General features: G+C 39.5%; 6 protein-coding genes and 1 non-coding gene across 8 annotated transcripts; 1 reads left to right on the top strand and 6 right to left on the bottom strand.

The window, feature by feature from the left end:
- Positions 1–13430: 13430 nt before the first annotated feature.
- Positions 13431–63737, bottom strand: LOC140234292 (dual specificity protein phosphatase 23-like). 2 transcript variants are annotated; one of them, XM_072314355.1, is made up of 3 exons: positions 63625–63737; positions 17670–17954; positions 13431–13844 (listed from the first exon to the last, which is right to left on the bottom strand). In XM_072314355.1, exons 2-3 carry the CDS (start codon positions 17937–17939, stop codon positions 13647–13649), a joined length of 468 nt encoding a protein of 155 aa, XP_072170456.1. In that variant the 5' UTR covers positions 17940–17954; positions 63625–63737; the 3' UTR covers positions 13431–13646. The 2 variants fall into 2 exon arrangements, with proteins under 2 accessions (XP_072170456.1, XP_072170457.1); XM_072314356.1 differs by lacking the exon at positions 63625–63737 and adding an exon at positions 20775–20886.
- Positions 20167–20273, top strand: LOC140234548 (U6 spliceosomal RNA). Its single transcript, XR_011901638.1, has one exon. It is a non-coding gene; the product is annotated as a U6 spliceosomal RNA (small nuclear RNA).
- Positions 23823–25564, bottom strand: LOC140233760 (uncharacterized). Its single transcript, XM_072313858.1, has 2 exons — positions 25559–25564; positions 23823–24983 (listed from the first exon to the last, which is right to left on the bottom strand). Exons 1-2 carry the CDS (start codon positions 25562–25564, stop codon positions 23823–23825), a joined length of 1167 nt encoding a protein of 388 aa, XP_072169959.1.
- LOC140233759 (uncharacterized) lies at positions 26659–27783 on the bottom strand. Its single transcript, XM_072313857.1, has one exon. It carries the CDS (start codon positions 27781–27783, stop codon positions 26659–26661), a length of 1125 nt encoding a protein of 374 aa, XP_072169958.1.
- On the bottom strand, positions 63689–74049 carry LOC140233757 (uncharacterized). Its single transcript, XM_072313856.1, has 7 exons — positions 74029–74049; positions 69843–69986; positions 69224–69457; positions 68092–68347; positions 66018–66518; positions 64726–64912; positions 63689–63872 (listed from the first exon to the last, which is right to left on the bottom strand). Exons 1-7 carry the CDS (start codon positions 74047–74049, stop codon positions 63689–63691), a joined length of 1527 nt encoding a protein of 508 aa, XP_072169957.1.
- A 314-nt stretch (positions 74050–74363) lies between these two features.
- LOC140234095 (non-structural maintenance of chromosomes element 1 homolog) lies at positions 74364–85914 on the bottom strand. The gene is made up of 7 exons (XM_072314176.1): positions 85811–85914; positions 82373–82564; positions 81569–81687; positions 81247–81324; positions 78818–78961; positions 76748–76861; positions 74364–74993 (listed from the first exon to the last, which is right to left on the bottom strand). The coding sequence occupies exons 2-7, from the start codon at positions 82479–82481 to the stop codon at positions 74886–74888; spliced, it is 672 nt and encodes a 223-aa protein (XP_072170277.1). The 5' UTR covers positions 82482–82564; positions 85811–85914; the 3' UTR covers positions 74364–74885.
- A 7078-nt stretch (positions 85915–92992) lies between these two features.
- On the bottom strand, positions 92993–123935 carry LOC140233646 (coiled-coil domain-containing protein 178-like). Its single transcript, XM_072313750.1, has 20 exons — positions 123808–123935; positions 121787–122234; positions 121172–121285; positions 119351–119641; positions 117762–117935; positions 116714–116932; positions 115740–115890; positions 114464–114533; positions 113771–113913; positions 113005–113108; positions 111950–112095; positions 111221–111357; positions 110269–110452; positions 107864–108088; positions 107153–107266; positions 103548–103693; positions 102904–103063; positions 97027–97176; positions 96120–96305; positions 92993–94334 (listed from the first exon to the last, which is right to left on the bottom strand). The coding sequence occupies exons 2-20, from the start codon at positions 122013–122015 to the stop codon at positions 94149–94151; spliced, it is 3129 nt and encodes a 1042-aa protein (XP_072169851.1). The 5' UTR covers positions 122016–122234; positions 123808–123935; the 3' UTR covers positions 92993–94148.
- Positions 123936–133201: the final 9266 nt, after the last annotated feature.

The following is a 133201-nucleotide window of genomic DNA, read 5'->3' as shown; positions in this document are numbered from 1 at the left end:
TTTTATCTCCCTTGGGTGGCCTCTATAGACAGGCTTGATCATATAACAAAGAACTGGGAACCTGCCGTTTTCTTTCATTATATCAAAACTTCGCCATAACCAAAGGGAAGACTTTAATAATGATAATTTTGGGACCTGAATTTTTACTTTGTTGAAATGAAATTTTGTTACAGCAGTGTTTGTTGTAATGGGACGCCCTCTTTACTCATCATTCTTATACTACATAGTAACGATTACTTTACCTTACCGACCTGCATTTCAACATTGTTTCTCTCTTGTGTTTATTTATTGCGAGACACTAACTTATTTTTGCTGAAATCATGCTCTGCTTCATTTACCCTTTCATCTGCCTTGAGTGTCAGTTGGCATGGAAAACCCTGAAATCATCATGAACACTGTCTTAAAGGTAGGGGATACCTTTTACAGACCTCCCAAAATGCAGCAAAACATTAAATATGAACCTCAGGGGACTTGTTTAGGCCACTGCTGAGAAATTTGGAAGTCAACAGTTATCTACAATTTGAATAATGCACAAAACTCAACTACTCAGTAGTTTTGTGTGTCAGCCACACTTCAGCCTTTTCGTTGCAGTCTTCTGCATCTTTTATCTATAAACACAAATCTAAAAGTATAAGAGCTGATGTAATAACATATAAAGTGTGTGGCAAGAATGTATATAGAAATGTTTGTAAGTTTTGATGAACTTTCTTCACAAAATATACATGATGGACACACATGCAGTGCATGGGTCTGCAAAGGTAGCCTAGTAATGTACTGGAATTTACGATGAGCCCCGAAAAAAATTCAATTCAAATGTTACCTTCCACTTCCAATACTTTATGGGAGTTTCTAAAATGATACTCTCTTCAACATACCACTGTATTTATACAACTCTTCATTTAAGGCATGCTAATGGGATTCCCTACCTTTAAGTCTCTTACACAGAAAGGGTCAAGACATGGATGAACATTCCACATTGAAGACATTCAATATTACATCCACTATCGGTTTGATGCATCGGAAGTATTCACTTCTGATTATGAAAAAGTGTACACCTAGCATTAAAACTTCTTGGCCACCCAACTAAAGCCTAATGGTGCCATGACAGAGACAGAATCTTATGCAGAATTATGCATAATATGCATGGATGGAAATGTAACGACCCAGGGGTCCGTTTCATGAAGTCATCAAACAGTCTTTACATAAATCTGATTGTGGCCAAAGTTGCTCATATGTAGCTGTGAGAGACTTTCAAAGAGAAATGAAATCCATTTTATTAAGTCTCTCATAATAGTGTGTCTTATGAGCGAAAAAGTCTCCCGTAAGACTTTCATGAAACAGACCCCAGGTCATGCAAGCGCCTGGTGCAATATTTTGCATGGGTGAAGGAGTATGAATTATTTCAATGAAAAGCTTCAGGTCAGATGGAACATGCTTGTAAGATATCTTTTCCCCCACTGCTTCATGCGGCATATATTTCACAAGTGCTCTAATGTTTCACTAATGTGGACGAGTAAGACAAAGTCAGACCTCCAAACCATTATGAATTTGAAGGAAAGAATCTGAATTTTGACCATTTCCAGCTCTTGTTTCAACTGGAGTTTCCTATTTTTTTCTGGATAATTTTACTCCACACTCCTATGTGAAATGCTCTTTCTTTCCAGCTTTTGCATCAAAACATCACTATTTTTCAGTCAGAAAGAGTGGGAGGTCTGCAAATTTGACAGTGGGTGAAATTTGCCTTTATAATGAGAACTCCCACCATCCTGTGCATGCAGTTTTTCCTGTGCAACTATAAAAAAGACGAGCAAGAAAAGAGGGGAAAATGAAATGATGGAAAGAAATAAACACTTCAAAACATACCAGGGAAATGGTTTCTTTTCTGAGTTTCTGGCCACTCCTAAGATTTATGGGTAATTCACTGCAAGAGGTACATACCTTATTCAGGCACTTGCATGGAGACCACTGGCGCAACTCTCGCTTTTATTTATTTATTGTTTATATAATTATAGTCTGATCACGAAATGTAATTATTGTGTGTAGGGATTTGTGTCAGCACTCGTCTGCTTACTATTACAGTATTACGATACTTTCACTGGGCTTACGTGTTACGTAGAAGGTCCAATGTGGATGAGAATCCACCCTGTTGGTTTATTGTGCCTTTGTCAGTCTGGTGTTGCAGTCTTGAGCATCGTTGTGATCATTATTTTTTGTTTTAATGTTCTCTCACCTGTTTCGCCCCACAACTTGCGTATTTATCGTCGTCTCTGCACCACTGCCATAGTAGTTGTGTTCTCATCACTTGTAGCTCTTGACTATCTGTGCTCGCAGTCGAATGTGTCATGGGTATTTATTTGCCCCACTCTGCAACCCTCCCAGACTAAGTGCTAGGAAGTACCATTGATAGCATGTTGAGCATGGATACCTATGGTGCTGACAGAATGTTGGGAGACTGGTTTATTTATTTATTTTTCCATTTTTTTTTTTTTTCACTTTAAGGCAATTGCAAAGATGTTATGTACTATGAATTACTAATGGCTGATATATTTATGGCAAGACACATCCGTAACAGCACTAAACATCTGTCATCGCCACAGTGAGACTATCACCATGTTTTTATCTGTACAGCATTGCATCGTCTTGTGCCCTTTATAGCTTCATTCATAATGTGTGCTACATTGTAGGTTTGTTTGTAGAAGAACAAACAGAAATGGTGCAGACATGCAAAGATTAGAGCAAATTCATAATTTTAGTGTTGATAAGGCCTTTTCATTTGTCCAGTGTGTGAAGTTGAGACCTTAACCAGGAGACGAGAGCATTGCCAAAAAAGTAACTGATGAGGAACATGCACTGCCAGCACAGTAGCCTGTGCATCATCTTTGAACAAAGCAAACATCAGATTGACTGTGTGGGACTGAGTAAAAGCATTTGTCAAAGTTGGTCTTAGTTACGAAGTTTAGATACTGAAAATAGAGTGGAAGGGTGAACGATGTTTGATAAGGAAAAAGCACATGTGAAGCAGTGGATCGCATTGACATTCAAGAGTTTGAAATGATTGGAAAACAAGTAGACATAATTATGTTGATTGGGGGGTGGGGAGGGGGGACAGTGGACATACTGGCTATTCAACATCAGCACCTGCCAAGAGCCATGCTGCCTACAGAAGATACATTCATATAGCATGCATCTATGGGAAACTTGGTGGGCATTCTTTTGTCTCTGCTGCCAACTGTACAAAAAGTAATTGGTGCAATTAGAAACAGATGTGGAATTTGTGGAAAATAGTGTAAAAGTTTTTGAAGGAGAACATTAGAGTGGCTAGAAAAATTACCTCAAGGGAGATTGTAATTTTGTGAACGGGTCGTGACACCAAAGTGACCGATCAGACACTACCTTTGTATGACCACATAAAAAAATTGCTGTCTTGGTTTGCTGACTGTGAAACTGTGTGCATAGTACTATACAGTATGTTTTCTCGGTAAACAATGACATTAGAATGTGATTTCTCTCCATCTGTCACAGAGAGCTCGATGTCCCATATTTCGATTGATGTGTAAGAATATGATTATCTTCCACAGGCTGTGGGTAGGATTTCATAGTGCAGAAGAAGCTTACTTTGTATCAAGAAAGTGTGGACGTGGTCACAATAAATGAACATGACATAAGAGGCTCCTTTCAACCCTTTGTGTGCCCAGACACTTACATTTGTAGCTCAACTTGCCAAGCTTTTTGATCAGTTTTCTCAGTAATCCATCCTAGGGCCTGTTTCATAAAAGAGTTCCATTGATCTTGCACTCAGTTTATTGAGCGTAACTCTTTGATCCGAGCATAAGTCTGTTTCATGAAAACACTTATGCTTGATTTCAAGAAAAATCAAGCATAATTCTCAGTAGATTGAGTGTTACTTGTGATCAATCGCAAAGTTGTTACATATGAAACGTAGTTTGTGCTTGATTGCAACTTACACTCAGTCTTTATGAAATAGGCCTTGGCTAAACGGACCTATTTGCAGATTAGTGAGCCCACTAAGGTGTAGCAGTGTGCTTCAGTCCAGCAGAATGGCCGCATTGAGACAATAGGGATTATGGGAATTAGGTAATACATGTACCTACTGTATAGTATGCCATATATTATCAATAATGAGTCTAATTTTTCATGAATCGGGACTTCCCGACAATTTCACGAGTGGTCAAATTTGGCGGACGGGGAATACTGTAATGAACAGGAAAATGTTTGCATGCACATCGCATTACGGTTGGAATCGGAGTTGATATTTTCCCGCGTTGTTAAATTTGCGAATGACACCAGACTCCCTAATATATGGTGTATACAGTATTCATTGACAATTTGTTTATGGGCATTGGTGCCAATTGGTGAAGAAAGTTCTCCAGCATGCTTGCCAATTGGCAAACAAGACAGAGTAGGGGTTAAAGAAGCAATAATACAGTCGTTTTAGTGGGCATCTTTGCTGTGATCGTCAGGGGACATGGGTTTTAATATTTCACCATGGTGACTTCTTTTCCAATATTTCCTTTACCGGTAATTCTGTGCTCAATAAGCCAGTTCACAGTTAGCACTAGTCTGCAATGACCTCTCCAACCACAGACTTTGCAATACATGGAATAGTCTTCAAGAGAAGAGCAGTTGAAAACAGCCATGCAGGGAGTGGTCATTTACATGTCAATGCTGCATGAATGGCTTTCGTTAATGTTGCTGAAAAAAATGCACATTCACCTGTAAATACCAATCTGCACGTGGTTCATTTATAACACAGTTGTCATGAAGCCCTATGTAGGTTTTGAATACCTCAGTTGCAAATCCATTTTGAGAGAAGGTCTGCAATGACCTTTAACTGCACATGCTCAGATTAGAACTGTGAACTGGCTATTTCATTTCCTTTCATTGTATTTGCGTAATGCGTTCTTCTTAGCCTTGGGAACATTTCCCTGTATTCTTCAGTAACCTGCCAACTGCCAGTTAAAAGGATGTGTGCACATGTTTATTGAGAATATTGTTGCACCAGGTGAAAACAGAGGCTTAGTATAATATTCATTCATTCATTATGTATTCAGTTTATTATGTCATTTCCTTCATCCTATACGAGTTATTCTCTATATGCAGCAATGTGCCAGAGTCAACCTGTGTAGGCAGAAATATATATACATTTGTTTGTTTTTTTTTTCGTCATTTCAAATATGACTGTGCAGCTATGAAATGAAGAAAATCCAAAAATTTGAATTAGAGTATGTAGTTAATGTGATATTTTCCCATTTTTAACAGAAGTATATTTTGGTGTTTTATTTTTTTTATTTTTTTATTATTTTTTTTTATTTTTTTTTTTAGTGTCCAGAGGTTGGTAGGTGATACAGTTTAGTTTATTCACCGTGTGAGATATGGTACAGGACTTGTATCATAATTATGCAGAATAAAATTAACTGACACAGTATAAGCTAAAAAAACTTCTGCTAAGCCAAAAGTCATTCATCTGTAAGATAGCATGACAATCAGCTTCTATAGAAGTAAATCAAATCAAATTAGATTTTATTTCCAATATCACAAATTCTTCCAAATACAACAGTTATAACTAATCGAAAGAAAAATATTATTCAGAGGGGTGAAGATTTAGGTGCGAGTTTCTTCACTTTGTCTCCCTCTACATTAGTTATAACTAATCATACACACATAGAATTTGAAAGTTAAAAAAAGTGGAAAAATAATCACTGTACCAACTTATCAAATGTATGTGTATATAGTTTGTATTACATCGATTGTAGTAATTTTTGTATTTGAAAGGATTTGTAATATTGGGGGGAAAATTGATTTCAAATGTGACATCACCAAAGAGTTAAAGAGCAACATTTATTAGAAGCTTGATCCTTCTTCATTTTCGCTGCCCATCTGTCACGACTCATTAAGATGTCTGCTGGAGCACTGCCCCAAGAGCTATATACATGTATTTCATTTTCAATAGCAGATGGATGCTGACCAGAACATTGCATTGATTTCCAGAAATCAGGCTGACTTGTATGAACAATAGTTTTGATTTTGGGTTTTGTGGTACACAAGAGTTTCTTTGGATGATATTACGGTACTGCAAATCAAATAAAGGCACTACCATAGTATGCACTTTTGTCACTGGTGCAACATTGAATTACAACTATGCAGTGGTGTATGTCATATTAAGTGCATATAAATACTCCTCTATTTGAGAATAATCTTCATAAAACTCTTTTTGAATGAGAGCGGAATACCATCTGTGATGTAGCATCTTGTAGAAGTACATGTATGATCAATCTCAATTCAAGGTGCATGTCTTGACGGCGAGAAAGGGAGAGTACTGTAAACGCCTTTATTTTCGCGAATGATGAAGTCATAGACATTTTCGCGAGATGTTTTCGCGAATCGACACCGACGCTTACGTTAATGCTCTGTTAACAAAGCGCATGGAGACAATTTCGCGTGTTGTTAAATTCGCGATCCAACTGCAATTCGCGAAATTCGCGAAAATTAAACCCTCGCGAAATTAACAGCTTATACAGTATTCACTTCTGTGATGTCGGTACACTTTTTTAGAATTCAAGGACATCATGTTGGGATTGTTTTGCATAAATCAGTCCAAATTCTGTTAATGCTGTAGATTAGGTATGAAGGGATGGCAAAGCAACAGAATACCTGAAGTAATAAACTCTGTTCGTCAGTGTCCCAGATCAACTTTTTTTTCTCCTTTTTTTTTTTTGTGGGGGGGGGGGGGGAGGGGTAGTTTTCGTTTTCTTTTGGGTGTGAATACTGGCAAATCCTATCATAGCGTGAAAGAACCGCAAGAATTTTCCTTTGAAAAGAAAAATCTTGCTGGAACAGACAGAGTAAATTAGGGAAATTTGTGTATTACCCGTTTTTGTTATGATGGGATTTGTGGGATATTACTACCGTAAACACTCATCCATAAGACACACATTTGGGGGGGGGGGGAGGAATGGAAATATTATTGTGCAAGAAATTCAGTTTACTGGTAATTGGTGTTGACGAAGAAGAGGCAATGTGGGGTAAGGAGACATGTTCTAAACCCAAAAATGTATCCCCCTCGGTATATATCGTTTGTTGTGTGTCTTCTGTGAGGGACCTACTCCTCCTATCACCCATGATAGCTCAGTACCAAGTATCGTGTTCTATTGGGATTCTTGCAAGCTTCCTCGTCGACTGGAAGCACTTATACGTCTCATTCCTGTGGCAGGTGTATTTTTAAAACCTATCGAGAGTAATATATTCAGGTCTATGTACTACATGTTTTGATGGTATACTTAATATGTATATAGAGTTCAATTAATATTAAGAAGAGTGCCCCCAACCTTTTGGGCATGTTCATAATTGATATGATATGTATAATTGTGTGAATGATTGTGAAGACACAAATTCAGATACACTGTACTTGTTTTATATCAGATGATGGAATCTTGAATTCAGAATTAAAAAGAAAGAAAAAAGTTGACACTCAATTTGTAAGTTTGTGGTTGAATAATTTGTGGGGTTGTACACTGTAATTTTCTTCACTATACACAGGTGAAAAGTGTATGTGTGTGTTGAAAAGATAAGCGGGGAAATCTTGACAGAAACATAGTCATCCTAATTCTGTCTGTGAGTGTATGTGGTATGTGTGTAATACAAAATAATGTGTAAGCAGAGACTGAAGGAGGGAACTTTTTTTTCAAAATTTTTTCATGCCTGAGCAGTAGAGCATACGGATGATAATTTGAGGATCTGAATTTTTACTTCATTGTAACGAGAATTTCATTGAAAGTGTTTGTTATAATGCGAATAGAACTGTATCAGCTTAGAGAAGGAATCTAATTTTCAGTGTAGCAAAAGGAACACACAAACAGGTAATTTCCTCATATACAGTCAGCACCATCAGCTCATTTCCACACAATACATTCTGACTTGAGACATCATTTTGTTAGGATAATATACAATTTTATTGGAATATATAAATTCTTTAGAGAAGTACCATTTTCTTACATGCAAAGAAGTTTTGTGCGCTGTGAGGGCAAGAAGACATCAGATGAAAGCAGAGTTGGTTACAAGGCAAGGTTATAGAACAACTGATTTCCTATGTAGAAACCCATGATATCGTCACTCAACACCAAAAGACTTGATCAAAATGAGGACCAAGTTCTAGTGAGTTCGAACGGTCTGCAAAATTTCTTGCCCTGGTCCCTGAAATGATGTACAACTGTACTGAAAAGTACAAATTGCTAAAGTTGTCTATACAATGTATGTCTAGGAAGATGTACCTTTCTTGAAAGACAATGGGAATGTAACGTAAACCATGTTCCATTCAATTTTTCAACATCATCACACACTATACATTATGACTGGTATAAAATCATATGAGTATTGAAAATTAATAACATATTATCTTTACGTGTACTACCTCCTCATAGGGCAGTGTGACTACAAGTTACATGTACGTACTTTGTGCGATTAGTATTGCTGTACACTCTCTAACTCATACCTGGGTAAAAGAGGTGACAAAACAAATAGAGTCAACCTGTATGCTTTTCATATATGGTACCAGCTTACCATCAAACAATAAGATGTTAAAAATCAACAAAAAGTTATACAGAAGGGCCATTCTCATTACAAAACAAAAGTGACATAAAAAAAAAAAAAAAAACTTGCCATATTTTACACTGTGTGTCCTCATTACTCCACCGAAAACTCAGCATAGCTCTGATGAAAAATGTGCCTAGTTTCTGGAAGATCTGCACATGCCCAGTTTACTCACTTTAACACACACGCATTGAAGGGAGAGCGGATGCAAAAGTCACATTTTTAGCAAATTAATGATTTCTCCGTTTGCTCTGTGTGCATTGCCATTACAAAATAACTTGCAAAGTTTTGTGTAATGTTAGAAATTCTACACTCTGAGGGAATTTGGAACAGTTCCTGGGCAATTTTCATCCAAACTTTGCCAGTTTTCAAATCCAACGACAATGACCCTAGAGTTTCAAGCTTCGATTTAATAAGAGAAAGCATTCATCCCTTCAGAACTTAACAAGTTGTTTATATCTTTGTGTACAGGTATTTTCACAAATGAGATTACGGACATTTTCAGGATTTTGACAATGCAAGCTATCACAAATAAGTGCACTAATTCAAGAAAATTAAACCCTTGTGAAAAAAAGCAGTTTATACAGTATTGTTGGCTATTTTTCAGAAATTTCAGAATTTATGCACTCACACAGACTTTGACCAGTTCAACCAAAACATTCTCTGATAGTATAATACAGCAAAATTTAGAGTTGCCAAATTAATGATGAGATGATTAATTTCTGCAGCAAAAACAAAAACATAAACAAAAACAAAAACAAAAAAGAACGCCTAAAACTTGATGGTTTCTTTTGGCAAAGCACATGCTGTAAATAACATTACTCAGTCAGTCAATGCTGAGTCATGACAAGGTAAAAAGATTATACCCATACAACTCTCAAGACACAATATCATACAAATATGACATCATGGATTGGTGATGTGAACGGTCTTGATTCTTGAATCTTCTGCCAAGTACTAGCAAGAAGTGAAACTAAAGGAAATACAAATGCAACCTTCTTGATCTCTCCCTTGAAAGTGTATTTCTCATTGCACTTTAAACAGGAGTTGTGGATGTAAATATGGTGAAAGGAAGTGAGATATCCCTTTTATGAGTCATTCAGGGAGAATGTGAATTTGTAAAGGGAACATAGCATAGTTTTGAATATATCATTTCAGTCAAATCACAAGAAAAATCTAAAAACTTTCTGGACTATGAAATCATGAGAGTTACAGATACAAAAAAAAAACAAACAAACAAACAAACAGGATCACTATCTTAATAAGCATAATATAAGCACTATTGCAGTGACATGGCTAAAGTGGCAACTTTGAGGTATGGTAATTGATGAATGGCATCGGCTGTAATAGCCTTTTTAATAACTGCCTATCATTTGTGAGCTTTGCCCAGGTTTTAACATATTTGTTCATTCCACTTCTCCATGTTCATTCAAAATATATGAGTACTTTTACAGTAGGCCTACTGGTGAGCGAAGTGTGCCATAGTTCTGAAATACAAAGTTCTCCTAGAGATGATACATTTATGCAATAAAACATCCCTTTGTACAGAATGGGTTAATATTGCATGTATGCAAACCTCAAAAATGCGCAGCTTGAACTCCAAAGTTCATTGACCCTACCTCCCAAAATATCGAAAATCCTTCACAAAATTCATAAAAATTCCCTGATCACTTCAAAAATTTAATCATCTGTTCTTTGTGTAATTCTCAACCTTTCATGTAAGTTTCATCCAAATCTATTCTTGACTTTTTGTGTGCCGTTTTGCACACAGACAAACAAACGCTAATGAAAACATAACCTCCTTCCTTGGCAAAGGCAATAAGTCAATTCAGCTGAAAAGTGCATTATTTTGGTCACCAAACACATGCACAGCATTTCAATTTTACCTGCTGTTTGGGTTACATTTTGGTGTGTTGTTATTCTGCATTCAGCTCAAGATTCAAACCAGAAGTTTCAATCCTCATATCTCATCTGTAAGGTTCAAAATGCAGAACGTTTTGGATGCCAAGAGTAATGCGCATCACACTCATGGGAAACTACACTAGCCACATGCAGATGAGGTACTCATACGAACATTTTCTGTGGGATTTTTTGATATTCACTCCAAGATTGCAAGTTGCACTCATTTTGCAGGAAATCAAATCTGAAATTATTCATTATGTACACTTGCATTCGAAGAAGGTTCACAAGTTTCCTTCTTGCTTTATACATAAAATGCATGTCACACTTTTGGTGTCCAAAAATAGGCTGTTTTTACTGTATAATGTCCTATAGCACAGTTAAAGAATTAACATTTTGACCCAATTTCATGAGAAAATACACATTTGAAACCATGAATATGTGACTTTTTTATCTTCTGTTCTCAAATTTCTCCAATATCATACACAACTCCTTTTGGTACACTATCATCCCAACAACAAGCCAGGTGTCAACTACATGTATTCAACTCATGTAGTAATAAAGTTTTCAAAATCAACCCAAGACATTTTGAAAGGAGACTTTCAGCCATCCAAAAAATACCAGTACACTATTTACATACAACTCAAAATGATAAAGTGATATTATAGCACACACATTTTATGAGAATAGAGAGGTATTTATAAACACTGAGTTGTGCTCACAACAGAAGAAATGTTTCATACTAGACAAATGATGGAATGAGTTCATTGCATCTTTCTTTTTTTGTGCTTCATTACGACAGCTTTGTAGAGTACGTTCACCCATGAAATCACAAGGATTCCACTCTGTGTACACATATTTATTGTCATGTCTTTCTGCAATCACAGCGATAGTGCAGTTTGTATGTACCTGTTTACATTCCATTTGTCAAAACACACAGTATATACTGTATATTCCAAGGTTCCTGGTTGACTTGCACTTCAAACCAAACTGCTGCCTTGTTAGTATCACAACTGTGTATACATCCAAGTTTTGACTGCAGAATGTAGAAAGTGGCTTCAGGGAAGATTATTCAGTCCGTAATGCAAGGTACAGCAGAGTACCATTATAGTGACGTCACATACAATCCAAATCCACTTTTACTGAGGTAAATCATTGGTTCCCAAATTTTAGAACATTTACATTTTGACCTTTGGAAATTCAAAGTTTCTTTTTCTTGTGAAATAAAATTCGGGCAAAACAAAACAAACAAACAAGCAAAAACAAAGGCAACTTTGTGTGAATACAGTAACAAGGAACACTGGTCTTCATTATTGTTGCATGCTAACGGTGACTACCCCTGTGACCAGCACCACTTACAATATTGTAAATGTATATCCGTATCAACTGAGCTCTGACTGGCTTAGTGGACAAGAATGTGATGAAAGGCAGGTCCTGTCTGCGCCATAGTTGTCAAATCTAAGACATCTAACAAAAATACGACTTTTCGTGAGAATACTCTTTGCATTCGCCCATCGCACCTATTGTGTCATGAATGTACTTCTACAAATCATAGCAGGACATGTCCATACAGTGTACATTTGTGGGTATGTTCCACATGTTTGGATACGAGAATCCGGTAATACAGTATTAACCCTATTCTAACTGGGGGGGGGGGGGGTCAAATTGACCCCCCCCCCCTCGACGTTTCGCGCCATGATTCCGCAACGCGCAAAGATTTTGCCGCGTCGTTTCGTGACTTTTTTCATTCGAGTCTCCCGCATATTTTGAGATCAAATTTGCGACGTCCGGGTACACCGTTCTGAAGTTATGCAATGTTTTGCATATGCATGTCAACCCGAAAAACGCTCGAATTCATGATTTCGTATGCAAATCCAATGCAAACTGTGTTTTTTTGTTTAATTGATATAAATTAGATTATTTCAACTTTTAACCATTGAAATAAATCAATTCTAATGTAGATAAGCTTGAAAAAGTGCCTCCAACAAATTTTGGCAAAAAAAACAATAGAAAACAAAAGATTGAAAAAACAATAAAATACATAAGAAATTAACAAAACAATAAAAAACAAAAGAAAATGATTTTGATTGCGCTATTTTTTACTAGAAAATTGTTTGATGTGTCTTAAGGAACTCTGACACAAAAATTTAATAATCCTTCAGTCTTTTTGATGAAGTTATAGGTGAAAATATGATTTCATGCGTTAATTTGCATAATTAATTTATTAAAAAATATGAAATCAAAATTTTTCTATTGTATGACCATGTAATCTTGTAGTTGACATCTGGCTCTATGTTCAGGCAAAATTTTGCGGCGATCGCGCGATCGGCGGCCGAGATCTGAAGGGGGGGTCAAATTGACCCCCCCCCCCAGTAAAAACTTGGTCTCAAATAGCCCAGTTAGAATAGGGTTAAATAAAGTGAATTAGCCAGACCTGATGATCTCCTTTTAACAGGATATTCTTTTACAGGGTTGTTAACAGATAACGGCACATGCTGAAAGCATAGTGATAATGATAGATGTGATGTGTCAAGCAATAAGATATACTTCATCTTTCTCAGGTAATAAATCACACACTATTTTCCAATGTAAACATAGGAAAGTTGCTACACTTTTTCGTCAGAAATCAGGCTATCAACACATATGATACTATCACCCAATAATATGAGTGACATTGATCTTAACCATATAACCACTGACAGAAGAGTTTTATTTCTGTTAACAAGAGGAAAGAAAATGACAGCTGCTAGTTCTACAAACATACATTTAAAGAAAATGATAAAGTTATAGCAAGTTTCTCAGATAGCTTTCTGTACAAAATAAAAAAGGAGAGAATTAAGATTTCTATTCTAAAAACACTGAAGTCATCTCACAGCCAATGTTACAATAAAGAGACAAATTTCGAATGGCAGTCAAACTACCAAAGCCAAATCTGTACACATGAAAGGTACTCAAATCTGCAACATTGCCTGAAACAATCTGAAATTCAACAACTGTAGAACACCAATTACCAGAGATTAAAGAGTAGCATAAGGAAGATTTCAAGATGACTTTATGAAGGATGGCTACTTACATCATACCTCCAAAAGTTTGAAAAAAAAAAGAGAGAAAAATCTATGGTAAGAATCAAATCTCACAACTCATGTGGACTGCATCTGGAGGAGGGCGAAGTAGTCGTGCACCAGACTTTCCTGCTCCGCTGTCTCGACAGAGCCCGGCCGTTTGTGCCGCACCTCCGCAATGGCCTCGGCTGCCGACATCTTGAGGTGCTTGACGAGATAGCATGCCACCATGGTTCCCGTTCTCCCTCGTCCTCGCATACAGTGCACCGAGACAGCCTTTTGAACCATGAGACAAGAGCTCATACGTTATTTTCATTATCAATGACTACAACCTGAAACTAAAATTACAAGATTAAAAAGAGAGTCTATTTTTCTCACAAGCAAAAAAAAAAAAAAACCTAGAAATGTCGCTATGGCGACTGATGCCTCCGCCATAATGCATGATTCTCCCAATAGGTGTATAGTACAATGTCTTCACAATGTGTGATGACAGTTTCACATAACTGGCAAAATATCGAAATGACAGGTTTGTCAGAAATATCTTGAATGTTCACTTTCCTTGAACTGGGTTTGTTATAACTGTCTAAGAGTGCAGGTACACATATTTGGGGAATTGAGAATTTCTACTTGACTTCTGACCGACCCTTTTATGAGTGTATGCATTGAGTAATTTCCAAGGTATGAAGAGTATTCAATTACAGTACAAAATATATATATATATATATTTTTTTTTTTTTGGGGGGGGGGGGGCATTGAAACCTGGCCTTTGACCCTTAACCTCTGACCTTTGACCTTCTGGCTGGAAATTTCCCAGAGACTCTCCATTAGGTAATGCATGTATATATCAAGTTTTAAAACTAATAATGCAAGCATTGCCTATACTAGTATATGAGGGAAATAGTAAAATTCTGAGTAGTTGACGTTGACGTTGACCTCTGACCCGACTATTGACCCATAACCCCTAAATTCCCTAGATTCATTTCAATTCAATTCAATTCAAAGTTTATTTCATTTTTCGACAAAACATATATATATTACACTTCTTTTGACAACAGAGAATAAGGTAAACAGAACATTATGTATCGAAGAGAATGTAAAACAATTGAGGAGGACCTTATAGTAATTATAAATTGTAGTTTAAAAAAACAAAAAACAGAAGTGACCGAAATAAAGTACATGTATAACTTTGCTTTAAGTGCGAAAAATGGAGAGACCCACTAAAAAGACAGAGCTTGTAGAATGTGGGCCCCTCTGGAATAATAACATCAATGGAAAGATTAATTGAAGCATCATAAATACAAAAGGAGAAAAAAAAAGAGAGGAAGAAGTCTGGAAGCCCACTGAGAATTAGATTCACAGATAAATACACTTACTATCATAGACGTGAACAACATGGAACAAGACTAGACAACAAAACAACTGCTGGAGAAAAGGTTGTACGGGACAAAACGGGATGGACAAGACTAACAGACGCGAACAAACATGAAACAAGACTAGACAACAGAACAACTACTGAAGAAAAGGCTGTACGGGACAAAACGGAATGGAAACGATTAACAAATAGAAGACAAAATAGCAAACGAAAATGCACAACAGAGACAGCGATCTTCAACAGAAGCGTGTCAAGAGAAACAGATGATAGTTGTGGAGGAAAAAAAGTGATATTGTAGCGTCTGAAAGGAGAAAAGCAAGGAAATGAAGGGACATGAGAACAGGAATAAGACAGACATTCATGTCTTTGACTCCTTTGGCGAAAGCGTAGATGGCAGCAGACATCCAAAAGATTACAATTTATTCTTCAAAGAGGAAAAAGTGAGTAAGTCTGTATGTAAGAAAGAAGGCCAAATGGCTAGTTGTGTCCTGCATAGTCATACGACTGCAATAGAAAGGACTTTAGTCTCCTCTTGAAAGAATGTATAGATGGGGCGTTTTTATGCCTCCGCCACGAAGTGGTGCCGGAGGCATTATGACTTCAGGTTGTCCGTCCGTCCTTCCGTCCGTCCGTAATGAATTTTGTGGACAAGGTAACTATTGAAACCTGTTGAGGTATCCTAATGAAACTTGGCATGTATGTGTATTAGGGGGTGAAGTTGTGCCTATCAACTTTTGGGTGCACATGCTCAAGGTCAAAGGTCAAAAGGTCAAGGTCAAATACATAAAATTTCACTATTTCCACCATATCTATTGAATGCCTGAAGATATTTTCTTGAAACTTAGTGTATACATGTATTACCCAATTAAGATTCTCTGGTGAAAGTTTGGGTCATGAGGTCAAAGGTCAAAAGGTCAGGGTCAAATACATAACATTTCACTATTTCCACCATATCTATTGAATGCCTGAAGAGATTTTGTTGAACCTTCGTGTATACATGTATTACCCAATTAAGATTCTCTGGTGAAAGTTTGGGTCATGAGGTCAAAGGTCAAAAGTCAAAAGGTCAGGGTCAAATACATAAAATTTCACTATTTCCACCATATCTATTGAATGCCTGAAGATATTTTCTTGAAACTTAGTGTATACATGTATTACCCGATTAAGATTCTCTGGTGAAAGTTTGGGTCATGAGGTCAAAGGTCAAAGGTCAAATAAAAATATTAAAACTTCTTTTTTTTCTCTGTACCTTGGAAAATTGTTCAAGGTATGTTCATGGAACATGCATATAATGTACTGACTGGAAGTGATTATCTAGAGAATGTAGGGTTCATGGGGTCAAAGGTCAGGGGTCAAAGGTCAAGTGCAAGACTTCAAAATTTTACTATTACCCTCATATTTATGCAATGCCAGCAGGGTTATTTTTTTACACTTGGTGTATGTGTGTGTAACCTAATAAAAATTCTCTGGAAAGTTTTTTTTTTCTCTTTTTGCCTCAAAGGTCAAAAGGTCGAAGATCAAGTGAAAGTGCTGAACTAACTTTTTCCTCCATATCTCGGAAGTGGCTCGAGTTACCTTGAAACTTAGTACATATTATGCATGTTCTACCTGAAAGTAATTATCTTATGAATTTTAGGGTCAGATGAAAATGGTAACAATTTACTATTCAATTCAGAAATTGCACTTTTTCTCCACACCTGTACCTTGAAAATTACTCAATGCCTAAATGTATGAATGGGTCAAAGTCAAGTTAAAGTCCTTAAATCCCTAGATACATGCTCTCCTATTCATCCAATTAAACCTACGTCAAGGAAGGTGAACATTCAACACATTTGTGACAAACTTGTCAAATATTTTGCCAATTTTGTGAAAATGTAATCACACAGTGTCCACATGTACTATCTAGACCTATTGGGAAAATCATGCATTATGGCGGAGGCATACCAGTCGCCAAAGCAACATTTCTAGTTTATATCATGATTCAGAGAGTTCCAATAATTTGGGCCGATATAAATAAGTGTATTTTTAGCAAGGATCATGCGTAAGAGGGGTAAATGAAATTCATTGGAACGCCTAGTGGGATATTCATGAAATGATTGGTTTTTTAGGAACATGGAATCAAAAATAATAGATAATCCCTGCCAGTCACTACATGCATATGTACCAAGTTCCATGAAGATACATTGAACCATTTGCGAGAAAAGTGATATTGCAACATTTTCACCTAACCTTTGACCTTTTGATCTTTGACCTTATGACATGAAACTCTCTCTGGAGAATCTTTACGCAGTAGTACATGTCTACACTTAGTTTCAAGATGTACCTTTGGGCATTGCATAGATATGGGGGAAATAGCAACATTTTTAGCATTTGACCATGACCTTTTGACCTTTGACCTCTTGCCAATGTCACTAAAATCTACTCAACTAATTGCGGACGTACGTACGTACGGACACACGGACAACCCGAAAACATAATGCCTCCGGCACCACTTCGTGGCGGAGGCATAAAAATCTACTTTCCACTTCTTAAACCTGGGAACATCAAAGTCCGAGATATTTGATATTTTTCTGGTCACTCCTTCATCTGTCTTCATTGTCTCGGAGATCTTTTTCAAACTACAAGTAAATTTTCACTGCACCACTTCAAATATTCTCTGACTTACAATTCAAATGCACTTGTACACATCTTCCTTGACAGCATTCATCTTAAATCCATTATTACCCTACCTCTTTCTTGCTCTCCGCCTCTTCGACGACCCGAACGAACTCTGCCACCTGCTCCAGAGTGGGCGGATGGAAGTCGTCGATGCCGATGGGCACCCAGGTGATGTCTTGCATGGCTTCAACGGGCGGGCGACTCTCCGTCGTCAGGGAGACCAGATACCGGATGTTGTTCTCCCGCAGAAACTGCAGGTGGCCCACTTCGGAGGGCATGCCATGGGCAGCGAGAAAGTCAGACACCCAGGTGAAGAAAGGTGGAGGCGTGGTCGAACTCATTACAACACGCACAGGCTGTAAGAGAAAGTATGATAGCATTAAATGGTATACACTGAACTCATAGCATGCAATAAATCCCACACATAAGAACAGCTTTTACAATACACTGCCATATGTATCTTCATCTTTGCCATGGAACAGAAAATCAGGGAATAATTTTCCTGGTATCAAACAGCAATTCATCATGTATTTTTGATATGACTGCTATACAAAATGTCATTTGTGTAGCAATTTCATTGTACACCATTTTGTTCAAATGTTTGTCCACCGACTAAAATTGCAATTCAATTTGGAGAAGGGAAATTATTCCTGAAAATGTATTGAGTGAAGATTTTTATGCCGTAGTGCATGACAATAAACGATCTGAATCTGAATCTGAATCTGAGTGCCTTTCAGAGGAAGTTGAAAATTTGCCCCTAAATTTGACACGCAGTCTACTTGCTATTAATTTTGTTGGGGCTGTGAATACAAATCCAAAGTAGGTTGGTGGGAATAAACATCTGATTCTAGTCTGGGTTCATTGTCACTCACAGAGAGTAAGTTGAACCTGAATAGCATCATGTGGTACATTTAAAACGCAAAGTCGAGAAGAGAATACAACTATGAATATGTGTTACATACAATAAGAGTAAGAAGCTGAAATACATCAAACTGCAGTTTGCATTTAGACAAAGTAGGTGATACACTTCAACTTCAAATGATATACTCTCTTTTTCAAGAAGGGAAATATCGAAGCTCCGACTGCTTACAGCTCCTTACAATACGAAATAACAATTCCCTCTGACAAAAGCAAATGGTCCCCATCTGGAGACTCTGTCACTGTGTACCAACATACAACCCTTTTCATTAAATACATATATAGGCCTATATATAATTACTATGGCGAGGAGCAACACAAAGTAAAATGAATGAGATTGACAAGATAGCTTGTATTCAGCATGACTTCAAACTACCAATCACATACATTGTGGGTTCACATCAGTTCAGTACATACTGGACAAATTACAAAACATATAATACAGAAAACACCATCAAATTTGTTGGAATTTTCCTTTGGAAGATACCACCCGAGCACCTTACATTAAACTGCTTGCCCATATCAGTGATATCAGTGTTCTATAATGCACTGCCACTTAACTGACTGATGAATGTAGTCATTTAACACACAGTTACATGATAATGATAGTAATACACGAGAACTTAACTCACCAACAGCTAGGCACTTCAAACTGATATCAGCTTACCATAACAGACACAAAGCACCACTGGTTGCTTTTGAGCTACAAAACATAATAAGATAGCACCATTAAAAAAACAACCTATTACATTGAATACTACTGCATAGCTCACACGCCCCTGTCCACGAAGGTTTCACCTGTTGAACATCTATCCCTTTACTCTATTCAACGCCTCGCAAACCTTCTAGGGTAAACAAATGTGCACCTCACTGGTATAGGGCTTCTGACTGGCATGCAATAATAAGCATGGTACAATTCATTGACTTACTTTAACACTCTCCTCGCAACTCATATAGGTTATTCCAAATAGTGTACAATGTATTCCATTTCCTGTTCAACTAAGATGAGTTCTCTGGTACATGTAAAAGCTACACTTGGGGACAAAAATTATAGCATAAAAGTGATCCCTCTACCAGACTACAAAGTGCATGTAACCTTACATGTAGGTGGTCTAGACCTCATGAAATTTCTTGCAGCACATAGATAATGAAAGCTGCACTCACACTTTGTTTTCAGCGTTGCATCTTGTCTAAATACTGATTGCAAAGGTTTTCGTAACACAGACGATGTTAGTTACAGCACTCTTTGCTCTTGCCATGTGAATGAAAGCAGTGGACAGGCTGAATATGCAGACTACAGAATTACTTCCCATTTTGACCGTCTCACACATACAAAGCCTCCGGCAACGTGAACACATGCTGGTTTTCCTGCTGCAGTACAACAGCATAGCTCTCAACGCACACGGACAAAGGAAGTTCTCATTTGAATACCACACACACACAGGGACACACACACACAGCACCAGGCACGGGACAGGGGCATAATTTACACGAGTTCTTTTTATCCGATCCACTCGTGCGCACTTCAACAATGATTTACGGACTATTCATGGCAAACGAGACTTCCCTGGTCTTCTGTGCGCAGCAACCTGACCTAGAGTGTTAACGTCTGCTCTAGGGTATATAATGGTACGATTTCATTGCTCAGTCGTGCTCGCTTCGGCAGCACATCTATTAAAATTGGAACGATACAGAGAAGATTAGCATGGCCCCTGCGCAAGGATGACACGCAAAATCGTGAAGCGTTCCATATTTTTACGTTTTTTACACATAAACTCAAAATTTGATTGTTGTGCACATCTTGCAATCACATTAACTGACTAACAGTTACACAAAAAATAGCTTAAAATTGCATTTTCCAAACTCGTTTTAGTCAAAAAGCTTTGGAAGAAATGATTATTACAATAAAAATTCACACAAGTAATTAAGTCCAAGGACCACAGCTAGCTTATAGCCAAACCTTTTGAGGCCCAACAAATGGCCACACATGGCTGGGTACTCACAGTCGAGTCACACACTGCTCACAGCTCAGTGATGTATCACAACAGTTATATTTTCTGGCTACTCTTCAGCAGTAGTAGTGCAGAACAAAACAACATGGTTCAGACAAAAGAGGGGTGCACTACTACTACTGATCAGCTGATAGAGCTAAATAACTACAAAAATATTTTGTAACTACCTATCATAACAAGTAGATCTACTCTAATTTTGACCAATCTATACCACAGGGGCACAGCACAGCAAGCCATATACGGTACCTGAATCGGGGAAACCCCCAACAATAGCAGCTGGCCTGGGCCTGCCTGTAAGCTGTAGTATCAGCACTGTGGTACTGTCACGTACACGTACGTGTCAATGATCATCCGTGCGTTGAACTGGCACTTGCTGGATATGGAGAGCAGGGCTCGATCAAAAACTTCGCATCTCTGACGAAGTTCAATAACTTTGACATCGTGACGTAGTCCCTTTATGTAACGATAGGAGATCGATGACGACGAACTTGGCTGCTCGTTTTCCCATCTATAGAATGATGCAAGTTGAAAAAGTCGCCTTTCTCTTCACCAAGTTCTCACTTTCACATCTGGCCTTGACGTACGTCTCTGAGCTCTTGTCTCGTTATGGATACTTGTATGCTCTAGATCCCAAATTGCGTCATAAATGATGCACTGCACAAGAGGGATGCAGATGCACGTCGACGTCTCGCGCGCTTAGATTGGTAGTGGCTTGGTGGGTGGGCCACTGAACTCATGTGTAAAGTCCAGTGGGTCATGGGGGCATCACATAGCACACGACTGTGACAGTTTATCCGTGGTTATAACCTCGACCCACTTTGCGCAATGATCACCTTTGACCAAGCAGGGTTCAAGCAGGGTCACAGCTCTAGGAAGGGGGGGGGGGGGGGGTCACGTACAGGCTGTTGGTTTGTTTCTTTTTTTTTTTGGGGGGGGGGGGCTGCTTGTTTCTTATAAGTTACAAGATACTAGTATCGCACTGAGACGAGAAGTCGATTGGCACTCTTTCATTTTTAATACTTTAAAGTAAAATCGTATTCCTTAATTTTCGGGATCCTGAACGATGGTGAGATTATGTAAAGGACAGGGCCTGTCCATCGAGATCGGTCTCCTGCCAATAAAGTAATATCTCTTATTGTCCTAAAATAACTAACTTTCACATTCCTTGTCATTTTTAATTAGTACGACACTTGTCTTCCTCTCTGTATTTTGTTTCTGTGATGACTATAGGCCTAAGATACAGAACATTAACTCTTTGTGTACGTGCCACCTTCATTTCCTCTCCATGTGTTTGTGAAATTTGTGCGCATTAGACTCATTGGCACAGAAATGATTAAAAGGCTTATAGATAACAAATTAAATTGGAAAGCAAATACAGAAACAAACCAGGAAAGTTTTACTCCTTCAACGTCTTTAAATGATCACTCGCTTTCATGGTCATGTATACAGGCATATACGTGACAGTGTTCCTCAGGCTGTTTTTAATTGCTTGTGAACAAAGGCAAAGTTCAATTCATCAAATAAAGCGGGAAGGGATAATACGCAATGCTATAGCTGGAGCGTATACAGCATGTCACAAAACAAAACTTTTGATTTTCCTCCCTCGTCTTTGTCTCGGAGAATTGTGACGCGTGTCTTTTTTTTTCGTCGTTCTCTTATATCCTTTCCTGAATAATATTAATTATGTGCACATTATGATGTCTACTGGGCCTATTGTGTGTGATAGTGAAGTGTTATCAGCAAATTTCATGCACAGTATCAAAGATATCACTTGAAGAACACTGTCTACGTCTTTTCAAACTTTATTTTCACTTTTTAACAAGGCCTTATAAGAAATATGTGAAATTTGACATGCGTGTCGTTAGAAATATACATAACCCGCATGGCATGAGATAATAACGTATGTTCATGTCTACTTGATCATTAAATTTAGTAACAACAAAAAAGAGACTATACACTCGTACTCATACACTCTGCGAAATAAAAAAGAAATGTGGAGGTACCCGCTGAAAAGACTAAGCTTGTATAATGACGTGTGCGTACCTCTTACCGTGGATCAACGTAGTTCCAAGCTTTTCCAGTAAAATTTCCCCCATCACCCCCGCGAGTCCACCGGCGAATGGATGCTGTCTCTTTCACTCCAGAACATACAAGTTGACGTGAATTATACTAATGAAAAAAAAAAATTGAAAAGAAACAAATACAAGTTTCTACAATACTAGTATACTCCCCTCTGATAACGTTGCTTATTGATAATTATACACTGTACTATTATTTCATACAGAAATCATTGTCTGTGTGTGGTAAAAATTTAATGACATTTAAACTTTCTTAGCACTGGAAAACATGCATTTCGCCGCAGAAAATCAGAAATATCCATCACAATGGGCGATAATTCCTAAATTATGCGAATAAATGAAGTATAATTGGAATTCTATCAGTAATAATGAAGTACAAGATGAGGAGGGTTGCATATTCCTCGTGCTTTAGGCAGGAGCTTCACACAGGTGGAAGATTCAAAGTCTATTGTCATGATAATGAGTTTGAGTCTTCGAGTGTATATAAAGGAGGTGGATATTCCACGCCTCTCATCTTTCGAAGTGTGAACAAAGTACCTTTCCAATATCACGACTACGTGAAAACAAAGACACCACAGTCATTCAATTCAACAGGCACATGCACTGTGTATTATGTTCGCCCTAAAGGGGCCTTGCGTTTATATGCCATTATCACTCATCAATCACAATCTCATCAGAATGATAAAACAGTTTCCGTGCGGAACAAGGGGAGGGAATAAGACCTGTTGTTATCAATGCTGTATGTATGCAGCGTGTGGGCGGGACCCTCCTCATCTTGTACTTCATTATTACTGATAGAATTCCAATTATACTTCATTTATTCGCATAATTTAGGAATTCTATCACGTAATACTTCGTACAAGCTTCAGAGGGTTGCATAACAATTCAAAGAGCATCACGGGAACTGTTTTGTATGTCATACAGTACAAATGGCAACTATGAAAGAAAACACAGATGGCAAAATAGCATTCATGTGTATTTCTGAGCAGTTTTAATACTCATACTTCGTTCAGTGAGAACCACGACCAAAAATAATAACATCAGTTGACAAGTTGGATAGCAAAGCGGCAATACAAGGCTGTTACAATAATCTTGGTAATAACATTAAGTCGCTGTATATGTCAGAGGTTATACATGAAGGCACTGTTGTATACAATGTTAAACAAAACACATATCGCCACATTCAAGTTTATACACAAACATCATTTACGATCGTCTAGGTCCCAAGATTTAGGATAGTGGACGCAAAATTTTGTTCTGTAGAAGGCTTAAAGTAGAACTCCCTAAAGGTTCTGGAGTTTGACCAGTTTGCTCTAGCCATTATTTCATGGATCGAAACACCGTGGCAAAAGGCAGCTGAACTGGCCGCACTACGATAGCTGTGGGCCGAGAAAATTGATGCATCTATCTTTGCTTTGACTAGAACATTCTTTAACCATCTTGCTATTGTGGCGTTCGACGCCTTGTTGTGTGGCTTCCTCGTCGAAAGAAAAAGCTTTGTCTCCTTATTAGCCTGACGAGCCACTTCCGTTCGTTTGAGATATTCCTTTAGAGTAGACAAAACGCAAATTTTTTCATTTGGAGTGTAAGCTGGTAATTCAACCGACTGGGAAGCGATATTCGCCTTGGGTGACGTTGTCTTTAACAAACCCATAATTTGAAAACTTGCACATTCATCATTTACAGTCATGTACGATGTATCAAGAAGACCTAACGTCTGAACTCTTTGAGCTGAAACAAGTGCAGTAAGAGAAATAAGCTTTTCACTCAACTGGAGTAAATCGAGATTTTCATTAACATCTAAGGAACTTAAATAGTCCAAAACCTTGGAAACTTCCCAAGTGCTCGTGTACCTCGGTTTCGGGGGTTTCTCATTGAATATTCCCTTCATCAATCGTATGATAAGCGGATGCTTTCCAACAGAATAACCATTAATAGGTGGTAGCGCAGATGATAGCGCTGATCGATAACAGTTCACTGTAGAATAGCTCTTCCCCAAACTTTGGGAAGACAAAAAATTAACAACATGAACTATAGTTGGGTTAAACGGATCAAACGATCGTCTATTACACCAGTGTAGCCACTGGGACCAAGCAGACTCGTACTGTTTGTTGGTATTTTCCCTCCATGAACGGGAGAGAAGACGTCTAGCGTCCTCCGAAAAGCCTTCTGCTTCCCACTGTTCGCCGAGATGGTCCAGGCGACTAGCCTGATGTCTGGCAACGTTGTGGGGAGGGGCTCTAGACAACCCCGTGGGAGGAGAATGGGCGGGGCTATTAATGACTCGAGGAGGATGGGGTACCAGGGCTGGGCTCTCCACAATGGAGCGATGAGCAGCGCCATCTGGCAGCTGTCCTGATGTAACTTGTGCAGGACTCTAGAAAGAATGCAAATAGGTGGAAATAGATATGGGGTTAGCGAACTCCATGATAAAGAAAATGCGTTAACAGCGCATGAAAGTGGATCGCGTTTCCATGACACGAACATCTGCAATTTGGCATTGTGTCTACTAGCGAACAAATCAACATCAGGTGTAAATGACCTAGACAGAACCATCGCAAAAATATGTGGTCGAAGGCTAAGTTCTTTGTTCATGTCCTTTCGAGACAGAGTGTCGGCCTCAATGTTATGAATGCCTGGTATGTAAGAGGCCGAGAGCCAAACATTCCTACTAAGGCACCACGACCAAATTTCCCTTGCGATGCAGTCTAGATTTGGGGTATTTCCTCCCATCTTGTTCACGTAAACCACTGTTGTGTTACTATCTGATTTCACGTGAATGTGTGTATTGGTAATTACATCACAGAGCGCTTGGATTCCTCGATATACTGCGAGGAGTTCAAGCTCATTAATATGCAAAAGTGATTCGTCTTGCCACCACCTAGCTTGAACAAAGGAGCCGTCATTCTCACAAAAGGCTCCCCAGCCTGAATTACTTGCATCAGTGCTCACTGTCATGGATATGTCGGGCAAAACTAAGCATGTCTGAAAACTTTCAATAGGCTGAGAAACCCACCAGGCTATCTCCCGGAGCTCCTTTTTCCCCAGCTGGACATGAGTGTTGAAATTTCCGTTTGATTTCTTAAGCTCCTTTGTCTTGAACCATTCTAATGTGCGAAAATGCAGCCGCCCCGTAGGGATCGCATCAAAAGTGGAAATAATCAAACCAATAAACTTTGCCAGGTCCCTGATAGTAACTCGGTTTGACGATAACAGAATTCGACCGCAACTCTTTAATTTCACCACTTTTTCGAGAGGTAGACTAACTGTCATTTCAACCGAATTTAGCTGAAGACCCAAATAAATCAAAGCCGTCTTAGGTGTAGTACTTGATTTCTCAAAGTTGACTAGGAACCCTAAGTTTGTCAACAATTCGACGGCACATGTAGTATTTTGTGCGCTCTCTTCTTGAGAACGTGCAAAAATGAGAATGTCATCCAAATAAATAACTGCACGAATTCCCTTACATCGAAGGGACGAAATGACAGGTTTCATGACTTTAGTGAATACTCGTGGGGCCGAGCATAGGCCGAAAGGTAAACAATTGAAACAGTAGAATTTTCCATTCCACGAAAAACATAGAAACTTTCGATGCTCATCGGCCATTGGAATTGTGAAATAAGCGTCTTTCAAATCAATTGTCGTTAAATAATCGTATGGCGATAACAGTTCCTTAACATCTCTGAACGTTTCCATTTTAAAATGTTCATGTTTTACAAAGGCGTTCAGGTTCTTCAGATTGATAATTGGTCGGAGATCTCCCGATTTTTTAGGAACTGTGAATATAGTGGATAAGAAGGCAACATCTCCCTTAGCAATTTCGCTAATTGCACCTTTCTGGCAAAGCAAATTGACTTCTTTTTCGATGGCAGCTTTCTCCTCGTGGGAGAAAGGAAAAGAAAGGGAGTTTCGTGATTGTTTGGGAGTAGAATCAAAATTGATTTTGTAGCCAGTGATAGCATCAATTACCCACTGATTGGATGTTATAGCCGACCAAGCGTGTCTGAAGAACCTGAGTCTTCCTGCCTGGAATTGTTGATGTTTTGAACTTACTAGTTTTTTGAGGAGTCGTCACGGGCATTTCGCTGCTGGCCAGCAGTCTCCCGAAATCTCGGAGGGGGAGGACGAGAGATCGTGGCAGGCCGGAACGATCTCTGTGGAGGTCCGTGACGGTTGCCTGACCGCGTATCGCGGTAGTTGTCATACGGGCGAAACGCCGGACGTCTGCCACTCGTGAGGTTGCCAAAACGGCGGCGGTATCTTCCTACTGACGGGGCGATCTTCTGCCCCACCAAATAGGTATCTCCCACTGATTTCAAGGTCGCCGAAAGGTCACCACCGAAAAGTGTCTGACCCACTGGCACGGTTCGGCTGCAAATTCCCCGATACTTTGGGTTGAAAGATGGCTTTAAATCTTCTCGACGCTTCATCGAGATTTCATACGTGGCGTGTCCCGCCAGCGTTATCCCATCCAGCGCCAATCGTTTGACGCGGCTCGCATCAACTGCCCTCTTGTCGTCGGCAGCATCATGAAGTTCTGCCAGGATATGGGCGTAAGGGATCATTCCTCGCACTACGGCTTTTTGAAGTTTTTGGGCTCGAGAGTCGGCCGCTCTAGCTCTGGTAGGAATGGACGCCCATAGCTGTTCATCGACACGGGGGGCACACAGCGCCGGGACGTTTGCAGGCGTCAGATATTGCTTATCCAGTTTTTCAAGACACTCAGTCTTTGGTGGCATGGTCACGGCTTTTGTTAGCCGGGTAGAAAGTGCGTCGAAAACGGGCTTTCCAAGCACCTCGGGGCCATGACCATATAATTCGTCGTCAGAGTCAAAGCCAGTGTTTTTGTTCACTTGTGCAGCGGAGAAAATCTCAAGGTCCGTTTCTGGGTCATAGCTGACCTGACGGCTGGGGGACGACACGCCTGATACAACAGACGACTCCGCAAAGATGCTTAACAAGTCATCTTCATCATCCCGGCTACGCCGAGGATGCCCGCCGGCAGTTTGGGGCACATGCTTCGCATGCTGCCCGGCGGGATGTTGAGCGTCAGATGGTTGGTTCTCCATTAAAGCTGCCAATTGCGTTTTTAACAGTTCGAAATCCGCCATCGACGGCACAGCAGCTGTGGACGGGACTGGGCCTGTCGACTGTCCCCCGACTTCCGACATATCCATAGTTGAGAAACTGCGTATGATAAGAACGAAGACGTAACCTCCTGCCGTTCACACAAGAAAAAGATGAGAGGCGTGGAATATCCACCTCCTTTATATACACTCGAAGACTCAAACTCATTATCATGACAATAGACTTTGAATCTTCCACCTGTGTGAAGCTCCTGCCTAAAGCACGAGGAATATGCAACCCTCTGAAGCTTGTACGAAGTATTACGTGATAGAATTACTTCATTATTATCATCCCTCACGTTCGAACCAAAATTTACGATATACAAGTCTACTAAAGTATTTTACCAAAGAGTACTTTCAACATGCTCAACACAATTTTTTTCGTTAATGCTCATATGTCATGTACGCAGTACACAGTATTTTGGCATGTACACAGTACACAGAATTTTTTAACATGATTATTCATGCTATTATCATAACGTGTAGGCCCTAAAAATGCGGTGGTGGTGTTCGTTATTGCTCATAATCCGAAATGAACTAAGGTCCGCCAATTCTGAAATATACAAATTCCCTGTAATAGGAAAATTTGGTTAGTCAATTTCGAAGGTTCGTTAATCCGAAAATTACAAGAAGGTGCGTATACAAACCCTTCAAATTAAGAACCCCAAGTTTATATTTGTATAACTGGAGTAATCTTCGGAATAATGTACCCTTTTTCAATATCGGATTGACGAAACTTTGGAAAAAAATTAACCTTCTGAACAAAAATTTTTCAATTTAAATTTCATAGTTTATTTCATTTTTCGACAAATGTATGTCTCACTTCCTTTGATAACAGAGAATAAGGTAAACAGAACATTGTGAAATGAAAAGACTGTACAACAATTGAGGACCAGTAATTATACTTTGTATTTTAAAAAAGAAACTGAAGTGATCGAAGTGAAGTGCATGTATGTCATTGTTTAAAGTGCAAAAAATGGAGGGACCCACTAAAAAGACAGAGCTTGTAGAATGTGGGCCCCTCTGGAAAAGAACATCGATGGAAAGATAAATTGAAGCATCGTAAATACAAAAAAAAAAATGAAAAGGAAGAAGTCTGGAAGCCCACTGAAAATTAGATTAACAGAAATAATACACTTTCATAGACGCGAAAAAAAAAAACATGAAACAGGACTATAATAGACAACAAAACAACTACTAAAGAAAATGCTGTACGGGACAAAATGGGATGGACAAGACTGACAAACAGAAGACAAAGTAGCAGACAAAAACGCACAACGAAGACAGCGATCTTCGGCAGTAGCATGCCAAGAGAAACAGATGATAGTTGTGGGGGGGGGGGAGTAATATTTTATTTTAACGTCTGAAAAAAAAGACAACGAAATAGAGGGACGTGTAGAACAGGAGTAACATACATAAATAATAACTCCTATATAGACGCTTTTGGCAAAATGGAATAGATGACAACAAACATCCAAGAAAAAAAAAATACCATTAATATTATTCTTCGAAGAGGGGACAAAGTGAGCAGGTCAGTATGTAAGAAAGAAGGCCAAATGGCTATAGTTCAGTGCTGTAGAGTCATTCGATTGCAATAAAAACGACTTCATTCTCCTCTTGAAAGAATATATGGATGAAGCGTTTTATATGTCATGATTTAAAGAATTCCAATGATTTGGGCCTACATAAATAAGTGTGTTTTAGCAAAAATCGTTATTTTTTTTTTTCACTTCATTCATTTTTTCCATCTCCAACAGAACTTGTAAATACATTTTTCCTTCCACATAAAATATAGATACATTTATGTAGTTATGTGAATATTACAAAATATGATAAATGAAAGTTATAACTAGAAATTTCGTGCTCGGCGGGTCGCGCAGCCGAGCACATTGTATCCCCCGAACCCACAGCATCAAGAAGCATACCCTTTTGGATTTATATACCTTTTCATGTATAAAGACGGAACAAGCGAGGGCGCCATCACCAAAAACCATAGGCATCTTTGTCCTTTCATAATACACCTTCATGCCAAGTATGAAGATGATCGAAGAAGAACTGCAGCCAGTAGAGCGCTCACAACCAGACGCTATTGGATTTACCTTTTTATGTATAAAGACGGAACAAGCGAGGGCGCCATCACCAAAAACAATAAGCGTCTTCGTCTATTCATAATACACCTTCATGCCAAGTTTGAAGATGATCGAAGAAGAACTGCAGCCAGTAGAGCGCTCACAAGCAGACCCTATTGGATTTACCTTTTCATGTATATATAAAGACGGAACAAGCGAGGGCGCCATCACCAAAAACCATAGGCATCTTTGTCCTATCATAATACACCTTCATGCCAAGTATGAAGATGATCGAAGAACTGCAGCCAGTAGAGCGCTCACAACCAGACGCTATTGGATTTACTTTTTTATGTATAAAGACGGAACAAGCGAGGGCGCCATCACCAAAAACAATAAGCATCTTCGTCTATTCATAATACACCTTCATGCCAAGTTTGAAGATGATCGAAGAAGAACTGCAGCCAGTAGAGCGCTCACAAGCAGACCCTATTGGATTTACCTTTTCATGTATATATAAAGACGGAACAAGCGAGGGCGCCATCACCAAAAACCATAGGCATCTTTGTCCTATCATAATACACCTTCATGCCAAGCATGAAGATGATCGAAGAAGAACTGCAGCCAGTAGAGCGCTCACAAGCAGACCCTATTGGATTTACCTTTTCATGTATAAAGACGGAACCAGCGAGGGCGCCATCACCAAAAACAATATGCGTCTTCGTCTAACTATAATACACCTTCATGCCAAGTATGAAGATGATCGAAGAAGAACTGCAGCCAGTAGAGCGCTCACAACCAGACGCTATTGGATTTACCTTTTTATGTATAAAGACGGAACAAGCGAGGGCGCCATCACCAAAAACAATAAGCGTCTTCGTCTATTCATAATACACCTCCATGCCAAGTTTGAAGATGATCGAAGAAGAACTGCAGCCAGTAGAGCGCTCACAAGCAGACCCTATTGGATTTACCTTTTCATGTATAAAGACGGAACAAGCGAGGGCGCCATCACCAAAAAACCATAGGCATCTTCGTCTAGCCATAATACACCTTCATGCCAAGTTTGAATATGACCGAAGAAGAACTGCAGCCGGTAGAGCGCTCACAAGGAGATCTCTGCGGCGGCGGCGGCGGCGGCGGCGGACGCGGCGCGACGAGGCCAAATCCATAGTATCCTCCGAACTCTGTTCGGGGGATACAAATATACAAATGATGAGGTGAAAAAGAAAAAACGCACACAAAAAGAAAAAAAACATTCTGAAGTTACGAAAATGCATGAGATGGGGAGGAATGCTGGAGAAGCAAAGCTTGTAGGGTGCATTCCCCCCAAACATATTTATATTACCATCTTTCGATCTTCTACTTAGCACATGAGACTAAATTTACAAAAAGAATTACACAAACTACAGATAAAAACCTAACTAGCCCTAGACAAACACTCAGACAAATCCAATCCACAAACTAAGTCGCTGTCATGCAGAAAATAGAACATAAAACGTCAGACAGAAAGATGAAGAAGAACTGATAACATGGTTGGAAAATAGAAAGAAAAAAACAATGTCGATTTGTGGAACTGTGACCGGATAAAGATACAAATTGTTTGCGATCTGTAAGGTAGCTCCTCAACCACTCCAAGGCCTTCCCACGGATACCATAGTGACACAATAATATTTATAAAGAAGTATTTTATGATCGATGGTATCGAAGGCCTTGGAGAAGTCCAGGAAAACTCCCGATATATGGTAATGTTGGTCTACGGCTTTGGCCACTTTTTCAACAAAGGAGAGAATAGTCTTTGCGGGCGACGTATTTTTAGCCTGAATCAGTCCTTGATCGCCAGTCCATAGAGGGCGCGACGGTGTGGAAGTCAAGTCGACTAAAAATACGTCTAGTAAGAAACCTCTGAATAGAGGCGTGGAACCGGGCGTGGCAAGACAGTTGCCAGTCTTTAATATCGAAGTTTCATTGGCTGAGCACCAATGTCAATCAAAACACATTGCAGATCCCACAGACATTCTAGTCTACTCTCCTAGGTATAATACAGATTGTCTTTCAGTGAAAATAGAATTTCCCTGTCTCTTTCACATTATCATAGTATTTTGTCATTCTTTCCCATTCATTTTCAGGTGTATAACATCTTACCTTACTTCAAATAAGAGAATGATAGCAGTCAATGCAACTACAAGCATTTGAAAATTCATGAGGGTTCTTCACGTGGAAACTACTCCAAAATTACTGCCGAATGCAAACCTTTCACTGTTATTGTCTAATTCTCTGTGATTGTCGGTTTTGAAAATGTAATTTATGAATTTTCCCATTGGCAATTTTTTTCACTTTGAAATACTCTATATTTTCATATTAAATCTTTTAAGATATTTGCTAAACATCAATAAAATCTGCCGTCAATATAACAATCTCTACTGCCAAGCACCATTGACATTAAACAGGCATTTCCTGACGTTTTCTTTGGTGTTCACACTGTCATAGGAAAACTCGTCCGTAATACATTTCCTGTGAAAGGGAAACTTGGGAAAAGAGAGGATCTGCGACACAAAAAGGATTCCTGCGAAGCCAAAGGCCCAGGGGAAATAATATGGTGCACTCTTTGCAATCACGAAATTACGAGACGTCATTCAGTCTTTCAGAAGGTTTAATGATGGCGGTACAGGTATACTAGTAAAGGGAAGTCGATGCTGATTAATATTTTCTACACAAATAATTATGTAGATAAGGACATCTCTTCTGTCTATTCGGAATGTATGCCTATGTCGAAAAGTGTGTGTGAAGCTGAATTGAAAACACCAGCTGTATGTGGATGATGCACAAAAAACGACCTGTTAGGAAAGTGGGGCGCAACACGCAAAATCTGTGACGAGTCCAAAGCGCCAGTCAATATCCGTGTGGCTCAGTTATTATTGAAGCGTCTGGCACCGTTTTCACCAGAAATATCTCGGTTAGAGGAAAGTTATTGTTGATTACGTAGATACTTATTTGTTTAGATCTGTCAGAAATATACTTTCCCATCTTTCTTGACAGGATTTTATTAAAACGGTGTTCTTTCATTTTCTTTGTCGAAGGTATTCGAAGGATCGTTAATCCGAAAACGAAATAAAGTTCAAATTCCGAAAATGAAATGAACTCCGAAAATGAAATGAACTTCTAAACTGTAATATTTTGTTATTGCTACTCCAGGGTTCCACAATTATATTTTTCTCAATTTACTTTATTTTGATTATGCAACCTTATTCTCTGTTACCAAAGAAAGTGAAATGTAATATGCTCTTTCCGAGAAATGAAATAAAATTTGAATTGAATTGAATATAAGAAAAGGTATGATATTACGCAGTGAAAATTGAACGAAAACAGACATTTACACCACAGAGAGAGGGGGGGGGGGGGGAGAGATGTGAAAAATACACAAACAACCCGATACGCTCACTGGCGACTTGAATACAATCGTACAATTTGCAAATTGCATTGTTAATGAAAACATGAACAATTCCTCCCTCTCCGCTGTATATGCTCCCATATACATGTAGTCATCTATGATCCCGTTTACAGTGCGAGGCTCGGCCGCGGCTCGGCCGCGGCCGAGCCAGCCTTCATTTCAGTGTAAACGCGCAAAAGGCAAAATGTTGTTGTTTGTTGTTTTTGTATTTGAGGCGCGTCATTCAAATATGAATATTTACGCCTTTATCTTTATAATATGATTATTTTACATATAATAAATAAAAAAATAAAAAATAACTTTTTGCAATCATTTTTATGCGAGCTATGTGTCTGCTGTTATACGGTTGGGGCAAATAAGTTCTGGTGCATGCTGATGGCAAACTCTGATCAGCCCGGCTCGTTGCATTGAGCAGGCTTCTCGGTCGCGCACACAGACCTAGATCCCTCATTTGCCGCACTCAGGACCCTCTGCCCAACGCATATATTGTGCACAAGCAGACTCCCGAATGCGATATATAAACATCAAAATTATGATATTATTTCATATATACTTTCCATTAAATAAACATATAATTTACAAATAATTCATTTTTTTTCCTTATGTAATAAGCAAACATCCGGTTGTGCAGTGTGCAAATCTAGATTAAATAAAACTCGAAAGATAATTATCTGTATAACTTTATTAGACTTATATAATTCTTTTGGAAAACCTTCTTGTTCTCTTCACATATGTGATTAGTGCCCTCAAATGATCAACATTTTTTGTGGATAATACTTTTCTGATATCCCGTTGATCTATGCCTCCAATGTCTGCGATCAACATGGCTCTCTCTATCAAATATTTCGGACAATCATATAAAAAATGACTTAAATTTTCCTTTTCCGGGCAATGTGGGCAGTTGCCAGTTTCATGCAAATTTACTTTCCACTTATCATAATTCAGTCCAATATTACCCATACGGACTTGATGAATAAGGATTTGTTCTTTCCTGTTGTTTAAACTGCACTCATATTTTCCACTTACATACTTCTGTACTTCTTTTAAAGGGGACTGTGTTTCTTCCCATCTTTTTTGCCACTTCTTATTAAAATGACTACTCAAAACACATTTAACTTCCATCTTATTGAGTCCATTATTGATTCCGATATGTTTCTCTTGTAGGGCTGTTTTTGCCGCTTTATCTACTGTCTCATTGCCCGTGATGCCACAGTGGCCGGGTACCCATTCAAAGTTTTTTCGATGCGGGGCCAAAATGCGGGGCCAAAATTAGCCTTTAAACAAGGCGACTCGCTCTGCGTGCCCCCGTATAGCGCGTTTACCCCACAAACCTGTTGGCCGGCGAGCGGAGCGAGCCGCCTTTATCCACTCGTTCAGGGATGTGTACTTTTGTCGTTGTTGTTGCTTTATATTCTTTGACAAATTTGCGTACAAATTTGACGCAGAAAATACACACGGCACCAAGGCAAGCCTCGTTAATATTAAGTAGAATAAGAATAGTTAGCCAATCATAATTAATTCGTAACAATTTGTATTGTTACGAATTTAAAGGGAAGCAGTCCTGAGATTTTCACTGTAATGATAATTAAGAAGAGTAAAAAATATAACCTTTCACCAATTTATACGCGTAGACATCAAAAATTGTCTCCGCACGCGATTTTTAAAAAATAATTCCTGCAAGCGATCGTGTAAGAGCCTGCCAAAAGGTGCAACGTCATTGATGCCCTACTCTCAAGTTGACAGCCGTGCCTCAGAAAACCAATTTAAGTGTTCAAAATGATCATATCTGATTTTTTCATAAAATGTGACAATATGTTTTTATAATTTCAAACAAAATATTTCAAGCTTATTTATATATACAATTGATATAAAAATAAATAGTAAACATGTATTTATAAATAACTAGGGATGACGAGCAGAACACCGCTGGAAAGAGTTGTGCATCGATGACGTATGACTCTCCGCCAAGACTTGCTCATTAATTGCAGAGTCACACTTTTTTAACCGAAATGTACGAGCTTATTTGGTGATTTGAAAGTTTGTTTTTGATGAAAGTAGTTCATTGGAGGTACCAACAACAACATATTTTTTCAAATTTCGTGAGGACTGCGTCCCTTTAATACGTCCCTACCTTTTCCTCGGGCCGGTCATCTTTTCAAGCAATGCCTCTGGCCTCTTAGTGCAATAATAATATTGTTCCTACGTCATATGGCTCATCCTGATGATGTTGCAGAAGAGTATGGGGGTATACAGAGGAGAGGGTAAACAAATACTTTCTTTTTAAATTTATAATACAATGTATTTACAAACTACGATCGTATTCCGGTTCGCCAGTGAGTGTGTGTATCGGTAGAGGGGGGTACTTGTGAGTGTTCTCGTTCAATTTTCACTGCGTAATATTACTTCTTTGTTACATCATCATATTTTCTCGCTAAAGACAGTTTAGTTTTTTTTTCATCTTCGTAATTATGAAACCTTCGTCTTCGGAATTAACAGTCCTTTGAACAACTTCGGAAAGGGCATGTATGAAAGAACACAATTCCTATGAAATTTTGTCATAAAAGGCAGAGAGTGTCTATCTCTGACAGATCTAAACAAATTTGTATATTCGTAATCAACAATTCATGGCTCTCCTCTAAACGAGATGTTTCTCGTGAAAGTGGTACCAGACGCTTCATTTGAGCCACATGGATCTTTTCTGGCGCTTTTGACGTGGTCATAGATTTTGTGCGTTGTGCTCTAGTTTCGTAACATGTATTTTTTTTTTTTTTTTTTGGGGGGGGGGGGGAGTCATTGTGTGTGTGTGTGTGTGTGTGTGTGTGTGCGCGCCATCCACATAGATTAGCTCGTTAATGTTATTTAATTCAGAGTTCACTTTCTACATAGGCATGCATTTTGAATATCTAGAAGAGATGTCCTTATCTACATTTGAGATTAAAATGTTAATCAAAACCTATATAATTGAGCCTTCTGTGAGACTGGCGTCTCGTAATTTCATGATTGTAAAGAATGCACCATATTCCCCTTGCACTTTGGCTTTGTAGGAATCCTTTTGTGTTGCAGGTCCTCTCTTTCCCCTGTCACAGGAAATTAATGTACCATGGACGGGTTTTCCTATGATAGTGTGATCATATACCACGAAATACCTCTCTAATGTAGATGGTGCTTGGCAATAGAGATTGTTATCTTGACGGCAGATTTTATTGATGTTGAGCAAATATCTTAATAGATTTACTATGAAAATAAGAGTATTTCAAAGTGAAAAAATTACCAATGGGAAAAATTAATAGATTACACTTTCAGAACAGACAATCACAGTGAATATCTCGTAGACTTTACAACAGTGAGAGGTTTGCATTCGGCAGTAATTTTGGAGTAGTTTCCACGTGCAGAACCCTCATGAATTTTCAAATGCATGTAGTCGCATTAAGTGCTATCATTCTTTATTTGAAGTGAGATAAGATGTTATATACCTCAAATGAATGGGAAAGAATGACAAAATACTATGTGAAAGAGACAGGGAAATTCTATTTTCACTGAAAAACAATCTGTATAATACCTAGGATAGTAGACCAAAATTTCTGTGGGCTCTGCAATGTGTTTTGATTGACATTAGTGCTTAACCAATGAAACTTCGATATTGAAGACTGATGGCAACTGTCTTGCCACGCCCGGTTCCACGCCTCTATTCGGAGGTTTCTTACTAGACGTATTTTTAGTCGACTTGACTTCCACACCGTCGCGCCCTCTATATGGACTGGCGATCAAGGACTGATTCAGGCTACGTCTCCCGCTAGACTAAGGAGAGAATAGCATGAGATGTGTTGTGCTCTTGAGGCTGCGTTCACATAGAAGTATACGGTATTCGCTATTCGTTATTCGCTATTCGTTATTCGCTATTCGCTATGCGCCGTCAAGTCGACCCAGTACACCATCACCCGCACCATCAACTCCCTATCCCATGCAGTGAGGATTTCTTCCTCCTACACAATCATCCCAGCAATCTTATTAACAATTTCTAAACTGCATCAGAATGTCAGTCTACATGCTTATATCTGCTAAAGGGCAAATCCAGACCAAAATTTTCATCATTCATAAACGAAAGATGGTACAATACGCTGCTCGAAAATCGAACAAGCGCGATTCCCACTATGCTATACTATTCTATGCTATTCGGCATTTTCGAAGTGCCCTCTTATGTGACCCGGTGTTAGGAAATCCTATCGTTCGATTCAAGCTATTCGCGTGCCCTCGAAAACGAGCACTGTATACCCGAATAGTAAGTGAACGCAGCCTTACGAAATCCAAATTGAGAGTTAGATATGATATTATGCAAATCAAAAAAAAAAATAAGGAGTGTACAATATATAATTTTGTCGAACAATTTAGAAATCGAGGACAACAGAGAAATTGGTCTATAGTAATTACAAATATCTTTTTATTACCTTTCTTATAAATTGAAATTACTTTAGCGATTTTCATTTCCAATAGAACAACACCATTACTTAAGGATGAATTAAAAATATGAGTTAATGGTTCTCACTAATATTCTTTCAGATGATATTATCGATATCATCAGGTCCAGAGCTTTTCTTTTATTTTCCAAATTCATGATATCTTTTATTTCTAAATTTGTGACAGGATAAAAAAAGTGAGTTAAAATTGGGTAATGCAAGAAATTCATGGAAATTCGTTTGAGATGTGGGGATATTTTTAGCGAGGTCATATCCAACCTGGGAAAAATAATGACTAAATGTATCCGCTATCAACGCATGGTCTCTTGTTTCAACATCATCCGATTTAATTCTTGTTACTCGGGGTTTATCTTTTTTTTTTTTTATAAATGGCGCTGTTTATGAATTTTCAGGTCTTATTCACATCATGTTTGAAAAGGAATATCTGGGCCCCGTTGCAAGAAAGTTGCAATCAATTGCAAATAATTGCTAATTTTGAAACAACCATTCTGATTGGCTCAGGGTCTGCCCTATTAAGAAGACATGCATGCAACAATGATTTTGATTGGCCAGTGACAATCAGTTGCAAGTTGCGTTTAAACGCAAAGTTTCTAGCAACAGGGCCCTGATCCATATAATACTTCCTTTTTTCCATTACGTAATAATCTTGTGAGAATATTTCTATACATAGTGTATTTACGATGAGATTTTTGTTTAGATTTCAGTGCGTTTAATTCTGTCCGCGTAATATAAGTTTTTTTTTTTTTTTCGATTTATGGATCGTAAAAGAGATTTTGTTATCCATGGAAGTCTGGGATGCTTTTTATAACCAGACTGTTTAACTTTCACAAATGGAACATGCTTATTTAAATGAGATTTCAAACTTGCCATAAATGCATCAAACGATAAATCAGTATCTTGAAAATCATATACTTCAGTCCAATTTTCTTCTTGTAAACTATTCTTCAAACTTTGTAAATTTTCAGGTGTTGTTTTCCTAAATGTTTATTTAATGGAACTAATAATGGGTTTGGGGATAACCGGCACAACAGTGAAAATTGGGAAATTATTTGATGTATCAGACAAAATAATACTTGATTTAGGAGTAGGCATAATATTACAAAACATACTATCAAGAAGCTGTGTTATCTATACTCCGGGTTGGTTTATAGTTATAAGTGGCAAAAAAGAGGCAGAGAGCATGATATCAAGAAATTTCTGTGGGGCATTTAACGCTTGACATATAGAGATGTATATGTTAAAGTCCCAAATTATAAAACAATCTCTATTAATGAAAATTGGATTATGAGTTAAATCCTGCAAATACTCTAAAAACAAATTACTGTTGGAATTAGGAGGTCTGTACATAATCGCAATCAAAATATTCCTGGAATTTGGGAGCATTATTTCAATGATAAGAGATTCAATATCATTCATAGAGTTCAGTTCGGTATGAACAAAATAATCCCGGCCATGCTTTATATAAAAAGCGACCGCTCCTCCTATACCTTATTGATTCTATCATTTGTGATAAAATCATAACCAGGAAGCGCAAAAGAATTTGAGGAACTTTGAGTAAGCCACGTCTCAGTAAGCCCGATAACAGAAAATGAAGACTATTATCTAATAAAAGTTGTAAATCATCAAAATTACTATTCAAACTTCTGATATTCAAATGCATCAATGCAAAAGTATTGTCCAAACTCTCTAATGACTGAAATTAATTAATTGTGATCAGAACTTTGATAAGATATATTGTCTTCATTGATATTCAAACGATTAAAAAAAGAGTTTATGGTATTGGCCGCACGGTTATCATAACTCACTGAAAGATTACTGGTTCTCTGATCTTGAGGGATAATTCTAAAAAGATTACTGAAATCATCATCATTAAGAGATTGAAAAGAGAAATTATTAATCTGTGTCATAATAACAAACAGAACAGAGGATGAAATATCCTACATAGAATTTGACATGCATTTGCATATGCAGAGCGGGACCTGTTAAAGGAGAAGAGATAGGATAAAGACTGAATTGAAACTTAATTAAATGCATGACTAGCGACAACATAAACATGAAAGCATAAGCTGTAATACACATAAACAAGACAGGGGCGCACGCAAAACCCAGGTCGTGACTTAACGTCATGCACGTGGCATGGCGGAGCTCCCGGCGTGCTATAGGTTGTAAAGATACTAATGAAGTAATGCATGGTTGTCATACTAGAGAAACAAAGGTGGGGGAAATTGGAGAACATTAAAGGGACATTCCAGACGATTTTCATGATTTCACATCATGTATTACATAAATCAACAACTCCATGTATAAATTTGTGGAATTTATTGTGGTTCTTAAGCAGAGAAACAATACTTTGAAAAACCTTAAACAAATTACACTGAACAAGAATGATGACATAGGAGGTTCACATATTTCAGAAATGTAGCAGTGTAATTCCATAATAATACCGCTTGCTTGCGAGTTCGACTGTGTATAATCTATGAATGCCTTCTTCTTTTGTTCTGCTTTCTTGAGCTCCAACTCATGCATTCTTATGGTGACTCTGCCATGTCATCATCCTTGTTCATTACAATTTGCTCTAAATGTTGAAAATATTCTTATTCTTCATCCCATATCACAAATTCTGAAACTCTGTCCTCAGTATAACTAATTTATAGTTGTTCAAATGTAAAAATCTGAAAATCATCCGGAGGTCTCCTTTAAGGTAACAAGTACACGTGAAGTCCAGCAAGAGCACAGAAAATCAAAAGTATAATTCAAAAGCGAAACTGAGAATCCTAGCAAAGACATTTTAAAACATGCCTTTCTCGGGAATAGAATCAAATAGCCGTTTTTGTTTTCATACTTGAACATCATTTTTCAAAGTTAGTGCAGATAGACAAATTATTATACGATTTTGAGTGTAATTATGAAATTAGGAAACAGAGAAAAATACACATGAAGGGGTATATAAGTGCTTACGTCAATAACAACATGCACAATGCAGAACTAACAGCATATTAATTCGACCCAATGCAAATAATAGAGATAAATAGCTGAGAACTGCTCTCAATATGCGTCCATTAGACATCACGTTCCATTACAACACACAAAATGCAATTTTTTTTTTTATGCGAAGTTAGGATGCTATTACATAATTCAGTACGATGACCCGTTGTCAGGGAACCTGACGGCCGATGAATTAAAAAGAAGAAAGAAAAAAGGGTGCGGCTGTCATCAATAGAAGAAAAAAAAACAACAACTAGAAATATCGCTATGGCGACTGGTATGCCTCCGCCATAATACATGGTTCTCCCAATACAATTATTGTAGGTGTATAGCACAATGTCTTCACAACGTGTGATGACAGTTTCACATAACTGGCAAAATATTGAAATAACATGTTTGTCAGAAATGTCTTGAATGTACACTTCCCTTGAACTAGGTTTGCTATTATTATCTAAGAGTGCAGGTATCAATTTGGAGAATTGAGGATTTTTTACTTGACTGTTGACTGACCCTTTTATAAGTTTATCTAATGAGTAATTTTCAATGTATGAAGAAAAAGCGTAATTACAGTATAAAATAGATTTTTTTTTTTCATTTTGCATTGAAGCCTGGCCTTTGACCCTTAACCTTTGACTTTTGACCTGCTGGCAGGAAATTCCCAACAGAATCTCCAATAGGTAATACATGTAAGTTTTAAAAATAATCCAGCAAGCATTGCATATATGACAGAAATAGTGAGATTTTGAGGATATGACCTTCAAAACTAATCAAATAATTATTACATCATCCGTGGACAAGGTTTGGTGAACTAATTGTATGCTTGATCCAGTCTTGAGTTATCGCGTAAACGGATACAATTTTATGATTTGACCTTGACCTTTGACCTTTGGCCTTTACCCGATTTCACCCAAAATCTAATCAAGTAATTTCCCCCATCATACTTTATACTTGGACCAAATTTGGTAAAATTTCAGTCAATATTACTTAAGTTATCTCGTGAACGAATACGGACGGACGTACGGACGGACGGACAACCCGAAAATATAATGCCTCCGGCACCACTTCGTGGCGGAGGCATAAAAAGGATGTTGTGACCAATTAGACAGAACTTCAGCATGAAGTTACCATCAGATCATAATGAACAAAAAGAAAAAAAAACTGGTCGAGAAATACACGAAATGTCTCTGTGACGCCACTACCTACACTATGAATCACCCAAGGCAGTCGAGCTATTTCCATTTAAATGTATTTTAATGCAATGTGAACACAGGTGTGATTGTTTACTTGTGATATATTGTACTGTAGTAGACATTACCGAAATAACATGCTGGGGGGGGGGGGGGAGGAGGAAAAAAGCAGTGAAACGGCAAAGAAACAAGACTTAAGAATTACTGAATCAGCTTAAATCTCTTGTTCAGTATACCGAACACATGTGTCATGTGTGACACACTTTTGATACGAACTTGTTGTCTTCACACATACACACACGCAAAAAAAGAAGAAGAAGCAAGAACTTGTGCACCCCTTAGACGTACATAATGTAGGCCCATTCTCATAAGTCTGACGGGGTAAGGAAAAGAAAGAACAGACTTTAAAAAAAAAAGCATTATACACAGATTTTTCCTCACAGATTTTTTTGATTGAGTTAACATTTTGGTGCATACCTTGTCAAAATTAAGAATGAATCAAAATTCAACTCGTGCGACTATACAGAAGAAAGAAAAGAAGGATTGCCACACAAAGGAAGAAAAATGTAACATAAAAACTTCGCAATGTCTCAAGTTGATCTCCAGAAATGCAGCAGCGTTGTGCATCGTACAAACCATCGAACTGTACATCTTTAATTGGATTAAATTTCATAAAAAAAGAAGTGTATAAAGTTCGAATATTACATGAACGTGCAGACACAATAATTCTATTTCAGATCACCATTCAGTGATAAAGACGGTGACAAACGTTGGAGATAGAGGTATATCATGACTATAGATCCGAATCGTATTAAGACGACCATCATAAATATGAAGTCCGATGACCCGTCTCCCCAGAAAACAAACGAAAAAAAAAGGAAAAGGAAGAAGAAGAAAAAAAGGAAAAAAGCATGCATATATCCTGAGGTCCGGTCTTCAATTGCTGGCAGATATCTATAACGAAAGAATGTAGCACTCTGTACATAAATAAGGCTACCAGCGTTGAACAGTCAGGAAATAAACAGGCTCGAAAATAGGCTGAATATTATCGTAAGATGTCATTAAACCACACCAGGGAGGTGCTACAGAAGGAGAGAAAACTGTTGCTCTCCTTTGTTTGTTTGTTTGTTTGTTTGTTTGTTTGTTTGTTTGTTTGTTCGTTCGTTCGTTTGTTCATTTTCCATCCTATTATAGAAGATGGCTGGATAGCCCATATTCAGCTACGTTAAGCTGGTCTTCCACGGGGTCCAGTTGGATGTGAGGTGGGACCACTTCACCGGGTTAAATACCCTGCTCTTTGCAATGAATGAATGAAGCGGGATCTTTTACGTGCATGAGTTGTCACTCTCTCATACACGGGACCTCCATTTTATGTCCTATCTGAGGGACAGAGTGTTTTGCCTCTTTCTAGAGGGGACGTATGCTTACACCAGGGAGGTGTTAAGGCCGTGTCACACCTTTCCGGGCACTAGCTACGCGGGCTTGTGGCGAGGACAGCACGTAGAAGATTTTTTCGCGGGCGAACAAGAATGTTTGCAATTTTCGCACTCATTTCCTACCTACTAGACGCGTGCTACTAATTCGCTTCTACTTGAGTGCATTCCGTGTGACCTGCGTGAGAGCTTTGAAACCGATCCGTTTTCTGTTACGAGCGACTTATACGGGTACTGAGAAGTACCTGCGTTGGAGTTGCCTGCGAGTCGTGGGGGTTCGCTCGCAGAGGTACACGCAGAACACCATTAGGAGACCCTTACCGGCAGCACCTCGCAGGCAACTCCCACGCAGGTACTTCGCAGTCCCCGTATGCAGCCAAGATAATGACATTCCGTGGGACTTCTGCCATTCCTTCAGAGAAATTCCTTCACTGAGTTGTCAGCCCCCACGCGACTGGTACAAAGGTCACACAGTATACACGCAAGTAGAATTTAAGTAGAACGCGTCCAGCAAGTAAGACCCCGTTTGCAGTGCGAGCCCTGCCTCAATTGCGCGGCCGAGCCTCGCAATTTTGTCCGTTTACACAGCTGGGCTCGGCCGCGCTTTTAACTCAAACCTTTTTACTCGAGCCTCGCACTGTAAACGGGGTCTCTGTCGCCATGGAATTCAGTTGGCAAAGGGTCTGAGAACCAGACAATACCAAATTGCGTTTGTTTACAAGCAGAGCGCCACTACGACAAAATATTGAAAATATAATTTTCATGTCATTTCAGTTTGCACCTTACGAAAAAACTAGAAATACATGTTTATAATAATGAATTCTTTCCTAAACTGTTCTAAATCAATTCGAGCATTAAAATCTTACTGTAAAATAAAGCTCGTAATTCAATGAAAGGTGAAATGCGTTCTTCGTCTCCAAACTTCGTCTTGCAACTAGAGCGGTGCCGAGCATGACTTACAAGCGTAGTGGAATGCTAGACATCCCATTGTAACGCCTTGAAGTCAAACATGTGTTTGCATGAATTACGAAGAAAAAAAAAAGAAGATTTTTCGGGCAAAGGCCTTTGCCGAAGGAAAAATCCTTTGCAGGACAAAACCACCTTAAACTATACTAGTTTTCGATGTTGAGGGGGTTAATATCCTGAATAGCGAAATAGTACGGTCAGAGGGTTTGGAAGCCAGACTAAAATTGGCCGCGCATTTGGCCCAGTTTGCGCTTACACTGAGAAAAGGCCGGGCAGAGCGCCGAGACCACCTCCAGAGCGTGGCCAAATGCGCGGCCAATTTTGGCCCCGCATTTGACCTTTTGCGCGTTTACACTAAAATGAAGGCGGTCTCGGCAGCGGCCGAGCCGCGGCCGAGCCTAGCACTGCAAACGGGGTCTCTGTCCTCAGTATAACTAATTTATAGTTGATCAAATGTAAAAATCTGAAAATCATCCGGAGGTCTCCTTTAAGTGTGGGCAGGGAGGTATCACACCCCGTTTACAGTGAGAGGCTCGGCCGCCTTCATTTCAGTGTAAACGCGCAAAAGGCCAAATGCGGGGCCAAAATTGGCCGCGCATTTGGCCACGCTCTGGAGGTGGTCTCGGCCTTTTCTCAGTGTAAACGCAAACTGGGCCAAATGCGCGGCCAATTTTAGTCTGGCTTTCATCAAATCCTGCAAAGGATTTTTCGGGCAAAGGCCTTTGCCGAATGAAAAATCCTTTGCAGGACAAAACGACCTTAAACAAAACTAGTTTTCGACGTTGAGGGGATTAATATCCTGAATAGCGAAATAGTACGGTCAGAGGGTTTGGAAGCCAGACTAAAATTGGCCGCGCATTTGGCCCAGTCTGCGCTTACACTGAGAAAAGGCCGGGCGGAGCGCCGAGACCACCTCCAGAGCGTGGCCAAATGCGCGGCCAATTTTGGCCCCGCATTTGACCTCTTGCGCGTTTACACTAAAATGAAGGCGGTCTCGGCAGCGGCCGAGCCGCGGCCGAGCCTAGCACTGCAAACGGGGTCTCTGTCCTCAGTATAACTAATTTATAGTTGATCAAATGTAAAAATCTGAAAATCATCCGGAGGTCTCCTTTAAGTGTGGGCAGGGAGGTATCACACCCCGTTTACAGTGAGAGGCTCGGCCGCCTTCATTTCAGTGTAAACGCGCAAAAGGCCAAATGCGGGGCCAAAATTGGCCGCGCATTTGGCCACGCTCTGGAGGTGGTCTCGGCCTTTTCTCAGTGTAAACGCAAACTGGGCCAAATGCGCGGCCAATTTTAGTCTGGCTTTCATCAAATCCTGCAAAGGATTTTTCGGGCAAAGGCCTTTGCCGAATGAAAAATCCTTTGCAGGACAAAACGACCTTAAACAAAACTAGTTTTCGACGTTGAGGGGATTAATATCCTGAATAGCGAAATAGTACGGTCAGAGGGTTTGGAAGCCAGACTAAAATTGGCCGCGCATTTGGCCCAGTCTGCGCTTACACTGAGAAAAGGCCGGGCGGAGCGCCGAGACCACCTCCAGAGCGTGGCCAAATGCGCGGCCAATTTTGGCCCCGCATTTGACCTCTTGCGCGTTTACACTAAAATGAAGGCGGTCTCGGCAGCGGCCGAGCCGCGGCCGAGCCTAGCACTGCAAACGGGGTCTCTGTCCTCAGTATAACTAATTTATAGTTGATCAAATGTAAAAATCTGAAAATCATCCGGAGGTCTCCTTTAAGTGTGGGCAGGGAGGTATCACACCCCGTTTACAGTGAGAGGCTCGGCCGCCTTCATTTCAGTGTAAACGCGCAAAAGGCCAAATGCGGGGCCAAAATTGGCCGCGCATTTGGCCACGCTCTGGAGGTGGTCTCGGCCTTTTCTCAGTGTAAACGCAAACTGGGCCAAATGCGCGGCCAATTTTAGTCTGGCTTTCATCAAATCCTGCAAAGGATTTTTCGGGCAAAGGCCTTTGCCGAATGAAAAATCCTTTGCAGGACAAAACGACCTTAAACAAAACTAGTTTTCGACGTTGAGGGGATTAATATCCTGAATAGCGAAATAGTACGGTCAGAGGGTTTGGAAGCCAGACTAAAATTGGCCGCGCATTTGGCCCAGTCTGCGCTTACACTGAGAAAAGGCCGGGCGGAGCGCCGAGACCACCTCCAGAGCGTGGCCAAATGCGCGGCCAATTTTGGCCCCGCATTTGACCTCTTGCGCGTTTACACTAAAATGAAGGCGGTCTCGGCAGCGGCCGAGCCGCGGCCGAGCCTAGCACTGCAAACGGGGTCTCTGTCCTCAGTATAACTAATTTATAGTTGATCAAATGTAAAAATCTGAAAATCATCCGGAGGTCTCCTTTAGGTGTGGGCAGGGAGGTATCACACCCCGTTTACAGTGAGAGGCTCGGCCGCCTTCATTTCAGTGTAAACGCGCAAAAGGCCAAATGCGGGGCCAAAATTGGCCGCGCATTTGGCCACGCTCTGGAGGTGGTCTAGGCCTTTTCTCAGTGTAAACGCAAACTGGGCCAAATGCGCGGCCAATTTTAGTCTGGCTTTCAAACCCTCTGCCCGTACTTTTTCTTTATTCAGGATATTAACCCCCTCAACGTCGAAAACTAGTATAGTTTAAGGTGGTTTTGTCCTGCAAAGGATTTTTCGGGCAAAGGCCTTTGCCGAATGAAAAATCCTTTGCTGGACAAAACGACCTTAAAGTAAACTAGTTTTCGACGTTGAGGGGATTAATATCCTGAATAGCGAAATAGTACGGTCAGAGGGTTTGGAAGCCAGACTAAAATTGGCCGCGCATTTGGCCCAGTTTGCGCTTACACTGAGAAAAGGCCGGGCAGAGCGCCGAGACCACCTCCAGAGCGTGGCCAAATGCGCGGCCAATTTTGGCCCCGCATTTGACCTCTTGCGCGTTTACACTAAAATGAAGGCGGTCTCGGCAGCGGCCGAGCCGCGGCCGAGCCTAGCACTGCAAATGGGGTCTCTGTCCTCAGTATAACTAATTTATAGTTGATCAAATGTAAAAATCTGAAAATCATCCGGAGGTCTCCTTTAAGTGTGGGCAGGGAGGTATCACACCCCGTTTACAGTGCGAGGCTCGGCCGCCTTCATTTCAGTGTAAACGCGCAAAAGGCCAAATGCGGGGCCAAAATTGGCCGCGCATTTGGCCACGCTCTGGAGGTGGTCTCGGCCTTTTCTCAGTGTAAACGCAAACTGGGCCAAATGCGCGGCCAATTTTAGTCTGGCTTTCAATCCCTCTGCCCGTACTTTTTCTTTATTCAGGATATTAACCCCCTCAACGTCGAAAACTAGTATAGTGTAAGGTGGTTTTGTCCTGCAAAGGATTTTTCCTTCGGCAAAGGCCTTTGCCCGAACGGCGACTTCGTCGCCACGGAATCCAGTTGGCAAAGGGTTTGAAAACCAGACTATACCAAATTGCGTTCAAAGAGATTTTCCCCAGTGACTGCAGTGGTGACTGATTGCAGTGGTGGGGAGGAGAAAATCTCTTTGATTGCGTTTGTTTACAAGCAGAGCGGCACTACGACAAAATATTGAAAGGTTTGAATTAAAAGCGCGCCCGAGAGCCGAGCACGCTAGTGTAAACGGACAAAATTGCGGGGCTCGGCCCTGCAATTGAGGCTGGGCTCGGCCGCGGCTCGGCCCAGCCCCTCACTGTAAACGGGGTCAGAGTTTCAGAATTTTTGATAGGTCCTTATTGGGATGAAGAATAAGAATATTTTCAAAATTTAGAATAAATTGCAATGAACAAGGATGATAACATGGCAGAGTCACCGTAAGAATGCATATGAGTTGGGGCTCAAGGAAGCAAAACAAAAGAAGGGTTACAGTTCGTTATTACGAAGATTCGTTATTCCGAAGGTTCGTTATTCCGAAGGTACAAGTTCTTTCGTCCGAAGGTTCGTTATTCTGAAGGTTCGTTATTCCGAAGATTCGTTATTCCGAAGGTTCGTTAATCCGAAAATGTGATAAGGTTTGTTATTCCTAAGATTCATTAATCCGAAAATGAAATAAGGTTTGTTATTCCGAAGGTTCGTTAATCCGAAAGTGACACAAAGCTCGTTATTCCGAAGGTTTGGTACGGACCGTATTTCATTTCGGATCAACGAACCTTCGAAATAGCGAACCCTATTTCGTTTTCGGATTAACGAAACTTCGGAATAACGAACCTTCGGAATAACGCCACAACTGTTCGGATTAACGAACCCTTTTTCATTTTCGCATTAACGAACCTCTAGGTATAGGGAATTTGTGTGTTTCGGATTAACGAACCTTCGGAATAGCGAACCTTCGAAATAACTAACAGCACCCCAAAAGAAGAAGGCATGCATAGATTATACACAGGTGAAGTCGCATGATCGTAATGGAATAACTTACACTGCTACATTTCTGAAATAATATGTGAACCTCCTATGTCATCATCCTTGCTCAGTGTAATTTTTTAAAGATTTTTCAAAGTATTGCTTCTCTACTCAAGAACCACAATAAATTCCACAAATCTGTACACGGAGTTGTCGATTTATGTACTACATGATGTGAAATTATGAAAATCGTCTGGAATGTCCCTTTCATGGATCATCCTTGGCCGTCCAGATCTATTAAACACACATTTCAGGTTACATAATACAGTGTGAACACAGGTGTCATTATTATTTATCAAAATGGGTTTAACGACAGCAGGCGCAGAGTAACACGTCGTGTGGAAAACAGAATAGGGAGTTTTCGCAAGCACGACGCGGCCGGGATTTTAGCGTGTCGTGCGCAAAATTTGCTTCTGCGCATGATCAAATCCGAGAAAGGTCCCGTCCTGGGGAAATCGAGTACGGTGTTCAGCCAAAATAGCGTTCGGTCCCGATACTGGGCAGCGAGTGAGCCAGCCAACCAGCCAGCCAATCAGCGATCTGTCCCCACGTCTCCGTCCTGTACAGGAAAGCGAAACTGCTTAGATGTGGGGACGGGAGTCTGAGTACGGGGACTGTCACAGCCGATTGCTTCCGCGTATTCTCGGTCTTCCCGTCGTGTAGCGAAAACTCCCTAATGCCCAACAACGACGGCAATTTAAGGGGCTGCAGGATTGCAAGCTGTTCGCTTGGATTACGAATACTTTTCTCAACTCTTGTTTGATATAACTACCTAACCCCTATACAACCTATAACTACCTGATATCTACCTATTCCGGCGTATACACTCAATACGCCTACGTAATTTTATATTAAAAAAAGAAATTAAATCTTTGCATTCTATACAAATCCATATACAAATCAAAATGAGTATTGAATAAAGGAAAATGATATTCATTCGGTTTGATACCCCTTTTGATACGTCCAGTGTTAATATCGGATGTTTGTTAAGGCTCAATATTCGTGTATACAAATTCATACGAATCAAAAGAATCATTGAAAAACAACAGTAATACAGCCTACACCTTGCTGTATGATACACCTTCGGCAAGTATCAGAAGTGCATGAAGATTCAACATGAAGGAAACTCGTTTACACTGTACGAGAACAAAAAAAAAAAGTGAAAAATGAATACAGATAGTTGTTTCTAAACCAGGGAGGTGTTACAGAGATGGAGTGGCAACTCTTCGTAATTCGTGCAAACACATGTTTGGGTTCAAGGCGTTACAATGTTTATGTTCCAATATATGTAATCATGTCAAAGTGTATTACCTGTGTTTGATTGGAAATGAAAATAAAAAAACATGCATGTGAACATGCATGTGTAAAATGAAAATGAAAATGAAAATGAAAATGAAATGGGATGTCTAGGCATTCCACTACGCATCCTTGAGGGTTTTGAGATATTCAAGATGGCCGCCAAAATGGCCGCCAAAACCGGAAATTCCCACGTATTTCCTTCTAAATGGTGAGATATTGAAAGGAATTGATGGATTTAACCTATTTCGAGGGTGCTGAATACGAATCTGGATGATGCAACTCTTGCATCCTTGAGGATGCTCGCCACCGCTCTGGTTGCAATAGTCTGGGTGCCAAAGCCACTTTTTGGGCCTAACCTTGTTTTACCGTCCACCCAATGTTTTTTGATGGTTTTGCCCTATTTCGGGGGTGCTGAATCCGAATCTGGATGATGCAACTCTTGCATACTTGAGGGTTTTGAGATATTCAAGATGGCCGCCAAAATGGCCGCCAAAACCGGGAATTCCCACGTATTTCCTTCTAAATGGTGAGATATTGAAAGGAATTGATGGATTTAACTTATTTCGAGGGTGCTGAATCCGAATCTGGATGATGCAACTCTTGCATCCTTGAGGATTTTGAGATATTCAAGATGGCCGCCAAAATGGCCGCCAAAACCGGAAATTCCCACGTATTTCCTTCTAAAAGGTGGGATATTGAAAACAATTGATGGTTTTAACCTATTTCGAGGGTGCTGAATCCGAATCTGGATGACGCAACTCATGCATCCTTGAGGATTTTGAGATATTCAAGATGGCCGCCAAAATGGCCGCCAAAACCGAAAATTCCCACGTATTTCCTTCTAAATGGTGTGAAATTGGAAATAATTGATGATTCTCCCTATTTGGAAGGTGCTGAATCCGAATCTGGATGATGCAAGTCATGCATCCAAGAAGTTTTTGAGATATTCAAGACGGCCGCCAAAATGGCTGTCAAAATGGCCGCCAATTAAAACCGGAAATTCCCATGTATTTCCGTCTGAATGGTGAGAAATTGAAAACAATTGATGGATCTACCCTATTTCTATGGTGTTAAATCCGAGTCTGGATGATGCAAACCTTGCATCCTTGAGGGTGTTGAGATATTCAAGATGGCCGCCAAAATGGCCGCCAAAATGGCCGCCAATCAAAACCGGAAATATCTATGTATTAGCTTTTAAATGGTGAGAAATAGAAAAACAGTTGATGGTTTTACTCTATTTCGAGGGTGCTGAATCCGAATCTGGATGATGCACCTCGAGATAGTCAAAATGGCCGCCAAAATGGCCGCCGAAACGGAAACTCCAATGTATTTCCTTCTTATAAATGGTGAGAAATTGATAACAATTGGTTTTCGTCAATGGCACAGTTTGAACTTGCTGTATATACAGTGAAACCAGCTCTACTGGATATCTTTGAGTTGGTACGATACAATTAAGTGTGCCAGCAATAATTAACCCTTCAAGACTACAGATGCGGTTGAATGATTGCAAGATTATGTTTCCTCTAGATATAATGGATAAGTTTTGAACACTAACAATTAATGGACAAGACATGTTCATCTAAATCATATTGTGATAGTGATGTAGAGAAGTGTACTGAAATTACCCAACATTACCTGCCTTAATCCATGAGCAGTTTTAATCTCTTTATCCATGAACACTCAAATTGGTTATTTGATTTATATTGGTGGTCTTGATGACATTGTTGAAGACATGAGTGGGACATTTTTATTGTTATGCTTCAATTTTTTCTTCAATATGATGTAACATTATGTATGTATATATGTTTATATAATCTATTACAAACACACACGAGGGGACGGACAAATCACAGGTAACGCGCCTTGGAAAAAAAAACTAAATAAAAATCAAACGACAACATGGAAGGTAATAGTTGATAATCCAGTACTTACGAATATCTAATCGCGCAGAGTGCTTTTGAAATTACCCTTTTTGATATCTACTATAGTGGTCATGGATGCAACCATTTCCAATGACCTAATCAGAATATGCGACAAGTTTCACAAGAATACGAGGCGAGACTCGTCAGAATACAAGACAAGTTTCAACACCAAATACCAACATGCCATAATTTAATTTTACTCTATTGATAGCCGAAAAGGATTAACTTTACATCTATGGAGCCATATTATTGGACACCACAAGCAATATTTCATAACAATTATGCATAAAGACATTTTCAATCGTATCTTTCTTTGCGTTTGTACGTTTCAGTATGATGTCAATATCACTTCTTCTTTTTTCCAGTACGTGTTAAAGTTCCGTTTGAGACATATCGGAATATCTCAGTATATTACAATACCATTGTGACTGTCATTTTGACTTTCAATAAATTTTGGCTGATTTGACTCAACGCTCAACTGAGTTGAATTCAAGAATACGAATTATTGCTTTTCACCCTGCATGGGTTTAATCTCCCGCTTCGCGTTGGAGCACAATACATGTACTTCACCATTTCAGTATAAGAACATTTTAAGGAGTTTTTGTTCATACAGGACATTTATAGATGTCCAAAAACCTTCAAAGACCTTCAGCACCCTCGAAATAGGGTAAGACCATCAATTTATTTAAAAAAATTTACCATTAAGAAAAAATATATTGACATTGGAATTTCTGCCACTTATTTTGGCTGTCATCTTGGACGTCTAAAAACCCTAAAGAATGGACGAATTTCAACAACTAAGTTTCGAGGGTGCTGAATAGGGCCTAAAATGTACCAATTTTTGAGTTATTTTGGCGGTCATCTTGGACATCTCAAAAAAAGAACACGAAAGTTGCATCAACCAGGTTCGGATTCAGCTCCCTCGAAATAGAGTGAAACCGCTACTTGTTTTAAATTTCACACCATTTAGAAGGTAATATAGGGCTCACATGGAAATTTTCGTTTTTGACGGCCATTTAGGGGCCATTCTGGCGGCCATCTTTATTATCTCAAAACCCTCAAGGAAGTAAGAGCTGTATACTGGAACTTCAAATTCAGCAAACTCAAAATAGTGTAAAACCACCAACTGTTTTATATTTTACACAATTTAGAAGGAAATAGGGGGTCTACATATGAATTTCCTTTTTTCGCGGTCATTTTTGGCGACCATCTTTATCAGCACACTCAAAATAAGATAAAAACCACCAATTGCTTTCAAATTGTCACCATTTAGAAGGAAATACATGGGAACTTCCGTTTTGGGCGGCCATTAACGGCCATATCGACTATCTCAAAATCTTCAACAATGCAGGAGTTGCACCATCTAGATTCTGATTCAGCACCCTCGAAATAGGGTAAAAAAATCAATTGTTTTCAATTTCTCACCATTTAGAAGGAAATACGTGGGAATTTTCGGTTTTGGTGGCCATTTTGGCGGCCATCTTGAATATCTCTAAAACTTCATGGATGCAAGAGTTGCATCATCCAGATTCGGATTCAGCACCCTCGAAATAGGGTAAAACCATCAATTGTTTTCAAAATCTCACCTTTTAGAAGGAAATACGTGGGAATTTCCGGTTTTAATTGGCGGCCATTTTTGCGGCCATCTTGAATATCTCTAAAACTTCATGGATGCAAGAGTTGCATCATCCAGATTCGGATTCAGCACCCTCGAAATAGGGTAAAACCATCAATTATTTTTAATTTCTCAACATTTAAAAGGAAATACGAAGGAATTTCTGGTTTTAATTGGCGGCCATTTTGGCGGCCATCTTGAATATCTCTAAAACTTCATGGATGCAAGAGTTGCATCATCCAGATTCGGATTCAGCACCCTCGAAATAGGGTAAAACCATCAATTGTTTTTAATTTCTCAACATTTAGAAGGAAATACATGGGAATTTCCGGTTTTAATTGGCGGCCATTTTGGCGGCCATCTTGAATATCTCAAAAACTTCATGGATGCAAGAGTTGCATCATCCAGATTCGGATTCAACACCTTCCAAATAGGGATAATCATCAATTCTTTTCAATTTCACACCATTTAGAAAGAAATACGTGGGAATTTCCGGTTTTGGCGGCCATCTTGGCGGCCATCTTGAATATCTCAAAACCCTCAAGGATGCAAGAGTTGCATCATCCGGATTCGGATTCGGCACCCCCGAAATAGGGTAAAACCATCAAAAAACATTGGGTGGACGGTAAAACAAGGTTCAGCCTCTGGCACCCAGACTACAAGACGAAGTTCGGAGACGAAGAACGCATTTCACCTTTCGTTGAATTACAAGCTTTATTTCACCGTAAAATTTTAAATGAGATACTCCAATTGACTTAGAATAGTTTAGGAAAGAATTCAATATTATAAACATGTATTTCTAGTTTCTCCATAATGCGCAAATCGAAATGAAATGAAAAGGAGGACTGATATTTTTCTATAATGCGCACACTTCCGCATGTTAGTTTTCTATCTTTTAATCTGGGATATTTTGATCTTTCAAATGAAGTACTCCACTAAAGCGTGTTCCAGCGTGCTTTTAAAAGACAAGTCCACCTTCATATACATAAGGATTGAGAGAATGCAGCAATATTAGTAGAACACATCAGTGAAAGTTTGAGGGAAATTGGACAATCTGTTCAAATGTTACAAATATTTTAAGTATCTGCGCAGTCACTGCTGGAAGAGAAGACTACTACAATGTATGATGTCACTTGCGTACAACTACATAAGGAAAATAAAAAGAGAATTTCACAAAACTTTACTTTTTGAATAAAGTGCACATTCGACTTGCTACTGACGTATGTTAAGGGTAATATTATTCCCCCTGCCTTCTGAAAGAGAGAAGTCGAGTATTCTTTTGTTATGCGAGAAATATGAAAATATGTTGAATTTTCTTTATTCTTTCTTTATATCGTTGTACTCATGTGACATCACAAGCTATAGTAGTCTTTTTATCTAGCCGTGACTGAGCAGAAACATCAAAAATTCATAACTTTTGAACGGATTGTCCGATTTTGCTCAAACTCTCACTGATGTGTTCTACTAATATTGCTGCATTCACTCAACCCACATGTCTATGAAGGTGAACTTGTCCTTTAAACTATTTGCTGTTAAAATTGTCAGTTTTACACAGCATTTTGATTCGCTGCTCCAATTCAAGGTACACAAATTCATTGTTGCCATATCACATTGAAAGAGAGAGCAAATTGCAGTAAGGGCAAGTATTTCTAGATGTGAGAGCGCTAGTCCCGATTATTGATGCTTTCTTTTGTCAAAGCACATGGGTAACACCTGTAGTTGAACGCATAACTTCTCGGCGGTGCCGCGCATGACTTCAAAGGAGAGCAGTAGTTATCTCTCCTTCTCTATACAGGGGGGCCCAAAAAGAATGATCTTTAATTTCAGCAATATTGTTGCAATTAATATGTCATCAATTTGCATACTGTTGGAAAGGCTGTTCTTTTTCCAACAGGATGACACCAAGTTCTTTAATTTCGGTTATTATATGTGTTAAATGATTTTAGGATCATTTTTGTCAACCCTTGCAATTTTCAAAATAGAAATATTATGATCATTTTGCACTCTCAGAGATACCGAAACCAGCGAGAATTCAGCTCGCCATAGAACCAGTAACATTCACAATGATATTCACAATGACATTCACATTATTAATAATGATAACGGACAATGACAATCACACCATCCGCCCCACATTCCACACATTGTGAACGCTACTGGTTCTATGGCAAGCCGAATTCTCGCTGGTTTCGGTATCTCTGAGAGTACATTATTTAATGATCATATTTTGAAAATTGCAAGGGTTGACAAAAATGATCCTAAAATCATAACACATTAACCAAAATTAAAGAACTTGGTGTCATTCTGTTGAAAAAAGAACGGCCTCCTTTACAGTACGCAAAATGATGACATATTTGCAACAATATTGCTGAAATTAAAGATCATAGGTGTTCCGTTCTTTTTGGCAACCCTGTATACCACCTCCCTGTCTAAACTATCCGCATTACTCAATAGTGCTGTTGTCAACAGTAGCACAAAAAGCACACACTCATTGATACATTATAAGGATGAATATGGTTGACACACATACGCACACACATACCGTACACACACACTTATAATTGCATGTGTCGCGGTTATGTGATTTCATACTACATAGTACATTGAAAGTGGCGATGCAGTATATCAAATCTGATACACCTAGGTCTAGTTATAAAATTACACCTACATATTGTAGTAACTGCATACTGATGAAAATCAATTTTTAACTACATGTATTTTACTACAATTCGGTATATGTTGTCATTAAACAAAACAGGAGGAAAGGAAAGAAAGAACGAAAAAAAGACAAAAAAAAAAAACAAGGACACGAATCAGCTCAATTCAAGATCGACGTATTCGAAAGTAAGATGTAACTGTACCAATTCGACTTCTTACTTGTAGGGCCTAAATCAATTTACTGCGGTGTTTCCTGCCACGCGTTCCATGCCGACGGCGGGCCGTTGGAGCTCCTGATGTTTCTGGTCTGCAAAATAACTCGCGTGCCACTAACTATGCCAAGTTGCCGCGCTCTTTTCTGAGGTTGTAGGCAATGTAGCAAGCCTGCCACGTTCCCGCTTCGTGGCTGGTGGGAGGTACTAGGTCAGTACGGATAGCAGTGGCGTACCGTGGGTCCAGACATTGGGGGGGGGGGGGGGGGCACCTCGTGGAAAAGTAATTTTGAGGGTGTGTGTGCTTGTGCGTGCGTACGTGTGTATGTGAGTGTGCCCGCGCTGTCAGTCTGCAAACTTAATGAGGACTACATTACATAACGGAATGTGATACATTCCAAAGCGCAGTCATTGAGCAACATTGTAAGTTTTCCTTATAAATATGGATTATGAAATGACGGTGTGTAACGACAAATTACTGGCAGCAACATCAGAAGAATATTGCATAACAATTGAATGCGAGCGAGCTTGTTTGACATTTTACAGTCCCAAAACTGCCGTTTGAAGCTGTATTTTTCGCTTTGGAAATTAAAGGGACTGTACAGTACTGGTTGAGGTGGGGATTCATGTTTTGAACATTCCTAAGTGAGATAATGAAAAGCCTCTTATGAAATATGAAAGAGCATGTAATTTTAAGAAGGATTCAACGTTTATTTGATGAAAATTAGTTTTCAAATGGCTGAGATATCCAAAAAAGTGCTAATAATAAAAGGCGACATGCCACAACTTTATTAGGATCTCTTTGTTTTACCTTGTTTTTGGATATCTCAGCCATTTCAAAACCGATTTTCATCGAATAAACTTTTGATACCCCTTAGAACTGCATGCTCTTTGACATCTCATAGAGTGATTTCTGAATATCTCGCAAAACGTTAAAAGCTAAATCCTCACCTCGACCAGAACTGGTTACACACCCTTTAAGGGGGGGGGGGGGGGACGCACCGGGCGCAACTGCTGTCAGTTACTAGCAGCCGCGACATTTAGAGAATGGCATAACGATTAAATGCGAGCGAGCGAAGCGAGCGAGCTTGAAACTCTTGGCATTTTACAGTCAAAAAATTGTCGTTCGTAGCTATATTTTTTCGCTTTGGAAATTAAGGGGGGCGCACCGGGCGCAACTGCTGGCAATTACTGGCAGTAACATCAGGAGAATGGCATAAAGATTAAATGCGAGCGAGCGAAGCGAGCGAGCTTGAAAATTTTGACATTTACAGTCCCAAAACTGCAGTTTGTAGCTATATTTTTTCGCTTTGGAAATTAAGGGGGCGCACCGGGCGCAACTGCTGGCAAAATTACTGGCAGCAACATCAGGAGAATGGCATAACGATTTATTGCGAGCGAGCTTGAAAATTTTGACATTTTAAAGTCCCAAAACTGCCGTTTGTAGCTATACTTTTTCGCTTTGGAAATCAAAAGGGGCGCATCGGGCTCAATTGCTGGCAATATTGCTGGTAGCAACATCAGGGGAATGGCTAAGCGATTTAATGCGAGCGAGCTTGAAAATTTCGGCATTTTACAGTCCAAAAACTGCCCCCCGGATCCGCCACTACTAGTCAAGGGTGTCGGTTTATGTTCATGATTGGGGGGAGGTATGACCAGCGAGGGGGGCGTCGAAGTGATCAAGCGGGGGAAGGATGTCCAAAATCTGCACTCAGAGCATCCCCTATACATTGTTTGTGTTTGTATGTGATTTTTTTTAATGTACATGGAAGAGTTAGGAAATAGCCCAGGTCAAGTCTTAAATATTATTGGCAATGCAAGGCATTTTAATATAGACTATATATAGTATGTCCTATGTAAAGCAACACTGCAAAATCAGTGATCCAGCTTTGATATACGTGTTGTATTTGTATAACGAAGCGTGAGGTACAAAGGTGTACATTCTACATCACATTGCGCAACATTGCAGCGACTCTTTTTGCCGTTCGGATGTTCTGAGTACACTGCTTAAATCCTGCTTGTATTCAGAATGCCAACCAGGAATCACGATGAATTACAATATTTTGTCGGCTCCGGGCTTTTTAAACAATGTTTAACACTATATACCTCTTTAATTATGGTTAAAAGAAATCTTAGAAAAATATCTTATTTCTTGATCACACTTTCATGTCGATTTCAAAAGCAGTTTACTAATCTTTGAATTACCATTTTGGTAGTTTTTTTTTTTTTTTTAAACCAGCGGATGGGGGGGGGGGGGCACTTGCCCCTCATGCCCCCCCCCCCCCTCCCCCCGTAGTTACGCCACTCACTGACGGATAGTGATGCTGGAGTCCGCAGCATGCGATTATTGTGGAAGCTGCTTGGCGTGGAGTCACGTTGTTGGAAAGCGCGTAGAATCCTATCGCGTCCTGCATATACGGCCAAAACGAACAATAATGGGGTCGAACTTGGTTGTCAGCTCCGGTGTTCCCAGCGGGGACCCTCCTGGGAAGCCTGTGGGCGTTGATGAGGGGTATGGTGCGCGTAGCTTCTTCCACCGGAATTTTTAGTAGCGTAGCAAATAGAGAAGCACTCACCGTAGACGTCCTCCCCTGCGGATTTGGGTTTCCCGTAGATTAGAAGATTCAGTTAGCGTTCGTGAATTTCAAAAAGCGTGAGCTTCTCATCCAGTTCACATTTGATTTTCTCCAGTTTTTTTATCACGTCAGGGATTCTGTTGTTTTCAATATCTCCAATCCGACTTGAGGCGTCCGTCGCGAGGTTTTTTAACAACTCATTTACAGTTTTTTTGATACCTGACATTTCAGTTTTCAGAGCGTAAACGTCAGATAGAAGGGTGTCCTGCTTCGAGTTGAGTTGCGCGTTGTTTGCCTCAGTAGCCGTCTTCATAGAAGTTCATACTGGTTATCAGAACAGCTATAGGTCGCTATTAGATGGCGCCGCGGGCGTGACCGAGACTGGAAAAGCATGGTCAAGTTCCAGGTTCGGAGCAGCTTCGCTGTCACTGGCTGTGTCAATTGAAGTGTCACCCGCGCAAAAACTGGAAATAAAACGGGGAAATCTGTAGAAAGAAATGCCCCATTTCTTCCTACAGATTTCCCCGTTTTATTTCCAGTTTTTGCGCGGGTATTCATGTTGATATATCCGGTCCTTTTCTGAAGGATGACATTAGCAGATTTCACTGTGCAGTTCGTTGATGCAGCACCACGTGTATAGAAAAGAAAGTAGTTAGAGAAAAAAAAAAAAATTCCGGGAGCTCACTTAGCTGCGTCCGTCTAGTCCGCCATGCTTATCGCTATCTTAAAAGAGGTAAATGAACCCGGAAGTGCCTATAGTAATACACGTAAAGTACAGCTTCGAAGATGGGGTTGGGTTGGAAAAATCATTCTAATTTTATGGAAAATCAATATGTGTCCGTATGCCTCCGGATTTTATAAGAGAGATACATTCTCAACACAGTATACGTGTTTTGATGAAAAAAGGACTTGCTCTAATGTGTCAAATATGTGCCTTAACATGAAGCCAAAATTGCCAAACAGGCATTCATGCATTCGTACTACATTATAAAGATTGCAGAAAGGTACAGTGTATACTCTTTGGTTTGGGAGTACTGATTTCACATAAAATATGTCACTTCTGGTAGTCGACCTCTTTGAAAATGGCTGCGGGTCGTTCATTGGCCCCGCTTCTACATGCGAGCACGCGCTCTATTACATATAGAACCTCTTTGGTTTACACTGAGAAAAAGCGGGGCTCGGCCGCGGCTCGGCCGCGGCCGAGACCACCTCCAGAGCGAGGCCAAATGCGAGGCCAAGTTTGGCCCCGCATTTGGCCTTTTGCGCGTTTGAAGCGGGGCTGGGCCGAGCCGCGGCCGAGCCGCGGCCGAGCCTCGCACTGTAAACGGGGTCATATTTCACATTCCTCGAGTAAAGCAATATTTCCATTCCATTACAAAACCATCAAAAATCTACCAAAAGTATGCATGAAATCGCACGATGACCAACATAAATGTAAAAAAAATCTCCCTACCGTGGAAGGGGGACACCCCCTCCCACCCCCCTCACACACCCTAGCACCCTAGCTCGCTACGCTCCCTCGCTTTGCGCCCCCCCCCCCCTTTACGGAATTCCTGGATCCTCCCCTGTGGATCCTCCCCTGTCCTATTCGTGGCAATATTGTTGCTCAATGACTGCGCATTGGAATGTCACATTCCGTTATGTATTGCAGTCCCCATTAAGTTCGCGGACTGACAGCACACACACACAAACACGCACGCACGCACAAGCATACACACCCTCAAAATTTCTTTTCCACAAGGTGCCCCCCCCCCCCCAATGTCTTGACCCACGGTACGCCACTGACAAAGTGATCAACCTGGAAGAGGTGGTTGATTATCTTCAGCGACACAAATCCTAGAAGGATGATGCTGAACTTGGTATATATAGATAATAAGTATAAGAACAGAAAACAAAAGAAAAGAAAAAAGGAAAAGGAAGAAGAAGAAGAAGAACGAAAAAAAACAAAAAAAAAAACATATCCTGAGGTCCGGTCTTCAATATTGCTGGCAGTTAATAGCTATAACGAAAGAATGTAGCTCTCTGAACATGAATAAAGCTACCAGCGGTGAACAGTCAGGAAATAAACGGGCTCGAAAATAGGCTGAATATCATCGTAAGATATCATTACCCACACTCAATGGATCATCTTTGGCCGTCCAGATCTATTAAACAAACATTTCAGGTTACAAAATACATGTACAGTGTGAACACAGGTGTCATTATAGGATTTCTTATTCATTTTCAAACTTTTTTCATTCAATTTCACAAATTTTTACTTCAATTTCGTCGCGGGATGTCGGGAATAGGCCAATCTTACTTTCAAATTCGTCTTTCGTCGTTCATTTTCAAATAAAGTCCATTCAGTTTAGTAATTTGGCATACATTTTCGTCATTTACAGTTCAGATTCGTCAGTCTCATTCGCAGCACTCAAAACAGCAGGATCGATTTCGTCTTTTGTCAATCATTTTCGTTAAATGTTCATTCATATTCATCTTATATCTCTATCCGGTGTGATTTCCCAGTCATTCATGTATTTTTTTCTGTAACAGTTCACATTTTACATTCAGGAGTTAACATACACACAAGTGTCCCCCCCCCCCACACACACACACAGAACCGCAGATACAGACACACATACTTGCAATCCGAGTAACACACTGATACAAACACGACGTACCGTCTAGCATACGACAACATCACCTGGCTAATTTGAATGAAAAATAATTATTCATGAAATTATGTGAACAAAAACGAATTTGATCTTCACATTCTGCGATCCGTCAGCGGGAGGGATGAATTTGAATGACAATCGACGATTTTGAATGCTATAAGGTCTTCGAAAATGTTTGACGAAAATGAATTACAATGACAATTGACGAAATTGAAGTTAGGATTTTCGTTACACATGCTTCTCGGGACGAAATTAAATGATAAATCTTTGAAATTAAATGACAAAAGTGCGAAAATGGACGGGGAAACCTATATTATTTATGAAAATGGGTTTAACGACAGCAGGCGCAGAATAACACGCCGTGTGGAAAAAAGATTACCCAACAACGACGGCAATTTAAGGGGCTGCAGGATTGCAAGTTGTTCGCTTGGATTACAAATACTTTTCTCATCTCTTGTTTGACAAGTAATACTTTGCCTATTCTCGCGTATACATTCAATACGCCTACGTAATTTTGTATAAAAAAGAAATTAAATCTATATATTTTATATAAATCCATTTACTCATTACGCGTTTTCACATCAGCCCGATGTTTCGAAATAGCGCGCTATTTTCTGACTTGGGAAATTTTCCCGATAGCGAGATAGCGCGCTATTTGATAATGTGAACACAAATTAGCGCGCTAATTGTATCGCTCTGATCGAGAAAATTTCTCGACTCCAACTCGGGAAATTTCTGAAATAGCGGGATAGTAGCGCGCTATTTGACCCCGTTTACAGTGCGAGGCTCGGCCGCGGCCGAGCCGCGGCCGAGCCCAGCCCCGCTTCAGTGAAAACGCGCAAAAGGCCAAATGCGAGGCCAAAATTGGCCTCGCATTTGGCCTCGCTCTGGAGGTGGTCTCGGCCGCGGCCGAGCCCAGCCTTTTCTCAGTGTAAACGCAAACTGGGCCAAATGCGCGGCCAGTTTTAGTCTGGCGTCCAAACCCTCTGCCTGTACTATTTCGCTATTCAGGATATTAACCCCTAAACGTCGAAAACTATAGTGTAGTTTAAGGTGGTTTTGTCCTGCAAACGATTTTTTCCTTCGGCAAAGGCCTTTGCCCGAACGGCGACTTCGTCGCCATGGAATTCAGTTGGCAAAGGGTCTGAAAACCAGGCTATACCAAATTGCGTTTGTTTACAAGCAGAGCGCCACTACGACAAAATACTGAAAGGTTTGAATTAAAAGCGCGGCCGAGCCCAGCAGTGTAAACGGACAAAATTGCGAGGCTCGGCCGCGCAATTATGGCCGGGCTCGGCCGCGGCCGAGCTGCGGCCGAGCCCGGCCCCGCACTGTAACCGGGGTCTTTGATAATGTAAAAACGACTCGAGAAATTAGCGCGATGAATCCCATCATGCCTAGTTAGCATGTGTGATCCGATCGATCGAGGCAAACTGCACACAAATCATGAGGAATTTTTGAGAGGGCACACACATTACTGAAGCTGTTTGCACATACTCAGCTGTCGAATTAGCTATTTAAAAGTTTTTAACTATTCGGGCTACCCCCTCTTCGGGCTGATGTGAATAAGAAATGAAATAGCGCTCTAATTCGCAATCGCGGAAAATATTTCGAGCTTGGATTTTTATCGGGCTGATGTGAAAACGCCTAATGATATATTATAAGGATGAATAATTATGGTTGACACACACACACTTACAATTGCATGTGTCGCGGTTATGTGATTTTGTACTACATTGAAAGTGGCGATGCAGTATATTAAATCTGATACACCTAGTCATAAAATTACACCTACAAATTAATAACTGCACATACTGATGAAAATCAATTCTTAACTACAATGTATTTTACTACAATTCGGTATGTTGTCAGTAAACAAAACAGGAGGAAAAGAAATAAATAAATAAAAAAGCACATTTTCATCTGGATTAATAAGAGAACACGAATCAGCTCAATTCAAGATGTATTCGAAAGTATTAAAGATGTAACTGCACCAATTCGATTTCTTACTTGTGGATCAATTTACTGTGGTGTTTCCTGACAGGCGTTCCACGCCGACGGCGGGAGGTTGGGACTACTGATCCATGGTTCTGGTCTGCAAAATAACTCGCGTGCCACTAATTATCCTGGTTGCCAAGATGCCGCGCTGTTTTCTGAGGTTGTAGGCAATGGTAGCAAGCCGTTCCCGCTTCATGGCTGGTGGGAGGTCAATACGGATAGTGATGCTGGGAGTCCGCAGCATGCGATTATTGCGGAAGCTGCTTGGCGTGGACGTTGTTGGAAAGCGCGTAGAATCTTATCGCGATCCTGCATACGGCCGAACAATAAGGCTGCGTTCACATAGAAGTATAGGGTATTCGCTATTCGCTATTCGCTATTCGCTATTCGGGCACCCAGTACACCCAGCACCCGCGCCGTCAACTCACCATCCCATGCAGTGAGGATTTCTTCCTCCTACATCCCAGCAAATCTTATTAACAATTTCTAAACTGCATCAGAATGTCAGTCTACATGCTTATTTTTGCTAAAGGGCAAATTCAGACCAAACTTGTCATTATTTCATAAACGAGAGACGGTATACGCTGCAAGAAAATCGAACAAGCTCGATTCCCACTATGCTATACTATTCTATGCTATTCGGTGCTTTCGAATAGTGCTCTCCTATGTGAACCGGTGTGAGGAAATCCTATCGTTCGATTCAAGCTATTCGCGTGCCCTCAAAAAACGAGCCCGAATACCCGAATAGTATACTTCTATGTGAACGCAGCCTAATGGGGTCGGACTGGTTGTCACGTCCGGTGTTCCCAGCGGGGACGTGGGCGTTGATAAGGGGTATGATGGGCGTAGCTTCTTCCATATGAATTTTTAGTAGCGTAGCAAAACTATCACCGTAGACGTCCTCCCCTGCGGATTTGGGTTTCCCGTAGATTAGAAGATTCAGTTAGCGTTCGTGAATTTCAAAATATGTGAGCTTCTCATCCAGTTCACATTTGATTTTCTCCAGTTTTTTTTATCACGTCAGGGATTCTGTTGTTTTCAATATCTCCAATCCGACTTGAGGTGTCCGTAGCGAGGTTTTCCAACTCATTTGCAGTTATTTTAACATCTGACATTTCAGTTTTCAGAGCGTAAACGTCAGGTAGAAGGGTGTCCAGCTTCGAGTTGAGTTGCGCGTTGTTTGCCTCAGTAGCCGTCTTCATACTGGTTATCAGAACAGCTAGGTCGCAATTAGATGGCGCCGCGGGCGTGGCCGAGACTGGGGACGCATGGTCAAGAGTTCGGAGCAGCTTCGCTGTCACTGGCTGTGTCAATTGAAGTGTCACTCATGGGGGCATTTCTTCCTACAGATTTCTCCGTTTTATTTCCAGTTTTTGCGCGGGTATTCATGTTGATAACTGGTCCTTTTCTGAAGGATGTCATAAGCAGGTTTCACTATGCAGTTCGTTGATATACTTACAGCACCACGTGAAATGGTAGAAAAGAAGGTAGTTACAGAAAAAAAAAAAAATCAGGGAGCTCATAAGCTGCGTCCGTCTATAGTCCGCCATGCTTATCGCCATCTTAACAGATGTAAATGAAATTCATTGGAACACCTGGTGGGATATTCATGAAATGATCGATTTTTTAGGAACATAGAATCAAAAATAGACGGAAGCAAATTATTGCTATACTTGTACATAAATTGCCCTAAACTAAACAAAAACAAATCGGTAATCTTTAAGAACTTGTTAGAGGCAAACAACATTGTATGAGAACGTACGGGGGAATAACAGGTAACGCGGAGAGCTTTCTTTTGCAAAAGGGACACTCTTTCTTATAAATTCCGATGCGTGTTGCCCCAAGCTAAAACTCCATAATTAAGATGAGGCAATATTAACGACGAATATAACATAAGTAATGATTTTTGTGGAATATGAAATTTCAATCTATTTGTAACGCCTATATTACGCGAATTATGTTGCAAACATTATCAGCATGTGATTTCCAGGAAAGTTTGTCACCTACAATGACACCCATGAATTTGATATGACTGTGATACTCTTTGTAGATGAGAATCATCTAATACTATATTAATTTTGTACTTAAACTATCAACAGTATTACTAAAAAGCATCTATTTCGTTTTTTGATCATTGAGTGATAGCTTATAGGCTCTGACCCAGTTTGTCACTTTATTCAATTCAGTACTGATTTTGTGAACGAGAAAATCAATATCAAGAAAATCAATATCAACGAGAAAATCAATAACAAACTGAAACTATAATTACGCATAATGAGTATTCAAAGAAATGTTAACACCACTTGACTGCCTACATCATACTTTCATTCCTTGAACAGCTAGCAATTTCGTTTCGAACAAATGAATGACATATTGCTCAAATTTTGGCACGAACTAAGTAGCACATTTTTTATGAATAGCATTCGGTCCATATTCCTCGTAGTCTCTCTTCGAGACCCACATATATTTATTGTTGAAGAACGAGAGAGAGGCCAGGATAGAACCTCCGGCCCAGGCAAGGAATCCTCTCTCTGGACGTGACACGACACGGACTCTTCTCCTGGGGTCGAAGACTAGATGCTCGAGTCGGTGCGACAACCCCTCCGTCAAGGAGGTGCCTCCGGAGAGGACAATGTTGGAGTAGAGATCCCCGCGGAGGCTGACGTCGCACTTGTTGATGCTGCGCTTTACGAGTTCGTGGATGCCCGGGTGGTCGAACCCGGCAAGTCGCGGTTGGAAGAGCGGCTCGGTGGCGAGGAATCGCTCCTTGCCAAGAGCGATGATGTCGCCGTTTGGGAGAACATGTCTTCTCTCAATCGAAGTCGAATCGGAACGCTGCTCGTCTCCAAAGTACAGAGGGACGGCACAAAACTTTTCTTTGATTTCCCTGACAATCTCCCACTCTCCTGTTGGTATTTAGATAGGATATTCACTCCAAAAATAAATGAACTTCAAAACAAAACGAAAATATTCCCTACATAACGATACAAAATGACAAAAATGACAAAAAAAAATATGACATTTTGAATTTTCACATTTTATACGGTATTATCAGAGCTAACGTATGTTTGTTCTCTTTTATTTTGGGTGGATTTAAGACAAGTTTTACATATACAGCTGAAATATGAGATTTTTGTCGGTTCTAGAATCGAACAAGAATTTGTAAGAGCATGACATCATCAACTTGCTCATATGAAAATTCATAAGGACTGGACAAGAAATGTTTTCCGAAAAAAGAAATGTGAAATTTCAAAATGTCATATTATCTTCCTTATTTCTTATCCGACTTATGTCATTTTTGTATAGTTCTGTAGGATTTTTTTCTCTCTTTCTTTTGAAGTTTATTTATATTTCGGGTGGAAAAAGACATGTTCCGAATACACGCAGTATTTTGCGGTGTCTCTATTTTCGCGAAAATTGCGAGTCGATCGACCGACATTTGCAAAATCAACAGCCCGAGGAAATATGTCTTTTCTCACATAAATGCGATGTTTATTGTATTCAAGGTGGGAAATCACTAATATTTCTCTTTAAAATTGAAAAGAATACTTTCTCATTCCGTCAGTGTGCTTTATGATCGCCGATTCTATACCATTTGCGAAATGATCTCTCAAGTGCCAAAACATAATATGTGGTATACAGTTCTCTCTGCTATCTGCCAACATGGCCAAGAAGGTAACTGCGTTCGATCGTTTGTTTGTAAGCAACCTTAAGATCCCAATAACCGTCTGCGATTTAAAAAAAAAATGTAACTGAAAAGGACGAATCAAATCTTATTACTGCTCTAAGGATTCTGAAATTCATCGATAGATAGATGGACATTATTTTTGTATTGATAATCATAGACAATGATAAATTCCCGACGATCCTAAACAATACTTTTTCTGGGGTTTTTTATAGAGCCTTAGATAGCGGCAGTATTTGATTTGATTTGATTTGATTTGATTTGATTTGATTTATTTCTGCATTCAGTCAAATATGAATTGAATACAAATTTCAAAAACACAAAGACAAAGAATAACAAGTGCAGTGATCTGGTGATATATACGATAATATAACAGCATACACAAACAGATACACACAAGCAATTGCATTGAGCAATGTACGTATATTATGAGGCATACACAGAAACATAAAATGAAATAATATAGGATTTTTCAGTAAATGACAGAGATAATTGAATGCAGAAGACCGCCATCGTGAGCGATTAAAGCTTGAAATGGATGGGGCCTCATAAAAAGACTATCCGGCGACACAACTCTCTTGGAGGAAATTAAGTGATCAGGTGGGTGCAATGCAGTTGCAGGTGTGGGTGCAAAATGCAGTTGAAGGAAGAATATAGAGATTGAATAAATATAACAGTCATTCACCAAAAATATATATTATCGTAACGTAATGAGTGGGGAGCATTAATACCGCTTAAGTGAAGTTTTCAAAGAACAATGTAATGGTATGAAGTACATAACAGTGATTACATACCCGTTGTCGAGAACGAATATTCTCCCTGGTTGAGAAGATTCATCAGGTGGTTCGTCAAATCTCGTCCACCGAAGTGAACACGCTGAACGGCTTGGTGGATGATGAAGCCTTCGTAGACGGGTACGATGTCCGTGACGCTGTCGCCTATATCAACCACGAGTGAACAACTCCCCCAGCGATCCCAGGTCGCGTAGTGGGACAAGACGGCCTGGTTAACCATGTGTACTCCACACGCTTCAAACTTCTCAAACAGGATCTGTCATTACGTCAGCAAGTCAACAGAAGAAGCCAAAGCCCAAATATAAAACAAGTAGATTTTGTTTTAGTAAAAACAACAATATTAGTAGAACACATTAACTTATGAACGTTTCAGGAAAATCGGACGATTCGTTCAAAAGTTGTGAATCTTTGAAGCTTCTGCACGTGTTGTCATACATTGCTGGATATAGGAGACTACTACAGTTTATGACGTCAATTTGGACCCAAATATTATTGACACTTCTAGCATAATGAAAAAGCTTTTGAGCTGCCTCATTCAGAAAAGAAGGGGGATAATATTATCATTAACATAATGCCAGAAGTCGATTGAAATCAATGATGTGCACTTTTCATGAAAATGCATTATTTTATATTTTCCTTATATTTCTCTTTTTTTTTCGGATCAACGGACCTTGATTTATTTTCGGATTACTAAACCTCGGGAATAACTAACTTTTATATTTCATTATCGCATGTAAGAACGTTCGGAACCTAATTATTTCATCGTTGGATTATAACGAACCTTTCGAATGACGTCACAATTAATGTTCGGATTAATCAATATTTTATCTTTGGATTACCGAACATCCAGGCATACGAAATGTGTATGTTTTGGGATAACGAACTTTTGGAATCTACGAACTTTTTCATATCAGGATTAACGAACCTTTGGCCTGACGAACATCATCCTGTCATTATATCTATACCCAACAGTCAGAAGGTGACTGGGATACACCCTCATACTGCGTGAGGAAGATCACAAAATGACTTGGAATTGTAAAGAATATCCTCATCCCAATGTGACATAAAAATTATGATATAGAGGAGTCTACCCATAAACAGCATAAACAAACTGACGTAAGCCGGTATATACCTGGGCCATTTTGGCTCTGCTATCCCACGGGTTGAGCGGAGCGTCGCTGAGTAGAATAGGAAGCTCTTCGAGGTTCACGTGGAGTTCGTGGTCCAACGTGTGCCGCCAAATCGTCTCCATGGCGTCCCAATCAGTGATGATGCCGTGGTTGATGGGATAGGACAGATTCAAGAGATCTCTCCTTCTCTGGGCGTCATGTCCGACATAATATTCCCGAACTGGTAGCTTACTCGACTATTGATATTCGACCACGAAAAAAACTGTCAGAACCCTCGCGATCGTGAAGCATTTGCGTTATTGAATAGAAAACGGATAATTATAATTAAAAGCTTCCCGGAAAATATTGGTATACACAGGCCTCAAAAGAGTGAATAATATTATAACAATTTATAAACTCATTTTTCAAAGTTAAAAGATAAAATCGGAAATTGATACAATACAAAATTTAGTTTTTGATAAACATATTGAGATATCCATTTTAAGGACAAGTGATGTAGAGAATTATGAAAGCGTATAGGCGTAATATACCATTAAATAACTTTAATTCCAGGACTAGATATTTCGTGACAGGCATATTATATGCAAGCAACGTTATACAGAAATGCCAATTTGTATATACCCGCAACTTCAGCTTGCCGACAACGGACGAAAATACGGCACTCGGGTGGTCGCTCCCAGCTAGCCCGGCCTTCAACACGCCTGACCCGTTGTCGATGACCACGGCACATTTCTCCACATCGTCGTCCATCTCAAGTATTTTCAGCTGAGACAATGGTCAAGAGAAATTATGCAGGTACGGTAAAGATCTTGGCCTTATACCTACTGCGCAAGTTTGAAAATAAAGTCCATATGCCATATCCATATCCCATTATACCTTTGTGCATGGGGGAATATAATATTATGATAAGAATAGATATGAAAATACATGTAAAATGAGGAAAAGTTGTCAAACACTGCTCCTGCTCGTCATGAAACAAAACAAACATGACAACAGAGCTACAGATGTTGGAAGTGTTCAATGTTTTCAAGAAAAAAAGTGACACTGCACCTATCGACACACTGCACTATGCAAATTTGTACAGGTGATGATATTAGTAACGCTGTTTAACAACTATCTCATCGACTTGCACAACAACTTGTTAATATAATCAATATTTATGCATTTTTAGATACCGTCGTTTATAGGAACATTAAACCGCTCAACCTTTAAAGTGATAAGTTCTAAGTTTTGTCACCCTTCAACAAATGTTCAATATTGTGATGGGACATGTTAAAATTGTTTTTTTTTTATATAATTTCTTGTATTCCATGACAGCGTGAAATGTGAAAATTCTCGCGAAGATGAATTAAATGTGTTTGTACTACAATGGTAATAAAGTATGCAATATTCTGTAACAACAGCATTGTAGTATAGGTCCCATCACGCGCATTATCATACAGGTACATGCATTATCGCAGTGATATAGAGGGTACTCATAGTACCAGCAGGGACGGATCCAAGAATTCCATAAGGGGGGGGGGGGGTGCATAAAATGTTTCTGTTGCCACTTCTGGGTTTCATTTCATTTTTTTCTTTTTATTTCTTTTGTTTTAACACTGCACAGGCTTATTGGAGAGGTTTATCAACCAGCAAATTTAAGGCAGATGTATGTCGATAGAGGCAACATTTTTTATCACGTATTATGTGAAAGTGTTGTTGTTGTTTTTGTTTTTGTTTTTCATCGCCTCGAATTCAAATATCACAGATTGAAAGTGGAGACAGTGGTGTGACGGACGCACTTGCGAATTAGGGAATTCACGTTTCCGTATTATTGAGATACAGGATGTAGAGGGAATGCAAGGATGGCACAAATCTCCGGCTTCTCGGTCCGAGGTAGATTATTCATTTGAAGAAACGGAATATTGTGTACGTATGGGAGTTTTTAACAGTAATGATAGATGGACATGGCTGCGCACCCGACTTAGTGAGTTTGTAAATTTTGTAGGTGTGTATAGTGTACAACAAACTATCCTTGCATTGTCAATGAAATACACCGCAGTCAATATTGAAAAAATACAATTATTATATAAAAATTATTCTTGCCTGCATGTTCTTTATGACGAGCTAAAACTTACCTATTGGTGGAGAAAAGAAAAATGACTCTTACACCCTCCTTCAGCCTTTATTGTATCAACTTGCTGTACACTCGAATATCATTCTGCATGCAGCAGCTTGGAGAAATAAACGCACGGAAGACATTTTGGTGAAAGTGCAGAGTTTATATGCATTCTATATACATGTAATATCACGCATATGATTTATAAGGTCAACACTAGTGCGCTGGAATATAGAAAAACATCCCCTTTAGGGAATACTGTACAAATGTACTAGTAAATGCCCAAACACATATTCTTATCACTCACTTAATGACCTGCACTCGGCTTCTTGTAACCGTACTCACATGATCACGCTGCTGTATTTTAGTGTACAATGTATAAACGTGCGGATCCGCACGATTATGTTCCTGTTCCGGAGAAGGTTCGGGGGGGGGGGGGATACCCGTTCGATTAGCCTCTCCCGACATGCGGTTTCTGTATTGTGTAATAGCCCTTATTAATTAATTCTGTTCATTTCATTTTTACTTTCGCTTCAATATTTATGTCATGATTTGCTTTGTATGTGTGTGTGGGGGGGGGGGTGCGTGTGGTGGGAGCTGGACCATAGGCACTCAAAATCATACTCTGTCATCACGTCATCAAGCAAAACAAACATCTGTCTACTCTTTTCCACGAATGGGATCTCCCCTTTTGATTTTTTTTTTTTTTTGATGAAAAAAAAATGCCATGGTAACGCTATGTTTCTCTTATTAATTTTGTCCAAGGAAATACAATGTACATGAATAGCTTTGTCCACCTGGAATACTTATATCAGAATCACATTACATGGTCGATACCATAGTCGTGTTTGAAAACTTGAAAAGAAAAGAGAATATAATCCTACTGTATATACTGTATATTCATTTCTTTCCAATCAAATCTGATTTGCTGCATTTCTGACTCTGAGAAATTCAAGCATTCTTTGAATTCCTATTTTTCTATTTTGCTTGTCTGGTGTTCTACATAATAGAGTGTATTCCTGTTGAAAAGAAGCCCTCGGGAGCGGCAGTTCTCTTTTATTATATCAAAATTTGTTATAACTGAATAGTATAGTGTATGAAGATATATACACGGTGTCAATGATAAGTTTGGGACCTGAATTTTGATATCTTTGTAACCAAGAACCTGTATAAGAGTCCATTAAAACGGGAGTGCACTACCATACTAATTTGGTTACCTTGCAGTGATTATGTTTAAATGGGACAGAATGCAACTTACAATGGAGTATGTAATACCCTTGCGATACATTTCATGATTATTACAGTATGCACATATCCATATACATACATTCATACACATACATTCAAATACTTACATTCATTATGATGGTACTATTATTTAATACTCATGGTACAGCATGAAATTAGAACAAACTGACATAGAAATAAAATACAGTACGAAACTTTTTAATCATTTTTCAATTGCTATGCCACCATCTACTGGTATGTACATATCCATCCATCCAATCATAACATGTATATAAATATATATACATACATACATACATACATTATACATATTTACAAAAAACATACATACAAACATAATACATTCATGTCTTCAATCTTACACAAAATAAGAAGTTAATGCATGTAAATGTATGTACACTGTCATATCACCACTCATTTTATGTTCTTTGTACTCAGCGGGAATAACGACTAAACTTTGGCTACACAACATAGACTTGTAGCTATACAGTCTATCTATTTTCCTATACAAATATGAATAGAAATAAAGATAATACGAAATGAATAAACTGCTATGACTCGGTCTTTAGGCACAACATTTTGTAACAGTGAGCAAATGGGGAAAGTTACAACACAATCAAACGCCCTAAGGTGTTTACCGTCAGATTGTCGAGTAATGAATTGGCATAGTATGCTGACCACAAGTTTTACCCTTGACATTAGCAACATCTGCATGCAGCAAGGGTCCAGAATCATACTGAATATGGTGGAACCTCATTTTAATGAGGTCAAATGTAATGAAACCTTATAACAAGGTGATTTCATAGGTCCCACCTCTTTACAAAATAATATTCGCTTTCATAGCCCCTGATACAGTGCAAAACTTGCTACAACAAAGTAATTGCCATGGTTTGTAGGTTCTCGTTATAATGAGGTTCCCACATACTGTAAGACACAGGGAAGTCAATGGCAAAGTTGTTCTAGGCAATCCTTCATAATGTTTTCACTATATTTCGCACTTAATGGTATGGTTTCTGCATGCATCAGCAGGGGTATTTAAATATCCTCTCTACTTCTATCACACCAGTCTCAAGATCACTGAAGGGATGGGGGTTCCCCACCATCACTGAGGCCTTGAATTCCCCTCAGAGTAATCTGATTAACCCATTAGTAACTGATCCGCCTGAAACGCTTGTCTTATTACTCCCTAACACACCCTAAACCCCCTGTCTGTTTTTTCCCTTTTTTTTTATAGTTTTATGCTCTACCATTCAAATTGTTTTCATATAGAATATATATTTATGTAATTTGAAAGAGGCCAAAAGTCAACAAAAGTATGTCAGAATTACTTCTGTGACACACCATTCTCTTGAAGTATCAATGGGCTTTTTAAATACTTCTAATATCAGACAAAAATAAACATGAAGTGAGCTATTTTGCATAATTCAGAAAGTTGTCAAGATGAGAGTATTATTTCTGTACCTTCAGGGAACAACAGGCCATCATGTACTAGAGAATCTACAGTTCCTAAAGAGTCAAATGGTTCAACGTCTACACCATGAATCAGTTCCTACTGGCAAGCTAACTTCTGGCTGATTCTTGAAAAGAGTGGCTAAAATCCATATTTTTATTGACACATAGTGTCTCAAATGGCACAGCCTCTCATTTGCATCCACCCTCAAAAGTCTCAGTAACTTCTATCAACAAACACATTCACTCATCAAGGCACTTTAATGAATACATTGTACATCTAAAGCTTGCCTCTAGCTGTTCTTATTGTTTGAGAAGCAATGATGTGCAAATGAGCTAATGTACTATCCATCGGGACCATATCCTCAAGGTTGAGGGGGGGGGGGGGGGAGGGTCTTTCTCAAATAAATTCACCCATCCAGTTCAAGAGACCACATACATCATGTTTGTAGTTTGATGTTGTATTATCTTATTATTACATTCACTGTTCATTTCATTTCAACCTTTTGGTGTTCATACATTGTGCCAGTTGCGAATTTTTCACACACCTCTTCACAGCTTATATTACACTGGATTCTTAAATCTGCAATACATTTTGAAAGATGAAAGTTATTGCATCTCTCTCAAATAGGCAAAAAGAAATAGCAAAACTGTCTTTATATGTAAAAAAATGTAGTTTAAATTAATGCGTTCAGTTCCATTGATTCCTTTTCCAACATAGGCTAGGCAGACGAAATTCAGAGTTGCCAATTTAGCAAGCACAGGTTGATGATTTCTGAAGCAAAAGTCTCCTCCCCAGGATTTGACAGTTTGAACAAGGCAAGAGGATCCCTCCTCCTCTCCCTCCACCTCTCTCAGGGCTCGCTGTATCACTCCCAAGGAAGATTGCATCTTCGACACACCCTCTCCTGCGGCCTGGTGAAGCGCTCTGCGCAGTAACTGTGGCGCTTGATCCCACACTGGCTGCATATCTGGCACTGTGCAAAGACACAAACAAGCAAACAAACAACAAATGCAATTTCCATGATTGAAAGCAATTCAGTCACTACACTGTGGTCAGAAACTTGGACATTTAGACAAGCTTCAAGCTTCAAGGCTGGAAGATGAAGCACATTTAAAACATTGAACAAGTTTTGTTGAATTAAGTGATCTTCCTCAGTGATATCGGTTTCAAATTTATCAATCTGTTCAATCATATATGTACTGTATAAGCTGTTACTTTCACAAATTTCATGGATCACAGTTGGAGCAAGAATTTAACAACATGCAAAAATGTCTTGATGTGCTTGGATGATAGTGCATTTACATTAGCGTTGGTGTCAATTCGCGAAAGCATCTTGCGAAAATGTCTATGACATCCTTATTCGCGAAAATATCTTTACGCGAAAATTTCTATGACCTCCTTATTTGCGAAAATATTTGTACGCGAAAATAAAAAGCAGCATATACAGTATGTGTGTGTGTATCTCTTCTTTATGATTTTGACAATGAAGGCAATAGATGTCGCACAATGCCACCTTTGGCAGTAGGAGCTTTCGACCAACCCTAAAGGGGCCGGGCTTTTTTGGCTATGCTCAGACCGGGGGGGGGGGGCGGATTCCGCCCCCCCGAGATCTCGGCCATCGGTGGTGCGATCGCGATGAAATTTTGCATGCGTGAGACCCGCGTCATAATCTACAAGATTGTGTTATAAGATTTTTTGAAACGATCAATTTCTAATTTTAATTAATTAATTATGCAAATTAAGCTCAAGGTGATCTTTTAGCTTAATTAAAAGCATTGAGAGTCTAATTTTTGATCTGTAAATCTCTTTTAGCATATTCAACAATTGTACATTACAAAAACTTCCAAAACCCATTTCAATTCTTATGTATTTTATTGTTTTCAGAATTTCTTATGTATTTCTTTGTTTTTCAACTTTTGTTTTTTCTTTGTTTTTTCATTGGAAATTGTCACTGACCACTTTTCTACCATAATTAGCACAAAATTAATCAATGAAAGTGATTAATTGTAAAAATAATCAGGTTTTTATGCCTTTCATGACAGAGCACTGTTTTCCATAGGAAATGTACACAAAATCACAAAATTGTGCCCGTTTTGGAGCGACATTCCGTTACAAAAATGGGCATGGCTTCACGAAAGTATGCGCGGACGTTGCAAATTTGGTCTCAAAAGTTGCGCGAGACTTGAACGAAGAAAGTCAAGAAGCCTCGCGATGAGGCCTTCTCGCGTTACAGAATTATAGCGCGAAACGTCGAGGGGGGGCGGATTCCGCCCCCCCCCCCCCCCGGCCCTTTTAGGGTTAAGTCTTCCTCAGCTTTATTGTTTGTTTTATAGAAACATGGGATAGAAGTCTAGAGCATAACAAACCATATGGAGTAATGAACATAATGAATTGAGCATGATTTCAGCACAAACTAACAACTTCAGGATATATTTGGCAACACATCTGAGAAAAATTGTTGACAAATATGTGGTCCTGTATTACACAACAAGTATTACATAATAAGTAGCACCAAGGAGGTATGTTCTCTCATACCTCCTTGGTAGCACTAACATTTCAAACATGCTGGCCTAAAACTGTACAACTGCAGCTTCAAATGTTCATATTCATTGCATCTATCTACCTATCTACATTATCGATGATTAAATCTATACATTTTTTCTACAATTGTTCTATCTATCTACGTATACAGTAATATAAACAATCTATTCTTATTATCTGATATACCTTGATAGCAATTTGTTTGCAGAATTCACATTCGTCCACACAATCATACGTCTCTCTCAGGTACGTTTCCTGCTCCATGATGGTACGGCTGGAAAGCCAGATTTCACCGTCTCTCTGAAACAACAAATAAAGAAGAACAAAAATAAAACATTGCCACTGCACCTAAATTTGCAAGGAATTCAAACAATAAACAATAATATGTGACCCTGCACCTCAAACCAAACAAAAAGTCACCAGACATGGATTTTTAGTTAAGGTCAGATTCTAAAAGAGCAGACTCTAAGCTTTAAAATGATGTATAACTCGATTCAAATGGACTCTCCTAACCCATCTAAATGTTGGAAAGAAAGCACACACTCTGGAAAAGTGTGAACTGAGAAAAGAGGCTCTGAGGTAAAGAGTCTATTCAAGCGCTTAATCTTTTCCAAGCCAAGCTAGCTGTGCCATGAAGGGGACAAAAAACATGGTGTTAACCATGGTGTTAACAAAGAAGGTATTATAAGATTAAGCTTAAATTAGGCATGCTTTATTAACACATTTTGTCCATGATTAATAACAACTTTCAAAGTAGTAGCATTATCCTTTCAAAAGTTATTAGAGTTGAAAGTGAAGAGTGTGTACAGGATTTTTAAGAAATGAAAAGTGGACTCTATTAGAAACATCTAATCACACTGATCTACAATTAAGTGTTTGAGAAAAAAAAAAACTGCTAACAACACAGTTTCCTGTTTGTTTTATGATCCCAAACTTTAAAATAATGTAGAAGAAGACTTGCTCTTTCAGAAAATATGAAAAACTCAAGACTGGCTAGGTTGACCCATTTCACCTTTTTCAGTCCTCACATAAATTCACTGCGTGTGACTTTTTTTTCGTTTTGTGATGCAAGGTCACATATAATAATTTATATCAGTGTGTATTATTGTATATTACATCCTACTTTCTACTTCAAATTTAAATGCTGAGTAAATTAATTTATTTGATGATTTGGTTCAAATTCACTACAAAAATGTATACAAATGGAAATATATTACCATTTATATACATGTTCATCCAAATTTCCTTCGCATTTTCATGGAACTAAGAAAGTTATCAATGAGACACCAAACTAGTTTGACATGCTCCAGAGTTTTTTGAAAAGCTTTCATAACATTCAAGATTTTGTGAAAACATACACCGGGAAAAAGATTTGACAAGAACATTCCTTTGAGATCGAAATTCTGACTGGTTTACGATGTGCCATAATGATATTCAGGAAAAAATGACTTACACTGATATTCTACAAATTGATAACCAAGTACAACACTGTTGTTAGGGTATCAAAGCTAGTACGCAAGTCAACATATCACCAATTACTTGCAGTTGGAAATAGATAGCAATTTTTGAAGAAGGTCATACTCAAGTTCAAGAAACATTCAGCATCATGTCAATTTTGTAAGTCTTATCAAAATGATTGTGTAGTTGATTTAAACTAGTATGTGGCCACAGAAAGAACTTACCTGCTGGGGAGGACACACATAAATGTTACACCTTTAATAATACCAAGAACAGGGCCCTGTTTTATGACGAGTTAAAATTGATTAAAAAGTTGATTTCTATGATAAGCCTATGGCAGCCTGTGTGTTAAGGAAATTTAAGATCGATTTTATCTTTTGATAAAACATGGCCCAGGTCAGAAGAAAATTTTTCTCAAGAGAAGAATTATTATTTTTTTCTTTTTTCTTGATGAACAGAATAGAGAGCTGTTCAACACCCACACGTACATACGTCACACAGAGTTGCCAATTTGCCTTACTCTCTCAACTTTTCCAGTTAGTAACTTTTTTAGTTTGTCTGATTTTTAATTAAAAAAAAAAATGTTCATTGATCTACTTCTCTTACTTTTCTGTTTTTATACACAGCAAATTATTTATTTATTTATCTTTTTTTTTTGCTAGCGCTTAGAGAGACATCTACAAATGTGATAATGCACTATAGAAGTATTGTGAATCATTATTATTAAAATCAGGACGGAATTTCCCTTTTATCATGATCACTTCAGCCGTGGGTCTGTCGACCAGCAGCCAATGTTACCTCATTCAACCACTTGTCCTCCATCAAGCGCTGCAGTGTGTCTTGTGTGTCCGTTTTACTCATGGGTCTCTCACACTCATCTACGAGGTTGAGGAGGTCAGTGGATGACACGACACCTCTCTCTGATGTCACAATGGCGTTCACCTGCAGAAAGAGGGGGAGAGAGAGAGAGAATTATTCTATTTGTTATTCTAGATTCAGCAACATTATGCTGACACAGTTTGATAAGTGTCAGTTTTCATCCCACTCTTTCTGCATTTTTCTCAATCCTTTGTAATCAGTTTGGAGGCTCAAGTTCAGCAAAGGATATTATGCAAACAGTGAACGGTCTTGAGAGCGATGGTACGAGATTTTGCACAAGGTGAAAGATAAGAGGCGCTATATTCACTGAGATGAAGCCGAGTTGAATGGTGCACCTCTCCTTTCACCAAGTGCAACATCTTGTTCCACTGCACAAGTGAAGACCATACGATATTTGTTTTATACAACATCTCGGACATCAACAGATGTAGTCCACGCAGATTCTTGAATTTAGCACAGAAATGGCAACAGTTTTTCCATGAAAGGCAAATGAGTTACACAGTCACAGTCAGTTGTATGTGAAACCAATTGGTTGAAGTTTACAGTAAAATGAGTGAAAGATTGCGAGCTTGTAACTGTTGAGTGTGCGCACACGGCAAAGGTTCGTTTATTGAGACATCAGAGCCATGCAACGGAACAAAAACTTTGAATTAATCAAGAGTTTAAAGGCATAATTTACCATTTGCAGATGAAACAGAAACCCAGCAGTAGTGCTTTAGAATAGTTCTAAAATGTGAGTTAGGAATAGAAACAATCACTGTAAAAATTTGAATCCCTAAAATTGATGTTAAGTATTGTTAAATACATAAAATGTGAACAATAGTTATAATAAGAATTCTTCCAGATCAAACCGTCTACAGTTATGGTTTATTGAGAAAAATACTGATATCTCCATATATTTTAGGTCTTCTTGCGAAAACTTCATATGGTAGGATGTTTTGTGATACAATCCCTAGACCTACACATATGCATCAAATGCGATATCTTGAACATTTTTAAAATTACTTCTCCCAAAGGTAAACTGGACCTTTAACATGGGAGTCAACAGAAATTATTGACATCAGTCATGTGACATCAATTTTTGCTCAAACAAAACTGCACGGCTAACAGCGACAGTGCACAATGGAACTTTTAACTGCATGTCACATGATGAGCAATAAGCCAATTCGGAGTTAGCTCATGGGCACATTGTTCAAATTACCTTTCTTTGTCTTAGTCGGTTTGGGGCACTTCACTCGTTTTCAGAGCAACATAACGCAAAAGCTTTACAAAACAATTTATGGGATTCATCAATCCTGTTCAAACAACGAATGAAATTACGTAGACCAGATGACCAGAATGATTTACTTGAAGGGATCGTACAGTTTTGGTCGACACCTAATTTCATGTTTCTAACATTTTTTGGCAAGATAACGAGAAACCTCTTATGAAATATGAAAGAGTATGTAATTCTATGAGGAATTCAACATTTGTTTGATGAAAATTGGTTTTGGAATGGCTGCGATATAAAAAAAAAAAAAAGCGATTCCAATAAAGTGTGGGTCCCACACTTTATTGGAATCGCTTTGTTTTACTTTGTTTTTGGATGTTTCACTAATTCCAAACTCGATTTTCATCAAATAAACGTTGAATTCCTCTTCAAATGGTATAATCTGTACTATATCATAAGCGTTTTCTTGGTATCTTGCAAAAAGTTAAAAGGCCAATTCTCATCTCCACCAATACTGTACCATCCCTTTAACACTTGGGAAAGCGTCCATTTCATCATTTTGCATTGAATGTATTAACAATCTCTTTCTACTGACATTGCCAAATACCACTTTTGCTGTCTGGTGGATGTACTGGCAGGCACCATTAATACGGGTTACATGAATAATCAATACATCACAGATGCTTATCCCAGTGAATTTAAAAACTAACATGCCTGCTGGTACGAATGACCTTATTTTCTGCTCATGCGCAACGTAGTGGAACTGCAAACTGGCTTATATACCAATCGGATACATTCTTCTCATATGTTGTATAATACAGTATAGCCAGAGCATTTATCTAAATAGCTGCATGGGTAAGCATTATAATAGAAACTTAGCCTTTGTCAGAGGCCTTCTTGCTGTGGTGATTGTTAGAGGAGCAAGATGAGTGACATTATGAGAGACTAGTTAAGGCACCAGCGTGAGCCAAGACCTTTTGTGCTCATTTTAATTTCCTGCATCTTGGCTCTCGTGAAATTAAAATGCACGCAAACATTTCTTGTTTTACAGTATTTGCCTAGAGAGAGAAATCACCACATACTAGTAATCACTTGTTCATTCTTTGTTGGTCCAAAGATTTCAAGAACCTGAACTCACCACTTTTTTGAAGTACTCAATCTGTTGGGGCTGGTAGTGATGACTGTAATCAGTGGCCAGATCAGTCCATAACATAACCTGAAATTACAGATTTGAGATGCAATGAGAAAAATATTTATTGGGAAACAAGGAACAATTGATTTACAATGTCATTTTGCTACTATCTACTGGTATTTCAACTAAAACTTTCCTCAAAGTGCCGAAACATTAATGTTGCTCAAATTTGCATACAATTCTTACAGGTCAAACCAAAGTGAAAGCATGCTGTTTTAGCAAAAAGAGTCCATGTTCTCCTAGTATGTTTATGAAATGCCAGACTTACCAGAGCATACATTGGAGTCCCAGTGTCATCGTCTCGTGTGTGCTTAATCTCCATGGAAACTTTATTCAGCTGGGTGTTGATGGTATCCTTGAACTGAGCTAAGGGCACCGCATTGGTTACTATAGTTACCATAATGACATAAGGTAAAAAAAAAAAGAGACAGTGAGAGGATGAGACAGACAGATAAGGAGGGAGAGAAAAAGGGAGCACAAATAACACAAACTGTAATATCTGTTTTTTACTGTAAAACGCTAAGTTTCTTTTATCACCTTAAAAAGCAATTTCTATGCATGTAGTAAATTCACAAGTTCCATCAGTCTCGAGTAATATGCTAGACACCACACAATTGGACATTGAAACATCAGATATATTGTAAGCAGTAAAAAAAAAACCTGATAACAGAATCCATCATTATTAATAAAAGAGAAAGTTTTTCCAAACATATGTCTGTGGATTCAGGGAATTTAGAAAGATGGCCAAACACTCTGTGAAAGTTTGAAGAAAATTAGACAATTGGTGCAAAGCAACATTGCTGTGAACTTCACTTGATCTAGTTCATCCATAATATGTACTGTTTGCATTTACAGTACATGATGTATAAGATCACTAGAGGAAAAAGGAATGAGTGTTTGTCATAAATAGTGAAGATTTCTGAAATTCTCGTTAATTTTCTTTGTACTGGTCTAATACTATGACATTACAGACTGCTATGAAGTTCCCATCTGAGAAGGGCAGCACATGATGTAATTAATTTTTGAACAGATTGCCTGAGCAAAAAATTTGATTGGTGTGATCGATAGATACCATTGCATCTCTCCTTGATTTCTGTATAGATGCCTTCCATCTCTTCCTCCGTAAGCAGTCCCTGTGCCAGGAGAGTCTGTACCAGCAGTTTGTGCTCTTGCTGCAACATGTTGGCTTTGGTTCGCTTGTTCCACTTTGCAGCGCTCTTTGTCACTGTGACTGTAAGCTGCGACCCAGTGCTCAGTGGATTCTCTTGAAAGAAATAAAACACAGCATCTAACGTTTAATACATGTAGTACGGTACAGCAGTGCAGTCACTAACTGCGCCGCACCAGCAACCCCAACCCGTACCCGGGTGGGCCGTACCCGTACAGCACCCCGCGCTGGGGTTACATACTTACAGTGGCCAGTGGTAGAGTTGGGGTGTGTTTATGCTCAATTTGCGAAGGCAGAATCAGCGTTTTGAAATGCTGATTCAAAACGCTGATTCAAAAACGCGGTTCACTGGAGCACTGTTTATGCTCACTTTCTTCGAGCCTTGAAAAGAGCGTTTGCGATTGCTTCGCTGACCTCAGCAGAGACAGGTCAAATTGGGGCGCGCATTTTTTTTGAAAGTTCTGGCCTGAGTGGGTGTATTGTTCATGTTCCGTAACATGTCTAATATAATTTCGATTGATTTACTAACATAAACTGTAGACAGTGATGGGAAATATGAGTTCCTTTTTCATTTACAAATTGTTGACAAAGTCGGAATGTATGATAATAGTGAGCTCTTCATGCATTAATTCATTGTTATGCACTTGTCAATGTAATGACTCACCCCACTACCCCCGGACATAGGTGCGTCATTTCCTCGTTTGGTCCGTCAAATTTGTGACCCAGGTGTTCGTCATTTTACCAGCTTTGTCCGTCAAATTTTTGACCGAGGGGTGCATCAAAATCCCATCATTGTCGGTCAAAATTTTGACCAAGGGGTGCGTCATGTTACGTCACTTGGCTATGGAAAATAACACGCATTTTTTTGCACGCTACCAGTACCGGATACACGTACCGCGAGTGAAATTACAGTGAGCGCTTTCCCGCGGCAAGTGAAATCAAAGTCGGGAAGCGTTTTGGAATAAGCGGGAAAAATGCTTGCCAGAATCTGGTAAGCAAATAATCTAAAAGCCACCCTTTCTCCTTACATTTTCCCTCCAACAAACCCATGAAATCATGCATACTCAATCTCAAACCAGGGACTGTTCAGCGATGTAACAACTTAGTTCAACCTTTACTGTCGAACACTTAGTGCCTATTGCATATTGCGATGCAACACCAACACACATTGCTATCGAAGAAAGTTCGTTTACATTCCAATACAATGTGCGTCTAAATGATGTTCTGTGGTGACAAAGGCGAATTTTTGACAGTGAAAGAAGCGGCAGCAGAAGAAACTGCCTGCCGCATGCCATTTTCTGCTCGCGGGATAGCCCGACCAGTAGCCTGACCAGACACTGTGCTGCGCACAGGGTCTGACATGTGTTAGTGTTTCAACGTTGTAAACGACCGTCACTATTGACGGCAAAATCACATAAAATACCTTTTATTTTGTATGATTTTAAGAGTAATATAATTGCAACACTTACCTACAGCATGTTTTCCTGATTGTTGAGTTGAATTCGGCATTTTGTTGGTATCCAGACCTTATTGTTGAATTTTTCGGAGTATAGATCGTGCGGTGGCATCCTTCAAGAGCTTCAAAAAATCAACAAACTACCACGCATGCGCATTCAGAAGTGGTTGCTTTTTACCTACGCCCGTGCGCCCGTGCGTTTCATGTGTTACGTAAAACTTGTAGTAGATCCGCGCGTGCTGCACTGGCAATGATTTGACCTTTTTTAGTCGGGGTCATCCGACTACCTCATCACTTTCGCCCCGACTACCTACGTTGTAGTATACGAGAGTGAATGCCATTCATATAACACGCAGATGAGGAGTGAAGCAGTAAGGACGTTTACAGACCTGATTTCAGCCATAGATTTTGGTAAGTTTTAGACGTAATTAAACAAAAAATCGCATACTGGTTATTGAATGAGGGTCATAGATTACGATAATTCCTTATATTTTAGTTTTCCACAATTAATAAAGATATTCATGAAGGAAACAGTGAACGATAACAACGTCCGCGAAGGAATAGAGGTGCAGCGCTGTCGCGATTATAGCGACAGCGGCTGCGTGTAGTTAGCCCGACCAGCAGACGCGCGACGCTGTTAGCTGTGCGAATCTCTACGTACAGCGACTGGGCTGTATGTAGTTGGATACTCGCGGGAATGCCGTGGCGTGGTACCTGCGCTGCAGCAGTATGCATCCACTGGACTAGCAATGGCCGCGCACACACAGCGCATCTGCACACATTGTCATGTATGGATTGCAGGCACAGAATACATACTACTGTACGGAATATCGTAGCAGCAGCATATGTACGGTGAATGACGGTACGGTGCTTACAGGGCCATGGTAAGGGAAACTTGCCGAAACTTTTACAAATTAATTTACGAACCAAAAGAAAATGAAATTGCTTGAATAAAACGTACGCAAAAATCGTTTCAGTATTTACGGGGGTGCGTCAAATGTACCGAGGATGTCCGTCAAAAAAGTGACCGAGGTGTGCGTCACTTTCAACGTGTTGTCCGTCAAAAAAGTGACTGTGGTGTTCGTCACTTGCAGCGTTTTGTCCGTCAAAAAAGTGACTGTGGTGTCCGTCAAAAACCCCGTGTGGTCAGTCAAAAAATGACCATGACGCACCCATGTCCGGGGGTAGGGTAGTGGGGTGCGTCATTACATTGACAAGTGCATTATGTCTGTCACCATGTACAGTAATGTACCAACAGGGAGCTCGAAGGATCAGCACCTGCAAATTGTGTTGCACAGCAGTAGAGAAGAGTTATCGAAAGGTCGGCTGGCCTGGCGCGCTCATTTTCGAGTGAACCGGAAAGGCGATGGAGATGACGTCATTTAAACGCGTTTGTGATGTGAGTTGCGTTTATGCTTCACCGTCAAATGTGATTAGTCAGAAACGCCGATCGTAAACGCACCTTTTTGTGCATTTTGGATCGGCGTTTTGAATCAGCGTGTCTATCGAAATGAGCATGAACGCAACAGCGTTTTGCACTAAGCACGTTTCAAAAGCCTGATTTTGGCCCCCAAAATGGTAGCATAAACGCACTCTAAGAGAAGGCATGAAAATTGCTACTAGAACACACACTCAATCACTCAGCGTATAGAAACCGATTGATCGAAAACGGATTGGACATAGGTATAGAATCTAGGTGCAGATGCAGATGTCCACTCACACAGTCAAAATAAACGTCTTACACAGCATAAAATTGAACGTTTGGGACTACGCAAAGGCCATGGTCAATGCCTGCACACATCATCGCCTTTTGAGAATCTGATGCGTTGATTGCACACAACAGACAAATCTATCTGGACAGTATCTTTTTTTTTAAACATTCTCACCTTATAAACTTGATTCTTGAATGCTATATTGAAGATAGCTCTCTCTGTAGACTGTGTAACTCGGTTTTTTTGACGTCCAACTGGCCACAAATGTGCAGAATAATCAATGCAAGTCGTAAACCGCGCGGCGAAGTGTGAAGTTCATAGTCTTGTCAAGAGGCCGAGACAGATGTTTACTTTTTTAGGTCTACTGTCATGCTGGTCGTCTTTCCCAGCAGAAACATTGTGCTCAAATAAAAAAAATAAATAAATGCACAATCGCTACATGCTATTGATAAGCGTTTTTTTTTTTTTTTTTTTTTTTTTGGGGGGGGGGGGGGGGGCAGCACATACCTGACTCCTTTCATGGGCCTGGAAGTCAGACTAGATGCTTGCTCACGGGTTTTCCCCGCTCCCCACTATACTGCGAACAATCATCTGTATCTTGGGGAAATGAAATGGTCTTTATCAAAACAAAAAACATTGTTCTTTATCAGAACAAAAAACAAAACAAAACGAAATACTGCTGAAGAAAAACGTACACGGTATCTTTCCACAAGGGTATGGCTTAGAAACGAAATGAATGTCTTGCTGTTTGCCCATCGGATTAGAAGATGACCATCATTTCATTTGAAGAATTTGTCTGTAATGAAATCATTAAGATGACCGAACAGTTGATAAAGTTGTGCATGTAGTTTATTACTCGGCACCTTTTGTTCTTGTTTTTTTTTTAATTTTCACAGGGGGAGGGCAGAAAACGAAAGTGGGATGGCACAATTTAGATGGAATGTGAAAGGCACTGGAGGAGTTTGATGTGAACAATTTCAAGACAAGTTTAATTGAAAAGATGAATACCATTTCAGAAGAATGTGATTTCAATGGAAATTATATACACTGTACATGTAATAAGATCTGAAAATGAAAAGCGGATTCATTTCATGTAGGTACCTTTTACTTGCATGTGTGCAGGAGTCCCTAACATGACAAAAATTACCATGCATTATAGCTTGTAAGAATTGCCTAGCTAATGCAGGGGCTGCAGAACATGTTATTACAGTATTATCATTTTATTATTATTATTATTATTATTATCATTATTATTATTATTATTGTCATTATTATCATTATCATTATCATTATCATTATCATTATTATTATTATCATTATCATCATCATCATTATTATCATTATCATTATTATATTTTAAGTGGATGGGCCGAGGGCCTAGGGGCAGTTCCACATGGCCCCTGTAATGCAAAAGAGTGAGTTTTAAAGGCAAGCCTGGGACTTCCTCTCATTCCCTTGTATGAATTTAAATATTCCCACATTACAGACATCACATACAGTGGACTCCAGGAATAACAAAGTCCTCGGGACAGGCAGCTTTCCTTTTTCTATCAAAATTTCATTATAACCAAACAAATAAACAAAACAAAAAAATAACAGAGCGGACAATGTCATGGCCTGAAATTTTACTTCAAATTGTAGCCAGAATTTCTTTATGAAGTGTGTTTGTTATATAACAGTGCATTGTACTTTATATGAACCCAGGAAGAGGTTAAAGGACAAGTTCACCTTCATTAACATAAGGATTGAGAGAATGTAGCAATATTAGTAGAACACATCATTGAAAGTTTGAGGAAAATCGGACAATCCGTTCAAAAGTTATGAATTTTAGAAGTTTTTGTGCAGTCACCGCTGGATGAGAAGACTACTGCAGTGTATGATGTCACATGCGTACAACAATATAAGGAAAATATAAAGAGAATTTCACAAATTTCCTCTTTTGAAAAAAGTACACATTCCCTTGGCTCGTTACTGACATATGTTATGGGTAATATATTATTCCCATTGCCTTTGGAAAGAGGCAAGTCAAGTGCTCTTTTATTATGTGAAAAAAGTGAAAAAACGTTGAATTTTCTTTACATTTTCTTTATATTGTTGTGCTCATATGACATAACGAGCCTTAGTAGTCTCCTCATCCAGTGCATGGTTCCAACACAAAAATTTTAAAAATTCGTAACTTTTGCATCGATTGTCCAATTTTCCTCAAACTTTCACTGATGTGTTCTAATGATATTGCTGCATTCTCTCAATCCTTATGTTTATGAAGGTGAACTTGTCCTTTAACCACCCTGTTACATGCATCATTCACACGCACGACAAAATGCACGCAAAATGCGACAGATTTAGCAGTGAAGCAGAAAATATTTATTGCTCACTCCACAAGGACTCACATCACAACAGGAGAGGAGTACATTTCATACAGCTTCCAATTACATAGCATCAGGTAAATAATGGATTGCACATGTACTGATCGAAAAGGAAGAGAATTTGATCATTTTGGGATGGGGTCTTGACACATTACATTTGTCCACACATCATCTTCAAATGGCTTTAGACTTTAGCCCTTCATGTGCCCAGGTAGTGCAGCTGATAACTCACCAGGCTCTTTTAGAATTATCAGCATGCAGTAGTTGCTTGCATCTAGAATTGGCCCTATAGTTGTAGATTAGCAAGCCCACTCTACTTGTAGCAATGCAGGGGCCACAGAATGTGTTTTTAGTGTGTGGGTGTGTGTGTGTGTGTGTGTGTTTGGGGAGGGAGGGGGCTGCAGGCCAATGGGGGGTCGAGAGTCAGTGGTTACCCCCCCCCCCCCCCCCCTCATGTATGTCACTTCAACAGGAAGAATTTCTGGGCGAAACCATTGCAAAGCAATTGATTTTGTTGGATGTCACTTAAATTTTTTCCTCATTCCCCAAAGAGTGTGTGTGGGTGGGTGTGTGTGTGTTGGGGGTGGGGGGGGGGGGGGGGGGGTAGGTGCTGCATGCAGCAACAGTAACTCTCATGACTCCAGCCCCAGTGAAGAATCTATGGTAACTCAACAACGTTCCCAAACAACAGCTTGGGAGTCACTGAAATTACTGAAGTGAACAGACAGCTTGACTGGCTAGTGCATATGGAAAATCACTTTTCATGCCTGTGATTACTCAATGGCAAGATCACGCTGCCTGTGGCCCGGGGAACTTGTCAACAGAAGAAAAAAACACAGAAAGACACAATGGGTGATTTCAAGTTCGGTGCTAGTGCTAGTGCTAGTGCTAGCCCCCAAATAACAGCGTTAAATCAAGCTCCAACACCGACGGTCAGATTAACGAGGCGATACCGATCAAAATTATCGATCACCAGCACTAGGTGTTGGAATCACAGCACCGCGAGCTCCGCGGGAATTGCGCGATGAAAAAAGTGATGGCGCGTGATTACAGTCAAATATCAAAAGATGTAGCCAAAATTGCTTAGTTTGAGACATATAGTAAGGAAGACGGATTAAAATGCCACAAATTTCATCCATTCCCCAAAATACAACTATCTTAATTTTGCTCCCAGGCTCAGATTTATATATAGCCATGTCTGGAGTGTTCATGTACGTTACGTGGGCAACCACTGCATTAGCATAGACTTTGCACGTAAAACGTGCATCTGTTATGGAAGTGAATACGGGTCTCGCATGACAACGCTATACACCAGCATCGAACTTAAAATGAAGAAAATGATAATCCCTAGGGGTTAGTGTTAGTCAATGGCGAAAAAACGCGTAAATCGCTAACACAATCGGCGGAGCTCAGTTCAGCAGACGACATTCAACACCGAGCCCAGCACCAGCAACCGGAAATATGTCATATTTTTGAGGTCAACTCCCAACACCGACGTGATTTCAAGTTCAGTTTTATCTCCGGTGCTAGTGCTGAGATAGCACTAGCACTAGCACTAGCACTAGCACTAGCACTAGCACCGAACTTGAAATCACCCAATGAGTAGACATCTACAAGGATAGATGCGCTCAAGACTTTGCTGATCTTTTCTACATTACAGTCATATTCAGAACCACTTGAATATTAGTAAATCAAGATTTATCTTTAAAGCACACTTGGATAATATTTGATCTCTAAAAGCAAAGACAGATGTCAATAATATATATATGTACTCAGATATGATATTTCACAGCTATTCTTTCAACACCCAAACAAGGTCAACAATAATGCTTTCCAGTGTCAATGTCTTTGGAACTAGTGATGGAATGGTCATTGTATATAATTTACGTCTTCACTACGTTTGGCACTATACCTGTACAGCTACTCCAAACAGCCAAACTGGTTGCAAAAACCTAAACCTGATCGTGTTTCAATTCCATGATGAGATGGGGCACTCTTCTTGACCTTTCACCTTGACCTTTCAGCCCCACCACTTCACACCAACAGTTGTTTATATAGCTTTATCCTTTTATAATAGGGAGCTTTAAATTTTTACGACGGGGTCTTCAAGAGAAAAGACTGTTCTAAGCATGCGCAGAATCACATATCAAAGTCGATCTATATATAGCTCGCTTTTATTGTCTGAGTTCTCACTACGCGTTCTGGGCTAATTGTACGTCTGCTTAAATTTACGATGTAGAGAGCTACTTCATGCACAGATCATATGGGTGCGCTATTTTATTTTTTATAGGTTGCGTCTCAGCGTAACCTACAGCTACTTTTCAACACAACGCAAGGAAGAGGAGTACGTCCAGCTCAAGCGTCGTCTCAAACGTCCGCGCTGCAAATCTAAAGCTCCCTACTATGTCACCACCTATGGAGCTGGTTACATTCATACCCGGAAATTACATTTCAGCCCAAAACAGACACCTGAACTTGACCTTCACGCAAATACATAATTGTATCCCTGCCATTTCACATCAATAGCTGTTATACATTTCTATCCTTTTTACCATATAATATCACCTCTGGGACTGGTTGAAATCATATCTGGAAATTTCCTTTTTTAGCCAAAAAACATTACAGTGACTTGAACTTGACCTTCATGCAAATGATTGCATCCCAGCCATTTCATGTTCATACATTTCTATCCTTTTTATCAAATAATATCACAACTGGAATTTGTAGAAATTCTATATATAGAAATAACACTTTTAGCTTGAAAAGAGTGATGTGAATGTTACCTTCATGCGAATGATTGTATCCATGCTATTTCACATCAACAGCTGTTTATAAATATCTGTCGTCTTTTCTTTCACCACATATCACCACTGGAACTGGTTGAAATCATATCTGGAAATCACACTATTAGCTAAAAAACAGTGAAGTGAACTTGATCGTCATGCTAATGATTACGTATATATATATATTTTTAGCTTTCCTATCAAATTATACCATCACTTGACATATTTTGTAAGGCTGGAAAATTAAATTTTCAGCCTGACTTCTGTGACTCAGATCTTTGACCCAAGGAAAATTTGGTCCAAAATCTACTCAGCACATTGTCACCTCATGTGTTATACTCTGGTAATGTATCATAAATATCCATGAAAATATTTTTCTTCTTCTTCTTCTTTTTCTTCTTCTTTTTTCATTAAAATTGTGTCGTCGAGATCTGGGTCATACGGACAGACAGACAGAAATGACCCCCAAATACTATGCCTCAGACACCCTGAAGGGGCAGAGACACAAAAGTGGATAATACACTTCCTAGATCAAATCACATTCTTAGCTATTGAGCTTTACGTAGATTTGCATAGATTCACATTACTAAGTATAATGATTAGATTTCAAAAACAACAACACTGAAGATTTCATTCAGATAAAGGTCCTCACTCCAAAAAGAAAAAATAGACACTCCTTTTGAATACATGGACTATAGTTCAATGATATACCAATCTTTGTACTACACAGTATTTGTATCGAGTATTTACACCACTATATTTCAACATTTACATTAAAACTGCTTCCCTATATACACAGAAATCTACCTGACTGTCCACTCTGGCAAGAATATCACAATCACATACTTCGAAACAAATCTATACAAGCATTTACAGAGCTCATGGCACTCTTTAAGCACAAAAATTGTTCACATGCTACATAAGGCTGCCTCCACGTCACAGAAACAATGTTACATCGTTTTACATGGGCGCATTAAGTAATATGTGACCGGCGACAACGGTTTCAGGCAAAAGACGGGAATTTTGAAAATTCATTTTTTCATTGAATCTTATTGCCCATTTCCTAAGCTTTACATTGATATAAAACACTTGTATTCTCCGGCACCGTAAGTGGTCATATAAAGCGAAATATAATGCACTTTTTGATTTGTTAGCCTGACAAAATTGCTAGAAAACAGGCTTTGAAGATATACCTCTCGTTCGAAGACAATGCCGAGCGGCGATGCGATTTGAGAATCACTCATCCATGCGACGGTACCAATCGAGATTAAGCTCCGCCTCTAGCAACCACAGCGGCTTCTGATTGGCTCACTGAGAGAGTCAAATTTCCTGGGCACCTTTCTCAAAACTCAGTGTATGGAGCCGAATACACAATGCGTTTCGCTCGGGTTTGTTTACCAGTACGTCTTTCAAGATGGCGGATACGATAATTGCAAGCTTGTTGGTTATGTGCGTACGGTGCACGTACTACCCTATTAATGGCATCCACACGCTATTATGCCTGTGTGTACATGTCACAGGAGCAGGTGGCGCATTCGTATCTTTACAAATCACGTTTTCATTGCATTGTCTTGTAAATTTCATCATTTGGAACCCTTTCGAAGGCAGAAAGATGGCAAGGGTCGGGCTTCCTGTTGTTTTGTTTTGTTTTCAAGCCATGCATGTGTTGCATTGTGCGGTACACAAACAGACAAATACGACTTAGTTTGGTGCAATTTTGTCGTTTAGTACAGTGTATCATTTGAATATTAGTCATTTATGACCGCTCTTTTCTCTCTTCTGCTGTCTTTTGAGTAAAGCTGCTGTTATATTTACCTACTACAAGCACAATTGACAAGTGAGTTTCCGATCGCATGTTGCATGATTTGTGTGGCGATTTGCGACTCTGCTACGTTCAAACCATGTTCCCTATCGTATCTATTTTCACGTTGGAAGTTAGTGCCACCTGGTGTTGCTGTTCACTCTTTGTTTCACTTTCGTTGTCGAACAATGGCGGTAGAAAAGCTTGCATAGAAAGCCAAACGAAGAGCGTACACTACAGAGCGAGCGTACTGGTATCTATTGTAGCAACAACAATGGAGCATGCACGCATGGACAAAACATTTCCGAGACGCTGCGAGACGTATCTCCGAAAGCCGAACTATGTAAATGTGTACGGTGCATTAGCCAATCGCATGCGAGATGCCGCACCGTAGCATCACTGGGCATATTGGCGCGACGTTGGAAAGAATATCGAAACTGACGAGTGCGATCCAACATAGGGTGTTTAAAATTCCATTTTCGATAGGAAAAACCTAGTCTTATGCTGTGAAATTTAGTGTAGATGTAGAAAACATATCAAAGATTCAATTTCTGCAAAAACCCAATATCGACAAAAAATAATGGTCAAAATCTTTGTACCCCGCCTAGGAGGGAATTTGCTCTTGCGACTTTTGCCTGAAACCGTTTTCGCGGATCACATATTGTCTTTGCTACTTTGTCCACTAGTCTGGCTGATACAACATCAATAATAATTGCATAGACAAGTTTTGCGTTCCTTGAGACACAATTAAAGCTGACATCACATAATATGTGTGGGACTGATTATAATGTAAAGACAGTTAGCAATGGCAAAATTATCAGATATTAGCAATATTCGCTGTATGTATTTACACATATCTGCAGTCCACCAAGATTCCACATGAGTCATAACAGAACATCTAGCTTGTTCTAGAGTGTAAAACAATCATTTTAACAATTCATGTCATAATCTTCATGTCATAATCTTCACTTCTAAACCACTAGACTTTCATATTACATTTGTCCCCATAAATCAGGCTAAAACTTGACTGATATTGAGTGAAGATTATGAAACAGAGTGACAGTGAGTGACAGAGAGCCATTGATCACCACTGGTCATTCATGCCTGGGACAAAATACACATTTATTTTATTAGACATCTGCACAGGAACTTGCAAACTATATGGCATTGGTTGAGTGTTTCTGGCTCCAAATTATAGCAAAGCTTTAAAAAGAACTTCTCTCTCAAAAAAAAAGCCTGAGGTCCATGCTATCCACAAAAGACAATTGAATGCAGCAAAAACTTATCCAAACCCCTTTCTCGTAATATCAAAACTTTGTAACCCCTAATTTGAAGTCATGCTTTATGATGCTTTGAGGTGCATCGGCTGTTGCATATGGTCCGTTTTCACGCTGCAGAGAGTTGTTCAATATTTAGCGTGGTCAAACAACAATCATTGTCTAGAATTTAGCTGGTGGCTAATGGGGGAGGGGTGGGGCAGTGTGTGACTACTTGACCATCAAGACATGCTGGCCATTAGGGCAGACATGAAAGCATCGTCCAGTCTCTGTGCGTTCAAAGGGTCAGTTGGTCTTGATGGCCTCAGGGGCCCTGATGATTGGAGGAATCACCGGAGTAGCCTTGGCCTGGGCGCTCCCGATGACCAACGGCCGACCGGTGCTCTCTGCTGCCGTGCCACTCTTCTCAATGTCCTCCATAAGGACTGTGCTGGCTGCAGCTGTCACCATCCGAGTGGCTGTCCCATCGACCTAGATGAGGATTGAACAAAAATCACTAGTTAGTCCATAGTTTATCACAGCAGCAGGGCTTCCCAATAAGTAAAAGACCGAATATTATTACCTACAGTGGCCATTATTACGTTCACTGTACGCAGACTGTTTTTATGCTCACTGTACACAGGTCTACTTACTCTCAACAGGTAACAAGCATCATTGCAAACGAGGTGACTTGAACAAAACATACTTGTACTGCAATCATCAAAGTGTGGTCCATCATTCCAATGCTAGATACCTATTAAGACTTAACATTCCACTTCATATACAGACACAATCTAGAACATTAAGAAGTTAAATCTGTTCATGAAACAGATCCTATCTTTTTCAAGCAAAACACTGGCTGGATCAAATGAAATGCATACATAATTGATAAAGATATGAGACATCTATGATTTCAACAATGACTACAAACTTCTAATATCATGTAAAAACTAGATATATCGCTACGGCTACTGATATGCCTCCGCCATAATGCATGGTTCTCCTAATAGGTCTATAGTACAATGTCTTGACAATGTGTGATGACAGTTTCACACAATTGGCAAAATATTAAAATGACAGGTTTGGCACAAATGTGCTGAATGTCCACTTTCCTAGAACTAGGTTCAATTGGATGAATGATTAAAATGTCAGAGTGCAGGTATTTGGGGAACTGATGATTTCTACTTGACTTTTGACCCTTTTATAAGTTTATGCATTGAGTAATTTTCAAGGTATTGAGAAAAAGTATAATTTCAGTATCAAATGGGAAAATAGCATTATCTAAACCTGGTCTTTGACCTTTGACCTCACAGTTCCACAGAGAATCACTGTCAGGTAGAACATGCATAAATATGTAAGTTTCATGATGATACCTTGAGTTACTTTCGAGATATGGAGGAAAAAGTGCAATTTAGCACTTTCACTTGACCTTTGACCTTTTGACCTTTTGGCAAGAAACTTCCCCAAAAATATATATTGGGTAATACAAGCCATACATCAAGTTTAAAAAAAACAAACCTTCAGGCATATTGCATTTTAAGGAAAGTAGTGATATTTTGAGGAGTTGACCTTGACCTTTGACCCCTGACTTTTGACCCATGACCCCAACTTCCCTAGATAATCACTGCCCATCGGTACAAGCATATATACTAAGTTCCATGAAGATACCTTGAACCATTTGCGAGATATGGAGAAAAACATGAAATTTCAATTTTTTTTTTCACAAAATAACCTGTGACCTTTGACCTTTGACCTTGTGACCCTAAAATCCACACAAAGTATTATCCCCCAAGGATATACCCTCATACCAAGTTTGATGTAAAACCATTACATGGTTCTTGAGATATCGACAAAAACAAAACGGGACGGACGGACGGACGGACGGACGACCCGAAAACATAATGCCTCCGGCCACTTCGTTGCGGAGGCATAAAAACAGAGAAGCATTTAGACCTTAATGATGAACTGAACTTGATCATTACATCGCAGTTGCCCCCCCCCCCTTTCAAAATAAAGTGTACACTTTCAGTAAGGATCAAAGTGTACAGGAGCACAACCAGTGATGCACCAAACCAATTTACATTTTTAATCAATGCCACAGAACACTAGAAGCATTACAGGAATTGATCTCAAGAAGTACAATCTCTCCACACTGGCACTTTAATAAGACTAGGCATATTCATTGTGAAATCATGGTCAGTGCCTAGTTCTCCTTTTCACACAGATGTTCTTCCACCGAAGACAATGTAGTCCACACATATATCACAGTGGGCTTACCTGCTCATTGAGGAAGAGACTTATGGTCTGGATGGCTGCATCCATTTCCTGCTGCAGCTCCCCGATTCGATTCTCGTTCTCGGCCGACATGTCTTCGAAGCGCGCCAGCTCGTTCTGGTTGAACAGACCTCGAATGAAGAAGTAGTGGGCGAGGGCGTGGTGGAGACGGATTTGCAGACTGTTCAGCTGCGGGAGCAAAAGAAGGAAACACGATCATCTACATACTCCCTCCTGCATGCCTATCTTGACCCATTAGGGTTTGAAGAACAGCCTTCAGGACAGAGAAATCTAACAGGTGTACAAATGAGCAGTGCATATAAATTTCAAATGAATGGACAACAACCACATATGGTTACTTCATATATATGAAGTACGTCAATGCATGCCTTTAAAGGACTAATCACAATTACTTGTATTCCTGAAGTCTTCTTGTGATGAGACATCTACATCAACTTTACTCTGACAGAGATTCTGCTAGGATCAAAAGCTCAGGCCCCTTTTGACTCCCATTTTACTCCATTGGCTTGCCACTATTGGATAAGCAGTTTTTCGCAGCTTTTTTTGCTAAACCTTACTTTTTGACAAGTTAAATGTGTGTGTAACAATGAAAGAAAGAGATGGAGACATAGATGAAGAGAGATATGATAGAGAGAGAGAGAGCTGAGAGTTGTGCTGATGAATTCCTTTGCTTTTTCAATGGGAGACACAGAAATAAAGACATACTGACAGAATCAGACACACAGTGCAGTATACTGTCCTCTTTCTTTCAATAACCAAACCTTCTACTGGAATCAACTTCATCCTTCTTCTTTGTACAGCCAATTACCCTTCATCAACCTGTCCGCTTTCTCCCCTCCAACCCCCACCCTCCCCCCCCCCCCCAACCACATCCCCCGGCCACACCTACCTGTCTGTGGTCCTTGAGACTGGCCTCCAGGCCCGTCCGCCTCTCCAGCAGGTTCACGCTCTCCTCCTTGATCTGGAAGTAGTGCTGCTGCAGCTCCCGGTACTCGTGGGCCAGCTCCTTGTTCTGCTTCAGCGCATCGCGGAGTTCGGCCTACGTCACATGACAAGGGCAACAATCATTATCATTACAAGTGTGAGAATGCAACAAGATGCCTTATATGCTTTGCATGACCTGTTTACTTCCTGTACTCCCCCTGTGAAGTTGTCCATACTGTCTCCATATTTCCATTACCACTTCCACAATGTACAAAATGCCGATGTGCACACCCTTCCCTAGATTCCCAATGTGCACATGCTACTCTTCTATTGCCAACACTGTACCCATTTCCAAAACTGATCCACACCGCCTACACTAATCCTCATTGCAACTAGAAATGTCGCTTTGGCAACTGGTATGCCTCCGCCATAATGCATGATTTTCCCAATAGGTCTAGATAGTACATGTGGACAATGTGTGATTACATTTTCACAAAATTGGCAAAATATTGAAATGACAAGTTTGTCACAAATGTGTTGAATGTTCACCTTCCTTGACCTAGGTTTAATTGGATGAATAGGAGAGCATGTATCTAGGGATTTAAGGACTTTAACTCGACTTTGACCCATTCATACATTTAGGCATTGAGTAATTTTCAAGGTACAGGTGTGGAAAAAAAGTGCAATTTCTGAATTGAATAGTAAATTGTTACCATTTTCATCTGGCCCTTGACCCTAAAATTCATAAGATAATCACTTTCAGGTAGAACATGCATAATATGTACTAAGTTTCAAGATAACTTGAGCCACTTCCGAGATATGGAGGAAAAAGTTAGTTCAGCACTTTCACTTGATCTTTGACCTTTTGACCTTTGAGGCAAAATAAGAAGAAAAAAAAAACTTTCTAAAGAATTTCTATTAGGTTTGAATTGAATTGAATTGAAATGGTGTTTTATTAATCAATATCTTTCGCAGCCCGGAGGCTGAATTACAGACATTGTTAACAATGGCCATGTATACATTAAAAATACTCACAAAATACAATGTAGCGATGAAAAAAATACATTAAAATAACAAAGGGTCAATCTTATTCATCAGAACCATTGCACAATTAGATTAACCTATAATACAAAACAAAATCAGACATTACAGATACAATATATTACTATTCTCAATAATTATAAAAAAAAAATGAGTTTATATTAATCATATATACCGGTCATTTATACTTATTGATTAATACGGATGTTGTGTTGTCATACGGCTCAAATCAACACATTTTACACAACAAAAATAATCAGTTTATCAAAAATGATCAAAGATAGTCAAATAAACAAAAATAATCAGATAATCATAAGGCTCAAATCAACACATTTTACACAACAAAGATAATCAGTTTGATTTAAAAAGAAAACAAAAATCCTCACAATCTTTTCTTCGTAATATACATAAACTCCCATATCAGAATACATTCAATCTATACACAGCGCATTACATCAAATCAATCAATCAATGATTCGCATTACATAATGTGCATTGTATATACGAAAATAGTATCTGATAATTGCACATCTCTCCCCCTCTTTCTCCCCCTCTCTCTCTTTCTCTCTCTTTCTCTCTCTCTCTCTCTCTCTCTCTCTCTTTAACTCTCATTCCACTATTACACACACTCTCACGTACAATATGTTTATCTCACAAACAAATATATACTATTGTTTCTATAACCAACACTCTGTGTTATATTATTGCACATTTTACACCAAAATTCAATCTCACAAATAAGCAACACCAAAATGCTAAAACATAACCTTATAAAAAAAATCCATCCGTTTTTAAGAATAATAATATAAAAAGATACAATTATACTTTTTCAACTTGTCATTAAGCCCTTGATCCTGTGATCCACAACCTTTTTTATATCAATAATAAACTCTCTGACAACGCATACCATGCACATCATAATTAAAACAACATGTATATATACTTTCAAAAATTACATCTTCACATAATGAGGAAAATAGTGAATGCTCTGTGGCATTTTATGAAGGAGACAATATAAACAAAACAGACAAAGAAAAAAAAAACACTGTACTATTCATTTATACATGTATGAGGTAGAGAATGGCACTATTTGAAACCATTTTGTTTGAAACCGTTTTAAGAAAGTCTGATGTTTGCACATCTATCACCCTCTCTCTCTCTCCACCTCTCCTCTCTCTCTCTCTCTCTCCCTCTCTCCCTCTCTCTCTCTCCTAACTCTCATTCCACTTATATGCACACTCTCTCGTACATCTAACCAGCAAATAGACTCTATTGTATGTAACCAACACTCTGTATGATATTATTGCACATTTTGTACCAGAATTTGATCTCACATGATAAAACACCAAAACACTGAAAGATAACATTAAAAATATTTTGAACCGTGTCCGAGAATACCGGATACAATTAGACATGTACTCTTTCAACTTATCATTAAACACTTGACCTTGTCATTAAACCATTAAACCCTTGACTCTGTGGTCCACAATCTTTTTCATATTGATGGTATACTCTCTGGCAACACAAATCATGCACATAATAGTTTGCATAATGAGGGAAATGATAAATACTCTGTGGCACTTTATGAAGGAGACATAAAACAAAACAAACAAACTAAACAAAACTATGCTATTCATTTAATGAGTGTATAAGATAGGGAATGGCACTACTTTGAAACCGTTTTGTTTTGCAGTTAAATTGTCGATATCTAGGTCTTTTACGTAGGCTGTAGTTGACATTTTGAGTAACAGGAATCCAATCACTACACAATGGGTTTCTGACTATTTTGGTAGCAAAATCCAGGCAAAGCTTGTTTCGCCTGTTTCTGAGCGTATCCAAGGAACAAATTTCTAGTGCTTCATTATACGTGGTATAGTTGTCGCCTAGTATTATCCTGCAAGACCGTTTTTGAATGACTTCAAGGAGATCACTTCCTTCTTTTGTTAAGCTGCCACTGAAAACAGGTGCTCCGTATTCAAGTATAGGTCGGATGTATCCACAATAGACTGTGATCATGTCACGCAATGGCAATCTGTGTCTTTTCAGACACCTCAGCATGTACAGTTTTTTGTTACACCGTTTCAGTATGTCGGATATATGGGAATCCCATTCAAATCCCATGTATACACTAAGGTTACACATGTATGCATACACCAAGTGTAAAAAAATTAACCCTGCTGGCATTGCATGATAGGAGGGAAATAGTAAAAATTTTGAAGTGTTGCACTTGACCTTTGACCCCTGACCTTTGACCCCGTGAACCCTACATTCTCTAGATAATCACTTCCAGTCAGTATATGTATATACTATGTTCCATGAAGATACCTTGAACAATGTTCCAAGGTATGGAGAAAAAAAAAGTTTTGATATTTTCAATTGACCTTTTGACCTTTGACCTTTGACCTCATGACCCAAACTTTCACCAGAGAATCTTAATTGGGCAATACATGTATACACTAAGTTTCAAGCAAATATCTTCAGGCATTCAATAGATATGGTGGAAATAGTGAAATTTTATGTATTTGACCCTGACCTTTTGACCTTTGACCTTTGACCTCATGACCCAAACTTTCACCAGAAAATCTTAATTGGGTAATACATGTATACACTAAGTTTCAAGAAAATATCTTCATGCATTCAATAGATATGGTGGAAATAGTGAAATTTTATGTATTTGACCTTGACCTTTTGACCTTTGACCTTGAGCATGTGCACCCAAAAGTTGATCAGGCGCGGTGGAGCACCCCAATTTGCATCTCATTATCGCCCCGTTCTATTTGAATTTCCAACGGGCATCCACGGCTGCCCGAAACTGTGTGCATGAAAAAGTCAAATCTTTACCTTCTCCTTGTGCCGCTATGCGTGCCGCTAGTAAACTCAAACTTCCCACACTATCTAAGTTTTTAAAAACCTTCCTTTTGATGAAAAATTATGAAATTTGCTGCACTAGAACTTGAGATATTAAAGCGTTTTGAAAATCACCTCTCGCAAAACATGCTCTCTGTTTTTTTCCGACTGGACTATGGCCGGGCTCCAATGTGTCCGAAACTGGCAACATAAGTTCATCAGGCCTCAATCCATATATGGTGAAAGTTTTCGCTTTGTACCACCTGTACTTTTTGAGAAATCAACTTGTTTCTACAGGGTTTGGAATAGAAAATTGTAGTCGGCGAAACAATTGAAAATGACGTCATTTCTTTTCCCGTAATATTGGGCATGCGTGGTACGTGAGATTCAGGATTTCGTGCTCATTGTTGGTTTGCATGTGACGCAGTCAATTTTGCTGAGTGTCGCACGGCGGTGATTGCTGAGCTGCTGCCGCGCACGCTGCATGCAGCAATGCGTTGTGTGTGCTGTGACATGCAACGCCACAGTGACGCGATTAATTATACATGGGACCGACCTGTACGCTTTGCGTTCGTGTCATTTTTGACTTCACCTTCTGTTTTTTTCCGACACAACCATGGCTGGGAATATTATGGTATGAAATTTAAAATGCAAGCAGATAAATAAATTTCGGTGTACTTTGTTTGAATGGCGCTTTTGTTCCGCAATCACACTTCGTGAATTTTAGGATGATTTTCTAGGCATATTTTTGGTAATTTTGCTCGCCAGGTTTTCGCTAAAATTTCACATTTTATCATTGTCAAATCCTTTAATATGTTATGTGTGCATATTCGGACATGTTTTCAAATTCAAACTAACTCAATTTTAATCCGAAAATAGGTTTCCTGAAATTGTTATTAGCTTGAGAAGTTGTTTACTTTTTCTCAACTACGCGAGTACATGTTGTTTACTTTATGCAAATGAGGCTCGGCTGCCGATGGATTTCTGCGAGATAATTGGGGTGCTCCACCGCGCCTGTGATAGGCACAACTTCACCCCCTAATACACATACATGCCAAGTTTCATTAGGATACCTCAACAGGTTTTGGTAGTTACCTTGTCCACAAAATTCATTACGGACGGACGGAAGGACGGACAGACGGAAGGACGGACGGACGGACGGACGGAAGGACGGACGGACGGACGGACAACCCGAAAACATAATGCCTCCGGCACCACTTCGTGGCGGAGGCATAAAAACTGCTCCCCTGCCCACATCAGCCCTTTTTGCGCAGACTGTATACTAATTGCCTTGACTGATTGTGAATGGTGCCGAATTGTTTCCTATTACCCACATCAATGGTCACCTGCCACAACAAAGTCTTACTCCATTATTTGCACTATTTTCCACTGTCCACAGAAATTCCAAATTGTCTAAACCAATCATTGTGCAATGAATCAACACTGCGCCCCATTGCTTACATTAATTGCTATTTGCAACAGAAAACCGCTAACCCATTGCTCACACCATTCGTTTTCAACCCAACATGTCTCAAAGCATTATACTCATTGTTGTCCCCATGAACTCTGCTACAATGTCTTTACACAACTCTACACAGTGCCCTGCTGCCCACACTGTCTTTACACAGCACCGCACTGTTGTCCTGCTAGACACCCACAGTCTTTACGCAGCAGAACACAGTTCCCTTGCTGCCCACACTGTTTTTACACAGCAACACACTGTAGCCCTGCTATACCCACACTGTCTATACAGAGCACAACACTGTTTCCCTGCTACCCACACTGTCTTTAAGCAGCGCCACACTGTTACCCTGCTGCCTTCACTGTCCTTTACACAGCACCACACTGTTGTCTTGCTAGACACCCACAGTCTTTACGCAGCAGAACACTGTTCCCCTGATGCCCACACTGTCTTTACTCAGCACCACACTGCAGCCCTCTTGCCCACACTCACCAAGTGTTGCTCCAGCACTTCCCTCCTGGCAGCCATGTGCTCCAGATGTCCAGTGTCCCGCTTACCAATCCTCCCGGTCACTTCGTCCAGAGAGACCTGGAGCTCGCGTTGCTGTTTCTGACCAGTCTCGAGCTGTATGGTCATCTCCTCAACATCGGCACTGGACAGAAGAGAAATTTGTGAAAACACATTTATTATTTTCTGAAAACTATGCATTTCCTTAACTATTTACAGACATATGTTATTCCACCTGCCTTCTACAGGAGGTAAATCAGGTGCATTTTTATAAGATTAGAAAAATCAAAACATGTGAAATTCTCTTAACCTTTTTGTTACATTCTTCCCACTCTGATATCATAAACTGTTGTACAGTATAAACTTGTCATATCCAGCAATGACGGCACATGGATTCAACCAAAACTTTACAAATTTAAAACTTTAGAAGGGATAGTATGATTTTTCTCAAACTTGACAGGTGTTTTCAACTGATATTTCGGCATTTACTGAGTCCATTTATATGGTATATCTGGGGCAAATTCACCATTTTAATATTGTATCAAATTTGTCATACACCTGCTCCACTGTTTTGGCTAGAAAGTCATAAAATGCAAAAATGAAAAAATGAGTTTAATCAGACTGCTCACCTCATCTCTTGGATCTCTTCAGAGGTGTTCTTGATGACCCTGTTCATGAAGCCTTCAGACTGAGCCATCTCTGCCAGCTTCTTGTTGATGAGATCCGTCCTGTAAGCCATGTGGTCCAGCCGACGCTGCTTGTTCAAGATCTCCGCCTATACAACCGCACAAGGTTTACAAGAGGAAGTGTGTAATTAGCCAAAGAAATTTAGTAAGCTCCTGAAAATATGTACATTTTCCTTTTCTAGAAACAAGTTTCCTTTTGTATCATGACAGCAATACCATTTTCTCAATGTTTTTCAGATGTTCCATGTTTTCACTTTACAATATCTGAAGTTACCATCACTTAAAAAAGTTAACAGAGAAAGCATTGTCTAATTATAAACAAAACAACAACAGCAACAACAAAAACAAACGAAAGGAAAAATTATCTTTGCAGCATCTGGGCCCTGTTTTATGAAGAGTTAAAATTGATTATATAGTTGACTTCAACTGTAAGTCTATAGCAGGCTGTGTGGTAAGGAAATTTAAAATCAACTTTATCTTTTGATAAAACGGGGCCCTGGTATGTCTCTTTTAACTCCTTTTTGTTTTAGACCATATGTACTGAGTGCCTTGTTAATCTCAGAATACTATTTACAAATGCACAGAAAACTAATTTTGTTTTGGTTTTCCAGTAGCCCTCAACATTCTGTTTGAAAGCTTTAATTTCTAAATTTTAAAGTACTAATCTTCAAAAGACTATCATGACAAAAGACACTCAATTATGACAGTTTCTTATGCTCCTGTTGTGTACCCATGAACTACAAAGTCTATCAAATAAAAGATCTCGGCCCCATTTCATAAAAAAAGTTGATGTGATCACAGCTCTTGCTGGAATGGCAACTGCCATGGTAATGGCAAGAATCCAGCTTCTTGATTGGCTGTTGCTATGGGGAGTTTCCATTCCAGCAAGAGTTGCTATCCTAACATTTTTTATTCATTGGGGTCCTAGATTTTCTTCCAACTGACTTTCCTTTTCAGGATTTTTTACACAGTGTACAAAAATGAAAACTGGTTGGCTCGGCTCACACTGCTCAATTTGTAATTACCACCAAACTATCTCACGTTCATTTCATCCAGCACTGCTCTTTCTGGTATAAGAGTTGACAAGACTAAATAACTGACTCAAGCATGTCTGATGAGTACTTGCAAATGAGCGTTGAACTACAAAGTGATACAAAATTGCTGTACAGGTAATTGCATTCCTCTCTTTTGTACTCTGGGTTGGACAGACTGCACTGATGGCAAATTAAACATGTGAAGAGAGGTTGTGACAGAGCCTAACATCGTGAATGATACACCAGTTTGCAGTCAGCGATGGTTCGAATAACCCCAATTTTTTAGCCATTGTTGAATATTTTCAAACATTCTTTTACTGCAACACAAAATGAACATTCAGGCGCTGTCCATGACATTGCTGATCACAAGTCAGTGTCTCATTATGTCATGTTTTGTTTTGTTTTTTCAGATGATAGTAACCGTTGTCTGCTCATGCACAGAATGTACCTCGAAACTGGCTTATCAAAACAAATTGTGATTCTGGGATAGGCAACAAAATGCAATGCAAAATGGCAATGCAAGGTATAAAATGTGGTGCATACTCTGCTAATCAGAGTGCCCAAATTGGGTGTCTCCAAATAAGGTTGAATGCTGTGTACACAAGAACAAGAAAAAAAAAAAATCCCACCACCAGGTTTGCATTAAACTGCAGTCTTGTGCATATTAAGTGAGGGAAAAATTAGCTTCTCTCATTTTTATTTCTTTTTTTTTTAACACAGGTGAAAAACACTGGTAGACAGTAGCCAAAAAAATAAACATTTTTTTTTTTCTTGGGGGGGGGGGGGGGAGGGGGATGGGCATTATCTTATTCAGACTGCCTAGATTGCCACATCAGAATTGTTTGAATTCACGTCTGACATGAATTACTGTTAAGCTGGACAGAATTTTAACTTTGGTTAAAAAATCTCTGTGAAAGAATTCCTGGAATGACTATATCACTTGAAAGTTCTGAGTGAGTCTAACATTATGTCTATGTAGTCATTTTATAGTCACTACACTCCAAAAGATAAAGCCACAATAAAATTTGCTATACTTCTCAGGGTCATGTGTTGCAAGATATTTCACATTTCTTTCTGCTTAAGTGACTTTCCTTTATGTCTCATTGAAAGATTTTTTTTTTTTTTCTTCCTGATTTCAGAACCATTCATTTTGAGTTTTCGTTGAATATTGCAAAACAGTACATATGATGGAATTTACTACAGGATCTAGCAAATGACCATCACGCTTGGACGAGAGCAATATTTGGAGCGACCAACATTCTGATCATAGGTATGAGGGAACAGGGTGAAGAAATGTGGGTGCTCTCACACCAATGTGGGTGGGCCAAAGGTGAGCATTGATGGTGCTCTATGATTGAAGCATCGATGTCAGCATCAAATGTCTCATCAGGGTCAAGGTCAAATGATTTGGAATATACTTACGTTGACTTCCTACAGACATTGTAACAAAAGGGAAACAGGCCACAGGATGACAGATCAAAACCATATACCATATAAAACAGACTGATATTACTGATCTCATTGATTACAAGCTTTTAAAAAAAATACCGGTATAGGACCCCTTGTAAATGTGGGCTTAGTTTCTTTCACATGTCCTTTTTTAAAGACATCAAAACAAAAGCGGCAGTAGTAATGACAATATAAATGCTAATAATAATTAAGATGATAATTAACAATGATAACATTAATGACACAAGTTACAATGAAAGTAACAGCAGCAACAACAAGAATACTACCAATTATAAGTACAATGGGAAAGAGTCTACCAAACCCATTTTGAGGAGCAAAGGACAGATGAAACATAAATGATTTTCAACACAAGCTTTACAACAATGACATCAAAAACATACAGATGGAAAATTGAAATGTCCTCAGTTCTCTCAAGTACATTTTCCAGAGACTTTACACTGTGAATGCCAGGGGGAAAGACATTTCATTGGGTAGAAGCTTAACTTTCACAATGTGCGGATTCAATTATTTGTGATGCCAACATACCACTCCTGGATTGATGCAGCACTCGACTTGAAAAGTATCATACAATGAGAAGGTGAACTAAGGGTTTACAGTCACTTTGTCTAATATCAGTTGGTCTAAATCCAAGATCATCAAACACGGATAAAACCCATTTAATCTACACATGATTAGAATATGTTGGATGAGACAAATTGGGCACTACACAAAATGGGATATGACAAAGTGACAATTTCCCAGCCATACTTAGTACTGTGCAAAAGGTCCACTGATCACTGACAAAGATAAAACTAGAACTTCCTGCCTACTTGATCTTTTTGTGAAAGCGTAACCATATGAAAACATAGCCATAAAACCTGCAACATTTTCCAAAAACCTTTTCCTTTTCCGCTCTGGAATGTGCTAATGAGGTCTCCCTTGATCAAAACAGTAACAATTCCGCCATGGTCTTTACTTGGTAGAATCAAATCATAATTCAATGAACGAAACCTTTAGCACAGGATGGGAGAGCAGCCATTCATCCAGCACTGAAAACTGACTTACCAATAGATGTTTAAGCTTGGGCTCTAGTTCAGCTTTCTTCTTAAAATGATCTGCTCTGAGCTCTTCCTCTTCTGTCTTCAGATCTTCCATACCTTGATTGATTTTGTTGATGGCCTGGAAGTAGCAAAGTATCAGCTATTATCATCAAAATAATTACATTAATGAGCGACATTCAAGATATTAGCACGGGAGTAACTATTTTTCTCTCAATTATAATCCATAATTATCATCATCATCAGTGCTATCGTCATTGCCATCATCGTCACTACATTAGCATCCTTCTTGTCACATCAACATCCTATAGATCATCAGCCTCACCGTCATCATTCTCATCATCATCATCATCATCATCATCATCATCATCACAACCACTATCTGTCTATCATCACGCTATTAATCATCATCATCATAATAGCTATTTATCATCATCATCATAATAAGTATTCCTCATCATCATCATACCTATTTATCATTATCACCACCGTCACTATCCGTCATCATCATCATCATCATCATCATCATCATAAGTATTAATCATCAATGACCATTATCATCACCATCATCATCACTATTTATCATCCTCCTCCCTCTCCTCCTCGTCATCATTATTTATCATCCTCCTACCCCGCCTCCTCCTCCTCCTCCTCATCATCATCATCATCATCATCATCATCAATATCTATTATCCCCCACCTTGTCATCATGACTAACCTGTTGCTTCTCAGCTCTCCGAGCCCGGAGCTTCTTGGTCTCGGTCAGCACCTTGGCCACGATCTCGTCCACCTCCAGTGCCTTGGCCGTCACCTTGGCCTTCTTCTTCTTGGCCTCCACCTGCCGCTTGGCCAGGTCCGTGGAGTCCGCCATGATGCGCGCCTGCAGCACGGTGCGGTTGTGTGTCTCCTCCTTCAGCTGTTTCTTCAGGCTGTCCACTGTGTTCTGGTTGGGAGAGATTAGCCAGTTTGAGAGTCACCTTTTCATAATGAGGCAGTTGACTGCCGAACATTTTCTTTATTCAGTGCTGAACAAAACATGGCTATACTGATATGATTATTGATTTGATTTCCATATGAGAAGACGGTTGGATAGCCCATATTCAGCTGCAGTAGCTGGTCTTCCATGGGGTCCAGTTGAATGTATAAGGCGAGACTACTTCACCGGGTAATACACCCTGCTCTTTGCGATGAATAAATAAAGTGGGATCTTTTACGTGCACGAGTTGTGACTCTCTCACGCACGTGACCTCCATTTTATGTCCTATTCGAGGACAGAGTGCCTCTTACTAGAGGGGACAGTAAGATTACACACAACATTGCTCAGTAGTACCCAGGAATCGAACTGGGGTCCTTTGGATAGTGAGGCAGACAAGCTACCGACTGAGCTATCTCACAGATAAACACTAACAGGCAGAGACTCTATACAAAGAGATCAATCTGAGTTTAACTGCTTATTTTGCATTAAACAAAAAGCTAGGTGATTTGCTGGAACTCTGAAAAAACTAGAAATGTCGCTTTGGCGACTGGTATGCCTCCGCCATAATGCATGATTTTCCCAATAGGTCTAGATAGTACATGTGGACACTGTGTGATTACATTTTCACAAAATTGGTAAAATATTGGAATGACAAGTTTGTCACAAATGTGTTGAGTGTTCACCTTCCTTGACGTAGGTTTAATTGGATGAATAGGAGAGCATGTATCTAGGGATTTAAGGACTTTAACTTGACTTTGACCCATTCATACATTTAGGCATTGAGTAATTTTCAAGGTAAAGGTGTGGAGAAAAAGTGCAATTTCTGAATTGAATAGTAAATTGTTACCATTTTCATCTGGCCCTTGACCCTAAAATTCATAAGATAATTACTTTCAGGTAGAACATGCATAATATGTACTAAGTTTCAAGGTAACTTGAGCCACTTCCGAGATATGGAGGAAAAAGTTAGTTCAGCACTTTCACTTGATCTTTGACCTTTTGACCTTTGAGGCAAAAAGAGAAAAAAAAAAACTTTCCAGAGAATTTCTATTAGGTTACACACGCATACACCAAGTGTAAAAAATAACCCTGCTGGCATTGCATAAATATGAGGGTTATAGTAAAATTTTGAAGTCTTGCACTTGACCTTTGACCCCTGACCTTTGACCCCATGAACCCTACATTCTCTAGATAATCACTTCCAGTCAGTACATGTATATACTATGTTCCATGAAGATACCTTGAACAATTTTCCAAGGTACGGAGAAAAAAAAGAAGTTTTAATATTTTTACTTTACCTTTTGACCTTTGACCTCATGACTCAAACTTTCACCAGAGAATCTTAATTGGGTAATACATGTATACACTAAGTTTCAAGAAAATCTCTTCAGGCATTCAATAGATATGGTGGAAACAGTGAAATTTTATGTATTTGACCCTGACCTTTTGACCTTTGACCTCATGACCCAAACTTTCACCAGAGAATCTTAATTGGGTAATACATGTATACACTAAGTTTCAAGAAAATCTCTTCAGGCATTCAATAGATATGGTGGAAATAGTGAAATTTTATGTATTTGACCCTGACCTTTTGACCTTTGACCTCATGACCCAAACTTTCACCAGAGAATCTCAATTGGGTAATACATGTATACACTAAGTTTCAAGAAAATATCTTCAGGCATTCACTAGATATGGTGGAAATAGTGAAATTTTATATATTTGACCTTGACCTTTTGACCTTTGACCTTGAGCATGTGCACCCAAAAGTTGATAGGCACAACTTCACCCCCTAATACACATACATGCCAAGTTTCATTAGGATACCTCAACAGGTTTCGATAGTTACCTTGTCCACAAAATTCATTACGGACGGACGGAAGGACGGACGGACGGACGGACGGAAGGACGGACGGACGGACAACCCGAAAACATAATGCCTCCGGCACCACTTTGTGGCGGAGGCATAAAAAAAGATACCACACATACAAGGAACATATAATTCAGACTTGCAGCAGTTTCAGACATGAACTGTGGTGGCAATGGGAAGGAAGTGCATGGAAGGGGATAATAATGAAAAATAACATGGTGTAGGGATTTCAAGGGGTCAAAGGAGGGACAGCAGTGACCATTGGGTGATGACCAACCTGCAGGGAATCCTCCATGGCCCGAGCCTTGTCCTCCTCGCCGGTCAGTTTGTTCCTCACGGCCACGTTGATGACCTTGATCTTCTGGTACTCGTCGTCCACCACACCCAGCTGGGTCTTCACCTTGGCCATCTCCCGCTTGATGCGCTCCATGTTCTTCGCATCGGACACCTTCTGCTTCTTGCTGCACAGTGTATCATATACGGACAAAATGATTACGAGATATTCTTACCTAAGCTGGGACTTGCTGCAAGAGTAGAGCATGATTACAGTGCACTCCCCTTATACCAAACATGGTTACAACAACATTTCTTGTTACAGCAAAGTAAAAATTTATGTCCCAAAATTATCCTCTATATATCTTTATATATCTTACTGTTCTGCTTTAATGAAATTACGATATAGCAAAAGAAAACTGCCAGTCCCGATCTATTATGAAAGGGAGTTATAGAGTGCATGTATACCCAGGGTAGATTCTTTTCTCTTTCTTTCTTTTTTTTTCAGATATAATATATCACTCCTTTGAATAGAATGATAGGAGGGACTAATTACACACAGAAAAATGACATGAAGACATCACAAGACATCATATTACATAATCATTCCATATTACATTTCTCCACTTGTTTGTGCATTTTTCCTACTCGAAGCATGAAAACTGTTTTTCACATTGAAGGGTAGTCATACTCATTTTGAGGATTGTACTGTCCAAAACTCAGTAAGTGCCTCTTACACGCTCCAATAAAATACACAGAGGTTTTGAAAGGACTAAGCGAAAAGAAGCAAGGGAAGAGGAAAATGGCGCATGACAGATACAAACAAGAAGGAGATGAAGATATAATAGAAGAAAGAAAAAAGAACGAGAAGACAATGAAGCAGATTTACGAAGAGAATACTGTGCCAGGGGAATGCAAAACTCCTTCCAAATAAACAGGGATTTGGGTGGGCTCACCAGTGGCGGATCTTGGACTCGATGTCCTCAATGGTCATGATCATCTCCCGGCAGCCTTGCTCTCGGTGCCGCAGCGTGGCAAGGTTCTCCTTGCATTCCTTCTCCAGGCGGGTCACTAGCTCCTTGTGCTCTTTCCTCTGTATTATATCAGAGAAACAAAACCTCGTCACAAACCTCTCCTACGATATCATGCCCTGTTTTTTGTTTGGCGGTGCTTGGGTCGGTGACACAACATTTGCTCCTGCGGCAATTGCTCTGGTCTAGATATTTGCTTCATTTATGGACTTAGGAGTACGGTTAGGGTTGCGATAGGGTCTTGGGTTTAGTTTGATGTGAGGATTAGGATTATGGTTAGGGTTATGTTTGGGGAAGCATTTATGTTTCGCTTAGCGTGCATATATTTCATGGGAGCAATTGTCACTGGAGCAAATGTCATTGGACCACTTAGGTCAGGAATGGCTTGCACTTTAATGGTAAACATGTCTTTGAGTCCGGAGCAAAGTTCCAATCAAACCAAGACAAATGCTATTGAAACGCCATTAAAAGCATTCAAGTTCAACAGTCAATACACATGGTCAGTATAAGTTTTACATCAGATTGAAAAACAAAAACAAAAAAAAACATTAAAAGTGATAATCTTGGGAAGGGAACTGAAGATGGTAAACACTGTTTTGTTGTTGGATTTGTTTGTTTTGTTTTCTTATTTTGTGCACTATTGTCACATCTCACCAGTGTCTCAGTCTTGTTGTTCAGTTGGTAGTTGTTGTCCGCCTGCTTCCGGTGATCAAATTCCGCCTCCACAATCTGATCGCGGACCTGCTTTATCTTGGTGGTCTGAATCTTCTCCGCCTTTCTCGAATTCTCCTCTCTGGTCTCTGCATTTTTAACAGAACACACAATGTCATGACATCACATATGAAGTACACAGGTCTGCCTTCTGTGCTCTGCATTGGCTACATCAAATGTGGACGACTTAATTACAAAAATGCTATTGCAGAATTGATCTTTATCACTTCTACAGTAAGTCAAAAAAAAAAATACAATCGGATTTCCACATTGATAACTTTCAATATGATTAAACTGTCTGAATGCTATTTCAGGGTCTAAGAATATAATAGCATACCTTTATCTTGTAGGGGAATAAAATGATTTGGTTTTAAAAAGCAGTCACAGAGAAATGTGGATTGCTGTAAAGCATGTCATGGGTCTGTTTCTTCCACGTTCACTTGGATGCTCTTGGAAATGCATATTAATGTGTGAACACAATAATAGTAGACAGAACTTGGAGGGAAGGGATTCCTGACATGCTTTACAAAGATCCTCACTTCTCAGTGACCACTGAAGCAAATTAGGAGAGGTTTTCTGTAGGTTGCGGGTAATAAGTTTTAGTTTCATACCCTGAAATTGTATCTGGATTGATTCACAATTCATAAAGTTATCATTGCAGAGGGTCCCCCGTTGTAATTTTTGGGGACATATGATACAATGAGGTTTGATCAAGTTTAATGCCTTGAGGGCATCCCAGCAATTAAAATGGCATCTTGCAATCCTACCATCACGCATCATAGTGGGAGAAATCCCCTCATCATTTGCTTGCTTGGCAGCTGCACATTTACCAAGAAAATGTATGCCAGTATCATGGCTAGATTCATCTTCTCCATGTTCTTCAGCATTCACGAGTCACAAGACAATGAAATGATTTAGATGTTGAAAGGGGGTGCCTCTCAACTTTAGATGCTGTAGGGGGAGGGTTTACCGGGATGATGAGCTCGAGGACGTCTTACCAAGTACAGTTTTCTCATGCTCAGCATTCTTGATCTTGGTCCGGAGGTCTGAACACTGACTTGTGTATGTTGAATGGAGAACCTTGGCTGCTTCCAGCTCATGACTGCACAAATCAGACAAGGGACATTTCAAATATGTAATATATATCACACATTATGTAATAGATATTAAGTAACATTACAAAGCATTCATCAGAACGTATGGCACAACAAGCCTGGTTGATAAAGTTTGCTGACTAATGTAAATCACCTGGGGCCAACCACGAGGGGTGGGCATCTTTCGGCCGTTTTCTTGAGAGGGCAGGTAGGTAGACCACTTCACCAGGTTAGCACCATGCTCTTTGCGATGAATGAAGTGGAATCTTTAATGGGCGTGAGTTGTGCGTGGCTATGACTCACAAAAGGGACCTTTATTTAATGTCCTATCCAAGGGACAGAGTGCTTTGCCTCTTACTAGATGGGACAGAATGCTTACATACAACATCAATCTGAACGTTAAGATCAACTAAAATAATGGTATGCTGCATATTTTCTCCTCTTCAATGATATTCTAACTTCCAATTAAAAATGAAAATTTTGGAATTTTTTTCATGTTGCTATTAAAGTACGGATAAAATAAGTGACAAAGGAATTCTGAATAATTTTTTGAAGTGGATTCTGAAAACATCCAATTAAACTGGTAAGCGAATCCGATGGCATGCCACAAATATAAGTTTATCTTTACTTTACCCTTTGTGAATCACACTCCAAGAGCTTTGATACTTACTTGATCTCTTCCAAAGTCTCCCTCACTGACTCTAGCTCCTTCTTGATGTGCTCACGCTCCTTGTCTGCCTTCCCATGGGCCTCTGAGGACTTGTTCTCTGTGCGCTTCAGCTTCTCAATGGTCTTATTCAGCTCTTGCTCAGTCTGCAGAAAAACGAACACGAAAACAAAGAATTGCACAGAGAGGACCACATAAGATCAAGAACCCATTGCCACGACGACACTCTTCCTGAACTGTCAAGTCAAGGTATCAAACTGTACAAACCATTTTGCCAATTGAATGCTATATGTCTTCCAAAAGTGCAATAGAGCTAACATGCTTGCAATTTGGACAAGCATAGTTACTGGTTTGATGAATGAATGTTGAATGAATGAATGAATGAAGGAACGAACGAACGAACGAACGAACAAACGAACGAACGAACGAACGAATAAACTATTAAAAGCAAAGCAAAAGATATGAGAGATATGAACCAATAAAGAAATCCCTGCACATGATGGAATGAGGACAAAGTACATAATCTCCACAAAATCAGCTAAATGTACTGAAATTGCGAATTATCTGTAATATTACATCAGCAGGTCACCAGACTATGACATTCAGGAGGTAGGGTGAGGATGAACTTTGAGTAGCCTTTTCCTCTTTCACATTTTGGGTGTGAATTGGGTGCACTCACTGACTGCATCTGCTTACCTGTTCCTGGGCCTCGTCTATTCGTTTCATCGCACCCCTCTCAAGTTCCAGCTTTTCCTCCACGAGCGGACTGTGGGTAACAATACAATACAATACAATACAATCAGATCATTTATATAGCGCCCTTACACAGTCAATGACTGGTTTCACAGCACTTTACAACATTCAGTTACAGATTGGCATCAAAAAGGAAAGTCTTAAGATTCTTCTTGAAGACATCAAGGGATGGGGAAATGCGGACGCACTGAGGTAGATCATTCCACAATCGCGGTGCAGTCGTCACAAAAGCATTGTCCCCCGCTCTACTGATTGTTTTGCGTACATGGAGTAAGGTGCTATCTGCACTTGAACGTAGTCCAGGGCGAGCAGAACAGTATGGGGTGATCAGAGATCTAAGATAAGTAGGAGCTTTCCCTTAATGCAAAAAGTGTGACGATGCTTGGGTGTCAAGTTCTTTGGTACAGAATCAGGTTTCCTACAATGGCATTAATCCTTAGGAAGCATTTCTTGAAGATACCGATGACATTTTACATGGAGTATTTGTTGGAGGTAGTCAAAGAGTTAAAGGGACTACTGTGGTACAGGACTAAGTATTTCAGCTATATGTACATGTACCACAAGTATTTTGGAAGTCACAATTCATACCTGGCCACTAACAATGAACATTCATTCTATTATGGGGTGAAGTTTCTCCTTTCTTGTGCTAGCATAGTTGGTGTGGAATACAACAGAACATTTTTCAGTACTACAGTGCAGTGTTCACTACATGAATCTCAATTAACCTTGTCATAGTGTGTACAATTTGCAGCAATGAATTATTGTCTATTTGGTTGAACTTTTCTGTAGGTATAGTAATTGAATATCAGAATATACTAATATAGCAGTTGCTGGTTTCTCTTGTACCTTACAAATCTTGCCCTTAATCCATGAAGTGAATTGTCAGGCTACATAACATTTATTTGCAAAGTGCGAGGAATGTTGAGTATTAATTTTGTTCTCATTGTTGTTGTTGTTCTTCTTTATTTATAACCACTGAAACATAATAATTTGATTCCAAACTGTGACTCTGGCCTTTTAAAATTTGTTCCAAATGATATTTAATTGACTGCCTTGTATCACTTCATCTTTGAACCATCTTAATAGATGTGAGATTATAACACTTGTGACTGCTTGGATTAAGTGATAATCTACAATGAAAGACAACCTGAAAATGCATTGTCAGTGCTCTATGTGCCTAGGGCACAAAATGTTTTCACAAATTGGCCTAAACTCTCACCAGTGCTTCTCCACAAATGCAATGTCCTCATGCAGTCTTTCATTCAGCATCTCCGCATTCTCCACCTGGCCCTGGATGCGGTCCTTCTGGCGCCCTCTATAGGCATTGTGCCACTTCAACTCGGCAATATCGGTTGCACACGCCTGATGCTCTGCAGGGAAGAATACACAGATGAGATACTTTCAGATGCATATGGCATGGAATATACAAGTACCCTACTATAAACGTTTAAACCATAGTTGATATAGGTTGCCTGGATAATTAGAAGAAGAAATATGACCTTTTTAATTTATTCTGATCAATTCACACATGCAGAAAATCTCAAATACTGTGTGTATTTTTATAGGCATACATACAATGTAAATAAACATTAATACACATACTTAGATATTTCTGTACGTTTTATGCGCATGGCGGCATAGGAACATCATAGGGTCACTGGGCATGGGGGAATGGAGGATATAGGGCCACAGGGAAATGGCACAAAGGGCCAATAAGTATTAGGTACTGGACACGCAATGGGACATAGGCATAGGACACAGGGCAAAGGGCACAAGTCATATGGTACGGTTAAGGGTATCGGCCTTATAGATATATAAATCTCACATGTGTTATACCAGAAAACAACTGAAAATCACCAGCCTTTCCCTTGAGTCTGTAAAGATGTCTACAATATTCATTTGCACAACCATTTAAACATGAAATTCATTCAGCTGGTTAAAAACTTGGAGAGACAAAAAAAATGAAGTATTATTATGCAATTCAGCAATACACTAGCTGCACATTACATTCCGCAGAAATATGCTAGCTTACTATTACGGCAGAATAGAATGACACAAAATACCTTACAGGAAATTTCAATAATGCATATATCGGAACTTGATAGCAGGCTGTGCTTTTGTGACCTTGTTCAGTTCACCAACAACCTTTCTTCAATTTCTTGTTGATCAACAAAGAATCACAAAGCTGCTCACCTTGTTGAACGACCCGGGGCAATTCATACAGGCGCTTCTGGGAGATGCGGTCAATCTTGCCCTGCAGCCATTCCACGCGCACCTTTTCCTTCTGAAACAATGCCTCCGTGTCTCCACGGTCCGTCTCCAGGCGACCCAGCAGGGTCACGACCTCGTCGATGACCTCCTCTGCCCCCAGGTGGGGGACTGGTTCCTCCTCAAGGTCTGCTAGGCTGTCCACTGTAGGGAAGAGGGAATGTGCACCATATTTGTATGAATACATAATTCAAACAAAAGATAACCCCCAAAAAAGGCAGCCTTTTGATAATAATACAAGCACCTACTTCATAATTACTACTAGTACTTCTATACTCACTAAAATACTAGTGAGAAAAATGACATGACAGATACAAGATTTCAAGACACTGACATGGGGCTGGGTAGAGACTTAGCTATGAACAGTGGAAGGCAAATATTAGTGTGTGGCAACAAACGTGTTGCATTATGTCTTGAAACGTTACACAGCTGGGACTAAGGTGACGTGGATAAATGGAAATCATTCCAAAGAATATGTCCCGGAGAGGAAAAGGCTTTATCACTGTGTGTTTTCTCAAAAGTTGAACCATATTAGACGAGAGCTAACGTGAAGGTGATAAAATGGCGACACTGGAAGAAGACTTAGGGAATTTAGGAAACAGAGCAATGTCTGATTACGTAAAAACTAGTTGACAAGATGAAGGCCCTTCAAGACCATTCCACTGATGCGTTAGTAGCTAGTGATGCGACCACTTGGGCCATTAATGTGGCAAATTGCACTACTGATATTCAGGTTGCTTTCATAGCTCATCATGCCTTGCAGGTTCATTGAAATAAGTATAAATGGTTGCCATTGCTTTTTGAGATCTCATTTGACTCTCCTAACAGATGGCTAAACTCTAGAACTACAACAGAGCAATCATTCTGGAAAACTGTCACTAACTACACTGTACATGAATGTGAAAAACTTCAACCACCACTTTCCTGCTCAAATGGACAACAAACATGGATTTCAAAGGAGAAATTGACTCACTCTCTGATACCTCCCCTCCAACACCCTGAACCATGAAGTCGTAGGAGGACATGGAGGGGGCTTTCCCCTTCGGAGCTCCTATGGACGGCGTGGGGCTGGACTGGATGGATGTGGCCGTTGAAAACTGGCTCTCTGTTCTCCCTGACGCGGTAGCAAACCGGAGTTGTTTCCTCACTGTGTTTGTTTTACATTTACGACAAATGAAAGAGAGAGATACAGAATATAGCAGACAGGTAGAAATCACTACAAAGTGAATATTTTGACCAGTGTCACAAGATGGCATCACAAACAAGGGCTTTGTAGTCTAAATCCCAGTATGTGACTCAGAGTCAAAGTATTTATCTTCACTTTGACTGATTCAGACAGCAATGTTCAGTGGAATGTAGAGGTGCATGCAGCAATGCCTGCTTGTGGAAACAGCCAAAATTCTGTGATATATACCGTACATCATCAGTGGTAGCTACATAATTTGTGCCATGAGGCTTTTTCACCATTGTTATGAGAAAACTAGAAATGTCGCTATGGCGACTGGTATGCCTCCGCCATAATGCATGGTTCTCCGAATAGGCCTATAGCACAATGTCTTGACAATGTGTGATGACAGTTTCACATAACTGGCAAAATATTAAAAATGACAGGTTTGTCACAAATGCATTGAATGTTCACTTTCCTTGAACTAGGTTTATTTGGATGAATGGCTATACTGTCTAATAAGAGTGCAGGTATCTAGGGATTTGTACCCAACTTTTGACCCTTTTATAAGTTTAAAGAAGAAGTGAAATTTAGTACTTTCTCTTGACCTTTGACCTTTTGATAAGAAACTTCCAAGAGAATCTGTACTGGGTAATACATGCATACAATAAGTTTCAAGGAAAAATTCTACAGGCATTGCATAGATGAGAGGGAAATAATGACAATTTGATGAGTTGACCTCGACCTTTGACCCATGACCTATAAATACCCTAAATGATCACTGTCAGTCAGTATATGCATATATATTAAGTTCCATGAAGATATATCTTGAAATATTTGTGAGATATGGAGAAAAAATTTACATTTTAACATTTTCATTTGACCTTTGACCCTTGACCTTTGACCCCATGACCCTAAAATCCAAACAAAGTATTATTCCCCCAGGACATACCCTCATACCAAGTTTGATGTAAAACCACCACACGGTTCTTGAGATATTGACAAAAACAAAACGGGATGGACGTACGGACGGACGACCCGAAAACATAATGCCTCCGGCCATTTCGTTGGCGGAGGCATAAAAAAAATAGACATGAAATCATCAAATATCAGTGCTGCAGCTACTGAAGCTGTTACCTCAGCAATACGGTTTCTGCTACTTTAGAAAAAGTATCATGTCTAACTACATATCAAACTTAAGGTGTGTACCAAAGTTTGTTTGAATCCCTTGAAAACTGGTAACATTTGCAACAGACTGACCGCCCAACAACCTAACTGACCACATGCTGATTCCTACATACCGCCCTCAAACTTTGTTTGGCGGGAGTATAAAAAGACCTAGAAGGCGATCCTGAATGCAGTTCAGAAAATGGGCAACCGCTGCCTATCGCTCTGACCTTTGCCCTCTGCTGCTGAAAAGCGAGTGCTCTTCGCCCCAGCCTGACGGGGCGACAGGCCCACATCCTGTGGTGGCCCACCACCGGCCGCAGAGATGACCGATGACCTCCTGCTGAGGATCTCCAGCTCCACCTCGCGGCTCCAGGCCTCTATCCGGTCCTGCAGGAGCTGCAGCTGCTCCACCGCCTTGGCGATGCTCGGCGGCATGGGCTTGCGGAAGAAGAGCGCCCGCCTGCGAAAGATCTTGTCTTGGAGGCGCGGCCATCCTTCGGGCAGGGGGTAGATTATGTCTGAAATGCAGAGAAAGGCAGCAATCTAGTTACTACTTGTATGTGCAATGGTCAATTCATGAAAATCGCCAATCACAGGTATTACTGGGTTGTTACAGCTACAGTTGTAAAAACTACTGTTTTTAGCTACAGTGTATGATCAATTCTCGCTATCGCCAATGACGTAAAAAGTACCCGGATGTGGCTCTTTCGTCAAGATTTAGTGCACTTGGTAGCAAGGGCACTTCCGGCGCGGAGCATAATTTGCACAACGCTAGTGTGCGCGTACGTGTACCTTACCTATAGCGCCACGCCGACCACGGATACTAGTACAGTAGGCGGCTGTACCGCCCGAGCCAGCGAGTGGCCAGGCCTGTCATACTCGTACACTGTAGTCGAGTCCCCGCCGGCGGCCGGCCTTGCATGAGCATGCACCACTGCACGCAGCGCATAAGCTAACACATACCGGTACAGCGTACTGCTTGATCATGCGATCGATGTGCACATCACAGATCAGTCATCTCTGCATACGCTGAAAATATGCTGGAAAATATTCACCCACCTGGATATCATCATAGAATGCCCATCTTTTTTTTATTTGTTCTCTGTCAAAATGTCGCGAACACAATCGGGAACGAACAGTGATCTCGTACTTATCCTGTCTCCGAAGCAACTTCTCCCAAGTAAGTACAGTACGTACAATGTACGTAGGCACTAGCCTACTACCTAGTGCTATGCTACTACCACTACTAGTAAATCGCGCGTGCACGTACTGCGCTGTGGAGTCACCCGCAAACTTCACCCACGCGGCCACGTCATGTCTCGCATGCCAGTAAGGGTCCTATTTCTGCAGATTTTTTTCATTTATTGTCGTGCGAACAACACATGGCAGCTTCGCAGCAACAACCAATAATCGTATTAACAGCAATTTCTTAAGAATGGAGAAATTTCAAATCATATTAAAGCTGTAATTCAAGTCGAGAAAACAGGAAGTACACGTAGAATACGGTCGGTTGTGTGTGTTAATAGCATTAGTCACGTATCACGCGCGTACGAACGGAAGTGATTTTGCTACCGGACTATCCTATAATGCACCGTAAATGACGCTTAAATCAACATCCGGGTACTTTTTCCGTCATTGGCGATAGCGAGAATTGGACAACATATTCCCATTATCACTCACATTGACAAGACTGAACTCTGTAGTAAACAGTTACTAGTAAAGTTAACAATCCGTGCATGTCCACTTTCAGGCAATCAAAAGGTACAGCTTTCAGGAATATCCAGAAATAGCTACATTTTTTAAGAAGTACCCTTTCTCTTTTCCTTACAATCCGACAGTGGATAACATACCTTCATTGAGCACAGATATTTGTAGTCTGTAGCATACCAATATAGATTTTGACCACATTTATTTTCTGTTGTTGTTGTTGTCTTGGGTTTAGTGGCGTTTTCCATCCTCTTTCGAATATTTACGCCATTTTCAATACATCAGGTAGATTAGTCTACTCTCAAGACAAAGTCAATATCATCACACAATGCAAAAAATACCTTCAGCCTCTCTTCTCGTCAGCCGTGGACTTTCTTTCTCCTCGTCAATTCCAGAATCACCTTCTCCACTGTCCGGACGCCCATAGGAGACAGAACTTTCTAGAAGTGACCCAGCTAGATGACATTATAAACAATTGTGGTAAACATAACTCCTTTAGACTTAAATATCAATAAAAATCATTTGCTACGTTGTTACATTTAATACTGGAATATGTGAGCCTTCCATGTCATCATTCTTGTTCAATGTAATTTGTTATGGGTTTCAGAGTATTGTTTGTCTTCCCACAGACCACAATAAATTCCACAAATCTATACATGGCACTATTGATTCATGAGGTATTAGTACATGATGCAAAACTATGAATATTGTCTAGAATTCCCCTATAAGAGATTCATACTAATACTTGAGTTATTGCATACACTAGAAAAAAAAAATGAAAAGAGAAAACATGACATATATGAATGTATATTTACTTGTTCAATATTAATGTAGAGCTTAAAAAAGTAGATATTGTTTGATGTGATTTATTTTTTTTTTTTATATCAGGAAAGTTTCATGCAGTGATTGAGGAACATGTGTCAATTGCCAATGAGTACTATTCTCTGCTGACTGACCTGCTTTACTGGGCAGGAGACTTGTGGACTGGTACCTCCCTCCTGTGATGGTCGACGCCCCTATGCTGAAGTTCTCAGACGAGTGACTGATGAGTGAACCAGTTCTTGGCTGAGTGATGAAGGCCTTAGGTTTCTCACTCTTCCCAATGGACGAAGTCGTGTGGGTCTCCATTTGGTTCTCGTCTTCCACAGTGATTTTCACTGCCGGGCCTTGAGCTTCCTCACTCATGACGAGGAAATGTCACTGTTCCGTGAACAAATGCAATGATTCTCTGCTACTGGCTTCTCTCTACCAATGTTGGTGCCTGGCAATCCATAACCTCAGAGGTGGGCCTCTTGCTGGGTAAAGTGACGCCGGTGCTGTGTCACTTTAAATTCCATGCGGCTTTTCCTCTGCAAAGGTACCTCATCTGTTGATCTACAGTTCACCAAAATGTTGTGCCATGTCCTGTGATATTTAAAGCAGAGACATAATTACGATGGTATCACATACAAAATGACAGTTTAGATTTATGTGCTGCCAAAGTTCTTTCTATATTTTAAAGTATAGTTCCTTATAATACACAAAGTACACCCCATCACATTGCCTTGTCTTCTTGTCTTGTCAGTACTGCACCAACCGCCGCTGCTGGGCTATAAACGTGCAGCCCCTAATTGCAATTGATATCCCTCATGTAAAGTTTCTTTTACAATGATTGTACAGAGCACAAAAAAGGGGGTAGATTCACTAGAAATTATCAAGCATCTGAGAGCGGTGCAATGTATTCCATTACTATCTAGCATGATACAGGGTAAAAACCCCAGTATTCGGTCATTTAAGCTTTTCTGCATTATTTTCTAAACTAAAATAATACATACAGAAATCATATCTACAGCAATGTATGTTAGATGGAGTCTATATCAAATTTCTTTAATCTCAATTTTTATTTTGTCAAATAGGGTGTAGACTCTACATCACAGAATTTCACAAAATCCCAATGGCAAAATATATCGCCTTGAAAATCCCCCAGAATACGGTCCCCGCGATCAGAATTTGGTCAGGTGATACAAGCATGTATGCACGTTTAATGACAATGTCAATGCGCATTCAAGGCCGCTGAAAAATGCGTCTCGCTAGAATTGTTGGTGCAAAATTGCATCCGGGACGTTGTGCCCCCGTTGGTGACCGAATTCTGGCAAGTGAGCACTTGCATTCAACCCCAAGTGTCAATGAGTCAATGTACATCGAGTCACTGCATCGGCATGTAGAGTCTACAGAATTTTTGTTTTTCTTTTGCGTTTTTGCAGATACCATCACACTCTGCAAGTCTCTGAGTCTGAGCTTGCAATGAGCAAAAAATCTCACGAGGTGCCAAGAGAATGCGAATGCCGTATTTCTCAATTTTAGTGCTTTTACTTTTTAGTGCTTTAACGTTAATAGGGCTTTTATTCACGCATGCTTTGGAAAAGCTTTCCCGATTCTGCATTTTTGGCAGCTAAATTTGGGACTTTGGATGGAATTAAGGAGGGAACTAATGTTAACAAGGGACTTTCCTGTTGTGAACGACAGTGTGTGATTTGCGTGTGTTGTGACAGTAAATTTAAGCGTTAGCAGTGCCATGCCAGTGGCAGTGCAGTGGTTAGAACTTGATACAAGAGTAACTAAGAGTAAGACCCATCTACACTGCACTGTAGTGTAGGCCTACATTGATTGAATTAATACGGCTAGCTGTGGAATCTAGTAGACACTCTAGAACTTTATGACTTTGATACTTATAAATCTGCCTCTTATTCAGTGGCATGGTCGCGGTCACCTTACAAGAGGCAGATTGTATCGGTCCACTTTTTGATCAGCTGCTGAAGCTGACAGTGACGATACTTACGCGCTACCACCCGTCCAGCCAGCTCGCTACCTGCAATGCCCGCTTCGCTTCGCGCTTGACTTGCAATGCAAGGAAGAAAACATTTCTAAATCCAAGGAATTCTAAGAGTTGTATATCTTGCCGATATTCACAAACACACGAACCGCAAACGAAACTCACTTTTGTCAAGCTTTGCAGTTTCACTGCTCCAAAAGAATACCTAACTTCGTGGATTAATGATGTTGGTTGTACACTTCTGTCAGATCACCAGTGGATCACACTAGGCTGCCATTTTGCTTCGGAGGTTGTCATGACGCGAAAAGACTGAAAACATTTTTATGATCACATCTTTGAGTGGGCGTCAAGTGGCGTCAAGTATTATACAAGTACATAAGAAGTGATACCAGTCTCAAAGTCTCAATTGACAAACGCGCCCTCTATTGAGGTGTGTTTGTCATTTTCATACCATAACTCTGACTGGTCAGGTACGTGGTGTCTGATGAGGAGAAAAATCTCTGTGGTGATCAATAGTGCTAGAAGTAAGCAAAAGTTAGTATACAGGGGCGGATCCAGGAATACCGTAAAGGAAGGGGGAGGCGCAAACAAAATTTCTGGTGCTACTTCCAGGTTTCATCTCATTTGTTTCCTTTTTTTCTTTTTTCTTTTTTAAACAACAAATAAAGAGGAGGTGAGCGCCCGCGGTGCGCCCCCTCTGGATCCGCCACTGGTAATGGCCTAGAGGCGGAAAAAAAGTTAGGACTATCAAAGTTGCACTAAATGATCGAAGAAATAATATGTGACCCTGCATCTCAAAACAAACAAAAAGTCGCCAGACATGAATTTTTAGTTAAGACCATATTCTGAAAGAGCAGACTTTAAGCTTTAAAATGATGTATAACTCAAATCAAATGGACTCTCCTAACCTATCTAAATATAGGAGAGAAAGCACAAACTCAGAAAAAGTGTGAACTGAGAAAAGAGGCTCTGAAGTAGTGTCTAGTCAAGCGCTTAATCTTTACCAAACCGTGCTGGCTGTGCGATGAATGGGACAAAAAAAAAACAGGAAGTAAACCACCAGAGTAACAACAATGAAGGGATTATCAGATTAGGCTGAAATTAAGCATGCCTCATTAACACATTCTGTCCATAATTAATGCCAACTTTCAAAGCAGTAGCACTATCCTTTCAAAAGTTATTAGAGTTGAAAGTGAAGAGTGCGGACAAGGTTTTTCAGAAATGAAAAAGGGATTCTAAAGACACACCTAATCACACTATTCTACCCAAAATGTTCGAGATAAACTGCTAAAAAAACACACTTTCCTGCCCGTTTTATGATACCAAATTTTAGCATAATGTAAAAGCATACAGACCCGCTCTTTCAGAAAATATGAAAAAGTCAAGTTCGGCTAGGTTGACCCATTTCACTTATTTTCAGTCCTCGCGCAAAATCAGTGTGTGCGACTTTATGTTCGTTTTGAGGTGCACGATCACATATAATAACACATATTTCTAAAAGCTCGAGAATGACAAATCTGTTAGAAAAAAAGGTACTAATACAAAAATTAATTATGTAGGATTGAATCAAAGATTTTGTTTTTCAAATAGGCCTATAAGCTCATTGGAATGAACTCATCTGAGTCAACTAATCTCTTAATCACAATGCACTAAATGAAGTTGATAAAATACTAAGATTAATATGGAATTAATAGAGAAAGAGGTATAAATGAGGGTTTAAATGAATATCGGTACAAATTAATGAATGAATACATCAACAAATACATTTGTTACAGTCACATTTTTTTATTTCCAAAGCCATTTACAAAACATCATACTCAAATTTAAAGGACAAGATCACCTAAATATACATTGGGATTGAGTGAATACAAGAATATAGCACAACACATCCGTCAAAGTTCGAGGAAAAGCCGACAATCCGTTCACAAGTTTCAGTTGTTCAGTGCCGCCGTCGCTGGATGAGAAGACTCATTACTGCAGGACACCGATTATAAAGAAAATAATTCATCATATCTACAAAATCTAATTTCTTATAAAAGCTATATATGCCCTCGACTTTTACTGACACACAATATGTGTAAAAGTGTTTCCCTTACATTCTGACAGAGGTAAGCCAAGTGTTGATGATGACTCTACTATTGATGATGATGATGATGATGATGATGATGATGATGATAATTATGATGAAAAAGCATCTGTCAGAATAGATATCTGTAGAAACATTCAAAGGTGCCTTCTCCCACACTCACTTTAATAGTGTGTCTCACACAAGGACACCGGGAGCGGCGGGGGGGGGGGGGGGGGAACGAGTTTTTGCCCCGTCCCCCTCCCCAACCCCATAATGTGCCCCCTGAAAGGAAATATATAATTAATCAATTATTTAAAGACCAAAGTGAACAATAAAGGCACTTTTCTTGCCTTTAAAAAAATAAGAAGAATCGTCAGATTCATAGCTGAACCATGCGAAATTTTCGGTCCTAACGGGGCACTTAAACTTATAAGTAAATTTTAGTGTATCGATAGTGCCGAAACCTAGCCTCGAGTCCTTCGACGAGTGTGCCACCTGAAACATATCATTAGTAAACCCTTTCGTTTTCCTTTATGATAAGCCATAGCAATATAAGTTTTTTTTTTTTTTCATTGCTCGAACAATGCGATCACGTTGTACTTTAAGCTTTTAATGAATATATTTCAGACTAAAACCGAATGGCAAAGTGAAAGTGGCTCTCCAATGCATGCTGGCTTGACCTAGTCTATAATGTACGAACGCACCCAGCGGCTCATCCGCATTAAAATGAAATCCTAGAGGTGAATTAATATAGGCTAATGGCAAATCCCAAGATGGTGAACCAGTAACACTTTTATTACAGTAACTTTACCATGAACATTTTCAACAGTTTCGGCTCATTTAATGGATTATCGTTAGAAGAAGTTATCTAACGTGTATTGTTTTTACCGAAGGCTGTAGTCTATGGGCTCTTCCCGTCTATAACGTGTATTGATAATGAGATAAATGTGCTAAAATGCCAAAGGGAAAGAGAGTAAACTTATGTCAAAATAATTCATCAGACAGTCACGTGCTCATTATAGTCACGAAGTGATATTTCGCCTTAGCACTACTTGCAAGTGATATCTATAATTATTGCTCGAAGAATAATACATTTTGGATAATAAGCGCACATCGTGACATACCTGCATGTATATACGTTCATGAAATCTGCGATGTTTCTGAGGTCTTGCTCGTGTCGTTCGTGCATTTAAATGTGTATATACGAATATTTCTGAAAGGATATTGCATGACAAATGTGACTTCTGTTATTTTGGGTCAATTATGACGTAATACAAAATCTAATCGATTAGATGTGGAGATCTACATGCATACTGCATGACAAGTGACTTCTGTTATCTTGAGTCAAGAATAGCATAATACAAAAATCTAATCGATTAGTCGTGAAAATCTACTTAACATTCCGAGGCGCTCGCTCGCTCTGTCCGTACTTAGTAACATGAATAGTTTTCATAAGTTATGATTATAGTCCATCTTAGTGATTTTTTTGTTACTCTGTTTGATTCCCTATATATGTGTTTTAAATGTTCCGTAAACGCAACTTTTATACTCTGTTTTTACAAAAGGTCCCTATATACCGTGGAAGGGGGTATCCCCTCCCACACCCTCCCCCCACTGACGGTCGCTTCAATCTCTCCCTCGCCGCGAGGATCTCACACTGTCACGTATAATGTGCCCCTGTCGAGATTTTACCCCCCCCCCCCAAAAAAAAAAAGAAAGAAAGAAAGAAAGAAAGCAAACAACAAAAAACAAAACAAAATAAAACTAACCTTAAAGTATTCAGGTGCATATGGTAACACATCATTCACACAGTAAAGTTGCTGAAAAGAAATAGGTTTTGCTCTTTAGTTTTGCTAGAAATAAGAAAATGCATTGATTTCTGTTTTCTTTATAACCTTGTCCTGCAGTGACGTCACACACATTCCAAAGCAGTCTGTCAAGGCATGATTATGAATGCCGCTCTTAAATTTTACAAATTCATATAACTTTTGAACGAACGATTCGATTTTTGTAATACTTTCACTGATGTAGAATATCAAACAACTAAACAATTACGAAAAACAATGAATAATAACAAGAAGAAAATGGAAAGAAAGAAAAGGAGACGTAAAAACTCAAGCACGTAAAGTACCTTTTTCAATTTATTTCAATTCAATAATTCATTTATTTTCATTAAAAAATACATGATACAAAGCCGTGCATTTATCAATTAACTGACTTTAATCCAAATACTCTGTACATGATTGTGTTCGTTACTTCATTTCGTTTCTGACCTTTGTGATGCCTGATATTATTTCAGTCTACAAACAAACCGATGGTTTGAGGATGACATCTAGATTCATCAACGTTTCTTATTCGAATATGTTTGAGATAGCATCGTCCTTCATTGTGAAAGCAGGTGTAAACAATAAGCCATAAACCGCTCGTCTTATTACTTCCTAAAACGCTCGAAACCGCCCCTCTGCTTTTTTTTTTTAGTTTTATACTTGACCATTTTTATTGTTTTCGTATATAGAATATGTAATTACGTGATTTGAAAGATGTCAAAAGTCAACAAAAACATGTCAGATCATTTGTGACACACTATTCTCTTTGTAAAGTCTTGATAGGCTTTTTGATAAACATAACTTATAGACAAAGAATAAACATGCAGTGAGCTACTTTACATATTGTAATTTAGAAAGTTGTCGAAATGATAGTTGCTGCACCAGGAGGAAACAGGAATCTTCAGTTGCTTCTGGAGGGTTAAACGTTATTCGAATTAACGAACCTTCAAAATAACGTCACAAAATAATGTTCGGTTTAACAAATCCTATTTCATTTTCTGATTAACGAACAAGTATTAGGTATAGGGAATTTGTGTGTTTCGGAATGACGAACCTTATTTCATGATTGAATTAACGAACCATCGGAATAACGAATATCACCCCATGGAGGTCCCGTGCTGTGAAGGACGATCACAACCCATGTGCAAAAGATTCCGCTTCATTCATTCGCCGCTAATGCCCCAGTCACATAGACATCACGGATCACCCCGGACCACCCCGGATCTGATCCGGGGAGAGATCCGCAGGCCCGTAGCCAGGATTTTTCAAGAGGGGGTGCGGTCACTAAAAAAAAACGGACCTTCGGTACCAATGCCAATGATCACACACACAAACACACACACACACACACACACACAATTATATATATATATATATATATATATATATATATATATATATATATTCTTTGGACGACCGAACTACAAAAGTTGTATAAGAATTTGCGCGCGAAGCGCGCCGCAAATTGTGAATTTTGACTGTTTTAATGACGTTTTAAAGTCTCGAGGAAATTTGTATTTTTGTCTGTTGCATGCAATCGCGTTACGGTATTTCATCTAGGAAATAGTAAAAACTCATTTTGCCAGGAAGTTGCAAAGTTTAATTGTGTTCGTGACTCTGCGCGCGTAGCGCGCCGCAAAATTGAGAATCGTGATTTTCCTGGTATTGCTTTAACTTTTATTTTTTCTATTGTATACCCGCGTTAGCAGGCCTGAAGCCTGGTATGCGAGTTTGTCAAAAACGAAAATAAATAAGAAAATTTTTAAAACAAAATGAATTGTAAATGTGAACCATTTACATTTTGCCTCCTTGTGGTAGGATATTTCCAGCATTTCCGAACTTTCAAATAATCATTTTAGATTTAATAATATTAAAGGTAGTAGATCCGATTCGCAAACATCTCCAATATCAGTCAAATGTCATATTAACCATCATGCTAAGAAGGTTTTCCTTGTGAAATTTGGAGGTCAGTGAAATTCAAAAATTAAACATCCGTTAGCCATTGGAAGAAGTTGAGTGCAAATTCAGACCTCAGGCTTAGTGCTCAGATGTTTTCCTATTTGCTTTGATCTGTCTTACTGTGCACACTAAGATGCATACTGGAATGGTTATTTCTTATTTATTAAATTATAGTAGCATATTTGGTTACTAGCTGTCTCTAGGCATTTTCGAATTTGGGCTGCAAAGAGATCCACTACCTTTAAGTTAGAAGAGAGATAAGTAAATAATGATAAAATAAACAAACAAAAAAGAATGAGTTTCTTTTGTAATACTATCTGACAAACTTTTTACTTTACCATTTTACTTCATAGCTCAGCACTTTCCATTCTCTCTCATACCCTCTTACCCATTACATTTAAATGAAATACAACTAAAATGAGTTTGCGTGCCTGCATAACACTCTTTGGAAATTATAAGTGAAAATGTTCTTAGGTTTTGGCTCACTTTAAAATGAGAACCAATAGAACTGTCACAACATGAGAAAATGTATAAGTAATAATCAACACTACATTTCCGAATTTGGCCTGAAAAGAAATCCGCTACCTGTAAGTTAGAAAAGAGATTAGTAAATAATGATAAAATAAACAATAAAAAAGAATGAGTTTCTACCGCCGTATCCAGAACAGAGCCTGAAACGGTGCAGGCTCAAGAAATCGTTTGTACTATAATACGTCTTGAAGTACCGTGTGATACTGTTGACTCAGACTTCTACAAAGCTGTAAGTGAGAATTGTAATCCAATCCGACTCATGAGATATTTATGAAAATATATCAATAAAGAATGTAAATTAAATAACGATGCGTCACAATGCAGTCTAACGCTCTCACAATGCTATCATACATAGGGTTTTTCACTGACTGTTTTTACTCCGGAGCTCTTGCAATATTCAGGCTTTTGTAATACTATCTGACAAACTTTTTACTTTACCATTTTACTTCATAGCTCAGCACTTTCCATTCTCTCTCATACCCTCTTACCCATTACATTTAAATGAAATATAACTAAAATGAGTTTGCGTGCCTGCATAATACTCTTTGGAAATTATAAGTGAGAATGTTCTTAGGTTTTGGCTCACTTTAAAATGAGAACCAATAGAACTGTCACAACATGAGAAAATGTATAAGTAATAATCAACAGTACATTTCCGAATTTGGCCTGCAAAGAAATCCGCTACCTGTAAGTTAGTTTCTAACGCTCTCACAATGTTATCATACATAGGGTTTTTCCCTGACTGTTTTTACTCCGGAGCTCTTGCAATATTCAGGCTTTTTTAATACTATCTGACAAACTTTTTACTTTACCATTTTACTTCATAGCTCAGCATTCTCTCTCATACCCTCTTACCCATTACATTTAAATGAAATACAACTAAACTGAGTTTGCGTGCCTGCATAATACTCTTTGGAAATTATAAGTGAGAATGTTCTTAGGTTTTGGCTCACTTCAAAATGAGAACCAATCGAACTGTCACAACATGAGAAAATGTATAACTAATAATTTGTTGGAACCGTAAGCAAATGCCAGCTGAAGGCGAGTAGGCAAGTGTGTTTAGATTATGCACGGAGATCGTACAATTACTTGATAGATGATCTTTTCTCGAATGTTGGTACTAGCAAAAGGGCTAGAAAAAACAGCTATTATAATTCGTTAGGCATGCATAATGGCCCAATGAGTGTTACAAGAGAACTGGAGTAAGACAGGTCTTTCATTTTGTTTTGTCTCTCCTGATCGTTCGTAAGAAATGCTAATTCATGACCACCTTTTCACAATTTGATTGGAGCATGCATTCATAATGGAAATAGTTGACATAATAATCTATCCCCAGGCATTATCATGCCAACATGTACTTATATATACATGTACTATATCTTTGTGAGACGTAGATATAAAATGTCTCAGGTTTTCGATTATAGTAATTTCGAGGAAATTTCTTTAATTTTTATTACATATGTAAACTTTAGGCTATTAGATTTTCATCCACTTACCTCTGTTCCTGTGAAAAAATGCGAGTGTCAACCTCAATGTCATACACGAATCGCACGTACTCGGGCGGCCAGTGGAAAAAAAAAAAAAAAAAAAAAACACCGGTCACACGCGCCAAGGGCCATGGCATGCAGTGCCAATATTATAATAATAGCTCGCACAAATTGATACATAACATTTGTGTTTGTGTGCATGGGGACGATCCGATGGTTCATACAACAAAAGGGTTTCGTACAATTATTTTTAACATTGTTAAACGTACTCGTCCACATTTACGTAGCATATAATGTGTCTTTATATTTATTTGGATTGTTATCTTGAGAATTGCTAAAAACCGTTATTATGAAAAAGTGGACCTTTCAGAATTGGGGGGGGGGTGCGTACGCACCCGACGCACCCCCCCCCCCCCCCCCCCCTGGCTACGGGCCTGATCCGTGTTGACGCCGGGAGGCCAGCACGGCAACTTTTGGAGGTCAAAAACATCCGGCGTCATCCGGGGATTGCCGTGTTGGCAGAGCAATCCGGCGTGGTCCGTGTGTATGGCTGCCGTGTAGCTGCCGTGTTGATCCGTGTAGATGCCGTGTAGACGCTGCGCTCTTCCGGCCTTATCCGTGTAGCTGCCGCGTTGATACCGTGTGTACAGTCATACTAAAATCCCGGATCTCCCCGGACGTCCCCGGATCTCCCCGGATCACCGTGTAAATCCTTGAGCATCCGTGTTTATATGTGACTGGGGCATAAGAGTGTAGGATGCATAATCCAGGTAAAAAGCCATGCTGAAGACTGTATAGGCTATCAAGCCATGTTGTCAGGCATGGTGAGCTATACACTCTAAGAAAAAAAGGTTCTTTTGAGCACCATTAAATGGTTCTCAGCACTGTCACAATAGCGACACCCTTTTAGGTGCTCGTGAGAACCTTTTCTAAATGGTGCTTGTCGGCACCTTTTGCAAAAGGTGCCCATTAGAACCTTTTTCCCGATGAAATGGTGCTCGTGAGTACCATTTAAAAGGTGCCCATGGGCACCTTTTTGACTAAAGATGGGCACCTTTTTGACTCTTTTCAAAAGGTGCTCATGAGAACCATTTCATTGGAAAAGGTTCTAATGGGCACCGTTGTTAAAAGGTGCTGACAGGCACCATTTAAAAAAGGTTCTCACAGGCTCCAAAAAAGGTGTCGCTATTGTGACAGTGCTGAGAACCATTTAATGGTGCTCAAAAGAACCTTTTTTTTTTTTCTTAGAATGTAGTATGTGAATTGATGTCTGTGTATTTTTGGTGTGTTTCACATGCAGTGCTGGTAAGGTGCTTCACTGGCACCATTCTTAAAGGTACATTACCTATCTGCATTGAAAATGTGCATCACAAACTCATTTGAAATGAAATGAATTCATCTGAATTTCATCTCATCAGTCAAATATACGTTCAAAACATGTATACATATAGCAATACATCAGCATATCATACATTATCATTGACACTGGGAAAAAAAGAGCAAGGATAACACACCCATGCACACACAGTTTCACAAGCATGAATACATGTACATGACATTCACCAATATTTTTTCATGAAACATTACTCAATAACTGAAAAGCATAGAAATTTGCTCTTTCACATATTCGCAGAAATGTATTTATTCACCTTCACTTTTACAATCTAAAGGTGAGGTTTGTATTTGTC

Source organism: Diadema setosum, chromosome 10 (genome assembly GCF_964275005.1).
Source record: "Diadema setosum chromosome 10, eeDiaSeto1, whole genome shotgun sequence".
Classification (NCBI taxonomy): domain Eukaryota; kingdom Metazoa; phylum Echinodermata; class Echinoidea; order Diadematoida; family Diadematidae; genus Diadema; species Diadema setosum.
Note: the sequence above shows the minus strand (reverse complement) of the source record. Positions and strands in the feature narration are given on the sequence as shown.

Coding starts and splice junctions, on each gene's coding strand:
- LOC140233646 (XM_072313750.1), bottom strand. CDS start 122,015: ATGAGTGAGGAAGCTCAAGGCCCGGCAGTGAAAATCACTGTGGAAGAC. Junction 110,453..111,220: donor GAGTCCAAGATCCGCCACTG/GTGAGCCCACCC, acceptor TACACTGTGCAG/CAAGAAGCAGAAGGTGTCCG. Junction 97,177..102,903: donor AAGTGCTGGAGCAACACTTG/GTGAGTGTGGGC, acceptor CATGTGACGTAG/GCCGAACTCCGCGATGCGCT.
- LOC140233757 (XM_072313856.1), bottom strand. CDS start 74,049: ATGGCCTGTTGTTCCCTGAAG. Junction 69,458..69,842: donor TCGGCAAGCTGAAGTTGCGG/GTATATACAAAT, acceptor GAATATCAATAG/TCGAGTAAGCTACCAGTTCG. Junction 66,519..68,091: donor ATATTCGTTCTCGACAACGG/GTATGTAATCAC, acceptor AAATACCAACAG/GAGAGTGGGAGATTGTCAGG.
- LOC140234095 (XM_072314176.1), bottom strand. CDS start 82,481: ATGTTGCAGCAAGAGCACAAACTGCTGGTACAGACTCTCCTGGCACAG. Junction 81,325..81,568: donor GGACTCCAATGTATGCTCTG/GTAAGTCTGGCA, acceptor CTGTAATTTCAG/GTTATGTTATGGACTGATCT. Junction 76,862..78,817: donor AGGACAAGTGGTTGAATGAG/GTAACATTGGCT, acceptor TTGTTGTTTCAG/AGAGACGGTGAAATCTGGCT.
- LOC140234292 (XM_072314355.1), bottom strand. CDS start 17,939: ATGAGTTCGACCACGCCTCCACCTTTCTTCACCTGGGTGTCTGACTTT. Junction 13,845..17,669: donor AGGCGGAGAGCAAGAAAGAG/GTAGGGTAATAA, acceptor ATGGTTCAAAAG/GCTGTCTCGGTGCACTGTAT.
- LOC140233759 (XM_072313857.1), bottom strand. CDS start 27,783: ATGGATATGTCGGAAGTCGGGGGACAGTCGACAGGCCCAGTCCCGTCC.